Below are 118410 nucleotides of genomic sequence, written 5' to 3'. Positions count from 1 at the left end.
ACCCCCATTTCCAGTAGCCTCCAGCCTCCAGACAGTAAGCTGGTGCAACTGTAGGGTGCTTTGTTTGTTTTTCTTCTCTCCAAGATCACAGTTCTGCTCTCCTGTGGTCCAGTGTCTGAAGTCCCTTCTTCTAAATATTTTAGCTGGTTTTCTAGCTGTATAAGATGGGAGTATAAATCCTGTCCCTTTTACTTTATTTTCCTTAGAAGTAATGGGGCTATTAATTATAGGGATTTGGATGGGGGGTGTGGTCAGCATTTGGAATAGCTGGGTAGCCAGGCCTCTCCCTGTATGATAAGCTGATCCAGTCAGTGAGCTGGAATATTAAACCAAAGGATATGCCCAGAACTCAACAAAGAGTCAAAAAAGTTGTGGTTTTTTTGGTTTTTGTTTAAGTTAAAGCATGGGTGACAGATTCAGAGGTTTAATATCAAACCAACATAAGTTCCAGATGAAGAGGAAGAACCAATGAAAGGAACAGTAGAGAAAACTTTCCAGAGCAATACATTGCTTTTGGCTTGAAAGAATCCATCAGTTGTAGAGTAAGATTAATACTTAAGTTAATCCTAAACATATATTAGTAATATTTTAAAACCGTAAAGAGAAAATCCAAACATTTTCCAGAGAGTGGGAAAAAAAAAAAACTCAGCTTACTCTTTAAAGAATGAGACTTAACATTACTTTAAAAAATATTCATTTGAACTAAGAATTCTATACAATAAAATCCTTCAAATCTGAAAGAAAAACAGACATCTTCAGAACACAAAGTACTCAGAATATATCACCCAGGCCAGAGACCCATTCTGAAAAAAATAAATTGAGCATATCCCCCAACCCCCAAAATCAAGAAAGCAAAAAATAAGGGTGAACAAATAGGTAACACAGTTAAGTGTTAATAAATGTTGATCCATATGTAAAATTATCTAAATGGCAAAGTGGGTAGGACAGGGAAAAGAAGGGCTATTTCCTATTAACATTCGAATTTCAGACTTCCCTTGGAAAATGTGAAGATGCAGCAATCCGGGCTCTAATTCCCACAGGGCCACAATCAGCTGGAGCTAACTGGCTGCCCCTTAGCTGCAGTGACTGCCTCTTGCCTCACGCCCCCCCCCACGCCCCCGCCTTTGCTTCTTGGTGTCCACCCAGCCTCTGTAGGCATTTGAGTTAACCATCTCAGTCTTTAGCCAAAGGAATTCATTCAATGGGGTTTGCATCCTTGAGCAGCAGAGGTGACCTGGGTATCCCTGAAAACATCCTTGCCATACCAACAGGAACATATATTAATGGAATATCTATACAGCACTGCTTCCCAAACATTTAATTTTCAAAGCAGTCCCCAGAAGTAGGAACTGAAAGGTGGCCTGCTGTACTACAAGGCAAGGGGTCAGTGACCCCCGCCCCCCAAAATGGTATAAAAACTTACATGTGCACATTGGAGGGGGCGGTGTCCATAGCTTTCACCATGCTGTCAGAGGGATCCTATAGCTCTGAACCCCAGAGTCCCTGCAACCCAGAGGACAGAGCCCTGGGTTTGCAGCTAGAGCTCTCAGCCACTTAACTAGCTGTGTGGCCTTGGGCACGTCTCTTAAATCAATCTCTCCGAATCCCCATTCCTTCACCAATAAAGTGGACATGACCTGCCTACCTTGTAGGGTTGGGCGGATAAGAGGTCATGTATTTAAAGCACTCTGCATCAGCAAGGGTGTAATAAATGGTGACCCGCCTCTTAATTTATCAGGTGGTAAACAGGCTGAGGTCACTTAAAGACCCTTAGGATCTTCTAGCCCAAGGCTATCCTGGCTGACCTGCCGCCTGGCTGAGCTGACCCGAGTCTGCTGCTAGGCGATCGCACTCTGACCGGACTCGCACTCTCGGGCACCGCTCCCGGTAAGGTCACTTTGCGTGTTTCTAGTCTGGGCGGAGCAGGGTCCTGCGGGGTCGCCGATGCGGAGCGAGGTGGGTGGAGAACCCGAACGAGTCCGCCTGTGGTGCAGCTTCCCCGGTACGGGGCGGAAACTTGGCGCGAAAAACGTGTGAGTCATGGGACCCTGAACTGGGATGGCCACTCCAGTCGGGCCAAGTTGGCAAAGTTCGCCAAGTTCTCGAGCGCGGCCACGCCCCCAGGCCGCGCGGCCAATCAGCGCCCACCGCGCCGGGCTCTGTACACACGCACACCCGCCTCCGTGCAGAGGGTGTCCCGCAGAGTTGGCGGCCCCGGGGTGCGGGCGACATGGTGCGCGGCAGGATCTGTCGGCTCTCGGTCCGCGACGTGCGCTTCCCCACGTCGCTCGGGGGCCACGGCTCGGACGCTATGGTAAGCGCTGCCTGACCGCCGGTGCCCTCCCGCCCCGCCTACGCTGGGCCCTTTAGGCGCGGGGCACCCCACGGACCCCAGGAAGGTTCCCAACCTTAGAACCGTAGCTTTTGTAAGTGGAGAGGTCGGGAAGGGGAATGAAGGTATCTAGAGACTCTCCACCCTTCTAGGTTTTTTTCTTTTTTCTTACTGTTCCTTTCTTTGCTGACGTTTAGTATTTCCTGTTTTTACATTTACAATTCTCATTTTGCTGGAAATGCGAATCGTATTTGCAAAACGATGTTGTTAGGTTCCCACCAGTGAAACCCTAAAACACAGCGCTAGCTTCTCAACCAGAAGGAGACCAGGAAGCCCCGGGCAGGGTGTTTTAGGTGGTGATCCTGCTTCCGCCACAGCTTGCTGTGTGACCTGGAAAAGCTCCTAACCCAAGAGGCCCATCTGTGAAGTGAAGGAGTCACAGTCTGGCTGGAAAACCAGACGAACAAACTCGCAGTAACTGGGTCGTGTGAGAGGGGGCTCTCATGAAGTTACCTGAAAACATGATTATAGAGGATGTGTCACGTAAAGAGTTAAGTAGGTGTCAGCCTTTGGAGATGCAGTAAAGTAAGCACTGAAGGGCATTTTTGCTCCCTGAGAGTGTTAGCGGGACACCCCACGCCACCACCACCTTCTAGTGCAGTGGTTCCCAAATATGAGTCCTGTGCAGGGTCTCCTCCAGTCCTGTCCCCACTGGATCCTCACTGCCCCTCCCGGCCCACTCACACATGGCACACTGGAAAAACAAAGTTGCAGGGTATGTAATGAATGTGTGAAACATCCGTGTTAGGATAATGATTATCTGTTACTTGTATGGAGGGAGGGGAATGGGTACCCAAGGACTTTCATTCACACTGTAAAGTTTTGCCTCTTAAGCTGGGTGGAGGGCACACTGATGTTTATTACATTCCCTGTGCTCTTTGTGTACCTGAAATGGCCTCTTGTTAAAAAGTGCTAAAGTTACTTAAAAGAATGTCCTTTATTCTGAGATTAGGTTCTTCCTGCTTTTAAAAAGCCTTATTTGTCCTTTCTTATATGATGTTATGGTAAATGACAAAACACACCCACTGGGCAATCCTTTGTGGATCTCCAAACAAATGTTTGAAATTTTACTGACTTGTAAAATTCAAATACCTGATCATGTGCTATCGCCTCTGCCCCTCTGAGGTGTAGCAGCTGTGGGGAAACCACACAATCTCTCCAGGCCTGGGTTTTCTCATCTGTAAAATGGGTATAACAGTGTCTGCTTTATACATGTAAATGAGATGTGTGTAGAGAGCCTGACACAGAGAAGGCTGGCAATAACTGTGGCTGTAATTACTGTTTACATATGAAGAAACTGAAGCAGAAGAGCGCTGACCTCCACTTTTCTCTTCTTTGAATTTGTGAAGTGTTAAGGTTGCTGGCTTACCGTGGAATAATTTAGGAAATGGAATTTGTCTCTGGCCTGAGTGGTTTATGACCTCTGGGTCAGGAGAGATTATTATCTGACACCTGTATTGCAAGCTCATAAATACTGAAGTATTATCTCCCAGAGATATGTTGTATGCTGATTTCCAAGTGCCTTCCTTTTAATTAATTAATTAATTAACTTATTTATTTGGCCACCCCGAGGCATGCAGGATCTTAGGGGATCTAACTCGTGCCCCCTGCAGTGGAAGCGCAGAGTCCTAACCACTGGACCACCAGGGAACTCCCCCCAAGTGCCTTCTTAATCGAAAGTCTGCTTGTCAGTCCTCAGCAGTACTGCCATGACTCTGAGGATTGCTCCCCCCACCCTCACGGCACGCAGCACTCAGCAGTTCAGCTCCCTCAGCACTTAGCAGCAGAGCGAGCCTTCCTGATCACAAGTAGGGTATTTTCATGAAGGAGCCCTGAAACTGTTCCCCATATTTGTTCAAGCAGTGGGTTCCAGTTACGATTTCTTACCAGCCATTTAAGAAACGTGGAGCCCTCGGGCCTGCGGTGCTCTTACCAGCGCTTATCCAGGCGCTCACTACGGTTCCAGAGAGCCCAGCTCCAGCTGAGCCTGCCACTTCCCAGCCAGACTTTTCTTTTCCATTATAGTTTATATTAGATATTGAATATAGTTCCTTCTGCTATACAGTAAATACTTCTTGTTTATCTATTTTATATATAGTAGTTTGTATATGTTAATTCTAAACTCCTAATTTATCCCTACCCGCCTTCTCCTTTGGTAAGCATAAGTTTGTTGTCTATGTCTGTGACTCTGTTTCTGTTTTGTAAAGTCCATTTGTGTCATATTTTAGATTCCACATATAAGTGATATCGTATGGTATTTGTCTTTCTCTGTCTGACTTACTTCACTTAGTGTGATAATCTCTAGGTCCATCCATGTTGCTGCAAATGACATTACTTCATTCTTTTTTTACAGCTGAGTAATATTCCATTGTATATATGTACCACATCTTCCTTATCCATTCATCTGTCGATGGACACTTAGGTTGCTTCCATGTCTTGTCCCAGCCATACTTTTCCTCTCCATTCCCCGTTGTCTGCTGAGCTCCCGGGAGCTGCTGTCCAAACCACTCTCTCCCACCTCTGCCACCCAGTCCTGTGCCACTGTGTCGCCACAAAGACTGAAGACTAATGCGCCCTTGGCCCCATCTCTGCACATCAGCCTTCAGCCACCCCTCTCATCTTTCCCTTTATTCTGTAAGGCATGTCCTTCTCCAGAACTGATTTACGCCTGTGTCCCCATGCCCACCTTTCCTGACTGCCAGGGCCTGTTCCCTTTTCATTTTCAGTCTCTCCTTTTCTAGTGGCCCCTCTCCATCCCACATGGACAGGGCTTCCCACTTTGGAATAGTCTTTACTTGGCCCTTACACCTCTCCACCCCGTTTCTGTCCCTTCCCCACCGAACCCTAGATTACTGGTCCATGCCTGTTGCCTCCATCCCATACATCTACTTCCTCCTTAACCTAAAGTCGACGTGTGTCTCCTTCCTTCTCTTGGAACTGCCCTTTCTATTTCTGCTTCCAGTGTCCTTCACCCTGGTCTACATTTCTTGCTGTCTGCTGCCCCCCACCTCCCTCGCTGACCACTTGCCTTTCTGGCTGCTCCTTCCTATACTGACCCCCTTCTTCCCTCTCAAGGCTCAGGCCTCAATGCCTTTCCTGTCTCATCACACACTCCCATTAAGACCCCCTCTGTGTTCATGGCTTCAGTGACCACTTTTCTGTCAAAGACTCCCAGATCTCATTCCTGGATCTTCACTCTCACCTCAAGTCCAACTGCCATCCTTCAGGAGGACATTCCTTTTGTCCACTCAGAGCTCCTGTGTTTCCTTTGGGGAACATGAACAGTTCCCTCTGATGGGAACTCTTGTTGGTGTTTTCTGTTCTTACGTGACATCATTCCCGGGTTTATTTGGGGATTTCTCACGTTTGCGGATTTGGGGGGAGCATTTCCCCTGCAGCACACAGACCCTGACTACTCAGCTGCCTACGTTGTCTTGGAGACGGATGCGGAAGATGGACTCAAGGGCTACGGAATCACCTTCACTCTGGGGAAAGGCACTGAAGTTGGTGAGTTGAACATCCCTTGAGGTTCTAGAATGCTTAAGTTTCATTTACATTCCAGTTCTGACCTTATTTTCCTCCATATTTACACTGCTTGAAGTGAGTAAAAACAATGTTTGATGGTTTATTTCATTGGGATACATTTTTAAATAGCAGAATTTGGCTTCTCTCCTTGTAGTCATCCATAGACTGCAGGTGAATCCTTGAATCTCAGCCGATTTCTCTGCAGAGCTTTGAGGACCTGAACTGCGTGAGTGAGTGAGGGACATGACGTAGGCAGGCATGCATTCACAGAACAAGGCTTATTGTTGTGTGCACAGAGTCTACTTGCTTTTCTGAATATTCCACACCGAGTTGGTTTCAAGTTCACTGCTCTTCTGGGCAGAAAAGGCTGTAGGTCCTGCCCAGTTTCAGAACTCTCATCTGGAAGAGCAGATAGTGAAGAATGCACATTGAGCCGTGAGTAAAGCCTGTCTTTTCTCAGAGCTGGACGAGGGCTCAGCGGTCTTGAGCGTCCACATTTCTGGAGATAAGGAAACTGAGGCCCAGACAGCTGCTCAGTTAGTCCTGACTGCCTGAAGTGCTTTCTCTCCAGAATATTTACATACAAATTATTTGCTTGTTTTTTTTTAAATGCATAATTGTTTTTTTTTAATGCATGCGCAGTGTACAAAATTCAATATGTACAAAAAGACCTCTGACAGATCAATTTCAATGGCTCATTAGGAGCTGAAGCCGAATTATGATAGGTTGAAGGGTGAGGGTCCAGGAAGGGAGGAAATAGATTCTCTAACTTTGGTGGTGATGCGCTACCTCCCTCATGGATATTTGTACTGTCAGCCCTTGCCTAGTTGTAGAAGAAAAGTCTTGACCCACTGAACGATTTTAGTATCATCGAGCAGATAAAAGGGGTGTGTGTGTGTGTGTGTGTGTAGGACAAGGGAACCTTTCTTGAGCGTTACGTGGATGCCATCAGGCTGTTCCAGCTCCTCCGGCTACCGTCCAGTCATCTGTCAGCTGGGCCTTCCGCAGACGCCTCCTGTGTGCTCCTGTGTGCTAGGCGCTCTGCCAGGCGCTGCAGAAATGACTTTACAAAGAGAGAGAGAAAGGGGACAGAGTCCCACGTACAAGGAGAAGGAAAGCACAAACTTCTCAGGGAGACAGACATAAAAGAATCAATAGTGCGGGCTTCCCTGGTGGCGCAGTGGTTAAGAATCCGCCTGCCAATGCAGGGGACACGGGTTCGAGCCCTGCTCTGGGAAGATCCCACATGCCACGGAGCAGCTAAGCCCGTGCACCACAACTACTGAAGCACACGTGCCTAGAGCCCATGCTCCACAACAAGAGAAGCCACCCCAATGAGAAGCCCATGCACCACAACGAAGAATAGCCCCTGCGCGCAGCAACGAAGACCCAACGCAGCCAAAAATAAGTAAATTAAAAAAAAAAAAAAAAAAAAAAAAAAAAAGAACCAATAGTGCAGTGCGAGAAGGACTATTTTTTTTTTTTGAGTACAAGCTACTCAAAGAAAGAAGGTTAGTTCATTGTCCAGGAGGGTCAGGACAGCTTCAGAGCAACGGTGAGGTTTTGAGATGAGCCTTGAGGGGTAACTAGGAATTGGCTGGGCAGGAGGAGGCACCTTGGCAATGATTCCCTGACCCCCTCCCCCTAAGTCAACTATTCACTGTTGATGTTTTCCCCCAGGCAGTGACCACTGACCCCCACAGGTTGCTGAGCTGTGTATCAGCTTCTCCTGCACCTTTAATTCTCTGGTGTAAGTTGAGCACTTTGTGAAGCTGCTTTCTCCAACCATACAGGGCGGCCCCCAAAGTTTGTACAAAACTCAGCAAGCTTACAAGATGTGTTCTGGGACAAGCCATGAGAACCACTCTCTGTTAACAGCCAGGACCTGGAACTGGGCCCGCAGTGGAGGGACGCTGCACCGTCATGTGGTCCCTGGGACAGATGTGCTGCTGAGTTCACTGTGTGGGGACCTCCCTGACCCCTCCCCTCCCCTCCCCACACTGTCCCAATGGATGCCTCGAGCAGCAGAAATCAATTTCCATCTCTCTGTGCCTGGAACAAATGGCTCTTTTGTGGTGATGGAGGTGGCTTCCGCCTGTTTCAGACCACAGCATGACGGAACCCATTTTAATTTTAACCTTGTTGCATTTTTCAGGTGACTCACTGCCACTGCCGTCTCACTGAACGTGTTACGTGGTGTTCAAGTTAAAGTTGAAAAAAATTACATTAGCTCATCACGGTTTTTCTGCAGCCTTTATCAGCCTACTTACCTAATCATCTTTTATGATCCAAGAAAACAGAAAGAAAACAATGCTTTCCTCATTACTGTGAAGAGAGCGCCTACATGTGAGAGAGCAGGGAAAGTTATGGTTGATTTTTTATGTATAAATGAGACCAATATAGTTTCTTTTAATAGGAAAAGAAAAAGAGGTGAAAAAAGCATAATTTTTAAAGAGGAAAAAATGGCCATAAGGGTTCTTGCCAGCATGAGAGCTCAGACCCACGGTCCTCAATAGCCTTTACTGACTTGTCCCTCCCGGGCAGGAGGTCCCAGGAAGTGAGTCCTGGACAGATGTAGTCACAGGAGAGAACCCTGGCCTCAGTCAGCACGGAGCTGCCTTCAAGGCCGAGTGTTTACAGACAGATTTCCCACCCATCGCTTCAGACATGCACACCTGAAGTAGACTGTTCTCCACACTGGAGTCAGACCACCACCGCCCAGATTTCTATGGAAGGCACCAAATTTTAGTAAACTTCCTGCAGTGGCCTCAGCTTGAGCGAGGAGAACCCTCATCCTCTAGATGAATGTATTAGCGTTGCTCGCGCTTCTCTTAGAGCTGTGAAAGATGAGCCCATCCTCAACATTTGTTAAATGTGTTTGCTTTGTGAAGTGAACAGTCCATGGTTTTCAGCAACCATCTCAGTAGAACAAAGGTTTGATGCAGATAATGATACGGACTCTCTGAGTCGCTGACTTACTCTTCAGATGTCTTTAATCCAAGAGCACCAATCATCAAGGAGTGGGGAGCACTCTGTCTTCTCACAGTTCTAGGGAATGAGTACCTGAACTGGAATCAGTCTGCATTCCATTAACAAAAGCCCTAGAGAACACGGAAGGTGTGGATCAGCCCTAAATGCTCTGTGTGAGAGCCAGTGCGAGTCATCTGAGGGCTGTGTCACACAGAGGCCAAGCATATCCTAAGAACATGTTTTAAATACTTGCAAAACATCTTTCTCCTAAGATCTGACTGATAGTAAAACTGTGCCTCTACAACTATCTTGTGAAATGATGTGAGAATTTTAATATTGAAGCAGTGGCTATATCAAACAAAAGTCGATCAAAAGTTTTAATAATAAATTCATTGCTTTAGGGCTAAGTTGATGACTTGGTTTGATTATTTTGGCCATTTACACATAGACTGAGCAAAGGATAGAAGGATCTTTCCCATACAGTTTGTTACTTTACTTGTTCATCTGAAATAACACAATAGAGTCTTTTTTAAGTAGAACACCAAAAATAAGTAATTGATGGTAATGCTGACCCAAATGAAGATTAACCTTGAAATTAGTTATGAAAAATGTAGTCTATCACAAGTCAATGGTAAGAAATTTAACGTTTATGAAAAGTGTTTTCATGTAGTTTAACATTTTACATGGAAGTATTAAGCTAATTGCAAATTCATTTCATTTTTAATAGAGTTATGCTGTGAATTCAAGATACTTTCTACACTTGACAATGATGAAAAGGCATTTTTTAAAAAAATTCTATAAGTCAGAGTCTTATTCCTTAGGAACAATGAATTAGCAAGGTTTGGTTTTGAAGCTGACATATGGACACTTTACAAAGTGAACAGGAAAATGATTTGGGAACATGATTTAAACTTTCAGATCTATGGCTCTGTCAATCAAAATGGTTTTGCTCTTTTCAGAAATTAAGCTCAGTATATAGATTAACAGCTATTCTATTGAGTGCTATTAGTGTGTGCTATTAGTTATGACAACCATAGAAGACATATTTGGGGCAATTTTTAAAGGCATGTACCTTCTGTATTTAAAATTATTTTCATTAATGCCCACATTAGATTGTTTGTGGTGCTTGCGTGTCTTAATTTATTTACACCAAAACTAAACAAGAATTAAATCCCCTTTAATAGTTGTCTGTGCTGTGAATGCCCTGGCCCCCCACCTGCTTAACAAGGACCTCGGGGACATTGTTGGTGATTTCAGAGGCTTCTACAGACAGCTCACGAGCGACGGGCAGCTCAGATGGGTAAGGCACCTGTTTTGTAAAACACTTCTATAAATAACTCAGGTCTCATGTCCTTTGATTGCAGCATTTGTGAAAATAGACACAGGTTTACAATTTTAAGGTAAAACATTTTATTCAGATAAATTAGGGCTTGAACCATTTGGACAATCAGTATTTTGAGGTAATCTGTTCCTTTCTGTAAGACTTGAATCTGGACATATTTGGATCCTGAGAGCTATCTCTGCCCTTATGGACCTCATCTCTGCTCCCTGGATGGGAAGAAGTGGTCTAGACCCTTTAGAGGATAAAGTGCTGAATGGACAACCTTTTTAAGGGAGACATAATGTGAGTAGAATTGAAGTTGTGGGAGGAGGTTATTAAGGACAAATGTAAGAGAAGGTCAAAGGTTAAGAAGAGAAAGACCAGAGCACCTTTATGTGTATAGGGCTATATTTGAACCCTAAGTTCAAAGCATGAAGAAAATGAGGTTCTAGAGAGAGGATTTTATCACAGTAAGGTCAGTCCAGCAGCCGAGACCTTGCCGATGTCTCCTGACATCAGCTCTGTCTTTTTCCTAAGTGCTCAGTCTCCTGTCCATGCACAGAGAAAGGCACATTGTCCACATTGCCTCGGATTTCATTCTTAACTTCTGCCAGCCAAGTGAAACTTGCTTTTAAAGCATCCCCTCGAAGGAGTTCCCACTGGTCGAATCTGGGACAACTCAAGCATCAAAATAAATGTGGTGGTGATGCGTATAAGTCACTGAATAACCTAAGACACCATGAGTCCGTTCAGATAGCAAACAACCAACCAACAAGGGAAACTTTGTCATTACAATCGAATACACACTAATGTAACAGGAATGGTAACATTAGAAAACTACCATATTACAACCATACCTGTAATTGATTGAGGCAAGAATCACCAATGGATGCTAAAACTTGGGGGCAATATTAATCTCCTTACTTAGAAAGGGAAATGGTAACCACACAGTGGGGAAGCCTAAAGGATACTGACTTACCCAAGCGCTAAGATAATAGCCCTAACAAAAAAATGTGGTGGCAACGTTGCAATCTAATCATGATGGGGCTGCAGACCAACCCAGATGGAGGAACATTGTGTAAGTCAACTGGCCTGTACTCTTTAAGAATATTGATATCATTTTTAAAAAGAAGAAAATTTGCTCCAGATAAAGAGAGACTAAAGTGACATGTCAGCTAAATGCAATATGTGAATACAAGAACGTACATTATTGGGACAATTGGTGAAATTTGATTATGGACTGTCTTTGTAGGTAATAGTATTCTATCAATGTTATATTCCCTGAATTTGATCCTTGTTCTATGGTCATGTAAGAGAATGTCCTTGTTTTTAGGAGCTACATTCTGAAGTACTTAGGGTTAAAGGGGCATGATATTTGCAACTTACTCTCAAATTACTCAGTAAAATAAGTTTATATTATCTATTTTATTTTTCTGCACATATGTGTATATGTGTGTACATATGTATATACAAAGAGAGAGAGAGAGAAATATACAGGAGTTCTTTGTACTATTCTTGCAAATCTTCTATAGGTTAAAAACTATTGAAAAAGAGCTTACCCTCTAAGTGAGTTTCCATCGCTGCCTTTTAATTCATGAAACGTGTCCCTGGCTAGAAGACCTAAATATCTTTTTCTTTTCTAAGAAGTGCTGGTGTGTTTTGCTTCCTAACCAGATCGGTCCCGAGAAGGGTGTGGTGCATCTGGCCACGGCGGCCGTTCTCAATGCCGTGTGGGACCTGTGGGCCAAGCAGGAGGGAAAGGTAATCCTCCAGGCAGCACCTCTGTGACCCTGCAGCACAAACACTTCCTCTACGAGCAAAGGCAAATGCACAGCAGGCTCCCAAGTGACATACGGAGAATTGTTCGATTATTCGTCTCCGCTGAGAGGTACTGGCCACAGTCAGGTTGTTGTCGGAGTAGGTTAGAAAGGGCTGAGCAAGAAGGGGTGGCAGAGGCGAGGGGCTGGGAGGCAGCGTGAGCCGGTGGGCAGGCAGGCAGGTGTTAGTCTGATAGTGGGAATTCGCCACTAGTGCATTTACTGTCAGAAAACAAGTGGGTACTTCACACGTTTTGGGTACTTCACACATTTTACAAATTTTTTCTTTTCTTCAAGCCTCTGTGGAAGTTACTTGTTGACATGGTAAGTAAATTCTTTAATATTCTCATTGTTTCTGTAAATGAAATGGATTTCATGGATTACTTGCCTTTTGATAATCAGTAAATACATTTCAGCACTGTCTCTGGATCAATCACTGTAGTGCTGATCAAACAAAACCCAGTGAAGTCTAATATTCTTTTTTTTTTTTTTTGGCTGCGTCGGGTCTTTAGTTGTGGCACGCGGGATCTTTCTTTGCCGCGCGCAGGCTCTTCGTTGCGGCGTGTGGGTTCTCTCTCCAGTTGTGGCGTGGGGGTCTTTTCTCTCTCCAGTTGTGGCATGTGGGTCTTTTCTCTCTCCAGTTGTGGCGTGCGGGCTTCTCTCTAGTTGTGGCTCGCGGGCTCCAGAGCATGTGGGCTCAGTAGTTGTGGCGCACGGGCTTAGTTGCCCCGCGGCATGTGAGATCTTAGTTCCCCAACTAGGGATTAAACCCGCATCCCCTGCATTGCAGGACGGATTCTATACCACTGGACCACCAGGGAAGTCCCAAGTCTAATATTCTTTTTCTTGTATTTGAAGTAACAAAGAGCTGTGCTCATGCAGGCAGGGAGGTCCAATGGTCCCACCTCCCCCACTGTGGCACTTGCTTACACATGCAATACAAATTCTTGAGTTTCCGTTTCCTAACTGTGAAAAGGGGATAATCATAACTTCTCTAGAAACTCCATAGAATTGGTTTAAAGACCAATTGAGAAAAGTGCCTTACAAACTCTGACGAGCAAGATGTTATTATTAAAATATTATCTGGTCACTTTGACTCCAAGAGCAAATGGCAGATCAGACTCTTGAGGAAGGAGCCCACGGTGAATTCTAAAGATGTGCCCCTGCTGTTTCCTTTCTCCTTGACCTGTTGATATCAGGGATGAGCACCTGGCTGCCAAGAAGGAAAAACCTCTGGGCAGGTTAAGGGGAGTGAACTTCAGACCCAGGCAGACCTGGCTTTGAATCTGGACTCCACCACTTCCTGGCTGTGTGACCTTGAGCAAGCCGCTTAACCTCTCTGAGCATCATCTGGCTCGGGGCGATCCCTTAGATGGTTGCTGAAAATCTGGTGGTTAACAAACGAAGGTCCTGGGACTTCCCTGGTGGTGCAGTGGTTAAGAATCCACCTGCCAATGCAGGGGACACAGGTTCGAGCCCTGGTCCGGGAAGATCCCACATGCCGCAGAGCAACTAAGCCCGTGCGCCACAACTACTGAGCCTGCGCTCTAGAGCCCGCGAGCCACAACTACTGAGCCCGTGTGCCCTAGAGCCTGTGCTCCACAACAAGAGAAGCCACCGCAATGAGAAGCCCACGCACCGCGACGAAGAGTAGCCCCCACTCGCTGCAGCTAGAGAAAGCCCGCACGCAGCAACGAAGACCCAACACAACCAAAAATAAATAAATAAATAAATTTACTAAAAAAAAAAAAAGAAAGAAAAAACAAAGAACCATGGCCTTGAAGACTGTTGGGCCGGCAGACGTTGTCCCTTCTCTGGAGGAAAGTGAAAACGAGAGGCTGTAACATCATCTCTCTGACATGGTTGCGGGTGGCATGGGGGCGCCATCTGAAGGGGAAGGACGTGGACCTCTTGAGCCACCTGCAGGCTCAAGGTTGGCCTCTCAGAGGGGTGCTGGAGGTGGCCCCCAGAACTGAATGATTTGGGGCCACTAGGAAGGTGCCTGAAATCCCACCTGTGGACTTTTCATTCTTTTGGATCCTGTTCCCTGTTTCAATGCCAGTGGTCTTAAAAGAAGCAGAATCTCAGCATTGAGAGCTTTTGTGATATGTAAGGGTTACAGCGGAGTACTACTGCTCACAGTACAACCTGCTTCCAAACTGACTGACTTAGATTGGGGTGGGGAGGTCTCGCCAGAGACCCAGCCGAGAATGTGGGCCTCCCCAGTGAGGCCAAAGCCCCAACTTCGGGGAGGGAGGAGAAGGGGACCCAAAGGTCCTTTCCCGGACAGAATAAGCCCATGTCCAGCAGATTCTTAGAAACATAATCCACTTGTGAATTGATGTGGGCCTTTCCTACCTGCTCTCTTGCTGCCAGGACCCCAGGAAGCTGGTATCCTGCCTAGATTTTAGGTACATCACCGACGTCCTGACAGAGGAGGAAGCCTATGGTGAGTCATCCCCAGGAACTGGGAGCTTTCTGGTCCATTCTAATATGGAAGCAACGGGGCCGAGTGCTTTGCTGTCTGAAAGAGTGATAATGATTTTTATTTTTTCCAGAAATCCTGCGGAAAGGTCAAGTTGGGAAAAAAGAGCGAGGTGGGTTGTGAGGAAATTCATTATTTTTGCTCTCATTGTGCACTTTTGAGTGTCCCCATCCTTGAGTGTCCAGGGGTTCACATCATCCCCCTGCAGCAGGCCCATGGACAGACGGTTGAGTCTAGATGCAGCGGCCTCCTGGTGTGACCTCTTAGGTCAGAGTTCACTTCAGCCACTGCTGGGAGCAAGGCTGGTTTTAGGGTTACACCGCACGCCACGGGCAAGGCCTTGGCCAGCAGGGCGTCCCAGAGGTTATCCCGGGCCCTGGGTGTGACATCCTTGGGATCTGCACCGCCTCCGGGTGCCTGTGCAGGGCGGGCAGGAGAACAGCTGGATTCTCCGTGGGCAGTGCCTTAGCCACGGGCAAGTCTAAAGCTGAAGGTCCCGCAAACACAAAATGTTGACGAGCGTCGTGTTTCCACAGAAGAGCAAATGCTGGCGCATGGCTACCCCGCCTACACCACGTCGTGCGCCTGGCTGGGCTACTCGGACGCCACGCTGAAGCAGGTGGGCGCTTGAACCTGGTTTTCTAGACAGGCTTTCTGGAGAGACGTCATGTTTTCCTCTTAGCCTTTCTGAATCGTTAGGGATCCCAGGCCTCGCCCTGGAGGTCCTTGGACGTGAGCAAAAGGAAAGCCGTTTCCGTTGTGGACGCTGGGCCCGTGAGCTGGTGAGCCCCACCTCGGCCCTGGAGGGGGAAGCCAGTTCCCGGGCAGAGGCAGCAGCATAACATGGTGCAATGGGAGCCCTAACCGTGCTCTGCCTCAGCTTCCTCACTGCGAAGTGGGGAAATAATAGCTGTCCCGGGGGGTTTTGAGGATTCCGATGAACGCTGCCGTGGTGTGATGCTCGCAGCACGTGGTGGCACCTGGTGGGCGGTCAGCGCCTGGCTGCTTTACTGCCCTTTCCCATCACCCTGTGCTCACCTGCCGCTGAGGGAGAGAGAGAGAGACAGGGGAGACTAGCATCTGTTTGTTACTCTTTTATCCACTCATTCTGTGGACGCCACAGAACATCCTGGCTTTAAAAAGAGGGACAGAAATGCTCCATTCCCCAACCAGGAATGTTGTGACCATTAATGAAATGGTTCCCATAGAGATGAGGAAAGAAAGTCACCAAGCGGTCATGCTCTGTTGGCTAAGCTGTTTCTGCTCTGAATTTCAACACATGGCGGTTCTTCTGGTTCATGGTACAGCCGTAGCGTCTGTGAAGCCACATCAGAGATGGCCAAGGTGCTGCTTAGACCTAGGAGAGTGTGTGGTGACGGCTCTGCTCCTCTCCCCACAGCTCTGCAGCAAGGCGCTGGAGGACGGCTGGACCAGGTAACTTATTTGGGTGAACTTGACTCTCCAGTTAGCGAGAGAGGCTGGTCGGTGGAGAGGAGCCAGGATCCAAAGGCACCAAGGAGGCCAGGATTCGCCCGGAGCAGTCTGGTGTGTAAGGACACACAAGGGAAATTTCAGCTGAAGCTCTTTCTCCAAAGACGAGATATGAGTCTAGTTAGAATCCTGGAACATCAGAGTTGAAAGAGATCATTGATTTCCAGCCCTGATCTGGAAATCTACTCTTTACTATAGTAACAAGCCTTGATTCAGCTTCTACGTGAAAACCTCCAGAGGCAGAGAGCTTATAGGGCACTTGTGCGTTGTTGGAAGGCTCTGAGTGTTAGAAGAGCTTCAATGTAGCGGACCCTTTGCTTCCCTATAACTTCCAGCCACTGGTCGCAATGATTCTCTTCGGAGTTCTTCTCCCAAGAGCCTGGCCCCGCCTCTTCCCCAGGCCACCTCCTCTCCAGACTAACCCTCTGCCTTCTCTTCTGTCCTTCTCCTGTGTGGTTATGGACCCCTGGGCCTCCTGGGGTTTCCTTGGGGTAAACTATGGTGGGCAGCGGCCCCGAATCCCGAAGCTGTGCAGGACACAGAGGGACCATCACCTTTTGATCTGGTCACTGAGTCCATCCGTGCGGCTCAAGGTGGACATTGTGCCTGGGGCCCGTCACCAGGCTCTCTGCACGACAGTCGTCTGGCCACCCGCCTCCTGCTGCTCCGTGTGGTCTGTGGGGCAGGAGCACTAGCGTGCCCTGCTGCCGCTTGCAGTAGGTGTAGAAAACCATTTGTGCAGGTTGCTTAATAAGTGAGGACCAAAAAAAAGATCTCCGACCAACTTTAAAAAAAAAGTGCAGAATCTTGGGCCTCAGCCCAGACCTGCTGCATCAGAATCTGCATTCTAACAAGATCCCTGGGTGATCTGCCTACCCACTGAACTTTGAGAGGCACTGCATTCTGGTTGAATCCTCAGCTAAGTAAAGGGTTGGGGACTGAGAACTTGATGGAGGCAGCACGAAGCAGTGGAAAGAGGCTTGGGATGTGGTGGATTTGGAATCAACATCATGCCTTTTCCCTTCATCTCCTGCAGTGCCTGCCTGCTCTGTGACCATGGGCAAATTGTTCAACCTCTCTGAACCTCATTTTCTCTCTATAAAATGGGAATAATAATATCTCATGGTTCTCCTCAAAGTTGCTCTCTCTGAAAAGGACCAGCACAGCCAGGATTGATAGCAGGTGCTCAGTAAGTGCTGGCACCTTCCCTCCCTCCATGTACCCAGGAAAGGCTGGAGCAGACACCGCTAGGAGTCAGAGAAGGCCGAGGAGAGATTTCCTAGGCCCCTGAGCATGGGAAGCCCAGCATCCAGAAGCTAAGGCTTCCACCCAGGATAGAAAGGTCATCTTTAGTGTGTTTGGTGCTGAGCGCAGGGGAGAGAGAGAATGGCACAGGCTGTGAGAGGGGCTTTTTTGTCAGCACAGAGGGTGGGTGTTGTGGAAAGGAGGACCGTGGGCCATCCTGGCTCCAAAGTGGCAGCCTGACGTCCGTGTGTAGGACAGAGAGGCTAGTGAGTGAGGGAGAGGATGCCAGCTCACCTGCCAAGTCTGACTATGCCTTTTCCGTTCTTAACGCCTCTTCATGGCACAGCAAAAACTCAGTGTTATTAAAGATCTAGCTGCTCTGTCCATTGCTGGACTTCAGGACAGCAGGTAATTTAGAGTTACTGCCCCGATACCGAGTAAAAAGATACACTTACAGGGTTATTTTTGAGTGGCTTGTCTGAAGGTTGATTGGGAAAGGGCAAGAGTTTACTCGGAAATGTGACCTGTGAATTATTGACAGAAACAGTCACTTCTGCAGAAAAGCCACGTGTCTTTGCCAAGTCAGGGGACAGATCTAAATTACGAGACCAAATTTATTTTATAGGTTTAAGGTAAAAGTTGGTGCTGATCTCCAGGATGACATCCGTAGATGCCGACTCATCAGAAACATGATCGGCCCTGAGAAGACGCTGGTAAATAACCTCCCTGCCACTGAGAATTAAGCAGCTGTATATGAGAAGCCTTGTCCAGGGCCAAAATACAACTTGTTTCAATCAAGGATTAAAGAACATTAGGGATTGTTCCTTTGTGCTAGGACAGATGCGCCTGAGCAAACAGGTCTCCCATTGGCGCCCCCGGTATGTCAATCATTCAACCCCCCCTTCTTGACAAATCCGCCAACCCGCCTTCAGGTAGGTGGGTCTCAGGGAGCCATTGCTCAAGAAATGCTGGAACTTTTGCCGAGATAAATGTTAAGGATCTGTCATTCCTACGTATTTTTATAAAACATTTCTATGTGTAAAATATTTTCATAAAATAGTCACAATAAGATGTTTTTATATTTTTTTGGAGGCATGTTTCATATATTAAAATAGAAGTTTGAGTCCTGGACCTAAGATCAAAAGTCCCATTATTTATACATGAATTAATGCTACTTTTGTCTTGCGAGGTCATTCTCATCTAAATAATTTATGACAGAAATAGATTCTGGGCGCACTATCCTCTGGTTCCCACAGCGTCCCACAAGGGACCTCTTACCACTCAGCATATTCTACTAAAGAAATCCATCTCTGTGTCTGACTTTTCCAAGTGTGATTGTATCGGGGATGGAGAGGCCCTTTCTTGTCTCTGCACACCCAGCACCTGGCTTCCTGGCAGTCTCGCTGCACACAGAGGGCCCAGGCCTTAGAGTGAGCAGCCTGGATTTGAACTCACCATTTACTTATCGTCCTTGAGCAAGTTACTTCTCTGCATGTCAGTTTTCTTGTCTGTAAGATGGGTTAATGTGAACTGCCTCAGAGTTATTATAAATATAAAATGGGACAAAATCCATTAAATGTCTAGCAGAGTAGATGCCTAATTAATGGCAGAGTTTGGGTTATTTATTATTGTGCCAAACACATAGTAGGCAATAGCCAATAAGTGACTATTGAACAACCTCGGTATTAACTGTGCATGATTCAGAATGTGATAAAACAGTTCCTACAAATGATGAACCCTGCAAAGCAAATGTATTTGGGTGGTTTCTAAATGTAGATCAGGCTGGAGCTCCAGGGCCAGCGAGCACTTCTGGGCCCAGGCCAGGGCACTTCTGGACCTCACAGTGGCTCCCTGAGCGACTTGCATCTCCTCTGAGACAGTATCTGGGGCCAGAGTTCGTCTTGGTGGCTGCTCTCGGGCTCCCTTTGTTATGGGTGTGTGCTGGGCCCCAGCAGTCAGTGGCACCGAGTGACAGCATTTCCTCCCTGGGAGCCACAGCCTGCAGCAAGGTCAGCAGCAGGCACACCTCCCCACAAAGGGTCTCTCCCTCCTTTCAGATGATGGACGCCAACCAGCGCTGGGACGTGCCCGAGGCCGTGGAGTGGACGGCGAAGCTGGCGGAGTTCAAGCCCCTGTGGATTGAGGAGCCCACCTCCCCTGATGACATTCTGGGGCATGCCACCATTTCCAAGGTAAAAAACCTGCTGCTGCTGCTAGAGTGGTGGTCACAGATCCTAAGATTCCTGGGCTTATTCCCTTTCACAGTTCTATTTATTTTAGAGAAAGTAAATTGCTAAAAGTTGAAAGGCTACCAGCAAACCAAAGGTTAACAGACCTGATTCCCATACTTTGTAAATACAGAAATCTGACTGATACTCAATTTTACTCACCCAGATTGAAACAAAGTGTAGATTCCTCTGGCTGATTCACAAGCAAAGGTTTGCTTAGCTAATGTCAAAGTCAGGCCTCCCCATGAGAAGGCTGCCCATCTGTTTCCACAGAGCCCTTGAACCAGGGCGCTTCCTGGGCAAACTCACCTGAATTCCGGCCGGCTTCTCTCCCTTTCACATGTAAGAATATGTGAGAAATATCCTGTCTCTCAGGGAGAGTCTCCCATTAGCCGGGTTCACAGCACAGATCTATAAGCCAGAGCGCCAGGTGAGTCACTCATAAGGAGAAAGTGTAACTTCTGGGAGCCCTATATTTTTGCATCCTCTGACAGAGCAAGCTCCACGAGTAGCCCTATTTAAACCAAAGGCTGCCGGATGGGTGAGAAATCAGGGAGGAACTGGTTGTGGGATGGAACACGTACTGGCATCAGACAGAGATGGCCCAGTGCACCCCCCCCCACCCCCTCTACCACCTTCTGCGGCTCCTTAAACTTCACACGGCTCGACAGCAGGGCTGTTTCCTTCTTCAGCTCTAGATAGCTGAACAGCTCTAAATATTTTTAAACATTAGGAGTCTCAGTTCAAAAACTTAGGAAAATAACATCAGGTTGCCTTATATTTTACAGGCACTGGTCCCCCTGGGAATTGGCGTCGCCACCGGAGAACAGGTAAGAGATGTCTCCTCAGGGTCAGCACACACTGGCCACCGACTGGGGACACTGGCATACGCTAGGCTACATCACCTGTGTTGTTCTGAGTTGGGAGATTTTTCTTAATCTTAGAAATTGGGTCACCTTAGACCACTTCATAGTCTGGAGTAAGATATATATAGTCAAGAGTTTGCATGTTCTTCTACAATTCCTATGACTAAGGTCATTTATCTTTTTCAAAGTAGCTCATCGGAATTTACAAGGCAGCAACTTAAAGCTGCAGGGGCCTAATATGCACCATGTGGTTTTAAGCAAGCCAGCTTCCAAACTGGGTAAACATGATTGCGTTCCCTTTTTGTGCTTATAAACGAAGCACAAGCGCCTGCCAAAGCCCGCGGCAGGCGGCCCACGAGCGGAGCTGTGTGAGGGAACAGATTCTCGGCTTTCCCGGCAAAAGGAGCAGCGCCGTTCTGCCACGCTTCTGTTTTGTCGCCCGTGCCACCTGCTCATCGCCATCCCCTTATTTCATCCTGATGCTTCATCTCCCACTTATCAGTTGAGGTGGCGGTTATGCACTGATAGGTGGCGAGTGGTGTGACTTTTACGTGACACACACGTGGTTCTGCCAGCAAATCTGTAACGAAGTGATCAGAAGGTCCCCGCCTGGCCTGTCAGGGCTCACCTCATGCCAAGTGAGAACAAAAAATGAATACAGTCCAGGCTTCCAGGAGGCCACCAATGAGAGACTCGGAATGGGCGCAGTGCCAGGTGTATAGATCCTGAAGGCCGAGGCTGACTCTTCTGTTGGTGTATTTTAATTCTATTTCCAGTGCCACAACAGAGTGATATTTAAGCAACTCCTACAGGCAAAAGCCCTGCAGTTTCTCCAGATCGACAGCTGCAGGCTGGGGAGTGTCAACGAGAATCTCTCAGTGCTGCTGATGGCCAAAAAGTTTGACAGTAAGGGCACCGCGGGGCCGCGGACCAAACACCATTTCCCTGCCTGGTTCCCTCTGGAGTTTCCCATTTTGACTTTTTTCTAACTCTCATTTAGGCTTAATCAGGGAATCTTTGATGATTTTCATTCCTAAATATTAAAGATTTAATCACCTGCAGGCAACAAGCAAAGCCGCAGGTTCTCCTTCACTTCTCCCTCTCTGCCCTACTTGGCACTCAGTGGAAATCTGTCTTCACTTTTAGTTCCTGTGTGCCCGCATGCTGGTGGAGTTGGCCTCTGTGAACTGGTGCAGCACCTGATTATATTTGACTTCATATCAGTCTCTGCAAGCCTCAAAGACAGGTCAGTGATGTGGCATTAACTTCAGTACTGTCTCTCAATCCAGGCCAGACCCCTGGCCACTGGCACATCCCATAACTCAAAAGCAGTTTGAGACCCACTACTGAATAGTCTTTTTTCTTCTAGAGGGTGGTTTCCTGGTAGCTGACTTACTGTTTTCTAGGTACATAAGGGGGGTGGGAAGAGTCTGCAACCAAATGGAAACCAGAAACAGCTTCTGTTTCTGACTTTCTAAAGCCCCGCTTTCATCATATGTATACTCTCTGCTTCTGTCCAATTTCTTCCCAACACTGGAGTCTTCAGGATCTGGCTGCATCTTTTAGTTCCATCTTATATCTCAACATGCGCCAGGTGAGCTTTAAATTAGGACAATCTCCTTCCAGTCACCTGCAGACATATGACTTTATTATGCCTTTCCTCCCAGAATTAAATGTGATAGTGCAGAAAGATCACTAGGAGTATATAGTGAAAGCATGAGGACATGCATGGGAAAGGTGAACATCAAGTTCAGGATTGAGAAATGGGACCTGTGAGGGTCTATGGGGACTTCAACTATAAAGTAATGGTTCTTTCTGCAGCTGGGTTTTAATATGCCTGAGATATTTTAAACTAGAAAATGAACACTCCTAGGTTGTTCTGCTTTTGCCCCCTCATTTCAGTTCCTTAAAGGACCAAGGGAGGGGGCTCCAACCAACCTTGACAGGTCCTGCAAAGTTTTGAGGGATGCAAAAAAGAGGGTCAGACCTGACCCACTGGGCACTATGCCCGCCCATGAGTGGGTGAGAACCTCATGCCACTCCCTGAAAGCAGACCTCACTGCTTGGGAATGCCACCATGCAGGAGGGGCATCCACCAGACACAGATGCCGTGTGCTGTCACCTGCTTTGTAATCCTGTGTGTGGAGCACCGCTTCCCTGTTCATTCTTCAAGGCCCACTGTCCTCCCAAGGGGCCGGTTCTTCAGCTGTAGCCTGTTCTTTATAGATTATACACAGTACATATTACAGTCAACCACTTGGTATCTACGGCCATTGAAACCACAAGGCCCTCTCTTACCAGTTCCTTTGTGTCCCCAGCCCTGGACACACGGCCTGCTCATCTCAGCTGTTCATTAACCAATGGCTGAAGTAAGGCAGTAGAGTTAGGTCACTTGCCCCAAGTCACAAAACTAGACAGTGGCTGACACCAAATTTGAACAGATTGGTCTGATCCTAAAACCTGTGCTCTTCTAAATCATTTGTGTAGCTGGAAGGGACCTCATTTGGTGACTTTAATCTGTTCATCTTTTGGCTAGAGGCACCCAAATAATCCCAGATACGTCTGAGTCTAAATTGATGCCTTTTGGGTCACAAAACCTTAAGTTAAAAGATACTTCACAGTTCATTTCATCCAAGCCCTCACACTGCTTTATCTTACAGAGAAGAACCTGAAGTCCAGAGGCTGAGGACTTACATAGAAATACATGGTATCAGCCAAGCCTTGGCAGAGTCCATCCTTTCTTAGTGGTGCTCGCCCCTTTGCCCTAACAGCACCACATGAACTATCTAACTGAAGGCACTGTTTCCCCAACCCGATTCCTTCCTCCCAGGATGTGTGAATACGTCGACCACCTGCACGAGCACTTCAAGTACCCCGTGATAATCAAGAAGGCTTCCTACATGCCTCCTAAGGTGAGTTTGGCCAGGGAGGCCCCCCCCCCCCAGGAGGCGCTGCCAGCCCTGCCCTACTCTTCTCAGGAGCTAGACCCCAGAGCACAAAGCTTTGTCTCCTTCGAGTCTGTTTGCAATATCTAGAAACAAATGGCTCTTTAGTTAGTCAAATTCCCCAGGCCTGAAGGTCAGGATGCCCCTGACAAGGCTTCTCTCATGCCAGCCTTTCCTCACCAGCTGGACCTGAAAACGTGCACTCCTTGGGCCCTTCCTGCCCAAAACAAAACAAAACTAAAAAAAAAACCCAGCACCATCTAGCAAGTTAGTGAAAGGTTTTGACTGCAGTTGTGTTATCTGCGCCATTTATCCTTCTGTTCAAGATATCCGGGCTCATTTTCACCAACAGAGGTTGAACTATTAAAGGAAGTGTGAATAGTTAACTAATCCTGAGAAGCAGCCAATAAAGTGCGTCCCTCTCCCCCATTTCAAACAACCTGCAAACTTATTTTTAAAATATTAATTCAGTTGCCTCTGGCTTAGATTTAGAAGCATTTCTAGGAACAGCAGAAATAAGTAAAATAAATGACTTTTGTTCTAGGTGGTTATTAACGTGATTCCATTTTTTGTCTTTGATAGGATGCTGGTTATTCAACAGAAATGAAGGAGGAATCTGTAGAGAAACACCAGTATCCAGATGGTGAAGTTTGGGAGAAGCTCCTTGCTGCTCAAGGGAATTAGAGCTGAATGCTTAACAGCTTTTGCTTTAAGTGAAAAGGCTTATTAAAATTTCTTGGGTATGGTTTTACAAAAATAGAAAAAAAAAATTCATCCTACCAATCAGAACAAGTTCAGCTGAAAGTCATACTAACCTCAGGCATCAGCTTAGTCATCATTACTTGATTTTTTTAGCAAAAAACACATTCTCCTATATAATCTTTAAACAAAAGTAGATCCAACTGTCTCAAAGTCCAGGAAGATGTTAAATCTTAAAATTTCTATCATGTGCTGGTACCTAGACATTAAACTGTACTTTGAAAATAAGCAGCATGTTGGAATAATTCCTTAATCTTTTTAAAAACACACTTGTCATAAATTAGCATAATAAAACAGCCGTGCAGCAGTATGGGGTATCTGATATGCAGCAAAGGTAAAAACATTTCACTGATCAGCCCTGAGGTGGTTTAGCATCTTTCTCTTGCTCAGTCTAAGCACATTATTAGAGAATTCACACCATGCTGAAGCTAATGAGGGTAAAATGATATTTCATAGACTATTTTTATAACCCTTAAGGCCTTTATCCCAAATAATCATTGCATTTTAATGATAAAATGCAGCTAGAATTAGAGGAATCACAGAAAAATAGGGTGAAATATAGCTTAGTCAGCATTTCTAAAATATACCTTACCCATCTAAGCAGCATCCAAACGAGAACACAGCATAGGTATGTTTGTTTAGGAGGGTTCAGTTAAATCTGCTTTAGGCAGGAACTGAGCAGATAAATGGCAACATGGAATTAAAAAAAAAAACATGAATGCAGAACATTATAGCAAGATATAAAACAAATATAACTATACATTCATAACCACACTAGGCATTATCATGACTGATGGTGTTATCCAGCTTGCTCCAATCTGGGGCAATAGTTATACATAATTCTTGAAATTCACTGACCATTTTCATAAAAACATTATGAAGTTTGAATTAAGAGTATATAAATTTTCTCTTTCCTGTCTTTATTCACAATCTCTACATTTACATACATCCTCAGTGAGTTACCCTAACTCCAGGTCTTTTATTACTAAGAGAACCAGCACAGTTCTATTTGCCAGTGGCAACATCCTTAAAAGTTAATGCATAACTGACTGATAGATCACCAACAGGTTTTGACCTAGTTCCTTCTCCTTTAGAGCAAAATGAACTTTCACCTAGGTGTAAATATCCTTCAAACAACTCCTTCAAAAGCACTCTAAACAGCCATTTCCATTTTAATAGTCGGGTGAGGATTGTAGCCTTCAATCTGAAAGTCTTCAGCCTTGAAGTCATCAATTTTCTCAACTTTTCGAAGGATTCTGAGCTTGGGGAAAGGCCTTGGTTCTCGCTGAAGCTAAAAACAACATAAGGCCATTATTTTGCCAGATCCATACAACCTGCTTTAATTTTGCTCCCTGTGTCCCTTCATGAAACAAATAACAGTATTTTACCAATGAAGTATCAATATTATTTTGCAGGGGAGGAATACTACAGATACCTTGTCCCCGGTTATTCAATGCTGCTGACCAATTCTCTCACCCATGTGGAGAGTGAAGGGTGTTCGGTAGAATCACATGGTGTCAGGAGCCTTGGTGGCTCACCAGGTTTAAGTCCTTATAATCGACTGCTCTTGGTAAATTTGTTCAAGACAGGGCCTAGTCTTTTACTTTAATAAAAAGTAGCTACAGAATGGTTACTTGAGTCCCTTGAACCCTAGCCCAACTGTCCCTGGCAGAAAGCGCAAGGAAGATGACACGTGTTGACAACTAACAGAAAGGGGTGCAAGCCAGGACTCCTGGGATGAACAGACAGCAGCAATGAGGACATGGACACAGGTCACGACCTCATAGTATTCCGTCCAGCATGACTGGAGCAGACTGCCAGAGAGGAGCATCTGGATGAGCCCTGGGTCACCCTCTAATCACAGCAGCCAAGCTCCTCAAAGACTTGCCAAACCCAGACCTAATCCAGAAGGGGCTAAAGGTTTTTGGTTTGAATTTTTTTCCTTGCAGTTCATTAAGCACACTCATACTTTTACTGCCATTTTAAATCATCCTTTGTTGGAAATACATAAGACATGACACCATAAAACGCCTAGAAGAGAACATAGGTAAAATATTCTGACATAAATTGTATCAATGTTTTCTTAGGTCAGTCTCCCAAAGCAATGGAAATAAAAACAAAAATAAACAAATGGGACCTAAACTAACTACAAGCTTTTGCATAGCAAAGGAAACCATAATCAAAACCAAAAGACAACCTACAGAATGGGAGAAAATATTTGCAAACAATGCAACAAACAATGGCTTAATTTCCAAAATATCCAAACAGCTCATACAACTCAACGACAAAAAAACAACCCAATCGAAAAATGGGCGGAAGACCTAAAGAGACATTTCTCCACAGAAACACAGATAGCCAATAGGCACATGAAAAGATGCTCAACATCGCTGATTATTACAGAAATGCAAATCAAAACTACAATGAAGTACTACCTCACACCAGTTAGAATGGCCATCATTAAAATGTCTACAAATAACAAATGCTGGAGAGGGTATGGAGAAAAGGGAAACCTCCTACACTGTTGGTGGGAATGTAAGTTGGTGCAGCCACTGTGGAAAATATGGAGGTTGCTCAGAAAATGGAAAATAATATTACCATATAATCCAGCAATCCCACTCCTGGGCATATATCCAGACAAAACTGTAATTCAAGGATACATGCACCTCTATGTTCATAGCAGCACTATTCACAATAGCCAAGACATGGAAACAAACTAAATGTCCATGGACAGATGAATGGATAAAGAAGATGTGATATATATATACAATGGAATACTACTCAGCCATAAAAAAGAATGAAATAATGCCACTTGCAGCAACATGGATGCAACTGGAGATTATCATACTAAGTGAAGTCAGAAAGGGAAAGGCCAATACCATGAGATATCACTCATATGTGAAATCTAAAATATGACAGAAATGAACCTATCTATGAAACAGAAACACGAACATAGAGAATAGACTGGTGGTTGCCAAGGTGGGGAAGGGGTGGGAGTTCAGGATTAGCAGATGCAAACTAGTATATATAAATGGATAAACAAGGTCCTACTGTATAGTACAGAGAACTATATTCAATATCCTGTGAAACCATAATGGAAAAGAATATGAAAAAAGAATGTATATACATGTATAACTGAGTCTGCTGTACAACAGTAATTAATACAACACTGTAAATCAACTATACTTCAATTAAAAAAACAACAAAAAACATCGAAAAAACAAATCCTTTGTTGGCTGCTATAACTTATGGAAGTGAACACAGACTTTTGAAAGTTCAGACCTAAGTACTGTATGTTAGCATAAAGCTAAGGGAAAATATTTGCATTTAAACACTCTTCCAAGTAAAAGAATGAATTAAATGCCACCTCTGGGAAGGTCCTAAACCTTCTGGTCCAAAGATGGCTCCTCCTCTCTGGTACTGGTACTTAATACTTCACAGCACGTGTCATGTAAAGTGTCTGTGGCCATTGAGGCCTGTCTGCCTTGTCCCTGCCTGCCCACCACCACCCGCAAACCTGGAAGCAGGTCCTCTTATCTCTGTCAGAGCACCGAGGAGAACACCTATTACAGGAGGGATGTTTTCCATATCGACCTTTTATCAAGGGAAGGTACCAAACCCCAAAGTGTGACAGATACATTTCTTACCTGAATTTTCAGCGGCTCAATGTGATTCAGGTAAATGTGTGCATCTCCCAAAGTGTGTACAAAGTCACCTGGCTAAACCCCACGGGAGAAAGCAGAACAGTAAATGCTTTAGTTTGAATTCCTTTAAAACACATCATGTAAAAACACATGATACAGAGTATGCAGACATCCCAAAGCTTTTCACAAGGAATTTAACCAGCGTCAATTTTGAGAAAAGTTGATTCATCAAAGTTATAATAAATAACCTATACGATCCCGTTAGTTTATACAGAGCAAAAGGACGGGAAAGCTCCGAGGAGGTTACAGAGTAAGCCAGTTAGTTCCTCATTTACATCTATCACATTTAAAGACTAATTGGAGACGAAATTCTCTGCAATTAGTTCTTCCACGTTACAGGATCTAAGAGCTCAGTGCTTGGGACTTCCCTGGTGGCACAGTGGTTAAGAATCCGCTTGCCAATGCAGGGGACACAGGTTTGAGCCCTGGTCTGGGAAGATCCCACATGCTGCGAAGCAACTAAGCCCGTGCGCCACAACTACTGAGCCTGCGCTCTAGAGCCTGCGAGCCACAACTACGGACCCCACGCGCCACTACTATTGAAGCCTGTGCGCCTAGAGCCCGCGCTCCGCAAAAGAGAAGCCACCGCAATGAGAAGCCCGCACACAGCAACAAAGAATAGCCCCCGCAACTAGAGAAAGCCCGCACACAGCAACAAAGAATAGCTCGCCGCAACTAGAGAAAGCCCGCGTGCAGCAACGAAGACCCAATGCAGCCAAAAATAAATAAATATAAATTAATTAATTTTTTAAAAAATCATTAAAAATAAGAGCTCAGTGCTTTAGTCTGGCAACAGCCGTTCCTCCCCGAGAGGAGCCCACCTTCAGGCCCGTGATGTGTGCGATCATGTAGGTGAGCAGGGCGTAGCTGGCGATGTTGAAGGGCACACCCAGGCCCATGTCTCCTGACCTCTGGTACAGCTGGCAGGACAGCTCACCGTTCACCACGTAGAACTGGCAAAGGGCATGGCACGGGGGTAGGGCCATGAGAGGGAGATCTGAGGAGCCAGCAGAGGAAAGTCAGGAGGGGCAGTGGTTTTAAAGAACACAGCTCTAGGCAAAGCGAAACAGAACCAACTCATACAGCGGAGATGGTGAGAAAGAGCCACTGGGCCAGTGACCCCCATGACCCTCACAGACCGTTCCAACCCCAGGGATGGCATAAGGCCAACAACAGAGACCTGTCCATCAATGTGAGACTTCTGTGGATGCACGCTGACAACTGAAGCCATGCTCTCCCATCCGAGCTGAAATGAATTACTTGTGCTACCACCATGGCACCAAACCACAAGTATAGGAGGAATGAATTCATTTGCAGGGGCCACAGGATATTGGCCACTCAGGCACACCCTCCCATATTCAAAATCTCTATCATAAATGCAAATATTCCACTCTGGGTATTTAGTACACCTTGGTAGAGTTTAGTTTTACAATGTAATTGTTTAAAATGTTCTTAATAGTGAGGGGGAGGTGATCTGAAATTCCATCTGCCCCAATTTAAAATGTTAAAATTTTCATGTGTATTTTTATAGGCAATTTAAAGCCCATAAAATACAAATTTCATCTGGGCCCAACCTCACCCTCTGAAGGTGAAAATGGGACCACGTGTGACATGGCCAGGGTCACAGGGGCAGCCGGGCAGCCTGAAGCAGTTCCCAGGACCACCTCCCGCCTGCTGCCTCTGCAGGAGGTACAGTTAAGACATGGCAGGGTGACTGGGATGCAATCAACCTCTTGGATTCCAAGCACACAGGATGATTCTTCTGTCGTCAGGGTTGGTTTTGATTGTGTCAATCACTTTTTGCAGTTGATCTACTCCTTGATCTGAATAATCTGCAGAATTGGCAAAAAGAGAGAACACCTCACACGTGAATCACAGCATCCCATGAGAGGGTCTCAGAGGTCATCGACCACACTGTCCTCCCACGGCCTCCCCTGGCCCACAGTTACACGATAGCCAATGAACAATACAAATGTCTCATATTTCGTCGGGTTATATTGAGTCTTGGCTCCTAGGTCTGTCCTCTGGAACCATAACAATGTCTGTTTCTTACCTACTTAAGAGTCCTTTAAATACTTGGCCGTGGTGCCCCTTCCCCCCCCTCCTCCTATCGCTAACCTTCTTCAGCCTCAACTATCTGTTTCTTCCAGTGGTCCCCACAGGACGCAGTCTCTATACCATCAACCAATCTTGTCACGCTCCACTGCCAGGCACAGGGCTGGATCTTCACTGATTTACCCTACCATACACGGTCCAACTAACAGAGGACGAGAATTCCTTTTTGTCATCTAGACACTATCCTTCCAACACTCCCACCTAAAACTACAATTTAACAGACAAATACCTACTGACTGTAAATATCAGGAAACCTCTAATTATTATACCACCTTATACTTCTGTCCCATTTCTGGTCTCTGGACTTTAAGTCCCTGCCTCCTTCTGAAATGAACTGGAAGCCAAGATGTGCAGAGCTTCACAGCCCTCTGGTTAAACTTCCACTTATTGGAGTCAGACTATGCTCCAGTCCAGTAGTTCTAAATTTGGGGAAGAAAGTCCTGTCACCATCACAGTTCCAGAAAAGTAATATCAAAGATTTAAAAAAAGATGAACTGTGAAGGAACAGTTCTGTATCTTGATTGTGGTGGTGGTTACATAAATCTACAGGTGCTAAAATTGCACACAAATTTATAAAGCTGGAGAAATCTGGTAAGTGCTGTGGGTTTTACAAATGTTAATTTATGTGAGAGGTTACTTTTTTGGGCAATTTCCTGTGAACCTATAATTATTTCAGGGTAAAAATTAAAAACAAAACAAAAACTCTTGTGCTGAAATCCAACAGCTAAGCGTTCATACAACTCTCAACTAAGGCCATAATTTCATCAGGTCCCTCAAGGAAGAATAAATAATTGAACACGAGGCAGGATTTAAGGCACAATTAAGCCAGGGGTGTAGCCTCACATCCTGAGGATGTCCTAGGACGGAAGCTACATTCTAACAACAGAAAGACCATTCACCTGCAGAGAAATTGTTTGGCCCACAGAGCATTTTTTTTGGTGTGTGGCAAAATTTATATAACATTAAGTTGACCATTTTAACCATTTTAAAGTGTGCAGTCGGTGGCGTTAAGTACATTCCCAATGCTGTGCAACCATCACCACTATCCATTCTAGATCATCTTCATTTTCCGAAACTGAAATTCTGTACCCATTAAACAACTCCCCATCCACTTTTGGTCTCTGTGAATTTGCCTATTTCAGGTTGGCATGGCATTTTGAACTTACCAAAGTTGTCAACATTCCAAAGACTTAGGCTTTTATTGAAGAACCCGACGACATCAGGCCCAAATCCCTCCAGCTGGCTAGAGCTGAGGTGTGACTGTCCCCTTTAGATGGCACATGCTTTCCACGTAACTGGTTTTTGCCCAGCCAGCAAACTGTTACTTCCTGTGTGTATGCACATGTGTAGCGTGCGCACACGCACACACACACACCCCGAGGTAGGCATTTGCTTTTGCAACCCCTGAACTAGGGATGGGGGGACAGGAAGGGTCAAAGGACCTGGACTGGATTCTGTGACACTCAGCAAGTGGAGCCACCAAGTGACAGAGGAGGGTGGGTGTCCGGGGTGAGATGTTTCACCTTCCTCCATCCCACCAGGACGGGGAGGAGAGGGTGACCAGAGACCGGTCCCCGGCACCACTACAGTGTGCTGGGCAGCTCAGTCTTTAAAAGGGGAGATCAAGGCCGCCACAGGGCAATCCCTGGGACTCTTGTCCCCCAGATGAACTTCCAACCCTACGCCCAACACAGTGACCAACCACCAACCGGGTCACTATCTGCTGATGAACAAGGTATGGAAGGTGCTAAGGCCCAGCAAGTGCTAACCACCCTGCTGTGATCTGATCTGATCCTCCACCTGAATCTGAAGCAGCCCCTCACAAGGTCCAAGTTATACATCCACTTCCCCATCACTGGCTCCCTATCCCCCAGGCTTCACTTGCAACAATGGAACAAACTCAGGCTGTGAGAGGTACTCAGGAAATCTGAGGCCCCACTCCGTCTCCTCACCTGAACCCATATTTTTGTATTCGGCCCCAAAATGCCTCCACTGAAAGCCATAAACTGGGCCTAAATCCCCTTCTGCTCTGGTGGAGAATCCCAGGCTGTCCAAGAAGTCTCGGGACCCATTGGCATCCCAGATTTTCACTCCCTTGGAAGACAGCTCCTTAGCGTTTGTGGATCCCTGGAGGAGATGGGAGAGAGCAGTATCCAGTGAATTCTGTGCCATCAGAGTCGATCCCCCAAAAGCCTCCCCGCTGTGGGCCTGTGCTGACAGGGGACAGCACCTGACACATCCCATCATTAAGCAGGTTGGTCCCAGTTCAAACTTTCTGAGGGCCCCCAGGATGGTCCAATCCTTCTTTGCAATCACGATCTCAAATCTTTTTTCCTATTCCCCTCAACTAAAATCCGAAACACCTCCAAGTCCTTTAATTACTTCCATCTCATCTGACAGTTTTGTGTTTCTTAACTAAATGTGTTCTGTGTCTAAGTGTGATGCCCCAGGATGAATCTAATGCCTCATGTGCAATCTGTTTGGTGTATCTTAGACCTGGTATATCGGATATTTCCACAGATTGGCCTAATCAGTCTTAGCTTTTCTGGCAAATACGTCAGTCATACATCTTACAAGTGCCACTATCAAGTCATGTTTACCCCCAACCTATACTTGCAAAGTTAAGGTGTGGGTTTTGGGGGTTTTTTTTTTGGTGCCAAGTACAAGCTTTATGTTCCTCTTATATAGATTTTATCTCATTAGATTTGGCCCATGTCATCCTAACCTGTATCCTGATGGTGCATCCAGGTCAAGGACAGACCCCACTGGCCTCTGGGTATGATACACTGTAAGGTTCCAAGCAAGGCTATGAGGCCACACACGCCTGGGCCCCATGCCCGCCCTCTCCTCCTTTCTCTGACCAGCTTCCTGACCCCTCTAGCCTCACCATCTGCACCCAAAAAAGAGCACAGCAGTAATAACCACCACCCATATTACTGTGAGTAGAAAATACAAGCAAAACGCTTGGCACTCAACCCAATATTAACTATTGCACAGACCATACGTCTCCATATTGCCCAAAGATCCCAGCTGAAGTGCAGGTACACTCTGACCCCTGTATGTTTTTGTTTTTTTTTTTTTGCGCCACACAGCACGTGGAACTTCCTCGACCAAGGGTCGAACCCGTGCCCCCTGCAGTGGAAGCACGGAGTCTTAACCACTGGACCACCAGGGAAGTCCCTAATTCCTGTATTTTTGAGTCACCCATGGAGTGATGATCAGAGGTGAGTCTGATGTGTTCCTGACAAGGATTTATTAGAATCCTGCACTCAAGCTTTAAGATAAAACAAGCGAATACATTTTATTTCTGAGCATCTCAGTTCCTCCCTTTCTGTCACTGAGTTTGTATTAATTTTTTTTCATTTCCAACAACTCATTTCTTGACCTTTCGCATGTGGCTTCAAAAGTCTCCCTTCCCATCCATTCAGACTGGGCTCTAGCTGCTTTACAAACGTCCTCTTCTGAGACATGCACTGATGTATTTGGAAGTAGAAGCTCGCTGTCTGTTGAGATGGGCCAATGCAGAAGAAAATACCCCGAGAATACAGAACTAAGGGAGACTGGATTGAATCCAAATCTAAACCTTTTCTAAAAGGTGTTAAGAGGTCTTGGGCCTGCTTTGGCCCAAGACAGTACAAGCCACATAAGTGCCCTGTAGAAGGGATCCCAACCTCTAGCCCAGCCCAGAACAGAGCCCATTTCCTCAGGTACCCTGTGACCAGCGTTGGCCAGAATATCACTGGTCTGAACCAGGAGATGGAGCGAGGGGAAGCCCAGGTGTGGCTGCTGCCCATCATCACGGCACTCTAGCTTGTTACTCGAGAGACCCTTCCAGCTTATCCCAACATGAGAGCACAGCTGGGGTCTATATTAAGTGATCACTCCATGTTGAGTGCCTACTGTGTGGCAGGCCGTGTCTCAGGGGATGCAACAGCGGACAAGAGAAATTCTCTGCCGTCGTGGAGCTTCTAATACTTTTCTAAATTTTAAAAAAATTTTTACTTATTTTTAAATATATTTTCATTTTAAAAATTTTATTTATTTGATTGTCTGCCTTTCCCCTTGAAGGGGGTAAAGGGAGAGGGCAGACCTTATACATAAGATATTTCTCTGTAGAGAAAACAAAGGAGGGGTGGGAGGAGAGGGTGGGGAGGTAATCACAGTTTTAGATCCGAGGCAGGGAAAGCTCACTGAGCAGAGACTTGAGGGTGAGGGAGCGAGTCATGCTACACGGAGCAGGTTCCAGGGAGCAGGACCAGCGGGTGCCCGGGCCCTAGGTGGGAATGTCCCGGTGTGCGCGAAGATCAGCAAGGAGGCCAGGATGGGAGGAGCAGGGTGAGCGGGACTCTGGCTGAGGCCAGAGCTGAGACAGGATGGTAAGGACCTTGGCTCCTACTGAATGAAATGGGAGCCACTAAGGGCTTTCGGCCGAGGAGTGACATGATGTGACTTTTAAAAGGATCCTGCTGATGCTGTACTGAGAACAGATTATTGATTTCCAATAGCAGCAACTTCTTTACCTTGATAAACCACAGCAACTCCTCCAAAACACCCTTCCAGAAAACACGTTTGGTTGTCAGCAGAGGAAATTCATCTGGAAAACAAAGTTTATCGTATAATATCAAGATGGGAAAACAGAACATGCCATCCAACTTTCTCTGTAAAAGCAAACTGCTCAGGACATAAGGCCCTGGAGTGACCCCAGAGCAGCTGGAAAACCACAACCTCTGCCACGTGGGCACCCCCGGATCAGAGTGGAGCTCCCAAGGCTGTAGCCCCAAGTCAGTGACACAATTCAGACTGAGACCACCCTCCTGTGCCCCTTGACCACCAGACACAGGAATTCCACACAGTGATTTGGGGCAGGGGACAGCCAGGGATGCCCGTGTGCACAGAGAAAGAGCTACCACCCACTACCTGGTTAGCATGAACCTTTCACAGAGGTGCGAAGACAACACATAGAATGTGACCTAGGACAAAGCCTGAAGGCTCCTATTCCATGATTATCCTGCCAGGGATAACTTGCTCAAGACCAGGGGATAGTAGATACTGCCCTGGCCCAAACTGAATAGTTTCTAGATATTCACAAAGAAAATTAACCTCTATTTTTTTAAGTGTAATAAAAATAGTTACCTGTTTAAACACTTGATATGCATGATCCTGTTTGATCCTCAAAACAACCCTCCTTGAGGCTCCATTATGACCTCCCTTTTTACAGACACCAGGAGGTAATACATAAGTTTGCGTCAAGCAATAGAGAAAACTGTAAAAGCTTCTCTCTAAATTTGGTACCTATTCAGTCGACATTATCACTTGTACAGGTGATACTCAAGTAACAAGAAGAGATTCTTCAAGTACCTACTTTCCTCCATTTTGAGGATGATTTCCTCCATTTTGAGCACATGGGGAAGCTGAAGATGGGAGAAGTTAAGCCATTTGCCAAAGGTCTAAGCAGAGGGGCGGGAGGAGAAACGAGGTCTGTGGCTCCCCGGAGGCCACTGCGCTGGAGCTGCAGGAAGGTGGATCCCTCAGCTCAGACGAAACCCCCTAAGCTGTACAAGCCACATCGGCCACTGCAGCCCCGTATTTTCCAGTCTCTCAAATGGGTGCGCGGCGGAGGGTTTCTCCCCTGACCTGGGTCAATCTGCTTCACCAACAGTTGGTCTCCCCCCCTCACAACCGCCCTCCACACCTGTTTCAACTTTCGTCCGGTGCTGACCCCCATCCCGCCCCTCTGTCCCCTGAAAGCCCGACCCTAACAACCCCCTAGACACACTTCTTCCCAGGAGCCACCCTGTTTTAAAGACAAAGACAAATAAATATGAACTCCTACTCGGACTCTCGCGTTCCTGTTTCAAGGTTTAAGACGAAAGCTGGTTCGCGGGACCAGATGGCAAAACTGTCGTGAACCGCAAGTTCCCGCCCCTGCTTTTCAGCTCTCTCCTCCCAACGCGGCCCCGCCCACGTCAAATTCGCTCCAATTTTTAAAAACTTTGCAATAGCGGAACAGCAGACGCGGAGGGAAGAGGAGGGGCAGAAAAGGGGCCCTCCAGGCAAGGCCCCGGTCAAGCCCGAGCAGATCCTCTCCCACCCTCTAATCTGGGGCAAACGCTGCAGGATCGCGCCCGCTTTGGGGAGACAGCATAACTGGGTGATTAAGAGCCAGAGGACCCGGTTTTACCTCCCACCTCTGTCCCTCCAGTCCGTGTGAGCCTACGCAAGTCATCTCTCTAATCCGAGCCTCAGTTTCGGCGTCTGCAAAGTGAGGCCAAGGCCGCTTCCCCTCTTCGCGGGGTTGAGGTTGACTAAACGCCGACCGCGGGGCCCGGCCTGTCTGGAACGCTCTCCCCACCGCAGCTCCGCTCGCACCGGGCGCGCCCGCCCTCCCGCCCCCGTGGCGCGTCCGCCTCACCTCTCAGGCTGTAGCGCGCCTGCATGCCGAACACCGACAGGGTGCCGGTGCCCGTGCGGTCATCCTTCCGAAAGCCGCAGCGGAGGATGTGCTCGATCTGCCCCAAGTACTGCAGCTCCCCGTGCGGCGGCGGCGGCCGCGACTCGGCGCCCTGCTCTTGCGCGGCGGGCGGCGACGTCAAGCGCGGCAGCTCGGAGCCGGCGGCGGGCATAGCGCGGCAAAGAGCGCGGCAAAGGGCGCGGCAGCGGGAACAGGACTGCAGCGGGCGAGGCGGCCCAACGCTTTCAACGGTCCTCTTTTCCCGCCGCCGCTCCTGAGACTCCGCCTCTTCCGGTGACATAGGCCCCGCCCCGAGCCCTCGGGGCCCCGCCCCGCGCGTCCCAGGGGCGCGCTGGGCCGCCAGCTGCGACCGCGATCGCTTTCCCGAATCGCGTAACCTTTATGGCATTTTAAAAGTCAAGAACCTTTGGCCTAGAAGGAAATCCTAAAGCTGTATCTTGGTGCGTTGCCTGAGACAGGACGCTCTCGTTGGAAAGATTCGGGGTCGACCGCGCCTTTCGGTGATCAAGGGGACCCTGAAACAATTTACACGTGTTCGTGCAATCGAAAAACAAACAAAACCCTGTTGTTTGAGGTGTTTCCTACAACTGAGGGGGCTGCTGCAAGTGATTTGCATTTCCATTTTCCCCCATCCTCACTCAAGGCCGGCAGCTGGAGCAAATAGAATAAGGCAGCTTTTTTACTTGATTAATAACAGGCAGCCGTTTTGTTTTGAATACCAAATTTTTCAGTTTTAGTGAAACGTTTATAATATAAACACTGGTGGGTAGAAAATATTTGATAATGAGTTTAAAAGGTACTAATACATGTACATGCAACAGCAGTCTTTTGAATCACCTGTTTATTGAGCACATAGTAGATGCTCAATAAATTTCTTGATGTCCCTGCGTCTAGGGTTACCAAGAAGGAGATGTGGGCCCACTCTGAAACATACTAAACACTATTTCTTTCCATTCAATAAAGTCGATGGTTTTTCTTTTTTCTCCCCCCTCCCCCCCCACTCAACTTTATTGTCTGTGCGAGATTCTGGAATCTTTCTGCTAAAGGGCACTTCTCAAACTCAAGGTTAAAATTTTTGTAACAGGAAAACATTCTGGGAGGAGATAAATATCTTTCACCTGCAGCTCTGCCTAATCTGCTCGGCAAAAACAATGTTACATTTGTGTTTTCTTTTGGGTGGAATGTTTTTGCTGTTTGGTGGTATGAGTGCTCACAAAGGGTAAACTGAAATGCACTGGATAGCAGATGTTTTAGATATATTTAATCTATTAAACCTATCTAATCCGTCACCTGCTAGGCTGGCCTTTCCCAGGTCAACTAGATTCATCCTTCCCCTCTCCCAGCACCTTCCTCATCCCACCCCCCCACGCCCACACCAGTGTAATAATAGTATTAAAAGGTCACCTGTATCTGCTTTGGGGATGATGGCCGTCCTGTGTTGCGCTGTACTGCTTGGATGGGGTGGATGGAGTGGACGTGGTGGCTGTCTCCAGACGCGGTGGGCTTTTTTTCTGATGGTCATTTGGGCAGAGACTGCTCTGTGGGAAACCTGAACTCAGAAAACAGGCTTTAGACAGGGATGGGGACTCACGTTGTCTGCCTTAGCTCGAGAGCGCCCCTGGGTGTGAGAAGCTAAAATGCGGTGTGGAGGTGCAGTCTTCGCTGCGAGGGATCGTCCCGCACGTTAATTACCGCAGGGCTGTAGGTGCCTGCGCAAGGCCAACTAAATGCAGATAGATACTCCCCCAACCCCAAGCCGAGCAAAAGTGTCTCCACACATTCCCAACCATGTGCCTGGTCCCAGGCTGAAAATCTCCCAGATTACCTAGTTGCAGCTACTCTGTTTATTTCCCTTTTGTTATTTTGAGCTGAGTTTAATTGTTCCAATAGAATATCACTTGTACCACAGGGTGAATCTTGGGACACAAGTGTAGACTCCCCCGCCTGCGTGGAGACTCCTCTTCCATTGTAGTACTTGGAGGACCTTGGTTTGATGATAATGGAGAGAGAACGGTTTCCTTCCCGGTTGCTGCTCCATAAACGAATGATCCTCTCAGACAAGGGTATTATTCATTCATTCATTCATCCAACAGCGTTTACATCATAGTGCCTACCACGAGTCACCAAGGAGCAGGATAGACAAGGTCACTCTCACAGAACTGACACTCTAGCCTAGAGGAGCAATTCGTAAGTCTGAGAACAAGACATCTGCAGAGCGACAAGTGCTATGATGATTACATAACCGGGTTCAGAGAGACCACTTTAGATCCCACCATCAGGTGAGGCCTCCCTGAGGAGGTCACATCTGAGCTGAGACCTAAATAGTGAGAAGAAACCAGCAGGGGATGATCTGGGGAAAGAGCATTCTAACCTCGAATGCATTATACCAGCAGCTTTCACAACACTCACATCTGTAAAAACGCAAAATAAGGATGATATTGATGCTGAATCCTATCTCATTCTAGGAAGAAATAACTATTAATGGATCCATTAACTTACTGGGGGAAAAAAAAGCTTTTTCTTCTCATTGAGAGATCTATTTGTTAAAAATTTCACTGTTTATGTTTAATAGCCATAGAAATGTGTAATATATTTATTTTGATCAATTATGTACAATAAATTACAATAACAATCCAGAATGAATATTTGATACCTAGATTTTTGTGTCCCAGGAAATTTTTAATTTTCAAAATTTAAAAATATTGGGCTTCCCTGGTGGCGCAGTGTTTGAGAATCTGCCTGCCAATGCAGGGGACACGGGTTCGAGCCCTGGTCTGGGAAGATCCCGCGTGCCGCGGAGTAGCTGGGCCCGTGAGCCACAACTACTGAGCCTGCGCGTCTGGAGCCTGTGCTCCGCAACAAGAGAGGCCGCAATAATGAGAGGACCGCGCACCGCGATGAAGAGTGGCCCCCGCTCGCCGCAACTGGAGAAAGCCCTCGCACAGAAACGAAGACCCAACACAGCCATAAATAAATAAATAAATAAACCCAAAGTTAAAAAAAAAAAAATTTAAAAATATTTACATTTTATTGATCAATAAAGATGTTTAAGCATAAAATATATTACATTAGAATAAAATTCTCTGAAGAAAATAGAATGAAAATATGAGTTTAAGGAGAAAATGGAATAAAATTTCTTACTGTTAAAGAAAAACTTGTTTATTTGTTTAAATGGATGATACTGGATATTCAAATTGCCATGATATGTAGATTCCATTGGGCACATTTCAAAAAAGGATGAGATATTTTTAAAGATGCTACTATTTACAATACATGGGAAAATTAAAATTTCCTATTCTTTCAACTTATATCGAAAAATCATGTGCAAGAGCATATATACATTTTTCAGTTTCCTTTTCAGTGTGTATGAGAGCAAGAACATTTGAATATTATTGGTCTGGATATTGATTCTTCTTTACACGACAAATTCTCAAAAATGTTGGCACAATTAGGTAAAGGAAAGCAGGAAACTAAAATTTTTGAGAGCCAACTATGAGTCAGATACTAAATAATAGTATTATTTATATAATCAAAGCTACCATCTACCATCAATTGATGCTTATCATTATGGATTATTTACTGTAGTTCTCACAACTACCCAATAAAACAGAAACTATTACTTTTATCATTTTATAGATTAAAAACACAGAGGTTCAGAGAGATTAAGGATCTTGCCTAGTCAAACACCTATGAAATCTGGCAGCCAGGATTAAAATCCAGGTCAGCCTGCACGGAAAGGCTTTTCTCTGCCAGATGCTTTGAGGCCAATATCTTCCTTTCCTTTCTTCACTCTACAAGGTTTTGATGGCACATTGGCTATAAAATAGTCAGGTTCCCTTTATAACTTATTTTTTGGCACCTTCTCTGACAAATATATCAAATGTATGGCTGAATAGGCTCTATTTATTTGAGATTTACTGTACATTAAGGTATCCAGGATTCTATCAATAGTATCCTTTTTTTTAAGATAGCCTTCAGTTATGATAAAAACAGCTTTGTCTTCATTTGGAATTGACTATATTCGATGGGCTGCCTTTGAACTCTAAGTCTCTCCGACAAGCTTTCCTACCAAATAGCTCGACTGGGTGAAAAATGCTTTAAAGGTTTCAAGTCCTCTCTTTATATTTCTTTTTATAATTTGAAAGACTGACTATAAATATATCCCCAGTGTAATCCTTAGTGACATATACTGGCAAAAGATTCTCCTTTTGTATTGCACCAAGGTCCACATTCTGAGGTTAAGTAAGTGTCAGTCAAAAACACTTTGTGGTTTATGTAAAATCTGTATGGCCTTGTTAAAAAAGAGCACTGTTGTGTTAATTTTTAAAAGAAACTATGCAGTACACCCATATGCATGGCAGCACTCTCCGCAATGGCCAAAAGATGGAAGCCACCCAAGTGTCCAACTCCAGATGAATGGATAAACAAAATGTGATACTCACGTACAATGGAGTAGTATTCAGCCTTAAAAAGAAAAGGAATTCCAGCATATGCTACCACGTGGATGAACCTTGAGGACACTACCCTAAGTGAAATAAGCCAGTTGCAAAAGGACAAATACTGTATGATTCCACTTATCTGAGGTCCCTAGAGTAGTCAGAGTTGGACAGATCGTGGCTGTCAAGGGCTGGGGGACAGGGGAGAAATGGGAGGTATTGCTTAATGGGGACAGAGCTTCAGTTTGGGAAGATGAAAAAAGTTCTGGAGATGATTGATGGTGATGGTTGCATAACACTGTGAATTTACTTAATGCTACTGAACTGTGCACTTAAAAATGATTAAAACAGTAAATTTCGTTATGCATATTTTACCACAAAAAAAAAATCTATGCAGAAGCTATAGATCTTTACTAAACAAAGGAATGAATTACAGATTTTTTTTCAAGACGTCAAATATTTTATATTGTAAAAGCAAATTGAAAAAAAGAATCTTTGTTAATTAGAAAGTGGCACATTTGTAGTAGAAGTGATAGAACACAGACCCCTTGGTGATTTAATATTTAATATACAAACTATGAATATACCATAGAATACAGTAATATTTACATTTGATTTTTTAAAAAGGAATTTTCATTTTAACTCAATTTGAAGTTATTAAACTGCCATTCAACATAAGAAAATTAACAGTACTTTACAATACATAACTGACATACTCTCCTGCAACTACATTTCCTGCATTATCTTATGTATTTCTGGATTTTCAGGTCTCAGCTGAAGAGGTAATTCTACTTGTCGCATATAGGATGCATCAGTTCTTACCTTAAAAAAGCATCAATAATCAAAATATTAAGAAATTACTTATAGACTGAGTGCATTTTTTCTTGGAATAAAGTCTGGAATGAGTAACAGAATAAATACCCTTGGCTTTTGAAAAAATTAATACATAGCAAAATAACAGAAAACTCATCTGTATGGATATTTTTAATAACACTATTCAAAGGGATCTTCTCAGTTCCCCTGGATTATTAAACCTCTACAGTGGCCCCTGCCTCTGATGTGGATACTCATTCTGTATTCTACATGCACATAGTATTTGTTCGATAAACTTCCATTGTTTATGACACATTACTTTATTCAAGGTGTTTCTTTCCTATGTGTGCCTTTCATTCTGATAATGACGGTAAGAACCAATCACCAAATGCTTATTGGATACTTGGGATGTGCAAGACATTCTGTTACAGCCTGTAACTGTGGATCCCAGCCACAGTTACAGCTGTGAAAGTCTGGAATAGGGAAATAAACACATCCCAAACCAATCAATAAAGTTAGGCATTTAGGATGCTAGATGACTAGATGAGAATTCCAGGAGGGTTCTTAACATATGTTCTACCCTATAAAATCGGGATTCATGTTTTAACGAGCTACATTCTTGGAGTAAGGACCTAACAAATATTCATATATTTGAATGGAAATGACAGGGTGATTCTTTTCCCCCATCTTTCCTGTTATTTTCCTTAGTATGTTGCTATTTCACTGTTGGCAGGTTTGAGAGCTTGGTGTGTTGATCTAATCAGAACACACAAAATCTTACCCACTGAATTAAATAGGATGCACAAAAGAAGAAATTCAGGTAGTAAGCAAACTTGGAAAAATGTACATTATAATCAAAAACATAAAAGTTGTAATAGTAAGAAAAGTTTTCATTTATTAGTAAAGTTTTTTTTTAATTGAAATGTTAGGATATGAGAAAGTAGTACTTTAGACATTGCTGCTATCAAATTTGGCAATATATATCAATAAAATGTTAACCTTTAAACAAATAATTCAATTTTTTGGAATCCATCTAAGAAAATAAGTGGAAAATGTGAATAAGAAAAAATAGTAAGATGATAACAGTTTTGTGAAGATGGTGGGACTGTGGATAATCTTTGTCTTCTAAATTTTGGGGGGAATTCCCTGGCAGTCCAGTAGTTAGGACTCAGTGCTCTCATTGCTGGGGCCTGGGTTCGATCCCTGATGGGGGAACTAAGATCCCGCAAGCTGGGTGGCATGGCAAAAAAAAAAAATTAAAAGGAAAATAAATAAAGTTTTGGAATTTGTGATTTTGTTACTTTTAGAATTAAAGAACTATAAATTAAAAAGAAAAAAATTAATACTGCCTTTATGAAAGATCATTTTGTGAGCCGTATTAGTAAATAATTTGTTCACTATCTCAATTTTTCAACATATTTTCCATTGTCATTGCAGCCTCTTGATTCCAAAATCTGTGAAAAGATTTCATTGAAAATATTTTTATTATTCAGTAATAATAAAATAATTTATTATTAATTTTAAAATAAAATAATAAAATAAAAATATTTTATTATATTTTATTATTCAATAAATTTTCATTATTTATTATTCATAAATAAATCATCAATACCCATTTGAACACTAACACACTGTTTCTTCCCTCAAAATCCTGCAGTGGGGCTTCCCTGGTGGCGCAGCGGTTGAGAATCTGCCTGCCAATGCAGGGGACACGGGTTCGAGCCCTGGTCTGGGAAGATCCCACATGCCACGGAGGAACTAGGCCCGTGAACCACAACTACTGAGCCTGCGCGTCTGGAGCCTGTGCTCCGCAACAAGAGAGGCCGCGATAGTGAGAGGCCCACGCACCGCGATGAAGAGTGGCCCCCACGTGCCGCAACTGGAGAAAGCCCTCGCACAGAAACGAAGACCCAACACAGCCAAAAATAAATATAAATAAATAAAAATTATTAAAAAAATCCTGCAGTGTCTCACTGTGGCCTACTGAGTTTGGGCCCTAGGCACAGCTGCTCAGCTTCCCCACTCATTTTGTGAGGCAAACAGTATCCTTCCATGTCTTTTTTTTTTTTTATATAGAATATAGAAAGTCGTTTAAGCCCTTCCTATATTCTTTTTTTTTAAATAAATTTATTTATGTTTTGTTTATTTATTTTTGGCTGCGTTGGGTCTTCGTTGCTGCCCGCGGGCTTTCTCTAGTTGTGGTGAGCGGGGGCTACTCTTCGTTGCGGTGCGCGGGCTTCTTATTGTGGTGGCTTCTCTTTGTTGCTGAGCATGGGCTCTAGGCACATGGGCTTCAGTAGTTGTGGCTCACGGGCTCAGTGGTTGTGGCTCGCAGGCTCTAGAGCTCAGGCTCAGTGGTTGCGGCACATGGGCTTAGTTGCTCTGTGGCATGTGGGATCTTCCTGGACCAGGGCTCGAACCTGTGTCCCCTGCATTGGCAGGTGGATTCTTAACCACTGCACCACCAGGGAAGCCCCCTTCCATGCTTACAAGTGAAGAAAGAACACAAACTCATATGGGGGAGGTTCCCGGATAGAGGGAGGCGCAAAGGGCCCTGGTGGGAGGAGATTCGTTTAATAGGACTTCTCAGCATCCCTAGTATCTAGACACTCCAGTCTTTCTGGCCCCATTTGCCCACATTTTCCCCTATTTTTGGAATCTTTTTTGGAATATTCTCACCTTTATATTTTGACCATATATATATGCACATATGATCAAATACATTATTTGATCATATATATATGATCAAACATATATATGATACATATCATATATATTTTGGTGGGGGATGAAGAGAGAAGAGAGGGGGGAGGGAGAGAAGGAGGGAGGGAAAGAGAAAAGAAGAGGAAAAGATGAGGGGGATAGAAGACCGATGGAAAATGAAGAGGAAAAAAAGGAAATGTACCACACTGAGAAGTTTCTCCTCCATGGTAAAGTAAAGACACTCCCCTCAACTCCCAGAGGGCCCCCTTGGGCACTCACTAAATGCTACCTCCTATTACTGTTCTGTGTGTCTTGTATCTCCCAAATTCATCATTTTCTCCTCCACTGTACCTGGGTCTTGTGCCTTCACTTAGTAGATGCTAAAAAAATACTGGTTGATTGATGTAACTTGAACAAAAACTTCTCCAAAATTCAGAGGTAAAGGGAGAGGCAGCAAATCCAGTAATATCCAGCTTAATTATACACTGATGGTGACCTACTAACAAGATCCCTTATGAATAATAACTTAGAATTAAAAATTATTCTTTTAAGATTGACCATGTTACCAAAGGAGACTATTATGTACAGTTTTAATTGTGCCGCTAATTTAGAAGATCATCCTAAGTTTAACAGAGATGGTGACTAATGTATGCCTGAAATGTCATTCATTTATTTTCTCTGCAGACTTAATAGATTTACATTTTATCTCAATGTAGGATTATCATGGAATGGAAGTACTTATACTAAGGTTTAGAGATGCGGAACACATTGATATGGTGTTCAATCTACATTTACCTAGCTATTTTAGCAAAATAACATCTTCTAATTTGAAATCTTAAAATTATTTATTCACTATAGAAAATTGTAAAAATATCAGAAAATGGAAAGGTTTTAAAATAAATCATCCATTTCCCATTGTAATTCCTGACAATCCTTTTTATTTTTAATGCAGATTTTAGATTTTTTTGATCATTACATTTATAGAGTTTTGTACTCACTTTTTTTTTTTTTTTTGACCAAATGTCCTAACAAGAACCAGTATAATGTGGCAATTTTGAGTCAGAGAGAACTGAGTTAAAATTTGGCTCTAACACCTGCTGACTTGAATAATTCATTTAACCTTGGATCCTGAGTCTCAAGTTCCCTTTCTGGAAAATGGTAATAATAATATTTACCTCACAGATAGGCTTAGAATAAACCCTTGTTCCAGTAGTTGTCATGTTATGATTTAAATTTTATAAATATCTTTAATGGTTTTATAAGACTTACTGAGCATATTTAGCCATAATCTTTTAACCATTTTCTTGTTTTTAGATGTTCAGATTGTTTTTAACATTTTAAATAATTTTGCAGATATAGATCTTGGGGTAGGAACTTTTATTCAAATTTAGATTTATTCCTTCTGATTGATTCCAGAAGTGGAATTAATGTATCAAAAAGAAATTTTATGACTCTTGATATGTATAATTGAATAGCTTTTCAAAAAAGGCAAAAACAGTTTATGTTCCCAGCAATAACATATGGGAATTCTCATTTCATCACATCCTATCAGGGTTTTTTTTAATTTGCAAATTTAATAGGCAAAAATTGCTATCTTGTCTTAGTTTTCATGTCTTTTTTTTTTTTTAATTTATTTATTTAATTTATTTATTTTTGGCTGCGTTGGGTCTTCATTGCTGTGGGCTCTCTCTAGTTGTGGTGAGCGGGGGCTACTCTTCATTGCGGTGCGCGGGCTTCTCATTGCAGTGGCTTCTCTTGTTCTGGAGCACAGGCTCTAGGTGCGCGGGCTTCAGTAGTTGTGGCACGCGGGCTCAGTAGTTGTGGCACACGGGCTTAGTTGCTCCGCGGCATGTGGGATCTTCCCGGACCAGGGCTTGAACCCGTGTCCCTTGCATTGGCAGGTGGATTCTTAACCACTGTGCCACCAGGGAAGCCCAGTTTTCATGTCTTTGATTATTAATGAGGTTGAATATATTTTCAAGGTATTTTAAAACTAGTTTTGTCATTTTTCCCTTTTATGAATCATCTATTCCTGTTGACAAGCATTCCTAATCAAGCACTCTGCTTACCAATATTTAAAATGTTCCTTAAAATGCTGTACAGCTTTGGCCAGCATGTAGCTAATGAAGTTAGAACTCTCAGCACTTTCTTCATGAGGGATGGTGAGTGTGAAATTAGGGGAAGGCAGAATGCTTACGTCTGTCATCGTTACATCTTGTTTGGAAAAATTTCCTTCATGAACACCTGGAACTACCTAAGAAGAAGGATTATACAACAAAAGATTACTAAATTCCAGCACACATTCAGCATTAATTTAATACCACATTAGTCAGGATAGGCTAAGTTGTGCTGAGGTAACAAATTAGCCCCAGCGTTCCAGTGGCTTCTTATAATTTATTTTTCACTCATGTTACATGCCCATTACAAGGGCTCTGAACCACCTAGATGCTCAGGACCCTGGCTGAGAAAGGAACATCATCTCACATGTGCTGTAGCACATGTAATAACGCATGGCTTTCTTTACATCCTCAGCAGAGAAAGAGAATGGATAATCACACACAGGCTCTTCTCTATGTCAGTCTAGAAATAACTCCTTTCATTTTTGTTCCCATTTCATTGGCCAGAACTTAACACATGGCACCACTTAACTGTAAAAGGAGCAAGAAAGTGTGAGTGAGCAGATGGAATATTTGGTGAGCGCTACTGTGTCACAAATATTAATGTGATGTACCAAGTTTTGTACTGAGTTTCCACAGGAAATTTACAATTTATGGTTGTATGTGTGATTTTTGTAAGAACCAGTCATCTGAAATGCATGTCGTTTACTTTCTTAATGAGTTCTCAAGGGCATATACTTTGATTTTAATAATTTAAATGAAACTGTAATGACATGCAACTTGATGTAACCTTAAGAGAACTATTTTGGGGCTTCCCTGGTGGCACAGTGGTTAAGAATCTGCCTGCTAATGCAGGGGGCATGGGTTTGAGCGCTGGTCCGGGAAGATCCCACATGCCGCGGAGCAACTAAGCCCGTGAGCCACAACTACTGAGCCTGCGCTCTGGAGCCCGTGAGCCACAACTGCTGAGCCCATGTGCCACAACTACTGAAGCCCGTGCGCCTAGAGCCTGTGCTCTGCAACAAGAGAAGCCACCGCAGTGAGAAGCCTGCGCACCACAACAAAGAGCAGCCTCTGCTCGCCACAACTAGAGAAAGCCTGAGCACAGCAACGAAGACCCAACGCAGCCAAAAATAAAATAAATAAATTTATATAAAAAAGAACTATTTTGAAAATGTGTTCAAATAAATTTCCCTATCAAAAAAACTAAAGCAGAATATTAAGAAGCCAAATTAACACTGGTGATTTCTTAATTCTAGTTTATAAAGCTAACATAACTTTCCCCCTTTTCCTTTTGATACACATAACACACATAAAAACTGCATAAAGCGTTTACGTCTAGTTCAATAAACAATTATAACGCTAACATGTAACTACAACCTAAAAAGCATAAATTTTTTCACGTGCTGGAATTTGTATATTTTTTTTACAAAAGATTCCTCTTCAGTATGTGCTGTTTTATAAATTTGCACTTTCCATTACATGATGAACTAAGAGCTGTTTAAAGAAAAATAAGCTTTACAAGCGGTTCAGCAAAGTGGTTAAGTGCAAGGATTCTGAAGAAAAGCTGTTTGGCCTTGAATCTCAGTTCTACCATTTACTAGCTGTGCGACCTCAGACAAGTTGTTTAACTTCTCTGTACCTCATCTGAAAAATCTGTAAAACAATCATACTCACCTTATAGGAACACTGAGAGTATTAAATGATCTAATACACGGGAAAAGTTCTTAGAACATTGCCAGACAAATATTGAGTGCTCTTTAGTGGTGATTATTATTAGAAAAATATATCATTGAAAACCATAATTTTATTTTTTATGGAGTTTTTTGTATAGAACTGTCTTTGTTATCAATATCAAAAATTTTAGTTAAATCAGTTAATGTTACTCAGAGCCACTAGAATGGAAGCAAATTGAAACATAGAATGGAAATCCTGACGACGATAAAAACAGTTAAATATTGGCTCTACTTTTCTAAAGATTGAAAGCACTGCTAAAATTTTTCTTAAAATTTTATTCTTTCCCTCATTCCTTACAATAATTTTTCCTCTTTAAACTAAAAGTCTATATTTGTGAGAATGATCAAATATATCACATCATTTTACTCTCCTAGGGAATGATCTATCTAATGAAGTAATAGAGAGTCAGCAGGAATTGATAGTGGCTTTCAAAACCTTTTGACTATGGTCTACAGTTATAAACACATTTGTCATCATGACTCAAAAACACACATTTCTTAGAAAACAAACTTATGGTTACCAAAGGGGAAAGGCGGCGGAGGGATAAATTAGGAGTTTGGGATTAACAGATACATACCACTATATATAAAATAGATAAACAACAAGGACCTACTGTATAACACAGGGAACTACATTCAATATCTTGTAATAACCTATAATGGAAAAGAATCTGAAAAAGAATGTATATATAAAAGAATATATTGACATATATATAACTGAATAACTTTGCTGTACACCTGAAACTAATGCAACATTGTAAATCGACTGTACTCAAACAGAAAAAGAAAAAAAAACACATCTTACATATAAGTTATACACATATATAAACACACATCATGGAAATGAAAGTTCCATGACATATGCATCTGACTTATTAAATGCAATGCACTCTAATATTTTTTCTTCTAGTGTGTCCTATTCTGCTTTTGTTTGTTTGTTTGTTTAATGTGCTGGTTGTGACTCTCTAAACTTATTTCTCAAACCACAACCTTGTACCCTGAAAGAGAGTGAATCACTAGGATACAGAATGTCTTAGGTCAGATTGCCTAAAAGCAGAGCCTGAGATTCTGACACAGTTATTTATTAAGGGTGCTTTCAGTAAAACTTTTAGGGGGATGAGGCGAGCAAGATAGAGAAGAGGGAGAAGCTAATCTGGGAGGTGGCTTTCAGGTGACCTCCAGCCTCAGCCTGATCCTGCAGGGAGCTCTGGAGCATAAGTGGCCCCAAGGACAACCCTTTGGAGAAGGTTTCAGGGGTGAGCAGTTAGCAGCAGCACCAGCTGGAGTTGGTAAAGGGATCCCGGGGGATTGTTAACATTACATGCTACACAAAATATTGTACCTTCAACTGCTCTGCTGGTGATTTTTGTATCTGGGTCTTTTTAGGAGCCCACCAATACCAACCTCATCAGAAATCACTTGCCTGGTGCATCGTATATTAATGTAATATGGTGTGTGGAGGGGGTGCATAGGGAAGAAATTCAATCACTACTTTATGTTATGCAACAGGAGTTATTGATTGCAAGTGGGAGACATAGTATAAGTGTAACTTAAGATGGCAATGTTTATATGTGAATATTAATATATAACTGTGTTTAATTTTCAAGGTAAGTCAGTAGCTTGTTGTGTCAAAAGCTAATGAGAGCTATAATTTACAGAGCTCTTGTTTTGGATAAGGAACTTATACTCATTGTTTTACAGACATCCATTTTAAGGTAGCTATTATTATTCCCATTTTCCAGATGGAAAAACTGAGGCCTAGAAAGATTACAGAACTTTCCCAAACTTATTCAGCTGCTAAGTTTCAGAGTCAGCTTTTGATCTCAAGTTGCTTTACCTGAAAGTCTTCTCTCTTAAAAACGACATTGGCCAGGTTTCTTCACGGTTACTTGTATCAGCACTATAGCTCTAAGCAGATTAGCCATCTCTGGATTAGAAAGTATTTTGTGTTTTAAATTGGTTTTCTTTATAGAGTTTCTTGTTTTCTAAAGACCATGCACAAGTCAGCCTGAGTTCAATCACAATGGAAGTATGACTATCCTTCTAGAGCCTGTTTTCAAATTAAGATGTAATTAATAAGTAAATTAACAGAAAAATCAATGTATGCACACTTAGTCTCCATATCTGCTCTTGAGTCTCTCCATTACCTTTATGAAATTGAAGATGTTCTCAGTTCCTAGGGTCTGGTTTGCCAGTTCTGTCACCCAGCCAAACTGCTCTCTCATCTTCTCCATCAGATATGTGGTGTCCTCCAAGTGATGCTGGGTCATCTGGAGAACCTGGGCATATTGCTGATTGGATATGTTGACCAACTCAAGGGCCTCATCTACTTTTGTGTATAGTTTAGGAACATCAGGACAGTCTAGCAAAGAAGAAAGTAACATGGTAAAGAAAAAGGTATGTGGGACTTGGAGTTGGGTGTTGTGGATTTAAGTTCCAGCCCTTAAGCTTTCTACTTCCAGCCTTTTGACCTTGAGTGAGTTTTCAGCCAGGTACAATGGGCATGAATGAAATAACACTGCAAAATGCCTGCTCACAGAGCCAGCACACACTGAAGATTTAAAATGTTCCTTTTCCTTGTCTTCCTTTCCATAGTGTCTCTGAAGGTCATTAGGGCTGCTCACTTATACTCTGATCAGGACACATGGGAGATTGCACTTTTCTGCCACCTGGAAGTTGAGCGTGGCCATATTCAAAGTGACGTGTCCTACTGCTGGAGGAATCCTTTAAGAATGGTTTAGGATTTATCACCCTCCCTCCCCTGACAGTGGAACTAGTTTTGCTCCATATGGTGGAGGCTCCATCATCCTGAGTGAGGAGATGTGCAGCAGAGCTCCCATGCAAGCTGTAACTGACAAGACATAGAGAGAGAAACCTTTGTGTTTACAAGTCACTAAGATTCTGCAGCTCTGTGTTATTATTGCACAACAGCCCTTCTGAACTGAAACAGGGTTAAAGGAATTTACAGAGCTGCGCTGATGAGCATCTTGATACTGTGTAAAGATTATTTACCTGCAGACTACAGAAGTGTCTATGTGTTAGGGCATCTGGGATCATAAAAGATTGTTATTGTAGAAAAAGATCACAGGCTCTTTCGACTATGTCTTCCGCTGTTTACTAAGAAACCATGCCTTCAGGAAGATAGGGGTGGGGGAGAATCCACCAACCAGAAGCTAGGTGACTACCTCGTCTCAAGTCTTAAAAATCAGTTATTGTTTCTTTTTGAGATGTTGATATAATGCAAGATCCTCCAGCCTTCACACTTTTCCAAAAATTGTGTTGGGATCTTCAGGAGAGGGAGACCTTTGTACTTGCAGGTAAAAAAATTTGCAATAGTGTATATTTGAAAAGTAATTCAAGAAAATATTTTGAAAACAAAGAGAGTCACAGTTAACAAGATACAGTATACATTTGAAAGGAGATCAAGATATTCTTTTAAAATGTCTTCATTTGCAAGTTTAGAGTTGTTAACTTTTAGAATAGTGGTGTAGTTTTGTTTTTTTTTAATTATGGGGGAAGAAGGTGGTGACTTCCCTCATGATCTTAGGCAAGGAGAATTCTACAAGGACACTCATTTACTCTTTTAGAGAGTGGAAAAAGATTTCCCTAAAATAAGGGTGAAACTTTGTACAAAACACAATCGCATGAAAAAGGAAAAAGTAAAACTATCTCTATTCATAGACGACATAGTCTTGTATACAAAAAATCCTAAGGAATACATACACACACACACACACACAAAACTATTAAAGGTAATAAGTCAGGGCTTCCCTGGTGGTGCAGTGGTTAAGAATCTGCCTGCCAGTGCAGGAGACATGGGTTCGAGCCCTGGTCTGGGAAGATCCCACATGCCGTGGAGCAACTAAGCCTGTGTGCCACGACTACTGACGCCCATGTGCCCTAAAGCCTGTGCTCTGCAACAAGAGAAGCCACCGGAATGAGAAGCCTGTGCACCTCAACGAAGAGTAGCCCTGCTCACCGCAACTAGAGAAAGCCTGCCTGCAGCAACGGAGACCCAGTGCAGCCAAAAATAAATAAATAAATAAATTTTGTTTTTAAACAAGTAATAAATCAGCAAGGTTGCAGAACACAAGATCAATATACGCATATCAGTTGTATTTCTATACACTAACAATGAACAAACCAAAAATGAAATTAAGAAAATTCCACTCACAATAGCATAAAAAGAACCATATACTTATGAACAAATTTTTAAAAAGAACTGTAAGACTTGTATTGAAAACTAAAACACACTGTGAAAAAAATTAAAGATGACTTAAATAAATGGAAAAACAACTATTTTCATGAATGGGAAGACTTAATATTGTCAAGACGGCCATACTCCACAAATTGACCTATAGATTTAATGCAATCCCTATCAAAATCTTAACTGCCCTTTTTGTAGAAACTGACAAGCTGATCCCAAAATTGACATGGAAATGCAAAGGATCCATAACAGCCAAAACAATCTTGAAAACAAAGAACAACATTGGAGCACTCACACTTCCCAATTTCAAAACTTACTACAAAGTACAATAATCAAGACAGTATGGAATTGGCATAAGATAGATATATGGACAAATGGAAGAGAATTGGGAGTCCAGAAATAAGCCCTTACTTTTGCTGTCCATGGATTTTCAACAAGAGTGCCAAGACAATTCTACAGGGGAAAGAATAGAGTTTTTCAACAAGTGAAACTGAGACAACTGGATATCCAATTGCAAAAGAAAGAAGCTGGATCCCTACCTCATACCATATACAAAAATTAACTCGAAATGCATCACAGACTTAAATGCAAGAACTAAATATATAAAACTCTTAGAAGAAAGCATAAGCATAAACCTGTGTGACCTTGGATTGGGCAATGGTTTCTTAGATATGACACCAAAATAAAAAAAGAAAAGAAGAAATAAAGTAGACTTCATCAAAATAAAAAACTTCCATTCTTCAAAGGACACCATCAAGAAAGTGAAAAGACAGCACATAGAATGGGAGAAAATATTTTCAAATAATATATTTGATGAGCATTTGGTATCTAGAATATGTAAAAAAAAAAAAAACTTACAACTCAACAATAAAAAGACAAATAACAAAATTAAAATATGGGCAAAGAATTTGAATAGACATTTCTCCAAAGAAGACATGCAAATGGCCAATAAAAACATGAAAAGATGCTTGATATTATTAGTGATTAGAGAAATACAAGACAAAATCACAATGAGATACCACTTCACATCCACTAGGTTGGCTAAAATAAAAACGATGGGCAATAACAAGTGTTGGCAAGGATGTGGAGAAATTAGAACCCTCGTACATTTCTGTGGGAATGCAAATGGTACATCCACTTTGGAAGACAGTTTAGTAGTTCCTCAAAATGTTAAACATAGAGTTACCATATGACCCATATATATTTCATGGTATATACCCAAGAAAATTGAAAACATATGTCCAAACAAAAACTTGTACACAAATGTTCATAGCAACATTACTCACAATAGCCAAAAAGTAGAAACAAACCAAATATCCATCAGCTAATGAACGAATAAACAGAATGTGGTATATCCATATAATGGAATATTAAGCAGCCATAAAAAGGAATGAAGTTCTGAGAGATGCTACAGTATGGATAAACCTTGAAAAAATTATGCCAAGTTAAAGAAGTCAGTCACAAAAGACCACATATTGTATGATTTCATTTATATGACATACCCCGAATAGGCAAATTCAGAGACAGAAAGCAGATTAGTGGTTGCCAGGGGCTGGGTAGGGGAAAGGGGCGGGGAATGGGAAATGACAGCCAATGAATATGTAGTTGCTTTTTGGGGTGAAAATGTTCTGGAATTAGATAGTGATGATGGTTATACAACTTTGTGAGTATACTAAAAAACACTGAATTGTATACTTTATGGTATATAAACTATATCTTAATGCTGTTACTTAAAAAAATACACTCACATGATCTTTGGGACCCACAGTACCTTAAGGCATTTTTTTAGTCACCATATAGACATGAGAATGAGTGTTTCAAGAAAAGGAACAAAGAAAACCCACATTTAGCAGGTGTCTCTTATGAAATGTGACAATATGCATCCATTAGCTTTTGTTGCACAACAAACAAATATTTATTATTTCTCATGTTTTTGTGGGTTGGTTGGACTATTCTTATGTCTGAGCTGGCTCAGCTGGGGCTGGATGGTCTAGACCCTCACATTTTGAGGGTCTCAGCTGGCATGGCTGGGACCTCTCATCTTCCAGAAGGCTAGCCTAGGCTTGATCACGCAGTGGTGGATAGGCTTCCAGTAGCAAGAGACGACAACTTTAATTCACAAGCACATTTCAAGCCACTCACATTTGCCAATATCTTGTTGCTTAAGGACAGACCCACACCCGAGCCCAGATTCTCAGGTTGAAAAAACAGACTCCAGCTTTTGATGGGAGGAACTGCAAAATATTGTGGCCGTTTTGTCTTTAATCTAGTGTGCATGTATCACCTTCTGCCTATGAGAGTTTCCAGTTTATACCTGTGGTTGTCAAGCAATTATTAATATTGCCTACATCACTTTCAAAAGAGATCCAGTTTAATTGATAATTATATGGTCTCATGTAACAGAAACTGGGCTGGAGACAGACATTCCTTGGTATAAATTCCATGTACCTACCTCCTATATTAAGAAATAAAATATAACCCAAACAGATGAACCCCCACTGTGACCATTCCACATCAAACTCCTTTATCTTGAAACTACTATTTTGAATTTAGGTGTATACATCTAGTACCAGTAACTGGTATGGAAAAAGAGTTACTTACAGTGAGTCCATTTAAAATTGGGACCAAAAATGTATGGTAAATAATGAAAAAAAATGATTTATAATGTTTTGGAACATATTTCATTTATCTTATATTTTTCAAATATAAGATTATAATTACAGCTGTATGCTTAGTCTTAGAACAAAGAATGAGTCAAATGTTGATAAAAGAGGCAAAATCATTGTTTGACAAAACATACAAGAGTTGTTTGTAAAACACTGGAAGCAACTTAAATGTGCTTCAGCAGGAGAATGGATAAATAAATTGTAATGTGCTTACACAGACTAACATACAACAATGAATTTGTGAAATTAGAACCACACGCATTCACATGACTAAATTTCCCAAACTGTACTGAGTGAAACACCAAGGTGCAAAAGAATACATAAGCGATAACATTTATACTATTAAGAAATATTATCCAATACTTGGAAACAATGCAGAAGAATGGCTGTGTGTCCTTTCAATGTCACATAAAGTATTGTCTAAGAGGTCCACCCAAAGATTACTTAATTCTTTAGGGAAATGATCCTTTGTTGGATTTACTATTCACTGTTGATTCGGGCCAGACTCCACGAAATTAGATGTAAATTACAGATTGAAAAGTTGCAAATAATTTTTGTCCAGTAGAGACATAAATTATTTTGGTCTGATAGAAATCATAACTGCAAAAGTTACAGTTTTATTGCCCTTCAGTACATTAACTAGTTTTATATCTAACTTTGCAATCTTACTTCAACATTCTGTCTATCCTTGACAGTAAATACTTCAGTCTCTCCTGTACTCCTTTAAACCAGCTTAATCACTCTGCTCGTTCCCTTATTAATGGAATAAATCAATCTTAACATGCTCATTTTGTACTTGTATGAGTCATATTTTTAAGCTTAAAAGTTATACTTTGACAATATAAAAACTAAAAACATGTAAAACATTGCTATGTATGGTATATATGTGTATGTGTGCTATATATAAACGCATATGATAAAAGTATAAAGAAACACAAGGAAAACAACAAGGTCCTACTGTATAGCACAGGGAACTATATTCAATATCCTGTGATAAACTATAATGGAAGAGAATATGAAAAAAGAATGTGTATATATATATATGTATAACTGAATCACTTTGCTGTACAGTAGAAATTAACACATTGTAAATCAACTATATTTCCATAAAATAAATTTTTAAAAAAGAAATACAAGGAAATAATAAGCACCAAATTCAAAATAGAAGTTTCCTACTGTGTGGGGAATATAGTCAGTGATGGTGACAAAGGTGGTTAAAAGTTACAAACTTCAAGTTATAAGATAAATTAGTACTAGGGATGTAATATATAACATGATTAATATAATTAACATTGGTATATGTTATATATGAAAATTGTTAAGAGAGTAAATCCTAAGAGTTCTCATCACAAGGAAAAATATTCTTCTTTCTAAAAAATTTTTTAACTACATGAGATGATGAATGTTTACTAAACTTACTGTGTTAATCATTTCACGATGTCAAATCATTAAATTTATAAGTGCTGTATGTCAATTATATCTCAATAAAACTGGAAGGAAAAAAAAACCCAAAACGCTTTCCTTATAAGGGGATAAAGAGGATGTGATGTGGAAGGGGCACAGCGGGGGCTTCATCTATTTTGGTAATGTTTTATTTCTTCATCTAGTATTAGGCACATGTGTTTTTATTATTTTATTCTATATACATTTATCATAAAATATAAAAGTTTAGATTGTATGGGAGGGCTCTCCTGGTGGCGCAGTGGTTAAGAATCCGCCTGCCAATGCAGGGGACACGGGTTCGAGCCCTGGGCCGGGAAGATCCCACGTGCCGTGGAGCAACTAAGCCCATGTGCCACAACTACTGAGCCTGTGCTCTAGAGCCCGCGAGCCACAACTACTGAAGCCCATGCGCCTAGAGCCCGTGCTCTGCAACAAGAGAAGCCACAGCAATGAGAAGCCCACGCACTGCAACGAAGAGTAGCCCCCGCTCACCGCAACTAGAGAAAGCCCGCGTGCAGCAATGAAGACTCAAAGCAGCCAAAAAAAAAAAAAAAAAAAATTGCATGGGACCACATTAGGACAGCCTTTCCTCTGTGTTTTACCTTTGCAGCAATCAATTTATACTGCATGTATACTAGGTGCCTTGATGCATACTGATTATCTGATGTGTTTATACTGTATTATCTGATTTCTTATATATTGTCTTTCTTTTTCCAGTTTTGTTGAGAAATAATTGACATACATCACTGTATAAGTTTTAGGTATACAACATGATGGTTTGGCTTACATATTCACAATATATTCTGAATTGATTGCTGTTGTGGGTTTAGTTAACATCCATCATCTCATACAGATACAATAAAAAGAAAAAAAAATTCTCCTTGTGATGAGAACTCTTAGGATCTACTCTCTTAACAACCTTCCTATATATCACACAGCAGCTTTAGCTATAGTCATCATGTTGTACATTACAGCCCTAGTACTTATTTATCTCATAACTGAAGTTTGTACCTTTCGATCACCTTCTTCCAATCACTTCCCACACACCCCCATCTTCTCTATTATCTTATGACAATCAGGGAGAGATTATTCTTCAAAGCTTTTAATTGGAAGTTAAAGGAAGCTAATGATACATAGGTGGCATGTTTGAGTGGGACTGTTTTTGTAAGAGGTCAGTATATTAGTGTATATTTTTCTCTTGTAAAAACTTCTGTTGTCTGTATGCAACCTTGTAACTGTGACTTGAAAACCAAACACTTGAATAATGAGAATCATGAGTACTTCAGACATTTTATTTAATCCTCAAAACACCTGTGTGAAGTAGCTATATTAATTTCATTTTCCAAATGATGAAACAGAGGTGCAGAAAGTCACCCAGGGAGCAATTCTGAAGAAACAAGACCCTCACATCTGCTCTAATAAAAAGGTCCAGTTTATATTCAATCTCTTGCTCCAAATCTTAGCCACATTTTTTAGAATTTCCTTCCCTTAGGGCTTTGGCAAGGTAAAAAGCAGAAGCACAGGAATCAAAAGCTCTTCTTGGATTTTGCAAGAAAATTTGCGTTCAGACCCTAGCGGTTGGGAAGTGACTTCAGCTGGGGAGGGGAAGGGACATGAGGGTCGGAGGAAAGGGGGAAGGGCCGGTGGAGAGAATTTTTCACCTGGGGAAGGAATGAAAGCCGCTCTTGGTCAGATCTGCGAGGAGGCGAAACGCGCTGCTCAGGGCTTGTGAGGAGAAGCTACTATCTGTATTTAAATACTAATTAGTAATTAACCCACCATCTGGAAAGAGTTAATGCCACTTGAAAAAAAACTTACTTGTCTAAAAATTTGCTTACACATTTTGAAGATTTCTTCATTGGTGGTTCTCTTTCTCTGCAGTAAGAAGAAAGAAGTTGCTCTAATTTGCTCAGAGTTCTCTTTTGCACACAAGAGTGTTTGCTTGGTCTTTAACCGTAAAAATTTTTCACGGGAATAATGAGGGAATTTTTAAAAGGGGAAAAGTAAGTTGACCTACTTTTGAATAACAAACGTTTATAAACCTGCCCTGAGCACCCCAGGATGGCAATGAGCACGCGAAGAAGAGCTTGAAGGGAAGCAAATGAATCCACGATGCCTGTAAAAGTGAGATTTGTGACCTCTGACCAGAATACAATCGAAACCCTGAGAACATAATAATCATTTACCTTCCCGTAGGTAATCCTGACATTTTTGGCATCTTGCGTGAAATTGGAAACATTCCGACGAGTTCTGGCGAAGTTCTCCGCGCAGCCCTCGGCCCCGCACAGGCAATGCCGTCCTACTCAGGCCGCCGTGGGCGGAGTCTGCAAGTAACAGCATTTTCACATCAGTGTCGTTAGAGAGTTTGAAGTTTAAAGGCATGGATAGAATGTCATTTCTCTTTCTAACCAGCACTTGCAAAATCTTTGTTCTGTATTCAATCATAGGAGTGCATACTGGTGCAACCAGTTGCTAGGACAATTTGGCATCTATTAAAAAGTGCATGTATCCTTTAATCCAGCAGTCTCATTACTGTCATTATTACTCATCATTACTATTATTACTACTTGCTTCCCCCAAACCCCACTCCCCACACAGAGGTTAATGCATATAATTTTATTTTCAGGAAGGAATCATGAGGAATTATTCATAGTAACTCTATTGGAAGAGAGACTTGATGGGGTGGGAGAGGGCAGCTTTCATTTCTTTTGTTCCTTTGTATATTTAAATTATTTTAAATTTAGTGTGTCATTTTTATCATTATTATTTCTGATATCATTGGGGTTAACTAGATAGGGAATTGTAAGCCACTTTTCTCTTTGGGCTTCTATTAAAATTTTTTCTAGTAATTATTTTAATTTTTTCAAGCTGTAATTCGAACGTGTATTGGAGTTCCAAAGATATTGGAAATGTCTGTTTCTTAAACTGGGTGGTAGGTATTTATTACTATTCTTTTTTGCGTTTCACATATATAATGTTATAAACAGTAGGTCAAAGATTTAGGAAAACATCTAAAGCAGATCAACTTTTAAGAAACTTTTTTTTCCTGGAATAATTAACCATCCATATAAAAATGATGATGTAAAAAGAAGTCGTCCAACAGCAAACTGACAGTTCCCAATTGAGTGTTTCACATTAGGAAAAATTTGTTATTAATTTTTAACCTGATGATATTCTGTTATATTAAATCCTTGATGTTAAAAAATGAAACATTTCGAGATAAATTGTGAAGTTTACTGGGACTTCCCTGGCCGTCCAGTGGTTAAGACTCTGTGCTTCCACAGCAGGGGGGCAGGGGTTCGATCCCTGGTCAGGGAACTAGGATCCCGCAGGCCGCGTGGCACAGCCAAAAGCAACAAACAAAAAATGTGAAGTTTATTGTTTAAAAACCTACGAGGCATTTGCTAGATCATCTGGTGGGTAAGGCAGCCATCCCCTTTGTTGAATGGGAGTCATTTTCTCCCATTCCCTATAGATTTAGTGGCATTTCCTCTCGCCCCAGAGAACCCCTGTGAGTTCTACTGTAGAGCAACTCTGCATTATGTGCTCTTAATTTTGTCTTCTCTATTAGACTCTGAGTCCTTTGAGAGAAGGGATTTGGTCTTGTCATTTTAATCTTGTCATTCTTCCATAACTTCCTCTGTCATTTCACTTACGATATGGTAGTGTAATTGTTCACTGACCTGTTTTCCTTTCTCTGGACTAAACTCCTAAAAGTTAGGGGCTGTGTCATCTGTGTCATAATCATTGCTTATTCACAGCATCTAGATGAATACCTGGTATATTCAAGGATGGCAAATTGAGGGCTACATGAACCAATTCCCCATGCTATACTCATGAGAGTAGCCCATCGCCTACCTTTGGCCATGCCAGAACAGAGCCTGAGGACCCTTCTAGGCAGTTACTTCTAGTAAATCATCTACCTCCCAACTTGCCTGTTTCCCCCATGGGAAAATTAAGGACAGCAAAATTCTCCAGGGCAGGATTAAAACCCAGATCTCCCAGCTCCCAGCACCCAGCACTGTGTGAAGCTACTACACCACTGTTTTATTGAATGGATCTCATCTATTCTCTCCAGGGATTTGTAAGCCAAGTGAGGACAATTGCAAAAGCTATCTTATTCTGTTTCAACAGATTCCGCAACTGAAGTCTAGAAAGAACAAAGTAGGAAAGAAATTCTTTCATATGGAGACTAAAATGAAACAACACTCAATAAAATTAAAAAATATATTAAACAAGATATTTCATATTTTTATCACCTTTTTCCTTTTAACAGTGTTCATTATTCAATTTTAGCTATTTTTCTAATTTTGGCTCTTAGGGTTTATTTGTCATGATCATCCTATCTGTGAAGGCTGCCAGATACATAGTTTACACTCAGAAGATATTAACCACTGTAATTGACAGGAGGCATCTTTCCTATTGCTATTGTAACAGATTCCACAGATTTGGTGGTTTGAACAACATAGATTATTTTACAGTTCTATAGGTCAGAAGTCTGAAGTGGGTCTCAGCGGGCTAAATGAAGGTGTTGGCAGGGCTGTTCTTTTCTGGAGGCTCTAGGGCAGAATCCATCTCCATGCCTTTCCAGTGTCTGGAGGCCACCACCCACCTTGGCTCCTGTTCCCCTTCCTCTATCTTCAAAGCTGGCAAAGTAGGGACAAGTTCCTCTCATGAGGCTGTCTCTCTTGATTCTTTTCTGCCTCCTTCTAGGAGCCCTTGTGATTTCACTGGAGCCACCTGGACAACCCCAAATACTCTCCCTATTTTAAGGTCAGCTGATTAGCAACCTCAATTCCATCTGCAACCTTACTTTCCGCTGCTGTGTAACCTAACATTTTCACAGGTTCTGGGGATTAGGATTTGGGTATCTTTGGAAAGCTATTATATTATTCTGCCTACCGCAAGGGGCAAAGGTTTATTCTCATTAGGTGGATTTTCTAGGGGCAATAGGTTTATTCCTCACCTACCACCAGTCCGGAAAAGTGATGGAAACCACACGCAAATACCCCACAGCCCCTGCCTGCCCTATTTTTGATAAACTGTCCTCATGCACTCATCTGGGAAGAGAATCTCTCCTCTGTTGAGCTTGCTGTCTGGTTAGGGTAGGGACACTGGAGAGAGAAGAGTATAAAGGTGTAACAAAGGCTTTTTTTGTTTGCTGTTTTGTTTTTGTTTTTACTTTCTGCACTTGCCGGGGACCCTGGATCTCCAGATTATCACTGAGGTGACGGTGGTGCAAGGAAGGAATTGACTAGTTTAGATTCCTCATGTAAGTGGGATATAATATTTGTCCTTCTGTGTCTGGCTTATTTCACATAGCATAATGCCCTCCAGGTTCATCCATGTTGTCACAACTGGCAGGATTTCTAGAAGGAGCCCGTTTCATTTTTTGCTAGAGAAGAGCATCCCTGTCCTTGACTTAATGTTCCATCGAGATAAGTCCAAGGAAACACAGATTCTACCCGTGGCCCACACGGCAACTCTCATTTCTGAGATGCCGGCTCCCAGGCCCTCCACAGAAGCCCAAAGAAGTTACCTCCTTCTGCCTTACAACATAAAGCAGCATTGCTTTTTCCAACATGGAATATCAGAGGGCATGAGTGGTATTGGTAGAAGGCGATTATTACCATTTACAGAAATTTCTACAGTCTTGGGTTTGTCTCTGAGTACTTTCTCTGGTTTTGTACATACATGATGGGATCTAAGGGATTACAGTAGCGATGCAGAGGAGGTCATGGAAGGCACTAAATGTGACCTGGTTTTACATGGCACTAAGGTTTCTTCCCAAACTGGGAGTTGAGGAGACTGGACTGATTTTAAAGAAACCCCATGATGTTCAAGCAGAATAGAGCCAAGCATCTGCCTGAGTTTTAATAAAGGAGACAACTGTCTTTTTCAAGTTCTCACCTTACCAGCATTTTCTTTCTCAGCTTTGAAAAATTTGCTTTAGAAATAGAGAACAGCCCCACAGAGCTCTCGACAAAGACGGGAGAAGGCTAGTGTTTGGCAGACCTCAAAGCTTTTTCTAAGAGGCTGTGAGACTTTGATTATCCGTAAACCATCACTCTCAGAAACATTGTACAATCACTTAGAAATGGCTACCATTTCCAAAGTTAAATAAAACTCAACTTTAGTATAGATATCTAAATAATCTTTTAATACTTGCCTTTGTCTTGTTTTGATAAATCCTCGATTGCCTTCAGCATCTCAGTAACTGTTGCACTGACACTTTGATAAATAGAGAGACTGAAATTACAAAACAGCTGGAAGAAGCTGGGAATGTCCCAGCTTTGCACAGGATGTGCTTTTTTTGCTGGCTCTTTGGAAAAAGCTGGAAAAAAGTAAGGCTCCATGAAGTCTGTATCTGACATGAAATATGATTGAAAAGCCTGGTCAAATTCTTGCTGCATCTGTTTGAAGACGTCAAAACTCCTATTATAGAGAAATCCCACATCCACAGTCAGTTGGCTGAACATGTTCTCTATCTGGGTCAGTTGTGCATCTTCCTCAACGAACTTCTCACCAATGGGAAGGTCTTTTTCATTATCTTCATGGAAAGGAAACAGAAACTGATATATCTTCCTGAAAAAATGTTCAAGCTGTGGGGTGGGATGGGGGACAAAAATGAAATAAATTAATTTTCTTTTGGACTATTTTTTTATTGTGAATTTTAATGTCAACTTACAAGTAGTCATTCCAAATCAAGAATAGTTCTGGGCAAACTAGGAAAAGGTGATCCACTTTAAGATAATTTATTAACATTCATGTACCTGGCTTTGACTTTGACTATGGAAATAGGGTCTGAAGTTCCTCCTGGTTTCTGTTTGCCTACCAAGGCCTAAGAAGGCCAAGTTTTCGATATTATTGACAAGCCACATTCCTGATGTACTGGTGGTGGTTGGCATGCATGGTTTTAGACCGTGCAGCCTGAAAACTGTGAAGAAGGCTCTTGTCTTTCACCTCTGCCTTAGTGCCTTAGTTCTTTTTTTTTTTTTCCTTCAGTGGGATGCCATTCGTGTCTTTATGCTCTCCTCTTTCTCATCTCATAAATTAGTCCAGGGAAAAGATCAATACATTCACACTGAACTATAGATGCTTAATACAGCTAAATAGGTTACTTCAGGATGTTACATATTACCAGTGATCAAAGCCCTCCTTGGCTGTAGTCAAAGGAATGAAGCTCTAATTATAGAATTTCCTATTCAGGGGGAGATCTTCCAGCAGTCACACCATGTTCTACTTCATCTATGTGACACATAAGTTCATGCCAGAACATAGTTGCCCTTGTATGATAGTGATATGACCCTGTTGTATGTTTTGGAACGTAGCAACCATCGAACGTCACTGTGGGAGCACTCCCCAACCCCGCTCAAGGGCTGTTCAAAGAATTCTCCAGGGATTCTTAGAGGACTCATGCCTTTCTCAAAAAGTAATCTGGGTGGATCATCTACCTCTCCCTCTGCCAGCTTCTGTTTACCTGAACCCAGCCACAAAAATGAAACTTTAAAGGCCCAAGAAATTGTCATAAGGTCACACAAAAGGCACAGATAGGAATGGTCCCCAAAGCTCCTGACTTCCAGCCAGTGCTCAATCCAGTATACTCTGGTATGTTAGAGAGTGGCTATAAAAATAGAGCAGATGCAATTAACAGTGGAGGCAAATTAACTTGGCATATGAATTATCCTAGGGGTTGTTCCTTCTGTAATTGGGGATGGCACTGCCAAGCCGGGAGCAGACTCTGATTACTGCATGCTCTGATATGGAGAGGGGAATTTCTCTGCGTTGCATACTCAGCCCACTTCTTGAAGGGGAAGGGAAATTCAGGCCAAGAGAAGAGGAGCCTTTTATGGGTCAGAGCTCATCCTATTCAGGTCACCACCCTCTGTGATTCCCTTTGCCCAGAAGAGAGCCAAAGGGGACAAAAAAGAAAACATGCCAGTTCTACAGGACGTGCATGGATTGGGGTAAAGGGGACGTGAATGTGGGCACGTGTGTGCACGGGCATGTGTGTGCTGCCACAAGAGGGCAAGCCCACTGAAGGAGAGACTCAGGAGGCAGAGGATGCCTTCAAAGGCTTGGCCTCCAGAGAAAACATTAAAGCAGGTTGAAATCAGAGACTATAATACTATTATTCAGAATGCAATTCAGCAAACATTTATTGAATGCCTACAATGCTTAAATGAAGGCAGATAAGATATGGTTCCTGCCCTCAAAGAGCTTACAATCTAGTGGGAACATGTTCATAAATAACAAATACAAGGCAGAAAGAGTCAGGGTATTTCTGAGAGATACACACAGTGTCCTGAAAGGGAGGGACAAGCCCTGGATGGCTGTTCTAACTTAAAAATTATATATCCACAAGTGATTCATAGATAAGCATGAATGCTAGATTCTAGGTTGCAAAAGGCCAATATCAGATCATCCATATCTATTCTAAACATTAACATAAGTTACTTTTTAAAAGTAAGCTGAGGCACGTACCTTAAGAACTTAGAAACCTTGAGCTCTATTTTTCCCTTACCTTGTTTTTCATAGAGGACCAACTGTTTTGGCAGGTTGTATAAAATCTCATGCAGTTACTTTCCAGGCAAGATTTGCATTCATCCCAGGAATCTGTCAAAGACATCTGGCATAGCCTTTCTTCCTCTTCTAGATGTTCTTGAACTTCATTCATAAGTTTCAGGACCTCCTAATTAAAAAGTAGAAACACACACCTTATTTGCATTTCATGACTCTATGTGTTGTACCTTAGTTGATTTCACTCTTTACAAAATGTGCGCATTCTAAACTAAACCTCTGGGAATTCCCTGGCGGTCCAGTGGTTAGGACTCCTCGCTCTCACTGCCAAGGGCCCGGGTTCCACGATCCCTGGCCAGGGAACTAACATCCCACAAGCCCTGCGGGGCGGCCAAAAATTAAAACAAAAACAAAAACAAAAAATACTAAACCTCATTCCTTCTTCAAGTCCTTAGCGTCTGACAGATCTAACCTGAAGCTTTCTGTTAACTTAAGAGCACTGCTTGATGTCTATTGAAGACCGGGCAGTTCTTATCCACCTGTTCATTCATACAGTCAACAGCTATTTATTGAGTGCTTGCTATGGGATGGACATTCGCTGCCTGTGGGTGAAGCAACAATGAAGACACAGCCCCTACTCTGCTGAATGACTGTAATTGATCTGTTTACTTGTCTGTCTTCACTTCTAGTCCTTGGAGGATGTGGAAGATGGGTTTTTAAGGCTTACAAAGTTGACACATTTATTTCCTTCATTTATGCTGCTTTTAATTTTTGTATGTTCTTAAACACTGCAAGGAAGCACAATTCTTGTGTATCAAATCAAATCTTGTATATCAAATTCCTGTGTACTGTGTATCACAATTCTTGTAGTGAGTTGCATTCTAATGGCAAAGATGCTGTATTCTGAGGGGCTTCGTTCTTCTCATCCATATTCCAAGCACTCCCCCTTGTGGTGCCTGCTGTACTCGGCCAGGTCCCGCCCAGCAGAAGCGACACCTGTCCCTGAGAAAGTCAGCCCTGCCCCCAGAGCTCCCCCCAGGCCAGCCCCACGTAGACCCCCCGCCTCCCTGCAAGTGTGGGCTTCTGCAGACCGGCTCCCTCCAGGCCTGAGAAGTAGTTCAGGGGATTTAGGGGACATAATGGACCTGTCCGTAAGGAGAAAACCTCAGAGCAGATGAAGACTCCCTTAAGTGAAAAAAAAACATGAGGGAGCACAGTTTCTAACACCAATGTAGTATGCACTTTTACCTACGGTAAAAGAAAAAGAAATCACCCTTTCCTGGCATATTAAGTCCAAAGAAACGCCTGGGCACTGACAATCCCCCCCAGTCTCCTCTGCAGGGCTTGGATTTTTCAGCTGCCCTCATGGCAGAATCCTGGGACTAAGCCGGGTATCATTTGCTACGTCCCACACAAGAAACCTGGCAGGGCTGCAGTCTACCAAATGCACCTCGTGATCCAGACAGGATTAACTTGTCTCTTTGGGCTTTGCAGAACAATTTTGGAATCCTACAACTTCTCAAGAAAGGTTGCCTCACCAGGACAGGCAACAGTACTGCCCAGATTTTCTCAATCAGTCTTTTAAATATTCTGCCCATTGTCACTATAAACCGAAATCCCAATATTTCCAATTACAAACTACACTCACTGTGGACCCTTGGGCAAATTATTTAACATCTCTGAGCCCCTGTCTCCTTCTTAGCAAATAGGAATAACTGTAGGATCTACCTCTGAAGGTTGCGTATTAAGTGAGATGAGCAAGCAAAGCACATAGTCCGTAATCATATGCTTTCCTTCCACTCACCTCCAAGAGCGTAACAAGAACCAGTGACCAAATCCCCAGGTTTTGGTACTGAAATGTTGCCATGGAGGAAGTAGGTCTCTGGTTCAGGAATGCCTGTCCATGCCTTCTGCTTCCCCCTAAATGTCCCACCCAGTGAAAGATTCCATACTTAGAACTATCTTCCTGCAGTTCAAAGTCCCACACAAACCTGGATGGGGGTGCGGGGCATGGGGAATCACTTGAAGCTGCTGTAGGGTTTCCCACTTTAGTAAGAGCAAGTTTCAGGTGCTCCCACTAAATATAAATAGGGAGAAGCTGACGAGGAGGATCGAGATTACACTGGATCACCTGAGGATGGGATGTGTTTTGTTCTGGGAGACTTGGAGGCACCCACCCCATATTTGTCAATTCGTAATTTGTGTGAAGTATCCTTTATTTCAGATTGAAAATAATTTTAGGGAGGGAGACTCAGGGTTAAACAGGTTTTTCCTTTTTTAAATGAATTTTTAAATGAGTACCCAAACCTTAAGAGTATAATTCAATGATTTTTTAAAAAATAAAATAAGTAGGTCTTAAGAAATAATAAAAATTCTACTAGCTCCTGGGATTCTTCAGGGTCAGAAATGGGACTAACACTTGCTAACCTGACCCACACCAAGCATTCTTTCCATAGTATGTGCTCCCTCCTTGGCTTGCCCGGAGGCCCGGGAAAGGGAGAAAAAGAAAGTCACTGGGTCTTCCACAGGCACAGCGCCAGTGGACTTTCTCCTGGGTCAGTCATGACAGGGTTACAACATTGTAAAGCAACCATACTCCAATAAAAATTTAAAAAAACAACACAACACATTAATTAACATCTCGAAACTCAGTTTCCTTAGCTGTAAAATGAAAGTGATGGTTTACTCAGATGTTGGAAGGACTGCAGGTGATAATGTGATTTATAAAGGGCCTGTGAATGATATCTAGTGTGGTTATTCCTGGTGGCCAGACTCACAAGCCCACCAGGGAAGAACACAGCTAGGGGGGCTTCCACATTTTCCTCATGAAGAGCTGGTTTTCATTTCCTCAAGGTCTTTTGATCTCTGCCAAAAGGGAGGAGGGCTTCCAGCTGCTGGTCAAGCAATCTCCTTTCCTCGACAGGGACCCTGTGTGGTGCAGGGAGAGGGATGGCTGCAAAATCAACCAGCTGGTGACAGGCTGACTACAGCTTTGGGGTCCCAGCCTGTGATGTAGCCCTGCTCCAATGGATCAGGGGACACCCAGTGGCCACCGCGAATTCCAGCAGCTCCGGAGCTTGGTGACCCCCAACTTTATAGGTCTACAGGTCTAGGTGTAGATCAAGGTCTAGAGAAGAGATATTAGAACTTGTATTTGTGTTTTTTAAATTTAAAAATCAACTATGGAAAGGAGCAATGGGGAGTTGTTTAATGGGTATAGAGTTTCAGTTTTGCAAAATGGGATGAATTCTGGAGATTGGTTGTCCAATAATGTGAGTGTATTTTTAAAAAAATATTTCTTTATTTATTTGGTTGAGCCGGGTCTTAGTTGCAGCTCGCCGGTCTTAGTTGCGGCATGCATGTGGGATCTAGTTCCCTGGCCAGGGATCAAACCCGGGACCCCTGCATTGGGAGCATGAGTCTTAACCACTGCACCACCAGGGAAGTACTATGAATGTATTTAATACTATTGAACTGTACTCATAAAAGTGGTTAAGATGGCAAATTTTATGCTATGTATATTTTACCACAATTAAAAATGTTTTCATGAAAATAAAATTTAAAAGTAATTTACTCCCAATTTTAAAATTTAAAATATTTTTCAAATTATTTTTGTTATAGTTTTGATATCCCCTATAAGGGTATGTTGGAAAATAAATTTAAAATTTTTTTAACTGTTCTGAGAGTCATGTTAATGGTTAGTGATATTAAACTATGAGCCATGCAATGTCTATAATTTAGAAATGTATTGAGCTTTATACTGTAACATATGAACAGTTTTTAATATGGCCCATAGACATTTGAATATAATGTATATTCTCCATTGATAAGATACATAGTTTGGACAACAACTATTAAGTAAAGGTATTTGAATTAAAAAAATTGATGAGGCTGATGTACTATTTCACATGCACTGGTGCTTGTGTCAGGCCACTGTGTGTGGCCAGCTGTGCGTGAGGACCCTGCGGGAGAGGCACTGGTTGCCTCTCTCTGTTCGCTTGGAGCCAATTGCAATGACTTGCCATTTAAGAGGACTCAGGTAAATGTTGTTTTTTAACTAATTTTAACTAAGCTAGCCCTCACTAAATGAACAGGAAGCTTTAAAAGTTTCTTGGAAAAAACCCCCAGCAGATTAAAAAATATGAATAACTTAAGCTCAGGTAGATAAGAAGCAAATGGCAGGGCTGCCACTTTTTCATTACAAGCTCTTTGGCCTTGTGTCAGTAAAGATATGATGATCTAATCAGATTTGGCAATAAGCTAAAAAATTTTCAAAATATCTAGATTATTTGAAATATGGACTTACATCTACCCAAGCTAATGATGATCCCTAAGTGCATTCTGTGCCTTGAGATAGTAACAGTAGCAATTCATGTGTCTAATTGAATAAATAAATTAAAATGCATATATTCAGGAGTGGATGCTAACAATAATTATGGTAATAGGGATGGGAAAGAAAAAAACTTTGGAGGCCACTGATGTAGCCAAAAACTCCCAGACACTTTTGACACAATATCCCAACTCAAAAGGCACCAATAAAGCATTTTTAAGAAAGCAGCACTTCCCAAACAGAGCCGAATCCCCCAAATTCCCGAGTTTGGAGTCCTTCGAAGGCCTAATCTACAAGGAATATGTTCTTTGAAGAAATTTGAAATTTTCTTCAAACTCTTCCTCCAATAAGGGCTGCTCTCCAGAAAATCTATGATTAGGGTAAATAAGTAATTCCTCCAGTGCACTCAGACATGCACTATTTATGGTCCAGATACAGTTAAGGACAGGTATGATTTTCAATGACTGTACCTGCTTTTCTTCTCTGCATTTCTTCAGGGTTCTCATTAGGTTGCTATGTTCCTCCTCTCTTCTTTCCATCAGGATTTTCATTTGCTTCATGCCAGTCAAAGCCTTCTTCACCTCTTCACCTATATCTATCTCCCCAGCCTTGGAAAAACCTAAAAGATTATGATGTAGTTGTAGTTTTTTTCTTTGAGATCTGATCAGATTACAATGTATCAGAATACAATGAGTTCACCAACTTTTCATGTTCCGCCAGCAGAGGATTAATTGTTTTTTTTTTTTACAGTATCAAACTTTGAAAGCAGATCACAATGATTTGGGCTGTCAGCTGCCACATGGACAGGGCTACCACCCGGGTGATACCTTCTGTTCCTCACTTCTGAACTTCTAGCCAAGTCAGAGTTCATTTAACCCTATTCTTATCATTTTCCTCGGGGCCTGTTTTCATTTATCCAATTGTTTTTCTTTCCCTTAAAACTCAAGTGTGTTTATATTAGAAGAAAACATTGAATTTTCTTCACAGACAATTTATATTAAATGCCCAACTGGGAACCTTAAACAGAGTGAACAATTTCCTTTTCTTTCAGCTTCAGTTACCTTCCCAGGAGGCATAAAACCTAGAAAGCATCTTGTATAATGCAAGATTCTTTAATAACCTACTGGACATCTCTTATACCCCTTTAATAAGCCTTTAGTGAGTATGAAATTCATGGTTTGTCATTCTCTCTTTACAATAGCCAATGTGGCTGCCAAAGGAGCTTAATCTGGCCTCCAAATTTAATTACAGATCCCCAAAAAGAAACTTTTAAACTAATTTATTTTCCTAACTGTTAAGTACTCAAAGCAGATCTCATCAAGCAAAGGCCACAAGTTAATGAGCACAGACCAACCAGATTCAATGTCATTATAACCCATTCTTTCACTATGTCAAGAATAACTGCATGGATTACTTTAATTGTTTAAATTTTTCAAATGCTAGAAAAGAATTTCACTGTTCATTAAAACTGTGCTCAGAGGACACCAAACATCTGGATGAGACCAAGCAATGCAACCCAAAACGTTGGCAAGTTTTATCTCTGTGATGGCAAACATCTGGATATGTGGACCGTTCTCAGAGTCGCATTTGGAATTTTCTATTTTTATCCAGATGCTTGGCGTCTTGTCTACTTGGCTTAAGTGCCTGGAGAACATCTCACCGTGAAACTAGAGGGCATCCTGAATACGGTTATCTCTCAACTGTAAATCACCGTAAATGCCAGCAGGACATGCAAACAGGCAAACGGGACACAGCGCAGATAAAGAAACCAAACATTACCCTTCAGGTCTCCATGGATAGCAGTTTTGTCCTTCCAAGTAGGTGCACAGTGACAATCTTTCAACCACAGCAGATACACAATAAACACCAAGAGTGGCAGCTTCATGTTTCCGCTGTGACTGCAAAGGAAAAATAAACCTGCATCAAATGCCTTAGGTTAAGTCAGTTTCTACTGGCATCAATTGAAAACACATGGTGATCCAAAGCATTTTTCTGTCAGTTTTTCTTTATGACTTTAGACAATGTATGCTGATATGGCTGAGACATAAGGAAACCTGAAATCTAAATAAATTTTTAAAAAAGACAACCCAAGTCCCTATTTTGTTTACATTCTTCCTGACAGTTAAATAAGGTCATCATCTGAAGCATTTGAAATTTAGGGCAACCAATAGCATGGATCACAGCCCCATAGAATCCAAACTGCATTTTGTTTCCTTGTCAACAGTAAACATCCCCAAACACATAATTAGATATGTCAAAGGGACTGTTTTTTTTTCAAAATTCAGAGTGCACAAGTAAGTTTTAACCTAAATGGCTTACTACTTATTTTTTTATGAAAGCAAAAACCCCTCATATTTTTCTCATACATCTTATAAAGTCCATCAGGATGTATGAATCATGCACAGTTAATTTGTTTCTTCTCAGATAATAAATTTCCTTTTAAATTTACTTTGATAAATATTAGTTGCAAACATTCCAAATAAAAATGTATGCTTTCAAATTAAAACTACAATGAGGTATCATCTCACACCGGTCAGAATGGCCATCATCAAAAAATCTAGAAACAATAAATGCTGGAGAGGGTGTGGAGAAAAGGGAACACTCTTGCACTGTTGGTGGGAATGTAAATTGATACAGCCACTATGGAGAACAGTATGGAGGTTCCTTAAAAAACTAAAAATAGAACTACCATACGACCCAGCAATCCCACTACTGGGCATATACCCTGAGAAAACCATAATTCAGAAAGAGTCATGTACCAAAATATTCATTGCAGCTCTGTTTACAATAGCCAGGACATGGAAGCAACCTAGGTGTCCATCATCGGATGAATGGATAAAGAAGATGTGGCACATATATACAATGGAATATTACTCAGCCATAAAAAGAAATGAAATGGAGGTGTTTGTAATGAGGTGGATGGAGTTAGAGTCTGTCATACAGAGTGAAGTAAGTCAGAAAGAGAAAAAGAAATACAGTATGCTAACACATATATATGGAATCTAAGGAAAAAAAAAAGGTCATGAAGAACCTAGTGGCAAGATGGGAATAAAGACACAGACCTACTAGAGAATGGACTTGAGGATATGGGGAGAGGGAGGGGTGAGATGTGACAGGGTGAGAGAGTGTCATGGACATATATACACTACCAAATGTAAAATAGATAGCTAGTGGGAAGCAGCCGCATAGCACAGGGAGATCAGCTCGGTGCTTTGTGACCACCTAGAGGGGTGGGATAGGGAGGGTGGGAGGGAGGGAGATGCAAGAGGGAAGAGATATGGGAACATATGTATATGTATAACTGATTCACTTTGTTATAAAGCAGAAGCTAACACACCATTGTAAAGCAATTATACTTCAATAAAGATGTTTAAAAAAAAAAATGTATGCTTTCATAAAGTTATATCTATAAAATAACTTAGATTATCTTAATTCCTCCCAAAGGGGATATTTATCTGCTTTATGTATATTTGTTATTTTGAAAAAAAAAAACTCCATTATTTAATCAACATTTGGAATATCTTTTAAAAATACTAGTAGTTACAAAGCTATCACATTTTATATCTACGGTTATCATTTGAACTAATTCTCTTTCTATTAAGACCCTATTTACCAAATGAAGTTTTAATATATTTACCACCAACTTTGCAGGCTCTCCCCAGCGAGGTTGCCACCAGCTTCTGGAAGGACCTTCACTTTTCTCTGATTTAATTTTTGTCTGTGTCAGGGATTTTGCCTTGTTCTATTTGTTGACACAGTTCTTAATCCTATTAACCTAACATTTTGAGATTAAGAGTATGGTTTAAAATGCAGTAGGGTTTAGAAAGAAACACTAGAGGGCGGGCTGTCTACACGATCAGGAACAATGACCTTGAGTTACTTTATCTTACACAAATTTTTTTTTTTTTAAATATGGAATGCTTCATGAACTTGCATGTCATCCTTGTGAAGGGGCCAAGCTAATCTTCTCTGTATCGTTCCAATTTTAGTATTTGTATGTGCTGCCGAAGTGAGCACACACAAATTTTTTTTTTTTTAAGATTTTTTTGATGTGGATCATTTTTAAAGTCTTTATTGAATTTGTTACAATATTGCTTCTGTTTTATGTTTTGGCTTTTTGGCCTCGAGGCATGTCTCGTGAGGCACGTGGGATCTTAGCTCCCTGATCAGGGATTGAACCCACACCCCCGGAAGGCGAAGTCTTAACCACTGGACCGTCAGGGAAGTCCCCACAAATATGTTTTGATAGGACTCATTAAAGCCTTAAAAAAAAAAAAAAAAAGTATATATTTTTTAGTTTGAAATTTATGGGACTTCTCTGGTGGTCCAGTGGTGAAGAATCCGCCTTCCAATGCAGAGGATGCAGGTTCAATCCTTGGTTGGGCAACTAAGCCTGCCCGCCACACCTACTGAGCCCACATGCTCTGGAGCCTGCGTGCCACAACAAGAGAGTCTGCCTGCTGCAACGAAAGATCCCACATGCTGCAACTAAGACTGGACGCAGCCAAAAAATAATAATAATAATATAATAAAATAAATAAATAAAATTGAGATTTATTCTATGTATATTCTTTTATAGGCCAAACAAATTTCTTTGATTGAAAGTATAAGCAACAATATGAAATAAAGTAAATGCTTAGTTAAAACATTTTGAGATAACTAATAAGGACCTACTATATAGCACAGGGAACTCTACTCAATACTCTATAATGACCTATATGGAAATAGAATCTAAAAAAGAGTAGATATACATATATGTATAACTGATTCACTTTGCTGTACAGCAAAAACTAACACAACATTGTAAATCAACTATACTCCAATAAAAATTAATTTAAAAACATTTTGAAGATTATTTACATAGTTGTTTGGCATTTTAAAAAATATATGCAAACACATTTTAACTAAAGTGATAACATTGAGCATATAAGTGAGTATTTTACTACAATTTGATAATTAATTAGCTGAACTGAAAATTCAGCGAATGATTCAATTAAAAGCAATTTAGAGAGTCACCACAGCCAGGTGTTGTCTGGGTCTCTCTGGCTACTGAAATCTCAAGATTGTCTTGGGCCCCCTTTGCAAGTTTTGAGGGATTAGCCAATCAATACTTATTAGATGCTCAGTACTTTCTAAGCAGGTCACACTGACTGTTCTGAACTGGTTCACCTGCCTTTCGGGGCCCTTAGAAGTTGATCCTTGTGTCTGAGCAACCCGCAGTCTGGAGTTTATCTCTGCCCCGCTTGGACACAGGGATGGGCAATTACAGGACACACGTGAAGTCCTGCCTACACCTCATTTCAGCTGTTTTGACTACCTGCTAATTCTCTGTTTTAGTGGAAAACCTCTTAGCTCTGTTGGAAAACAGATCAGCTCAAAGCAAAACAACCTATTATTATTTTAAGAAGCCTCACGTCATTTTTGAGCAACTACAATCCACACCTACAAACAGACGTGTCCTATCCTGAGAGGTGATTGGTTGGCCAAAGGAAGAAGCAGTACTTTGGGTATTTTTCTCAGGAGAAGGAGAGCACGGTTCTGGGAAAGTCAATCATAGGAAATTGTGCAGCATCAGTGCAAACTCTGACCCCGAGAACCTTTCTTGTTAATTTGCTGTTGTCCAAGTTCGGACCCATTTGAAGTCCTGGTTGGCATCTACATGCTCTTTTTCAACAACCCACATTTTGTTGAAAGTGGAACCAATGTTTAGGAAGACTGGTGGTTCATTCTCTAGTGGTAGATTTTTTCTGTATTCCATGTTCCCCCTTTAAGTGTAATTTCCGAGAAGAGAACTTTATTGCTAACTAGTACTAATTACTTTTAAAATATCCTGAAGCTTCCAAAAACTTTCTTCCTCTAATTGTTTCAGCTGTTTTCACAGATGCCATTTTGTTCTTAAGATTAGGCAACACTTCATGTGAATCTGGTTACTTTCATAATTATGACATCATTACTTTCAAGATTTAAGTGGGTTGTAAAATATTATAGCTAGTCAGTAACTAAGGACACCTAGAAGCAAGGTCATCTTAATTAAGAAGGAGAACAAAAAGAGGCACAGGGTATTAACTGAGAAATAGAGAAGTCAGACAGATGGACTTCAAAATGTCAGGTTTATTGTTGGTAAGTTCGGGCTTGGACAGAGCATCTTACATGTGTGTCCATAATGGACTTGCTACTATGTCACCCCTGATTCGATCAGCCCACCCTGCCACTGGCATAGCCAGACAACCTCTGGGCTTCCCTTCGGGTAACTACTTGGCACAGAGCAGGCCAGGAAGCCTGTGCCACTTGTGCTGTTTCCTCTGTGGAGCCCAACTCCAGGATACAATGTCTGTGGTCCCTGGAGCTGTGTAACCCGTCAGCCCTGCACGTGTCCTGTGGATAAGCTGGGATTTGCTGTCTTGCACCAGTGAGGTCGGAAAGGGGAGGAAAGAGAGCGAAGCCTTAATGCTTTCGCCACAACTTGGATTCTCCCGTGTGTCGAATAACCCACTCCCGCTTGGGAGAGAGTGTTACTCTGGCAGAAGTCCCTCCCCTTCCCACCAAAAAAAAAAAAAAAATCAAGGAGGCAATGCATAAAAGAAGTAAGTAAAAGACAAGAGCATAAAGATCCAAATAAATGATTTATGTAGATTATAATTAAACCGTGGGTAATTATTAGTCAAATCCATTTTACCTGCCTTCGCTAATCAAGGTCATTTTAAGACTTGCACATCCTCCAAGCAGCAGGCAGCTGAAGCAATAAGATGTTTGTCCAAGTTATTTTCCAGGGACTTGGAGTCAGCTGTGTCTAGTTGGAGATGAGCTGGATAGGACCAAGCTGAAGTGGTTAACACTGGTTAGGACCACCAACCCTCCAACCGGGCATGCGTGAGTGTCCAGTCAGTGACGTTTTGATGTCAGAGGGCCAAAAACTCCACCCTCAGACCATGTTAAGCACCTCCAGTTTTGAATGTGCAGAGGCCTTCATAGAGCGATGACAATTACCACACCTTTTCCCAAGCACTTCCCTCATGCTCCCCACGTTCCTTACCCCTCAGACCATCCTGCTTCTTTATTCTTTATCTCCCAAATACCTCAAGGCCTTTGCACCCCAAAGGGGGAGGATGGTCTGAGACTTGTTCTCCCATCTCCTCACTTGACTGCCTTGTGAATAAACCTTCTCTTTGCTGCAAAACTTGGCAACTCAGTGTTTTGGTTTGCTGAGTGTCAGGCAAAATGAACCTGGTTCAGTAACAATAGTAATAATTTCCCTAGCTCTGTTTCCTTCCTTCCTCCCTCCCTTCCTCCCTCCTTTTCTTCCCTTCTTCTTTCTTTCTTTATCTTCATCTATTCAGCCATTCATTTAATAAAATTAAAGATATAATTCACATCAAAAAGCAAAATTTTGAAGTAGACTGTAAATACTCTTTTTGGGCAAATGTTGGCCACCTCTCTAACAGAGAGGACCAATGGTAAAGTATAAAGTTCACTGATTTAAGAATCAGGTTCTATCAAAATCCTTGCCTCGTGGTGGGCTCTGGATTTCTCTGTGTCCTCATCTAAAAATGAGAAATTATTGGAAGAAATAATCTCAGCTCTTACTCCCAGCTCTAAATATCTGTGATTATTATTCATGTATTCTCGTCAAGCTTCAACATAGTTTGAGTCAATCTGTAAAATAACACAGCCACCTTATCTCTTGTATAGAGTTACTGAACAGGTCAAATTAGTTAATACAAACGAAAATGATTTATTGAGCCATAGAGCACAATGTAATTGGAAGGTAGACCAACAACCTCTTTTAAAAAATTCAGACTAAACTAAAATGATTGTTTTAGGCTCATATAACATAGGCAGCAAAAGTAGGCATTGAACCCAGACTTCAAAATCTTTCATGAAAAAGATCAACCTTGAATATAATATGAAGAATTTATATCCCATTTAACCTCATCATGAAATCAGAATTTATCAGAACAGACCAGCACCACAAAAATTTAATTATTGATCAGGATGTATATAAATACCAAATGCATTCTAGAATTTCCATGACACCCAGCACGGTTCTTCTCTTGCATCCAGGGAGTTCAGTCTTGGAACAGCTCAGTTATCAGCAAATGTATGTTGGGCAGCCTTGTGTTCCACACACTGAGGTTCTACGGACGCTGGGGCAAGACAGAATAGATGGTCCCTGCTCTGTAGGATCTCCTGTTACATTCCAGGGGGAGGGAAGTGGACACCACGCAAATAAGTACCTAAGCAAGAACATATCAGAGCGTGAAAGCTGTTACAAAGAAAATAAAACGGGATAAGGGAATTGCCTGTGTTTTGGAAAGTGGGGGCCGCTTTAGGCTGGGTGGCCAAGGGAGGCCTCTCTGAGGAGGGGACGTCTATCTAACACGATCCCTGAGAGCAGGGCCCAGTGCAAAATGGAAAGGTGAGGCCCCTCGGTTCAAAAATGAAGAATTTCAAGATGCCAACAGCGGAGCATTAAACCAATACGGGGCCGTAGGGATCAGGGGGTGCGGGGCTCATGCGCAAGAAGCAAGCCCTGCCTGAAAGATGGAATAGCAAGTGCAAGGGTAGGAACAAACCCTGCACGTTTGAGGAACTGAAAATAGGCGCATGTGGCGGAGGGCAGCGAGAGGAAGGGGAAGTAGGATGCTAAGAGGCAGAAAGTGCGGATCATGTAGTATGGCAGGGTCAGACATGAACAATTATTTTTAATAACGGGATCACTGTGGAGGATTTACAAAGGGCAATGATATGGTCTGACTGACTGGTTTTAACAGACCACTGTGGCCGCTGTGAAGGACCGATTATGGGACAGTCAGGTGGGAGGGGAACCAGGGGGGAGGCAGTTTCCATCACCCGGACAGATGGCCACACAAGGGTGGCTCCTTGGGTGGAGTGAGAAGTGGTCAGACTTGGGACTTATTTTGGAGGCAGGACTGGATTGTGAGCTGAGGGAAGGAGCAGAATCACGGGGGACTGCTGGGGTTGTGATGCGCTAAGGGTATCCAGCGATGCCCTGTCCCGGATGAGAAAGCCTGGGGCGTGTAGCCCTCCCTCACTTCCCACGACTCCTGACCTGCAGCCTGGATTTCACTCTCTCTGCCAGTGGGAAGTTTTGTTGCTAAATGCATCGTGGAGCTACTGATCACCAAATCCACGGCTTACTTTTTGTCCTCTTTCTTGTCCTCCACGTGGCATTTGGCACAGTTGACTAGCAACTATTTTTTAAAGCAGCTGGTCTTTTGGTATTACTGAACCATTCTCTCTGGGTTCTCCTCTTACTCCTCAGACGGCTCCTTTTATTTGTAGCAGGATGGGGTTCGCCTTCCCCTTCATTCTTTTGATTCCACCTAGTCTCACTGGGTTCTCCATCTTCTAAATCTCCTTTATCTCATCCATCCCAACCCCTCCACAGGAAGAGGGTCTTTTAGGATAATAACAAACCGCAATTATGCTGTGAGAGGCAATGTATACTGCTCCCGCCGCAAGGGTGTGATGACACAGGCAGGTGGGAATAGATCCCTGGGGTGAACCGAGCCAGGACCCCAGAGAAATGGAGAAGAGGCACATGTAAGGGAGACCAAGGGCATGTGACGTGGACGCAGCACTGACCAGAAGTGATCTGAGAAGAGTGGTCGACACGTTACACGAACCTCTGGGTCCAGGCACATTTCTGACTAGTTGCAGGTAAGAGTGGTCTGAGTCTGTTTGCCCATCCATCCTGCTGTAGATCCCCATGGCTGCGTTCCGTATTCTTTCACAGTATTTGCAGAGTGCCGGCTGTGTGCCAGGCACTTTATTAGACATTAGACACCTGCTCGGTCTTTTTCCTGACCTTCTTCCTCTGTCCCAGCCTTAGATGTTTATATTCCCCAGGATTCTCTTCTTGGGGAAAATGCCAAGCCACTCTCTTTGGCTGATGTGACCTAGAACCTCAGACACTCATAGCCAGCCTTCTACTGGCTGCCTCTTGGACTGCATGGCCCACAGGGATTTCAGACTCAACAGCTCCTAATCCAGCTTTTTCTCCTCAAGCTTGCCTTACCATGGGATCCCTGTCACCAGATCCAGACATTTGGGAATTATCCCAGACTTCCCTCTCTTCTTCAATCCAGCGGCCAACCCAAGCAGACTGCCAGACGATGTGTTGTATTTGGGCTCATGGAATGTCAAGACCCATGTGAGTTAATGGCTCGAGAAGCTTTATTATTATTGATAAGCTAAAGCATGTAGAAGTCAACAGACCGTCAGAGCAAATAAGCAAAATTATATATAACTGAAAATCAAGTTTTTCTTTAAATTCTGGCTACATTATTATGACCCTGGCAAATGTGTTTTAATTTGGTTCTTGATCTCCATGGCAACAGGATAGGTAAAATACCATACGTATTTGATGACAACTGTAGCCTATACCAATGACCTGTGGAGGAATAAATCATTCTATCAGTTGGATAGTACATTTCAGTCTCACCCTCTGATCCATAACTGCCTAAGTAGTTGCAAGTCCAAATTAAATAATAAAATACGAACAGGAGCATATAAATAATAGAATATATCACCTGGCTTGTTGAGCTTATCTGAGCAAACTGGACTTTTTTGTTTAAGGTCGTTTACTTTTTTTTTTTTAATTTTTTGGCTGCGTTGGGTCTTCGTTGCTGTGCGTGGGCTTTCTCTAGTTGCGGCGAGCAGGGGCTACTCTTTGTTGTGGTGCGCAGGCTTCTTGCTGCGGTGGCTTCTCTTGTTGTGGAGCACGGGCTCTAGGGCAAGTGGGCTTCAGTAGTTGTGGTGCGCGAGCTCAGTAGCTGTGGCTCGTGGGCTCTACAGTGCAGGCTCAGTACTTGTGGCGCACGGGCTTAGTTGCTCCACGGCATGTGGGATCTTCCCGGATCAGGGATCAAACCCAAGTCCCCTGCATTGGCAGGCAGATTCTTAACCATTGCACCACCAGGGAAGTCCAAACTGGACTTTTTCTATATGGAAAAAAAGAATTCTTCTTGGGTACTGACTGCAAATTTTTAGAAGAATGCAACACACCTAAAATATTAAAATGGGCAAAGAAATTATACACTTATCTTGTAGATAGATCAGGAGCCCTTACGAATGCTCTTTGGGTTATTGCCAGATTTTTATCCAAAAGGAGGCAACAGACTTGCCAGGATGAATTATCCTTATTTGAGTATTGAAGGAAATTGTGATTCTGGAAGGCAAAAAAAACTAGGGAACATTTTGGGTTATGTGTAAATTCATTAAAAAGTAGAATTAAAAAAAACAAAAGTAAAAGAAACTATCCTGGAATTATTCTAAAGTAGGTGACGTAAAATACCATGTGTGTTTTCCTGAAATGTGTCCTTCATCATTTTTATTTTTGAACTTTCTATGGGTAGAATGTTCTTTCTTCAAATTAGAATAGATTTTAAAACTCTTTCAGGAGCATGGATACAATCATGCATAATAATAATAGCACATTGCAGAATAGGAGCTCAAGCAACTAACAAAACAGAATTTGTAAAACATCAGAATTTTAAAAATGCCAGATCACAACAAAGATCAATTAAAATTTACTTAAATATTTAAAATGATTGTACTGAGAGCTGTTGTCTCTTGACAACATAAATATGTTGTCAAGTTTTACTTTAGAGTTTTAAATTCACAGTTTGCTTATCTTAAATTGTTTTATTTTAAAAGATACCATTTGATTATTAATAAAGTATATGTATACATATGTATAAGACACATACATATATGAAACAAAATAAACCCTTTTTGTAGTACTTGGTGGCTGCACGTGCTTTGGGGCTCATTTTTTACTAACAATGTCAGGCTTCATCCCCTACAGCTGGTCACTGCATTCTATCCATTTTATCTCATTCATTCACTCAAAAAGTATCTAGGCTGTACACAATTCTTCAAAGCAGCTTTGTTCATAATAACCCCACACTGGAAACTACCCACATGTCCTTCGGTGGGTTCAGTGGGTTGAACAAACACTGGTATATCCATGGAATACTACTCAGCAAAAAAAAGGAGTGAAATATTGATACACACAACTTAGATGAGCCACAAGCAAATTATGCTGAGTGAAAAAAGCCAATCCTCAAAGGATCCATGATACATGATTCCATTTATGTAACATTCATGAAATACCATAATTATAGAGATGAAGAACAGATTAGTAGTTTTCAGGGGTTAGGGACGGCAGATGGATGTGGCTATCAAGAGGTAACATGATGGCTTGAGCATGTTGATTATGGTGGCGATGCTACACATACACACGAGTGTGTGTATAACTGATGAGATCTGAAAACACTGTGATTATATTAATGACAATTTCTTGGTTTTGATATTTTACTATAATTGTATAAGATGTGAACATTGCAGGAGGCTGGGTGAAGTGTACATGGGGTTTCCCTATACATTTCCTTGTAACCTCCTGGGAATCTATAATTATTTCAAAATTAAAAATTAAAAAAAAAAAATCTCAGATTTGTCTGCACTGTCCTGGGCATTGTCCTCCTTTTTGATTTCCTTTACAATATTTGTCCCCTCTTTTACATCTCTACTGCTGCCCTGTTTTAGATCCCCTAAGAGCAGGGATTGTTGTTTTATGGTCTAATGAATCTCCAGTGCCTAGAACAGTGTTTGGCAGAGAGAGAGAGAGAGGCAGGCAGTGTGCGTGTGCAATGAACAGAATTGCTTAACATCCTTACATGTCCTGAACCCAGTCTATTTCTCCACACTATCTCCCTCTGCTGCCTTCCCTATACTTAGTGCTCCAGCTGCCCTAACCTGCTAACAGTTGCATGAATACATCCTGGTTAGTTTTCTCTCCATGCTAGACATTGCCCCTTCCAGGTCTTTCCCCCATTTATTATTTATCCTTCAGTGTTCAGATCAAGAAGCATTTACTCATTCCCATTCTCTGGGCATTCTTGAGCATGCCCTCCTGTATCACACCATTCTACTTGTGTATATACCTCTATTACTTCACTTACCTCCTTTAATTCAGTAGTTTATTTACCTATTGAATCAGTCAGGGTTTGTACAGGAAACAGAAGGCACACTCAGATGAAATCATGAAACTAACTTTATGAAGGGACTATTCACAGAAGCGGGCAGAGGTAAGGAAATTGATTATTGGCTAAGGGAGCCCTGCAAGTGCTGGAGGCTTGGAGGAGAGAATTACAATCACAGAGCAATGGCCAGAGCTTCAAGCCAAAACAATGCCTCCCATAGGCTGAACTCAACCAGAAGCCACAGAGCAAGACAGCCCCAGAGATGCAGCTCATAGAGATCAATCCTTGAGGCGTGGAGCAAGGCAGAGAGAGGGAGAGAATGGATCTGGGGGACACAGTGGCAAATAGAGACCAAGTGACACATGTTTCTCTCCCCATTAGATGGAAGGTTCCTGAGGGCAGGATCATTTCTCATTCGTTCTTGTAGTCCCAGCACCTAGCACAGGGCTTGACCCAGGATAATCATCCAATAAATCCTCGTGGAAGTGAATTACAATGTTAGGGCATATACTATATTTAACTTAATATTTATAGGAAAGTAGGCGGGAAGGCAGGCAAGCTGTTTACAATCTATCTTTGGCCCATTTTAATTTGCTTTCACATGGAACTGTTTTTATACGTTTCTTGATATCATATCTAACTTAGATGACAACAGCACAACCAAGACAGAATCCACTGGAAAGGTTAATTTTGGTCATCTTGCTTTGCTGAGTTCAGTCTAATAGCTCCAAAAGCAACACGAACCTGGAAATAGATGTATCCATGTGGGGCTATCAGCATAAGACACAGGGCGTGAGAACCACAAAATATTTCAATTAGGGATGCTTGTCTACTAATTGTACAACATCATCTCCAGATCCTGGCCCCCAGCAGGCAATGAATAAAAGCTTGCTGACTGTCTAGAGTCAGGCAAGCCATGTAGATTTTTCAGGCATGAAAGAATCCAGATACTCTATCTAATGATATACATCAGGCCATTGGGTAGGGTGACCAACCATCCTGGTTTGCCTGGGACTGTCCTGGTTTTAGCACTGAAATCCTTCAGCCTGAGAAATCTTCTGTCTCAGGTCAGCTGGGACAGTTGGTGACCCTACAATTAGGGTTAATTAAAAAATATAGATTTAGGGGGCGGGGCCGCGGCGGGCGCCGGAAGTGGCCGAGCGATAAGAGGACGTCGCGTCGCCGGGTCTCGAGCAGCTGCCTCAGAGCCGCCGGACGGACCACCTGCCCCGCCTGCCCCGCGATGGCTGAGAGTGACTGGCCCAAAACGGGCCCCATGGCCGCCCAGGCCAAGTCCAAGCAGGCCATCTTAGCAGCTCAGAGAGAAGGAGAAGATGTGGAGGCTTCCAAGAAATGGGCCGCCGGCCAGAACAAGCAGCATTGGATCACCAAGAACACAGCCGAGCTGGACCTGGAGACTGAGGAGCTGCACCACGACCGGGTGACCCTGGAGGTGGGCAGGGTGATCCAGCAGGGCCGGCAGAGCGAAGGGCTGACGCAGAAGGACCTGGCGACGAAAACCAACGAAAAGCCACAGGTCGTCGCTGACCGTGAGAGGGGCCGGGCCATTCCTAACAACCAGGTTCTGGGCAAAATCGAGAGAGCCATCGGCCTTAAGCTCCGGGGGAAAGACATTGGGAAGCCGATCGAGAAGGGGCCGAGGGCGAAATGAACGCAAAGCTTCGAAATCAGCGCGTTCCGGCTGATCTCGTCTGGCTGGTTCCCCTTGACCACCAGCGCCAGCGTGGGTCTCTTCACGCGGCCACGCGGAACACAGCGCGGCAGCCCTGCCCGGGAACCCCCTCTACCCGTACCTGCTGTCAGACTAACAAACAAAACCTTGCAAAGTGTTTGCTTCTCCTGATTATTTTCCTCGCTGTCCCCGTCCCTCACGTGGGGTGTGGAACGCTGCCTTCCTCTTCCCCTGGGGTCTGCCCCGTCACCGGGGTGGCTCCAGGGAGGTCGGAGGGGGACCACCTCGCACAGGGTGGGCAGCCACCGTCTGGGAGAGGAGCTGCGTCTCCAGCCCGGCTCGTAGAGAAGCTAATAAATATTTGTTGCCCTTCCAAAAAAAAAAAAAAAAAAAAAAAAAAAAATATATATATATATATATATATATATATATATATATTCCTCACGATATAGCTTCATTGAGGCATTATTCAGAGGTGATAAAGCTATTCTAGCTCTTTGAGAGTTATCTTGAGTTTTGTAAAACTTAGAATCTTCTTTGGGATCTGGTAACTTTGCTGATGAATCAATTAAGAAGTCCTAAGAAAAACCCTCCACTGACAGTATTTTCTTAACCCCAAACCTTACAAACATACTTAATCTAATTGGTTCCTCAGGTGTAAAATCAAAATGTACTCTAGCATATTTACAGAAATAACAAGCCTCTCTTTCCACTAATTTCCTCGGGTTTCTGGATATATTTCCAACACCTTGCCAGCCTTGTCTGTAAACTGCAAGTCTCTTGTTCTGATATTCTATGGGAGGAATATGCGCTCACAGCTATCGTACCAGTGGCCATTTCTAACTTTTGTATTTATATGCCAAGTGAGAAAGCGGTTGAGAACTAGTTAAGGCTTTTTGCAGCAAGTCTTTATCCTCAAACTTTTGGCTGAACTGTGGAAACTCAGTATTGCAATAAAACTGCCTGGTTCTGGAACCAGATAAACTCCTTTTATTAGTGAGAAACATCATATAGATACTGATTTATGTGTCCTATATGGAAGTACAGGAAAGATTTAGCCTGTATATAGTATTTATAATTTATGAGAGATTTTTAGAAAAAAAATTGGCAAATGGATTGCCTTGAATCTTGGTGGGAAAGGCTAAAGCTACTGAAGTAAATTAAAAACAAAAATCCAAGTGCTGTATATACAGTAACAACAAGTGACTGTTTGCAAATAAGAGGAATAGTTACCCCTATTCCAGTCACCAAAATTAAGATTTGCCTATGTGATGCGACACTAAGGGAAATAATTTAATTAATACTTTAATTAAATTATTTATTAAATTAAAGTTAATTTAAATCGGCAGTCCCCAACCTTTTTGGCACCAGGGACCGGCTTCGTGGAAGACAATTCTTCCACGGCCCGGGGTGTGGGGAGGATAGTTCAGGCAGTAATGCAAGCGATGGGGAGCAGCAGGTGAAGTTTCGCTCACTTGCCTGCCACTCACCTCCTGTTGTGCGGCCCGGTTCCCAGCAGGCTGCGGACTGGTACCAGTCTGCAGCCCGGGGGTTGGGGACCCCTGATTTAAATCATTATTAATTTTTTTTTTTTAATTTATTTTATTTATTTATTTTTGGCTGCGTTGAGTCTTCATTGCTGCGCGCAGGCTTTCTCTAGTTTCAGAGAGCAGGGGCTACTCTTCGTTGCGGTGCGTGGGCTTCTCACTGCGGTGGCTTCTCTTGTTGCAGAGCACGGACTCTAGGCACGTGAGCTTCAGTAGTTGTGGGTCGCGGGCTCTAGAGCACAGGCTCAGTAGTTGTGGTGCACGGGCTTAGTTGCTCCGCGGCATGTGGGATCTTCCTGGATCAGGGCTCGAACCCGTGTGCCCTGCATTGGCAGGCAGATTCTTAACCACTGCGCCACCAAGGAAGTCCCTATTAATTTTTATAATTGTGACAATATGACAATTCCATGATAGTGATAAAAATGTCACTAACATTTTTGGTGCTAAAAATACATCCTTTAAATAGTTTTGGGGGGTATACTTTAAATGAAGGAATTGTGTGATACGTGAGTTATATCCTTTTTTCTTCCAGTTTTATTGAGATATAATTGACATACAGCACTGTATAGTTTAAAGTACAGCATAATGATTTGACTTACATCCATCACTACCACAAGAAGTAATGATTACCACGAGAAGTTTAGTGGAAATCTATCATCTCATATAGACACAAAATTAAAGAAATAGAAAAAAATTTTTTCCTTGTGATGTAAACTCTTAGGATTTACTCTCTTAATAACTTTCATATATAACACGCCGCAGTGTTAGTTATATTTATCATGTTGTACATCACATCCCTAGTACTTATTTATCTTGTAACTGGAAGTCTGTACCTTTTGACCACCTTCATCCAATTCAGCCTCTGGTAACCACAAATCTGATCTCTTTTTCTATGAGTTTGGTTTTTTTTTTTTTTTTTTGAAGTATTGATATAATTGACCTGCAACACTATGTTATTTCCTAGTGTACAACATAGTGATTTGATATTTCTGTACATTACAAAATGATCACCACGTCATTTAAATAATTTGAAAAATCAACTATTTCTAAAGCTTTAAAAAAATTTAGTTAAGCATCTGAAGTCACCATCACCTGAGAAAACTACAAATAATGAGTTACCTTAATTGAACATCTTACACTGTGTCAGGCACCGTTAGACATTTTACATAGAATCTCATTTAATCCTTTCAACGCTGTTATATGAGTATTACCAACTCCACCTCACAGTTTAATAAAAACGAGGATCAGAGAAGTTATTTGCCCAATGTCACAAAACTGTTAAGGTAGAGAACTAAAATTCTATCTAAACCAGATCTTTTTGTTCTTTCCACTATATCACACAATTCCCTTAAAAACAAAACCAAAATCACTTAAAAGTGTGTAAAAATACTATCCCAGTGACTATATTATTTTGCTTCTCTCTATATAATTTTCATTGTATGTTGCTAATTAAGAGTGAAGTTAAATAAGAAACCTTATATAGCATTATAAGATCTATACTGATGCTTTTTGTGTATTGTAGAAGTATTCGTACCTTGAATGCTGCTGAATGGTACTGGCTAATTCTACTCATTTACTAATTTGCTCATATATTTCCATTTCTGAAAATGTTGCCGAAAGCTGTTAAAAGGGAACAATGGGCATATTTTTAAAGTTTAGTAAATCAAAACAACATGGGCACATGCTAAAGATTAATTTGGGATCATTTACATATATGGCATTCTAAAACAAAAAAAGAGGAGGTACTTTTTTTTGAGTGCAGAAAAAGGAATGCAACCTATTTCTTGCAAGGGCATAGGAGCGGGTCTCATATTCTCACACATGGCTTTGTTTTCAAATTCTTGAAAGTGCAGAAATTCTTTTAATTTAAAGGTGAGCCCATGGAAAATCTGGAACAGCTGTAGAAAACCGTAGAGGAACGCAGTGCCACAGCCACTTTTCCAGTTTGTGACACCACCCCAGGGAGATCTGACCCTCTGCTCAGCACTGTTCTAAATTATCAAAGAGGCACCCCTGTCCCCATTGCTACAAACGAGATGCTTCCATGGAATTGATAGTCTCATTAACTGCTCCTGCCTAAAGGTTGTAAAGTGCAGAGAGGAACTCAGATAACCCTTTAGACATGAGAGAGACTCCAGGCTGTCCAAGAAAGAAGGCTCAGAGCGGGTCTAAACTCAGCCTACTAAATAGTAAGTCTTGGGAAACAGCCATATCTCAATCCACTCTCCCAGGGACCTGGCAGAACATCACCACAACTTTCTGCAAGGTCATGCAAAGTTTAAGTGATTTTTACTATCCCACATTCCGACGTGTCCTTCTCTGTCGATTCATTTCCCATGGTGATTCATCATTCTTTATTTTATTTATTTATTTATTTTTAAAATTATTAATTAATTAATTTATTTTTGGCTGTGTTGGGTCTTCGTTTCTGTGCGAGGGCTTTCTCCAGTTGCGGTGAGCGGGGGCCACTCCTCATCGCGGTGCGCGGGCCTCTCACTGTCACGGCCTCTCTTGTTGCGGAGCACAGGCTCCAGACGCGCAGGCTCAGTAGCTGTGGCTCACGGGCCCAGTTGCTCCGCGGCATGTGGGATCTTCCCAGACCAGGGCTCGAACCCGTGTCCCCTGCATTGCCAGGCAGACTCCCAACCACTGCGCCACCAGGGAAGCCCCCATCATTCTTTGTTTATGGCACCTTTATTAGTTAACAACGTCTCATCTCTCCTAGTAATTGTGCTGCTGCATATTTTTGGAAGCTTCCGCGGTCACTGTCAGGGACTGAGGGATTTTCATCAATGTTGAAGGGAGAGTTTGAAAATCCTGTTCTCAAATGAGACAGGTAAAAAATGGTCTTATTAGGATTCCTGTTTTCAATGTCCAGAGAAAAGTCCCAGGGAGAGAAACACAGATAACAGAGCCTTGCATTGTCCACTGGTGAGATTTGTACATTGAAAGTAGGCTAAGCTAGAGTAATCGGCTTAATCTAGCCATAAATAGTGTATGCAGCTCTTCATTTCATTAACATCATTAACCAGGGCCCATCAGGAACATGGATTGAAATCACTGGGCCCTTTCACGGTTTCCTCTGATGCTGAATTTAGCCACCTGCGCGGAGAGTGCCATGAACTGCCTGACACTGATACACGAGTGTCAGAGTGATTCTTTCGCTACCTGTTGGTTTTTTTTTTTTTTTGCCAATAGTTTTGTAGGGATGGGTTGTCTCCTAGCATCTACCTCCTCCTCCCGGCTGTTTTGATAAAGAGAAGAAACGTCCTGGAATAGCCCAGGAGGTGGCCTGAGTTTTGCTGGCAGCCTCTGAAGTAGCCACCACTGTTTGCACGTTCCCCAGGAAGAAGAACACGGGGTGGCTTTGTTCTGCCCACACTGGAGAGGCCCCACATCCACGGGGTTTGCGTGACCAGACAGTGGCTTTCTCTGGCTTTCGTTAAGGAGAGAAATTTCTTCCTTTTAAAGGACGTCATGCCTCACCCATCACTCATATGTGGGCATGTGCTGCCCCCTGAAGACGTCTATGCCACTAGCTGGAAATCAGACCTGTTAGCCCAGAGCGTTAGTTTCCCCTCCACCCCCAGCCCCACCCGCGACCCCCCAACCCCTCCCAACCCCCGGTGTGGGGGGGTACCTAAGAGGCTCCCTGGCCTGCGAAGAACCAGCCATCTGGGTCTGCAGCGAGCAGTGGCCATCTGGCTCCAGCTAAAATGTTGTCAGGAAGGAATATGGGCCTACTGTGGAAAGAACATCCCATTTTCCGAAAGAAGCTAGGAATACAGAATCTTGCATGAAATCCCTGACTTTTCAAACTTGGCAAGCTAACTCGGTTAAAAAAGAAAAACAAAAAAAACCACTCTGATGGCAGGCCCATGAGTAATATATACAATGCTTTGTGCAAATTAGGAAAAAACTCGCCTCTGGGCAGATAAAGCAGGGGAAAAAAAAAAAAAGCAGTCAGTGCATGTGTGCCAAGTAAAAGGTACTTCTGGGCAGTTGTTCCCTGTGCCAGGCGCTGGGTTTAACAAGAGCGTCCTGGCCAGGGTTCAGCCTCCACTTGCCCGCTGGCTGCGCGCTGCGCGAGGTACATCGTGCATAGCTGCAGGCGGGTCTCCTTCAGCCGCCAAGTCAGTCTCTACAGGCCAGATTCTGCCCCTGGGCCTCTGCGGGGGGCGGGATGGGGTGGGGGGGGCAGATTCACAAACTCTGGGTGATGGAGGAGAGAGCAAGAGAGCCAGGAAGCCAACAGAAATTGCAGGCCTATCCTTGCTAAGGAGCCATAAAATTTTAAAATAGTTTTTCTACACTGTGTCCCAAACTTGCTCTCAGTGGTCCTGGGGGGTGAACGGTGAATCAGTTGGTGAGTTTATTTTAGACAGCATTTTTCTGAGGTTATTGCACTCTGTATGTGAGGAGGATGTCTTTCTGAGTACACTTCATCTACGATTATTTTTAACATGTTTCCTCTACTGGTCTAGTATGGATCAGATCCCTTTATAGAAATTATTTCTAACTCTGACAACATCCTGAAAAGATGTTGTTTTACAGATAAAGATACCAAGGCTCAGAGAAGTAATTTTTCTGCCAAAACCAGCTAGAAACTGGCTCTGTTCTGGGCTTCAGACTTCGGTCTGTCACTAGGAAGCTATTGCTGCCCTAAGATGATATGATAACTCTGTTACTTCTAACTGAGATTCCAAAGGCTTTAGCTTTTCTCCCTAATGGCACCTAATCAAGATCTGTGTTATTCAAGTACATGATGCATGGAAATCTCCTATTTGGTGCCTTCTCCCTCCTCCTTTTTATTTCTTGATAAATGCAAGAACAGGGACTTCCTTGGAGATCCAGTGATTAAGACTGCGATTCCAATGCCGGGGGTGCGGGTTCGATCCCTGGTCGGGGAACTAGGATCCCACATGCTACATGGCCAAAAAAAAAAGCAAGAACAGTTCTTTTACCAAGCAAAGGATGCATCTGTGTAGTGTATAACTTTGAAAATAACAACATCACCAGATGGACATATCCCAGTGAGTGTTGTTCTTTCAAAACACTGGGCTGCTATGGTGATTAGAGACTTATTCCAGCCATACTGTCATCAGTCACCACCTTTCTTCTCTTTTGGAAGAAACTTCAAAGCCAGTTTACAAACCATTCAGAGAAATTAGGCTCATCATTTCAGTGGCATTGATGGTTTTAAATGTCAAATGATAACATCCAGCTTTTCCAGCCACTCTGTCCATCAGATTTGACTACAAATCACTTGAGGCTATTTCCAAAGCGTAGGTCCAGTCTCAGTGGAGTTAGATTTGCCTCTTGAGAATGTTCCGGAGAATATGCTGGAGGTGTTTAGATTGTCTCCGAAAGAGAACTTCCAAAAATATTCTGAGCCCAGCAGTACCATTGGTTAAACGTGACTTTTGAAGGGGACACATGCATTGGGGAGTGGACAGGTCCTGACAAGCTGGTTAAACTAAAGAGTTAAGGTGGTGGGCAATGTATACATTTCAAGTCTAGACTTAGGAGTCAGACAGACAGGATTCAAATCTTTCTTTTACCACTTACTAGCTGTGTAACCTTGCACAGATTACTTAATCTCTTCATGTCTCAGTTAATGCTTTCGTAAAGTGGAGATAATTATTGAATATGTAGAAGCTCCTACAACAGTGGGTGGTACAGAGTAAGTGCTATTTAAGTGTTGGCTATTGTTAAAATCACACATAGCACTTTATAGCATCACCTCGAATTATAAATGTATCAGGCAAGATCCATAACAGGGCAGACATTTTCTATAAGTGTCATCATCAACTGTAGTAATAAAATGTTCTTACGTAGGATAAATAATTTTGTTTGGTTGTTAAAATCAAAGTGCAATTTGCCACGTCTAAAGGTTCTCTATCTAAATACATTGCATTTCAGATATAATCTGTAAAAACCTCGAAGCACTATGCTGTACACCTGAAACTAACACAATACTGTAAATCAACTATACGTCAATAAAAATAAATAAATAAATAAATACACTCAATTTCATTTTACATCCAGGAATCCCAAATGAAAATAGAGATGCCTGGTAAGGTATCACAATATCAATAGCTTGAAATACCTGTGGCATACTGGCAAAATATTCATCCAACCCATACCTCTGCATCTTTATGACAGGAACATAATCTTTATGCAGTGCAGTCCATCTTTGTGCAGCTTTGGCTGCTGAAAATTCTTCCTGATACGAAATTGAAATCTCTTTCCCTTATCATTCCTTCTCTCTGAAACCCCTTGGAGCCCTGTGGAACAAGTCCTATTTCTTTGGAGGTCATATTCCTCGAGAGAATTTTCTTTTCAGGAGAAACAGCCTTAGTTATTTTAAGCCATTTCTCTTAGGATGTGGTTTTGTATCCCCTCACCCTATTTATCTCACTGCTGTCAACAGGCCTTGATTTCTTCAGTTCCTTTTAAGATGTAAAACCCACAAGTGAGCACAGTCCTCCAGACCATAGAAATGGGTCTCCCTCCTCATTTGGTGAATTGCGCTTTTATGAATGTAGCCTGGGAACACATTCATTTTTATTTTAGTTTAGTCCTTACTTTGACAGCATACTGCACACTAAAGTGCCAAAAGAAAAGAACTGATTACCCAGAATCCTGTATCCAGTGAAGGTGTCCTTCAGGATGAAGGGGGAAATGAAGTTATTCTCAGAGGAACAGAAAAAAACTAAGAGAATTTGTCACTAGCAGATTTACACTAAAAGAATGGGCCTAAATAAACTGATTAAAAGACAGATATTGATAGAGTGGATTAAAACTACATACAGTATACAAGAAATTCAATCCAAATATAATGGTATAGGCAAGTTGAAAGTAAAAGGATGTAAAATGATATATCTTGCAAACATTAATCAAAGGAAGCAGAAGTGATATATTTATATCATATAACATAGGCTTCAGAGCTCATAAAATTATCAGGGACTGAGACAAATGTTATATAATAGTAAAAGGGTCAATCCCATGACAAGTCACAGCAATCCTACATGCCTGTGCACCAAACAACAGAGCGGCAAAATACGTGAGGCAAAAACTAATAGAACTGAAAGGCAAAATAGACAGATCCAGAATTATAACTGGAGACTTCAACATCTCTCTCTCAACAGATTGATAGAATAAGTGGACAGAAAGTCAGCAGGGTTGTAGAAAAACTCAACATCACCAACAACCAACAGGACTTAATCATCATTTAAATAACAGATATGCTAAGGGCACTAATGGAAAAAGTGGACATTATGAAAGAACAGATGTGTATGTAAGTAGAGAGATGGAAACTCTAGAAAATAGTCAAAAGGAAATGCTAGAAATCAAAAACACTGAAACAGAAATGAAGAATGCCTTTTTTGGGCTCATTAATAGCCAAGGAAAGAATCAGTGAGCTTGAAGATATGTCAATAGAAACTTCAAAAACTGAAATGTAAAGAGAAGAAAGAATGAAAAAGATAGATCAGAATGTGTAAGCGGACTTCCCTGGTGGTGCAGTGGTTAAGAATCCGCCTGCCAATGCAGGGGACACGGGTTCGAGCCCTGGTCCGGGAAGATCCCACATGCCACGGAGCAACTAAGCCTACGTGCCACAGCTACTGAAGCCTGCACACCCTAGAGCCCGTGTTCCGCAACAAGAGAAGCCACCGCAATGAGAAGCCTACGCACTGCAATGAAGACCCAATGCAACCAAAAAAAAAAAAAAAAAAAAATGTAAGAACTGTGGGGCAATTACACAAGGTATAACATATGTATAAAGGGAATACCAGAAGGAGAAGAAAGAGAGAAAGGAAAAGAATAAATATTGAAAATGATGATGGCTGAGAATTTTCCAAAATTAATGATGGACACAAACCACAGATCCAGGAATCTCACACAACACCAAAAATCTGCATGTAATTATCAAACTGTAGAAGTGGTGATCCTTTTGTAATGTATAGAAATATTGAGTCACTGTGTTGTACACCTGGAACAAAGAGTGTTGTAGGTCAATTATACTTTAATTAATAAAATAAATAAATACCATACTATGTTACCATAAATGATAAAATAGGGTGTATTTACAGACCCATGTTTAAAACATCTTTTTATTTTTATGAATCTCCTTTATACTTTTAAATACACATTAGCTAAACACCATGGTATTTTAAATGCTTGCTATTTAGTTAAAAAATGTCCAAGGATCTCTTAATATTTAAACTTAAGTTATGAAACTGGAAAGCAATGACATGTGCCAATGACATTACAATTAAAGCCTTTCATTATCAAATTAAAAAAAAAACTGCATAAAATCAAAGACAAAGAGAAATTCCCCAAAGAGGCCAGAGGCGGAGTGGGGGAAACACCTTACTTTTAGGGAAACAAGGATAAGAATTGTACTGACTTCTCTTCAGAAACCAGGCAAGCAAGAAGAAAGTGGAGTGAAACATTTAAAGTGCTGAAAATAAAAAACATTAACTTAGAATTCTGGGTTCAGTGAAGTAATCCTTCAAAAGTGAAGGAGAGTGCTTCCCTGGTGGCGCAGTGGTTAGGAATCCGCCTGCCAATGCAGGGGACACGGGTTCGAGCCCTGGTCCGGGAAGATCCCACATGCTGTGGAGCAACTAAGCCCGTGCGCCACAGCTACTGAGCCTGCGCCCTAGAGCCCATGCTCTGCAACGAGAAGCCACCGCTCTGAGAAGCCCGTGCACCGCAACAATGAGTAGCCCCTGCTCTCAGCAACTAGAGAAAACCCGCGTGCAGCAGCGAAGACCCAGTGCAGCCAAAAATTAAATAAATGAATAAATAAATTAAAAAAAAAAGTGAAGGAGAAATAAAGACTTTCTCAGATAGGCAAAAATTGAGGGGATTAGTAGACCTACCACATTAGACCTGCTTTGTAAGAAAGAAGTTCTTCAAGAGAGAAGGAAAATGATTTAATTCAGAAACTAAGATCTACATAAAGAAAAGAAGAGCATTAGATTTACTGTGCGATTTTACATCTATGTGGAATCTAAAAAACAAAACAAGTGAACACATGTAACAAAACAGAAAAGAGTCATAGATACAGAGAACAAACAGGTGGTTGCCAGAGGGGATGGGGGTGGGGGAGATGAGTGAAATATGTGAGGGAAATGAGGAGGTACAAACTTCCAGTTACAAAATAAATGAGTCACGGGGATGTAACATACAGAGTGGGGAATATAATCAATAATAATGTAATATTTTTGTATGGTGACAGATAGTAACTAGACTTATCGTGGTGATCATTTTGTAATATACAGAAATATCAACTCACTGTGCTGTCCACCAGGAACTAACATAGTGTGGTAGGTCAATTATACTTTAAAAACAAACAGATTAGGACTTCCCTACTGGTGCAGTGGTTGAGAATCCGCCTGCCAGTGCTGGGGACGCAGGTTCAAGCCCTGGTCCGGGAAGATCCCACTTGCTGCGGAGCAGCTAGGCCCGTGTGCCACAACTACCGAGCCTGCGCTCTAGAGCCCGTGAACCACAACTACTGAAGCCAGTGCACCTACAACCTGTGCTCTGCAACAAGAGAAGCCACCGCAATGAGAAACCCGCGCACCACAATGAAGAGTAGCCCCCGCTCGCCGCAACTAGAGAAAGCCCGCGTGCAGCAACGAAGACCCAATGCAGCCATAAATAAATAAATAAATAAATTTATATAAAACAATATAAAAACAAACAGACAGACAAACTCATAGGAAAAGGACCAGAGGCAGGGGGTAGGGGGAGGGCGAATTGGATGAAGGTGGTCAAAATATATAAACTTCCAGCTATAAGATAAAAAGTACTAAGTTTGGGGGCTTCCTTGGTGGCGCAGTGGTTGAGAGTCTGCCTGCTAATGGAGGGGACACGGGTTCGAGCCCTGGTCTGGGAGGATCCCACATGCCGAGGAGCAACTAGGCCTGTGAGCCACAACTACTGAGCCTGCGCGTCTGGAGCCTGTGCTCCGCAACAAGAGAGGCCGCGATGGTGAGAGGCCCGCGCACCGCGATGAAGGGTGGCCCCCGCTTGCCGCAACTGGAGGAAGCCCTCACACAGAAACGAAGACCCAACACAGCCAAAAAAAAAAAAAAGTACTAAGTTTGTAATGTACAACATGATTAATATATACTTAACACTTCTGTATGTTATGAAAGTTAAGAGAGTAAATCCCAAGTGTTCTCATCACAAGGAAAAATATTTTTTTTCTTTCTCCTTTATTTTGCATCTATATGGGATGGTGGATGTTCACTAAACTTCTTGTGATAATCATGTCATGATGTATGTAAGTCACATCATTATGCTGTACACCTTAAACTTATGCAGTGCTATGTGTCAATTATAGCTCAATAAAACTGGAAGAAAAAAAAGAAGAGCATTAGAGAAAGAATAAATGAAGGTAAAATGAAATCTTTTATTTTTCTTGTTCTTAACTGATCTAACACCAATTAAAAGACAGAAACTGACAGAGTGGATAAAAAAACAATACCCCACTATATGTTGTCTATAAGAAACTTACTTGAAATATAAAGACACAGGTCGGTTAAAAGTCTAGATATTCCATGCTAATAGTAATCAAAAGAAAGCTGAAGTAATAATATCAATTTCAGATGAGGCAGACTTCAGAGCAAGGAAAATTATCTGGGATCTAGAGGGGCATTAAATAATGATGAAAAGATCAATTCTCCAAGAAGACATAAAATTCTTATGCACCTAAAAACAGAGCATCAAAATATGAGGCAAAAACTGATCCATGTGTGAAGAGAAATAGATGAATCCACTATTATAACTGGAGATGTTAACACCCCTGTATCAGAAATGGACAGATCCAGGAGGCAGAAATTCAGTGAGGACATAGCTAAACTCAACAGCACCATCAATCTACTGGATATAATTGACATCTATAGACGACTGCATCTGAGAACAGCAGATGACATATTCTTCTCAAGCTCACGCAGAACTTTCACCAAGATGGACTACATTATGGGGCATAAAACACACCTTAACCCGTTAAAAAGAATAGATCTCAAAAAGCATGCTCTCAAGCCACCGCAATGAGAAGCCCACGCACCACAGCGAAGAGTAGCCGCCGCTCACCGCAACTAGAGAAAGCCTGCGCACAGCAACGAAGACCCAACACAGCCAAAAATAAATTTAAAAAAACACAAAAACAAAAAGACAAAAAAACAAAAAACATAGCGCTTAAGAAAAAAAAAAAAGCATGCTCTCAGACCACAGAGAATTAAATAAGATAGAAAAATAGTAGGAAAATTGCAAAATATTTGAGATCAAACAATAATACACGGGTCGAAGAAGTCTCAAGAGAAATTAAAACATATTTGGAACTAAATAAAAATGCCGTGGGGGGACTTCCCTGGTGGTCCAGTGGTTAAGACTTTGCCTTCCAATGCAGGGGGTGCAGGTTCCATCCCTGGCCAGGGAGCTAAGATCCCACATGCCTCGGGGCCAAAAAACCAAAACATAAAACAGAAGCAATATTGTAACAAATTCAATAAAAGACTTTAAAAATGGTCCACATCAAAAAATCTTAAAAAAAAAAAAATGCAGTGGGATACAACGAAAAGTGGAGGGAAATGAAAAGCGTTGAATGCATATGTTAGAAAAGAAGAAAGATCTACAATCAATAGTGTAATCTGCCACCTTGGGAAACTAGAAAAAGAAGTGGTATATCTGGGGAAATTCCTTGGTGGTCCAGTGGTTAGCACTCTGTGCTTCCACTGCAGGAGACATGGGTTGGATCCCTGGTCGGGGAACTAAGATCCCATATGCCTGGGATCTGGCACAGGCAAGGCTAGAGGACACAAGTAAGCTGCGTGAGGAGAAGGCCCCTGTCATCCATCAAATTGCACCAGAGCCCCTCCCTCAGCTCATACCTGTGCCCACGTGGGGGTAGGTGGTCCTTGATGGCTAGCTGTTGGAAGAGTAAAAATGCTGAAGTTGGTTCAGGGATACGTCAGCTTTGGTACAACGGACCATAGGTTCATTACACTCAAAGGTGGACCAGAAAGATATCAGTGAAAGAGGAAACCCTCCCAATGGACAGAATTTCTGATAGAGCAGAATCCACTTTGTGTGGAAAGAAAAGTGGCCTGAAATTCGAATACATGTGGGCTCTGACAGTGGTGACCAATCAGCTGGCTGATTGTTCAGGACTCTGGAAAAGGAAACATCAGGGATAAAAAGATCTGGAAAAAAAGGCACACAGATGGATTTATGGCAATGGGTAGGAAGTGTAAGGAATTCATATTAACACCTATCAGAGCATTTCTATCGTATAAGAGATGCCAAACAACTAGGAAGATAGAATGACTTGGCCAGTTGATGCCAGTCTACCTCTGTCATTGCCACCCTAGGGCTGGCACAATACGCACATGAATGGAGTAGTCATTGGGCAGAGACGGAGGCTGTGCATGGGTCCAGCAGCTCGGACTCCCATTCATGAAGGGTGATACAGCTACTGTGGCCACCAAATGGGAACAGCACCATCCCCCAAGGAGGCCAACAGGCCTCCTGGTGTCAAGTAGTCTAACTGGATCCCTTCCACCCTGGAAAGATGAGCGACTCATCTTGACTGGACTTGACACATATTTTGGTCAAGGTTTTGCCTTTCTTGCTTGTGGAGCTTCAGCCAGCACCACAGCTGAGTATTTACTGACATAGGATCCCACATAATATTCCATTGGACCGAGGCACCCACTTTATAGGAAAGGAAGTGCAACAGTGGGAATTTAGGCCCAGAGTCTACTGGTCCAATAACACACAGAAGCTTTTGACCTGAAGGAGCAGTGGAAAAGCCTGTTGGAGATGCTGCTGAGGGGCCAGCTTGGGCATCACAACCAGTGAGGATGCCTTGCCACCCTCCAGGATGCAACACACACTCAAAATGGATGGCCATTATATGGTGTGGTGTCACGTGAGTCCAGCAAATCAAGGGCGGAAGTCATTCCTACCACAGCTGCCAGGCATTTACCGTTTATTTTGTGCTGCCCGTCCCCACAACTCTGGCCTCTGTGCATTTAGAGATCTTGGCTCCCAGAGGGGGAATGTTCCCCTCAGTAGGCACAGCAAGAGTCCCATTAAATGTCAAACTATGCGCGCCACCCAGTTACGCTGGGTTCCTCGTGCCGAGAGGGCGGCAGTCCAGGGAAGGTGTCACCACCATGAGTAACTGCTCCTGGACGTCAGAAGGATGCAGAGCTGTGGGAAGAACATGGGGATAGTATGCTTGGCACCCAGGTGACACACTTGAACGTCTCTTGGGGCTCCTGTAGTCAATTTTGAGGGCAGAGAGATGTGTGCAGCAGCCAGAGCCTGAAAGGGGCATGGTGATTAGGGGCCCAGACTCCTCAGGGATGAGGATCTGGGTCATCCCACTAGGCAAGTCACGTGTCAGCAGAGGTGCTGAGGGTGAGGGGAATCCAGACTGCGTGGTTGGGGAGAAGGATGAGCACTACTTGTGATCTCGAGACCAGCTGCTGTGACAGAGGCGGCAGTTCATCCCTCTAGATTTCCTTTTATAACTTTCCCCCAGGAAGAAAGATCCATCAGAATCCTGAATCAGCCAGTAGATCTAAGTGGTATAAGGTGTGGGGTGCAGTGGACACCGTGGGGCCCTGCCCTGATCTCCCCTCTGGCCTGTCCCTCAGAACTGAAGTCATCCCCCAGGTGCTGGGAGTCTTGACAGCTAATAGTCTGCAACTGAATTCCCTCTCCCAGAGATTGATTGCCCTTGGCTGAGGACAACCACCTTGCTCAAGGTCATACCCCCTTCCTAGGGACAGATGTCCAGTGACTGTCAACCAATGACAAGTTTTAAAGGCCCAACTTCCTCGTCACAATTTGGGTCATCTGCAGGGTCACCCTTGCTCCAGAACTCCCCATGAGATCAGCTGAGGCCTTTGTTAGTGACCATATCATAGCCCAATTTCTCCCTCTGCCCAGTCTTGGTTTCTTTCCCCCTCACCCATGTGATCCAGAGAACTCAAATAAACTTCCTGTACACAAACCTAAGACTCAAAGAGTCTGCTTCCCATGGAAACCAACCTGCAACAATTTAAAGAGTTGGACCTATCCCATCCTCAATCTTCTCATCTTAGACATAACTAAGATGACTTTAAGGAAAAAAAAAATTCCTTTACTGTCCTCTGCTCATTTGGGGCATTAGCTCCCTTGATAGCAATACAACTTTGAGACTGTCATACTTTTATCCTTGGCCTGATGCTCTGCTTTTCACCTGTTAACATTTATCATTAGAAAGCAAGAGTTTATCAATGAGCTCCCTACACAGTTTCTTTGGTATACTTCCTGCTTCTTTATTGGGACCATTTGTAATAGCCCAGTGAAAACTACTTTCTTAGTTCTTCCCAACCTTTATAGCTGAGTTGACTCATCTGCAAAAAGGTGTTTTTAAATTTTCATTGAACTTTTTGTGTTCTAATTGTGTAAAGAATGGGATACATGTCTGACCCTGCCAGACATGTATGATTTACTTCTCTTAAAATTCAAATGTCAATCTAGGTCTGCTCTAGTTGTTCCCCTGCCCCCGATTTACCCTCCATCTCCCAGAATACGTGCCGATTGAGAAGCAAAACTAGTAGTCCGTTGAGAGTTTCTTCCTTAGCAGTGAATGGGATTCAGAAATATTCTGGAGCCCCTTCCTGTGTGTAGGACAGACTGTGTCTTTAAGGCAACCCTTGAAGTCCTGGGCTACAGCCTCCACAGTTGACCCCATGGTGTCTGGGCAGCTTGATTCCTGGGCTTCAGCCCGGGTTCCTGGTTTTTGCTTCTATCCTCTGCTGGGCCGGGATCCAAGACTGAACCCAGTCCAGTTGGCCAAGGCTCTGACCCTTTCTCCTAGTTCCTGCCAACTTTCTTTGTTTCTGTTTTTTCTACCTTGATCCATATGTAGATCCTTGGGCCAAGACTCTGGTCATCAGGATGCCAGGAACTCTTGTTTCCCAGAATGCCACACTCCTCCCCTTGCCCTCAGATCGGGCCCCTCACACTGATGCTGGTCCAAGCTGCACCTGTATCCCCTACAACTGCACCTGAATCCACACTAAGACCTTGAACCTGAACTGTTAGCATTTGCAGTCTGGGTGAGTTCCCCTGTCCTGTGCCAGCCGCCTCAGCAAAATCCTTTCTCACAGTAAATGCCCACATACCCATCACTTCAGCTAGTACTGCTGCTTTGACAAATTAGTCCCTGTTAATGAAAATTAAACCCAGAGTAGTAGTTTTCCTGATTGGATTAACAATCCTCTGAAGGGTAAAACTGCTGGCAAAGCAAGTGAAAAATTTTCCAGAATTTCAGCATTTATTTTAATGGGACTTTGTATGAAGACTTAATTTAGTTGTGACCAAAATATCTTGCCTGTTTTCTAGTTTTGTTGCCTATTATCAAAACATTTGTCCAGGCCTCCATCTCAGCAGATAGATTACATTATCTTCCCACAGTTATATTATTTAACTTTTCTCTAACTTCATATTTGTAGATGTTCAAATGGGTAGGTATTTTATTTCAAAACAAGAAAGGTTTAATTTATAACAGAGAACAAGTAGTATTAACGCATATACAAGCCACAACAAATAGTTTCTTGGGATTATAAAATAGAGAACTACTTATATGCCAGACATTCTGGCATCAACTATATATCAGAGGAGGGGAAATTAAGTATCAAGAATCAAGATGTTCTAAGAATTAGAAGGTAGACAGTGGCTTGTAATAAAGCAATAATAAAATGACTAAGGTTATAGTATAACTCATCTAATAACTAAAACACTAGTTTATCTTTCCAAGGACAGATAACTAGCTCAAAGTGTGTTATAGATATTTTTTTACAACTTCCTAAGCTAAGATCTTACATTTATAAATATTTACTCAAAGTCATTAGTTAGCTTAATCTCTTAAGCAAATCGTACTTTGCTTGGGCCAATATTAAATTCTGTTTTTACTCTGTAGCCCAAGAATACATCGTGGCCCCGATAATCCACAGTAGATAATGTACACACAAATCAAGAATCATTTGCATGTGACGAAGCCAGAGAACAGTTTAAGTAGCACAATTTACCACCAGCCAAAGGCAAGCCTATCCTTTAGAGCAGTACCTTTCCTGAGCCCAATAAATGGCTGCACTGTTTTCCTTCAAACCAGTATTCAGTTAAGTGAAAACCAATGGCTAGGATGACCTGCTGGTGATTCCACCTTATCATGCGAGAACAATGACTTGAATTTAAGGAATAATATATGAAGCAAGATAATATAAGACTACCAAAGAAGCGACAAGGGAACTGCTTTGCTGTTTGTCCCAAGAAGCTGTCTTGCCTTCAGTTTAATGGGTATCCACCAATGCAAGGCAAATGGTGAATGGAAAGAAGTTTCAGGATCTTTGATTCAACCTACACTCCTCCAGGTCTGCTCTTGGGAATGAAAAACCAAAACTCACATTAAAAGCATCTTTAAAATTCTATAATTGAGCTAGAGATTTGGAAATAGAACTATCTAGACCAACTGGGGGTAAGAGGAGAGACAGTGTTGGCCTCTACCTCAAGGTTTCACAAAACAGAAGCAGGGAGCCCAGCAAGTCAACTCAATCTCCCTACACATGCTTGCGGGAGAAACCGACTTTAATAGAGGCTGGTCTTTTTCATGATCCGAAGAAACTCTTCCTCGTTCACTTCACCGTCTCCATCCTGATCTGCTTCGTCAATCATTTCCTGCAGCTCCTCGTCAGTGAGGTTTTCCCCCAACTCGGTGGCCACGCGCTTTAGGTTTTTGAAAGAGATCTTCCCGGTTTCATCATCATCAAAGAGCCTGAAAGCCTTCAGGATTTCTTCCTTGGTGTCTTTCTCGGCCATCTTCTGAGTCATCACGGCCAAGAAGTCATTGAAGCTGACTTTCCCTGTGCCTTCCTTGTCCACCTCGGCGATCATCCTCTTCATCTCCTCCTTCCTGGGTTCAAAGCCCAGCGCCCTCATGGCCACCTTCAACTCCTTCACGTCGATGGTGCCGCTGCCGTCGGCATCGAAGAGGTCAAACGCTTCGCGAACTTCTTGCTTCTGATCTTCAGTGAGCTCGGGCTTAGGCCCCACCTTTCTTTTCTGGCTGGTGGAGGCCACGTTTGACTTCTTGAAGCTGGAAGCCATCCGCTGGCGGCGGCAGCGGCGGCGGCGGTTGTTACCTTAACGCTTGTTGTCACCGCGCTGGAGCTAGTGCGCCACCGCCAGGAACGCGGGCTCGGGGCCTCGGCTCATTCATTCCCAACCGCCTCCCTTCTGCGCCCCCAGGGAGACCCGGCTCAACTAAGCCCGCCCCATCTTCGAGATCTGACATACGTTAAAACCCACAGTTCCCTCGGTTATTACTGAGTTTCCACGACCTGAGAGACCTGAGCTGGTAGCCACCAGCCACTGTGGTCTTCTATAACGTGCTGGCACTTGTTCTTTCCAGGCCATCTGCCAGCATCCATAGGACGAGGTTTATAGGGTTATTTGGAAGTTTTTCCTCTCTCCTTTTCCATACGAATTAAAACAAACAAACAAACAAAACAAAACAAAACAAACCCCTCTGGGTCTGAGGTTACCTAAGGGTAAATTTAGGATAATCAAGATTGAGTTTGATCCTTTGTCATAAAATGAGGGGAAGAAGGAGGAGAGAATATTAAAAGTCACACCACGTGTTCAACTCCATAAATGGAAAACAGATAAAATGGAAAGAGTTATGTAGAAAATTTGTAGAAGTCTGTCTCCTGACATTATACTCAACAATGATAAAAATGTCACTAGCTTATTTGGCATACGCTGAAATATGAAATGCAATATCTGAATGTAAGATTTACTTTCATTGCTTCAATTTTATGTGCTCAGTATAATTGCACATGAGTGCAGTCATCATTTCATTCAGTAGGCTTTGATTTGGAGAGAGGGGGGCTGCAGTACTGTATTCTGGTATTCTGGAATTTTAAAAACTCTACCAGCATATTACTCTCACTGTTTGTCATCCAATTGGGGTTGCGCTGAAGCCCACACTCTGATTGCCCTGCTTCGGCAGTGGACACAGCAGGAGGTGATGCAGGGCATGTTGGGACTCAAAACTGCTTCCTGAGAACAAAGGGGCAAGAGGAAAATGGAAGCTTTTCAGGTGAAAAGAAAGAACAAATTCATCAGTTAAGCCCATAAGGGAACTGTGTTTAGAATTGCTCTGTAGGTGCTAGGACTCAGCTATTTTTGTCTGACCTAAGGCTGGACATCTTCAGGGTTTTCCCTTCACATAAAAAAATGAATGTTTCTTTCTAAAGAATTAAAAATAATTCAAATAAACTATTGTTGCTTTTGGTGGTAAAAAAGAAAAAAGAATTGCTCTGTATTTCTTTAAACAGTTAAAAAAAACAGAAAGCTGACAATTGTAGCATTCTTTTTTTTAAAATAAATTTATTTATTTTTGGCTGTGTTGAGTCTTCGCTGCTGCGCGCGGGCTTTCTCTAGTTGTGGCGAGAGGGGGCTACTCTTTGTTGTGGTGCGCGGGCTTCTCATTGCGGTGGCTTCTCTTGTTGTGGAGCACGGTGCGTGGGCTTCAGTAGTTGTGGCACGAGGGCTCAGTAGTTGTGGCTCACGGGCTTAGTTGTTCCACGGCATGTGGGATCTTCCCAGACCAGGGGTCGAACCCGTGTCCCCTGCATTGGCAGGTGGATTCTTAACCACTGAACCACCAGGGAAGCCCCTACAAATTGTTTTTAAAGTTATTGTTAAGATATTGTTTACATGACATGTTTAATTAGCCAGATCTCACTACCTGCCCCAGTCGATATGTGACATAATGGACAGAGGGCCTTGGCACAGGGTTTCTAAAGGTAAAAGCACCTTACCTGGGACATTCCTCCCAACAACCCCCCCCCCATTGCCCATCTTCCAACCCTGCAAATCCTCCTGCTTTCTTAACCCGGTCAAAAAGCCTGGGATCTTATCCCAAACCTTATTATTTCTGTGACCCTGAGAAAGCCACTTAACCTCCCAGACTCAGCTGAAACATCTGCAAAGTAGGCATAATAATAGAGCTTCGTACTAGGCTCCTGTGAGTGTTGAATGAGCTACTCCAGGGACAGTTACTACACGGAGCTACTCCAGGGGCCATACAGGGCTGGGTGATTGTTAGTTGAATCTGAATTCCTCCCAGATATTTTGCATTTCTTTTGACACCCACTCTTCTGCCCAAATTCATGCCAAGCTATGATGTGTTGGGAAAAACTGAAGGATAGAAGCTGCTTTATATAGAGCTATATTTGGGCCAAGCTGAGCTCAAAGCAAAACAGTTGTCATAGTTTCCAGATGTGTGCAATCAGCAGTCACAACTAAGGGCCACCAAGAGCTCCCTTCATAGAAAACAGCGCCCTCGGCCAGAGTCAGCTCTTGGTGGGGAGTTACTTTATGTTCATAATCTGTGATCTGATTTTAAAAAAGAAGGGATGCTTACATTGATTGTGTGCCTAGCACTGGGCTTGCTTCTCTCATCTGCTGTCTCGTTTAATCCTTGTCATCATTTCTCATTTTGCAAATGAAAAAAAAAAAAAAAAAAAGAGGCCCGGGAGGACCTGTCACGTATCCATTGGTGCACAGGCAAAAAATGGTGGCTCTGGGATTTAAACCTTGGCTGGTCTGAGTCTGATGCTGAGTCTTCATTCACCACACCACGCTGCCTTCTCCAAAAGTTGAGATCATTACCAAAATGCAGTATCACTGGGAAGATATGATACTGATTTTCTTCCCTAAGCCTAACAGCAATTAAGCATCTTGCCTAGAAAGATTTAACAGGATTTTGTGGGATCTCAGACAGGGTCCCATTCGGGGGTGAGTCACTGAAAGAAAGAGCAGTATGTCTGGACTTTTGTTTACATTTGTTCTTCAATTCTGCTTCACCCCATCCCCTCCGGGTACAAGTTAGTGGGAAGCAGTCTGGGCAAAGTGTTTTTGGTTGGCATTAGTCAGAGTCTATACAATGCTGGTGAAAATCGGCTTCATTGCTTTAAAGTCACTTTTCAAGTTTGAAGAAGACCAACATAAAGTAAATGAGATGTTCTGATAAACCAATGGTTAGGAGTGGTTTTGTTTTGTTTTGTTTTCTACTCTGAACATTTTTTGTACCACGATGTCCTAGGTAATATGCTAACTCAGTTGTTGATTATCTGAGATGGGGAGAGGAGGGAAGATAGTTGTTTAGATTTGGTCATGGAAGTTTAGCAGCTGGAAGGGGGGTGGGGAAGAGGTGCTAGAATTCCACAGCAGGGTCTGGAGTCAGCTGAGAGCAAGAGAAAGGACCCACACAGCTTGCTTATTCTAATTATTTGGTTTTCCATCTGACTCAAATGGCATGAAAAAGGTGAGGCTCAGGAGCCTTTTAAAATTTAAGTTGCTCTCAGCAAATTCAGCAAATTCCAGGTGCCACCCAAGGCAGAAAACATGCATAATAAAATTTCTTTATTGCTGCCTATTTACTTTCCAACAAATGCGGAACAGAGAGAATGCCAATGCTTGATACTTCTGCATAAACAGGATAACTGTGGGGGGGGTGACCCCAAAACCAACAATAACAGAACTAAACTATTTATTCGTGAATATGTGGAGCCATTTACAAGAAATGGACTCAGCATCAACAGTTTTACAATCCCGGTGGTCTCAGAGTGGGAATATGAAGTCCAGTCCAATAACTCAACCCAAGCCTTTTTGGCAAGCCCAGGAACAGACTTAAGTGTCCAGCCAAGGACTACATAATTTCTCATTCCATGAACCCCAGAAATAAAGAAATACTCCTCTCAGATACAAAAGCAGACTGTGTTTTAGAAAAGAATTTACCAGAATCTCACACTGCTTCTCAAACTTTCACCCAGATACTCCTAATAGCAAAGGAGATGTAAAGCACTCCCTTGGGATCCAGCGAAACATTTGGAAGAAGCCTACAGCAAGAATGAAATGTCTTTATGATCTTGTGTTTTGTCTTTTTAAAAAGTGAATTTTGCTTTCTGCTTCATTGCAAGTTTGCTGGTCTTAGTATAGTTTTAAATGACTGATCATCGAGGAAATTTGATTTCTTTCAAAAAAAATGCACTGTGCTTATTTGGTGACTTTAAGTATACCTCCAGGGGCTAGGAGAACCTTGTATGTTTTAGCAAACTTGGATCTAACGTGGAGTTTGCAGTGAAAAAAATAAAGATGGACAATGTTTCCCACTCCTACCCAACCAAGATCTGCTCCACTTATACATCATTTGGATTTGGGTGTCAAAGAAAAAGAAGGAAGGAAAAGTGTGAGGAGGAGAAGAAGGAAGATGAATGAATCTCCAGAGCATTTGGAACTTGAGAGGTGGGGCAAAATGAAATGCATCCACTGAAAGACTGGCTGCCCTCTCTTCCCAGAGCCCAAATCAGCCCAACTTAAGCATTGCTTTGATGGCAACAAACTGAGAAAAGACACAATCTATGTTGACAAATTCAAAGCAGAACCTCATGGGGTTTATGACCCAGAAGTTGACCACCCTGTAAGTAGTCTGCCGAGGGCCCCCAAGTTAAGGCACACAACAGAAAATGCAGAACTAAGAGGACCCGGAGTGGCTTAGTTGGATTTTTAAAATATCTCATAGACTAAGCTATTGGTTTCCTCTTTGATCCACCCTTTTTCATTATCCAAGGCCCCTGAGACTTCAGTGTCAAAAGCTAAGTCCTCTGTTAACTAAGGAGAATTTTCTGCTCACCAGAGGCAGAAAGGTCAAAAGCCCACGGGGGTGTTAGTGACACAGAATTAGCCAAGTGACCTGCATGTTAAGGGTATATTTAGGGATTAGCAGTGACCTGGAGAGCTTGTGCCCTTTTAAAAGACATTGAAATTCAAATTAAAAAAAAAAAAAAAGTAACTGTGCAGGCCCAAGAAAACAGGTCTTGTGGAATACAGGTCAGGCAGAACTTGGCCTGTTGGCTGCATGGTGTTTGTCCAGTCCTTGTATTGGTCACTGGGGTTCAAGTAGTAAGGACACTTCTCAGAGAAAAGGACAGACAGAGGGAAACTTGAATTCTGGCCTCAAGCCTACTCATGCCTAGTTCCTTTAGCACAGCATCAATATCTTTTTTTTTTTTTTTTTAATCTTTTGACCACAAGGCATGTGAAATCTTAGTTCCCTGACTGGGGATCGAACCCAAGTCCCCTGCATTGGCAACATGGAGTCTTAACCACTTGACCGCCAGGGAAGTCCCCACAGCATCAATATCTTTATTGAAGTATAGACCCTGCTATAGGAGCAGCCCATAAGGAAAGTGAACTACTGCAGATGTAGCAATAATCTGTTTGATTTTCTCCCCTGAACCAGCTTGGTAGGAGAGGAGCCCACTTTGCCTGCCATATCCCTGTGACCTTTTCCACTACCACCCCTTTGGGAATAGAGGGCCCCTGTGATTGGCAGTGAGGCTGATCCAGGTAGGATCCTAGAGGCTACTCCTGAGTCCCGTGCTTGGCACCGTGAGGGAGCAGGATAGCCAGGGACTGTACCCCTCCCGCACGTATGACACAACTGCCCTGTTGTCAGAAGTCTGCTCCTCAGCTCACTGGGAACTGAGGAAACCAAATGAAGGTGACAGTAGATGGTAGAGAAAACGTATGCCTTTTTTTTTTAAGTTTTTATCTTATCTTTTTTTTTTTTTTTTTTGGCTGTGTTGGGTCTTCATTGCTGTGTGCGGGCTTTCTCTAGTTGTGGTGAGCGGGGGCTACTCTTCGTGGCGGTGCACAGGCTTCTCATTGTGGTGGCTTCCCTTATTGCGGAGCACGGGCTTCAGTAGTTGTGGTGCACGGGCTTCAGTAGTTGTGGCACATGGGTTCTAGAGCACAGGCTCAGTACTTGTGGCGCATGGGCTTAGTTGCTCCGTAGCATGTGGGATCTTCCTGGGCCAGGGATCGAACCCATGTCCCCTGCATTGGCAGGCGGATTCTTAACCACTGTGCCACCAGTGAAGCCCACGTATGCCTTTTATGAAGAAAGGATTTGCATTAACAAAAAATTCTGAGAAGTGGATTTCGACTAAAAATCAGTTCTGTGCTGCAATATACGTTTAAAAAGAAGGTTCTGAACTAAATTACAGTTTGACTACATTTCAAAGTTTAGCAATTGTGTCAGCAAACAAAACATCAAAGGAAACCAATAAGTCATGTTACTCTCCTCTGAGGCAGCAATTAGAAATCCCTTCATCAACAAATAATCATATTACAGCTCCCTCCTGTGAAGCCTCTAAATAGGAAAGGGGTGCAATCTGGGCAGGAGGAGATGATGTCTCCCTCATCCTTTCCAGCTGGCAACTGACCATCCCCGTGGAGGTTTTTCGTTTAGATGTTGGTGAAAACGTCTATTGAAACTCGGTGGGTTCACCACCCAGAGTTGCTGGCCCCCCTACTTGCCTTCATGTTCTGCATTTGCTACTTTGCATCTACAAAGCCCTTTCCAAATTCCTTTGGTTTCTGGATCATTCTTATCTGAAATCCATGTTCTTTTGTTTTTTTCCTTTGGCATAGGTCAGGGTTTCTTTTGCCCTGAGTACTGTGAATGGGACAAAGCTTAAAATGAAAAAGAGGTGGTTTACTCGTGGTATTGTTTTCAGTTACACCTTATACAAAATGTTTGTCTGCCAGGGTGATTTCAGGCTTCAGTGCATTAATGGGAGCCTATAGTTAGTTAATTTTAAAGCTCTCACATCCTCTAAGAATTTCACACAGGCATTTTCAATAATATTTTAAGGATAACAGATGGGAATGAGGCAAGGGGAGAAAGCTGGCTCTCAAATATAAACTCACATTTCAACCTCATCTACCAAGTTGGGTTGAAAAAGGCGAGGAGGATGCATATTTCACTCCAGACCTCTTTGTGACTTTATCAAAATCGTGAATATTTAGTGAATCCTAAGAAAGTGATAGACATTATTTAGCCTCTCCTTCTGCTTTAAAACTGTGAACATCCTAATTTCCCAACACAGTCAAATTTTAGAGACTAAGACATAAACAATTTTATGCTTACATATTGTTCAAAATAAAGGAAAGAATGCCTTAGAATCCCCAGTTCATTAGGATTAATGAGAAAGCACAAAAACAAATACATACATTTAGCATGGGGGCACTGCAGACATTTACAATGCTGGGATTAACGGCTAGATAAATGGAATAAGATTAAGAACATGTTCAGAAACTGTATTCTTCATTTTAGTGAAGAGCAGCTCACAGGCAGAGACATGTCTCTCCTGCACCTCGGCCGGGGCAGCCCCAACAGGAGAAGCCGGAGATCTTGCAGCTCTAGGGTACATTTTTTTTTTTAAATTAATTAAATTATTTATTTATTTATTTATGGCTGCGTTGGGTCTTCGTTGCTGCGCACCGGCTTTCTCTAGTTGCGGCGAGTGGGGACTACTCTTCGTTGCGGTGCACAAGTTTCTCATTGCGGTGGCTTTTCTTGTTGCGGAGCACGGGCTCCAGAGTGCAGGCTCAGTAGTTGTGGCGCACGGGCTTAGTTGCTCCGCGGCTTGTGGGATCTTCCCAGACCAGGGCTAGAACCCATGTCCCCTGCATTGGCAGGTGGATTCTTAACCACTGCGCCACCAGGGAAGTCCCTAGGGTACATTTTAATCTGACAAGTTGTCTAGATTATGTCAGTGGTCTGCATATAGGGGGTGATCATATGGCCCAGGTGCACAGGTATCTGTGTGATGAGAGTAGCCCAGAGCCCTGGGTACCACCTTCCAATGCCAGCCCCGCCCACTAATAGTCACGTGACCTCGGGCAAGCTAAGCTTCAAATTCCTGGAAAAGGGGGTGGAAAAGCAGTTAGCTCATAGTGTTGCAGTGGTGATTAAATGAGATAATCCGTGTAAAGTGTTTAACACTATGTCTGGTCCACCGTAAATGCTCAGGAATTGTAGCGCATTATGGTTTACAAAGCACTTCTAATATTATATATAGGTATCCTTGTTTCACTTCTCAAAAAAGCCTGCGAGGTACAGGTACATTTTATTGTTGCCATTTTCTTAGTGAAGCACCTGAGGTTAGAGATTCTCAGCCATTTTCCTATTCACACAGCAAGCAAGCAGCAGGGCAAGGAACTCTGCCCAGGTACTCAGCTCAACTCCAGTGCTCCTCCCTTACAATCCTCAACCCCATCCCCCCACCCCATCCCCCCCATCCCCACCCCTGCCTTTTAAGCACAAGGCAGGTGAACTACTTATTTTAGACCTTCTAAAGTCCCAGAGAATAGCAAAACTCACAGTTTCCCTCAATCAGATCTAGCATCATGGGTAAAGCATGGGCTTTTGAGGCAAACAAACCTGGGTTCAAATCCCAGCTCCACCACTTCCAGGTTGTGCCGCCCCGCCTCTCTGTCCCTATCTCTTCCTTCATGATGTGGCACCAACTTCCCCTTAGATCACTGCAGGCACTTTGAAGGAATGTTATACTCAAGGCTCTGTCCAGTATGGTCGCTTATTAGCCATTAGCTACAAAGTTTAATTATTCAGTGGAAATGTATTTAGTGTTCCATGGGCTATTTCATTCTTAAGAATTGGTGTGATTGGTGATATAAGATAATCATATTTGTAAAAGAATGCATTGTTTCAGCTTAAAATACACTTTGGCAAGGCAAGAATGTGTATATTTAATAAAGTATTTGGAGGAGCTCTGTTTGGATGGCAACACCACCCAGTTGATTCAGTACCAAGTTGTTAGACTGTTCTTTGGTGTCATGGACTGAGCCACACGGTGCTGAGATTCTCAACATGATTGTCATGTAGACCATGGGTCTGCCAACTGTTTACTGACACCTAAAATTTTTATTCACTGTCTAAACAAATCCCTCCAGTTTGATGTTTACAGCTTGTGATTATCAGACTTATCTTTTTTTAGTTCCCCAAATAACAGTTGCTTCAATAAAAGAAATTTATTTCTCTCTCTTGTACAGTCTAAGCTCACATGGCTACTCAGACATTCCCAGGGCGCCAAGCTCCTTCGATATCATTGTTCCAACCCTCCCAGGCAGTTTGCTCTGGTTTCACGGTCTGAGACAGCTCTCCACCAGCATTTTAGCCAGCAGGAAGGGGGATGTATCACACTGTTTTGAGCAGCACTTCTAATCCTCTCAGCCCCACCTAACCACTCCTGGCTGCCCACAGCTGTGCAGCCTTTGTTATTTTGCACAACTGCATCCAGGCAATGCCTCATCTTAGTCCATACTCTAGGTTTTCCACTTTCTGTTCTGGGGCTTCTCGGACAGTACAGGAAGTGCAACCTAGCGGTGTAGGAGAATTTACACCTTGACCAATGGCAGTCGGTTGTCAGTTGGTGTTTCCCCCTTTGTGTCTCTCCATCAGAAGGTCCTGTGGGACTGAGCGCCATTCACCTATGATGGTGGCCAACTCAGTAACGTATTCTTGCATGGGCTCTCCCTGCTTCCTCCTCACACTCCTCCTTGTCACCTCACCCCTGCTCCCTGAAGTCACTTCCCAAATAAACCTGCAGTTGAGCTTTACCTTCAGATTCTACTCTCAGGGGAACCTAGGCGGAGAGAGGGGAGCACACTGTCCTATGAACAGGAAGTTGCCCCCATCCCTTCTGCTCACACGCCATGGGCCACATGTAGCTGCAAGGGAGGCTGAGAAGTGACTTCTTTACTCTGAGCGGCCACGCTCCCACTTAAAAAATCCATTGGAATGGATGACATCTCTGCACATGCTTCATATGGATATTTCTCTTAGTTAGACGAATTTGAATTTGCACAATACATCGTGGATAGACCAGAGAGGTGAGACCTGAGTTTTTGTCCAAGCTCTTCCACCCATTTTCTGTGTTAACTTAAGCAAGTTGCTTAAGTCTTCCGGGCCTAAATTTCCTGATTTGTGACATGGTGATAGTAATAACTCTTTTCTCTGGGTAGTGGTGAGAAAAATGAGATTGCAGATGGGAAAATGCTTTAAAACAGATAAAAGATGATGAGATATAGGTTAGATTTGGTTACGGCCTAAATGTAAACAATAAACCAGCGGCAGAATGTCCCATTTCATTCTGTCATTAGATTGCCAGACAGATACACCTACAGCGCAGGATCCAATTCACCCCAGAGGTGGGCGAGCTTGCCCAGCCCACCATCCCGGGAAACATTGATCAGCATGAGATAAACATTCGCTGCTTAAAAGGTTGCCCTGAAGTAGGTTTTTGGAGATACTCTCTCTTAATGTCCTTCTCTTCCAAAAGATTATCTACCTCTGGAATTTATCCTTAAAAATAATCATAAAGAGAAGAAAGCAGAAAAATGTTTCTCATGATATTTGTTACGTGAGCCTAAGGGACAAAACTGCATTCCCTCTCCCCATTAATAACCTACACTTTCAAACATTAAGGATTCCTCTGGACTATTTTAAGAAGCAAATTTATTAGTTCTATAGCATCTTGTAATCCTGAGGTATTTAGGAAAACTGCATTCTTTGGATTCTGAAACCCTGGCTGTTTCCCCGAGCTACTTCAAACAATGCAGCTTTTGCTGATGGGGCACTCCATGGGCCAGCAGTGTTGTTGAATTGTAAGTAAATAATCTTGAAACAAATCCGTGGTTGACACGCTGTCATATTATGTTTACTGCTCCAGAGGAGGGATTTATTCTGAGGATATTGAAAAATTCCATTGCTGGTTGGGGGAAGTGACAATTGGGATCACCCATAAATTAAAGTGACTGCCCTCTGTACCATAGATATGGTCCAAAACATTGAACATGAACTAAAATGTCATATGCGAAATAGAACAGCACTGGATAAAAATATGTTACGTCACTAAATAAAAACAGATACTGTAGAAATGACAGAAGATTAAATTGCCAAGTCTGGCTAGAGCCAGCGCTGTTCTTCTCCCAGGAGTAACAAACATGGGAGTTCTAAAGTGGAGCAGAAAAACGAACTTCAGTTCAAGTGCATCCTGCTTTGGTTTAGCATAGATTTCATGATGTAATATAGGTTGCCTTTTTTTTGTGTGTGTGGAATGGCTTAATGTTTAATGAGCCAGATACCTCTTTTCTTGTAAGAAGGGCATTAGCATTGTAACTTCCTAAAAACCGGTACCTGCTCTGCCGTCTCCCCCATGCCTGGCTCTCTTGGGGGTTGGCCTGGCTTTGCAGATGCGGATGTTGGTGAGGGATGCCGTTTAATGTGACATAGGGCTAAAGGGTGAGGAAGGCAACCACCATGGTCCTTTATCTCAGCAGAAACTTCTCTAGGCTAACTCCATCTAAATCCCAGCAATGTGCAATTACAGAAAATCAGGAACAAAACTAGGATTAAACTACAACATCCCCTTGTGCGCATAATAACCTTCCTGTGGTACCATCTTAAATAGTGAACGTGTGCTTTTTGGAAACGATTTCTCTAGGTATAAAGATGACTGTAGAGACACAAGAAAAGAGTTCTTCCACGATTGTGTAATACTCAGTAAGGGCCAGTTCCACAGGGTGGAAGGAGTCAGAATCGCTGCAATAATTGCAGCTCTCCACCTGCAGTCAGGGAGTGCCTCCTACAGAAGGCCCCGCTGGAGCCCACTCTGGCGGGGTGGTTGTGAATTGTCCGGGAGCAGAAGACTTTCAGGTAGAGGGAACAACACACACAAAGGAGTAGAAGCAAGAAAGTGAACAGCAAGTCCAGAGCCACAGGTGGCCTTCCTGGTGGAGTACTGGATGTGTGTGCGTGTGAATAGGAGGGTGGGGCTGGCCAGGGATGGAGGTCTGTGGGGCGCCCGTGCGTGGAAGGCATGGGTGTGGCAGGTACCAGCCACAGAAATCCTGGGAATGAAAGTCTGAGTCATGGAACGGGATGGTCTGGGGGAGATACGGGTGTCCCTGTCGTAGACCACCCCCGGCAGGCGGCTGCTGGCAGGTGCAGCACAGCAGGACGACCATAGCGCTTTATCTGCTTGTGCGCTTTTTGTGGCCAGCCCAGAGGCCCAGGTCTACTGCAAGACCGTGAAGGTCAGCAGCAGCAGCAGCAGCAGCAGCAGGAGAGGGGACAGCCTCTCACACAGCTCGTAGGATCTTCCATGGCCCCCTTCAAGGTCTCACTTCCACCCACAATCCCCTGCCTGCCTGGCTGGACCTTCATGCCTGCACATTGGATGTGTTCTAGCCAACTAGACTCTTCCCCATGAGTAAAAAACTGGCAAGTCCCCCTTAAATTTGTTCCCCCTTCCTTTTTTTAAAAAAATTTTTTAAAACATTTATTTATTTATTTATCTTTGGCTGCATTGGGTCTTCGTTGCTGCGCGCGGGCTTCCTCTAGTTGCAGCGAGCGGGTGCTACTCTTCGTTGTGGTGCACGGGCTTCTCATTGTGGTGGCTCCTCTTGTCGTGGAGCACGGGCTCTAGGAGCACGGGCTTCAGTAGCTGTGGCACGTTGGCTCAGTAGTTGCGGCTTGCAGGCTCTAGAGCGCAGACTCAGTAGTTGTGGCACCCGGGCTTAGCTGCTTCGCGGCATGTGGGATCTTCCTGGATGAGGGATCTAACCCATGTCCCCTGCATTGGCAGGCGGATTCTTAACCACTGGGCCACCAGCAAAGCCCTCCCCTTCCTTTCTAATCTACTCTATGTTTTATTCTTTATATCAAGGAATGCTTACTGTTCAGTTAATCAGTAAATACCCTCATTGTTTCAGTTCTCTTGTGAGAGATTTCTCCTCCTCCTCCTCTTTCTCTGGCACACACAATAGAAGGGAGAATAGTATAAATCAGCCCCCATGAGCCTATCACCCAGCTTCAACACTTACCCACTCATGGGCATAACTGTTTCATCACTACCCCCATCCGTAGGTCATTCTGAAGCTAGTTCCAGACATTTCATCTATAAATAGTTCAGTATAAACTAAGATTTGATTCCTGTGACAATCTGGTGTCCCCATCCCAGCCCCCTGGCCATATTTAAAAGTATTATTTTTCTGTTCATTGTCGTCAAAGTGTTTGTTCTCAGTGAGCAATTTATTGTAAGGCTATTTACCACTTGAAAAAGCATTATCTATGCTAAATGTTTATGTCACATATAACATTAGAACTAAAAATATTAGAATAATATTAGAACAAACACCCATGTGACCATGATTGAGCTAAAGAAAGAGAAAGAACATTACCAGTGTTTTTTTTTTAACGTTATTATTTTTTTTAACATCTTCATTGGAATTTAACTGCTTTACAATGGTGTTAGTTTCTGCTTTATAACAAAGTGAATCAGCTATACATATACATATATCCCCATATCCCCTCCCTCTTGCGTCTCCCTCCCACCCTCCCTATCCCACCCCTCTAGGTGGTCACAAAGCACCGAGCTGATCTCCCTGTGCTATGTGGCTGCTTCCCACTAGCTATCTATTTTACATTCGGTAGTGTATATATGTCTGTGCCATTCTCTCACTTCGTCCCAGCCTACCCTTCCCCCTCCCTCTGTCCTCAAGTCCATTCTCTAGTAGGTCTGCGTCTTTATTCCCGTCTTGCCCCTAGGTTCTTCAGAATCTTTTTTTTTTTTTTTTGGATTCCATATATATGTGTTAGCATATGGTATTTGTTTTCCTCTTTCTGACTTACTTCACTCTGTATGACAGACACTAGGTCCATCTACCTCACTACAAATAACTCAATTTCATTTCTTTTTATGGCTGAGTAATATTCCATTGTATATATGTGCCACATCTTCTTTATCCGTTCATCTGTCGATGGACACTTATGTTGCTTCCATGTCCTGGCTATTGTAAATAGTGCTGCAATGAACATTGTGGTACATGACTCTTTTTGAATTATGGTTTTCTCAGGGTATATGCCCAGTAGTGGGATTGCTGGGTCATATGGTAGTTCTATTTTTAGTTTTTTAAGGAACCTCCATACTGTTCTCCATAGTGGCTGTATCAATTTACATTCCCACCAACAATGCAAGAGGGTTCCCTTTTCTCCACACCCTCTCCAGCTTTTATTGTTTGTAGATTTTTTGATGGTGGCCATTCTGACCAGTGTGAGGTGATACCTCATTGTGGTTTTGATGTGCATTTCTCTAATGATTAGTGACGTTGAGCATCCTTTCATGTGTTTGTTGGCAATCTGTATATCTTCTTTGGAGAAATGTCTGTTTAGGTCTTTGCCCATTTTTGGATTGGGTTGTTTGTTTTTTTGACATTGAGCTGCATGAGCTGCTTGTAAATTTTGGAGATTAATCCTTTGTCAGTTGCTTCATTTGCAAATATTTTCTCCCATTCTGAGGGTTGTCTTTTCATCTTGTCTATGTTTTCCTTTGCTGTGCAAAAGCTTTGAAGTTTCATTAGGTCCCATTTGTTTATTTTTGTTTTTATTTCCATTTCTCTAGGAGGTGGGTCAAAAAGGATCTTGCTGTGATTTATGTCATAGAGTGTTCTGCCTATGTTCTCCTCTAAGAGTTTTATAGTGTCTGGCCTTACATTTAGGTCTTTAATCCATTTGAGTTTATTTTTGTGTATGGTGTTAGGGAGTGTTCTAATTTCATTCTTTTACGTATAGCTGTCCACTTTCCCCAGCACCACTTATTGAAGAGGCTGTCTTTTCTCCATTGTATATTCTTGCCTTCTTTATCAAAAATAAGGTGACCATATGTGCGTGGGTTTATCTCTGGGCTTTCTATCCTGTTCCATTGATCTATATTTCTGTTTTTGTGCCAATACCATACTGTCTTGATTACTGTAGCTTTGTAGTATAGTCTGAAGTCCAGGAGCCTGATTCCTCCAGCTCCGTTTTTCTTTCTCAAGATTGCTTTGGCTATTTGGGGTCTTTTGTGTTTCCATACAAATTGTGAAATTTTTTGTTCTAGTTCTGTGAAAAATGCCATTGGTAGTTTGATAGGGATTGCATTGAATCTGTAGATTGCTTTGGGTTGTATAGTCATTTTCACAATGTTGAGTCTTCCAATCCAAGAACATTTTACCAGTGTTTTTGAAGCACGTTGTTTTCTTTCCCTTTCTGTCTCCTCTAGTTACCCTCTATCCTGAAATTTGGGCTAATCATAGCTCAGTGAGTGTGTGTGTGTGTATTCACCATATGTAAATTTGGACCTCTAAACAATATATTGTTGCATTTTGCCTATTGTGAGCTTTTCATATAAATACAATTACACTGAAGTATTCTTCTGTGACTTTTTTCCACTCCAACATTATATTTTTGATATTCATCCATGTTAATGCATGTCTAGCTGTCAACCATTCATTTTCACTGCATTATAGTATTTCATGATAGAGTCTACTGCAAATTATTTATGCATTCTATTGTTGATTGACATCTGGGCTGTTCTTAGTGTTTTTCCTCCCAGAAAGCCTCCTAAGAATATTATTGTACTGGTCTTCAGGGCACATGTTCAAGAATTTCTCCAGAGTGGAACTGCTTATGTATGCGTATTCATCTTTACTAGGTGATGCAAAATTGTTTCTAAAGTAGTGTATCATTTTACATTCCTACTATCTCTGTACAATAGTTCCCACCAACACTTGGTCTTGCCAGACTTTTGAATTTTTGTCCTTTGGTCCATTTAATCTTTTTCCTCAATTAGTAATGAGAGTAAGCATCTTTTCATATGTTTATGGGCCCTTCGTATTTTCTTGTCTATGAATGTCTGTGTTTTCACTTTCTTGGGGTCTTTTCCTTGATGATTCATAGGAGTTCTTTACATATTTTGAATACTAAAACTTTGTTGGCACATGGAATATCTGCAAAGAAGGCTGCCAGCAATTTCTCCCATTCTTGTAGGCACATGCCCCCTTCATCAGGAGCTGGGATCTGTATCTC

At 42.7% G+C, this 118410-nt stretch overlaps 5 protein-coding genes and 1 pseudogene across 8 annotated transcripts; 2 read left to right on the top strand and 4 right to left on the bottom strand.

Moving 5' to 3' along the window:
* The first annotated feature begins 2168 nt into the window (after window positions 1-2168).
* Window positions 2169-24250, top strand: ENOSF1 (enolase superfamily member 1). 3 transcript variants are annotated; one of them, XM_061169697.1, is made up of 16 exons: window positions 2169-2314; window positions 5791-5899; window positions 10072-10187; window positions 11883-11969; window positions 12323-12349; window positions 14402-14474; window positions 14584-14622; window positions 15047-15129; window positions 15910-15944; window positions 17872-17959; window positions 19304-19438; window positions 20263-20304; window positions 21117-21246; window positions 21487-21586; window positions 23171-23252; window positions 23868-24250. In XM_061169697.1, the coding sequence occupies exons 1-16, from the start codon at window positions 2231-2233 to the stop codon at window positions 23967-23969; spliced, it is 1332 nt and encodes a 443-aa protein (XP_061025680.1). In that variant the 5' UTR covers window positions 2169-2230; the 3' UTR covers window positions 23970-24250. The 3 variants fall into 3 exon arrangements, with proteins under 3 accessions (XP_061025680.1, XP_061025682.1, XP_061025681.1); XM_061169699.1 differs by lacking the exons at window positions 2169-2314; window positions 10072-10187 and having other exon boundaries at window positions 5837-5899; XM_061169698.1 differs by lacking the exons at window positions 2169-2314; window positions 5791-5899; window positions 10072-10187; window positions 11883-11969 and adding an exon at window positions 12005-12096.
* A 573-nt stretch (window positions 24251-24823) lies between these two features.
* TYMS (thymidylate synthetase) lies at window positions 24824-36568 on the bottom strand. 2 transcript variants are annotated; one of them, XM_061169551.1, is made up of 7 exons: window positions 36273-36568; window positions 34381-34454; window positions 31813-31987; window positions 29476-29577; window positions 28567-28742; window positions 27689-27760; window positions 24824-25335 (listed from the first exon to the last, which is right to left on the bottom strand). In XM_061169551.1, exons 1-7 carry the CDS (start codon window positions 36481-36483, stop codon window positions 25198-25200), a joined length of 948 nt encoding a protein of 315 aa, XP_061025534.1. In that variant the 5' UTR covers window positions 36484-36568; the 3' UTR covers window positions 24824-25197. The 2 variants fall into 2 exon arrangements, with proteins under 2 accessions (XP_061025534.1, XP_061025535.1); XM_061169552.1 differs by lacking the exon at window positions 36273-36568 and adding an exon at window positions 35223-35369.
* Window positions 36569-46349: 9781 nt separating this feature from the next.
* On the bottom strand, window positions 46350-71194 carry CLUL1 (clusterin like 1). Its single transcript, XM_061170227.1, has 7 exons — window positions 71083-71194; window positions 69774-69922; window positions 64978-65145; window positions 62623-63055; window positions 58640-58777; window positions 50285-50499; window positions 46350-46538 (listed from the first exon to the last, which is right to left on the bottom strand). Exons 1-7 carry the CDS (start codon window positions 71186-71188, stop codon window positions 46350-46352), a joined length of 1398 nt encoding a protein of 465 aa, XP_061026210.1. The 5' UTR covers window positions 71189-71194.
* A 2015-nt stretch (window positions 71195-73209) lies between these two features.
* On the bottom strand, window positions 73210-73322 carry LOC133076052 (U6 spliceosomal RNA; annotated as a pseudogene).
* A 10231-nt stretch (window positions 73323-83553) lies between these two features.
* On the top strand, window positions 83554-84036 carry LOC133075742 (endothelial differentiation-related factor 1-like). Its single transcript, XM_061170083.1, has one exon. The coding sequence runs from the start codon at window positions 83554-83556 to the stop codon at window positions 83980-83982; it is 429 nt and encodes a 142-aa protein (XP_061026066.1). The 3' UTR covers window positions 83983-84036.
* An 18179-nt stretch (window positions 84037-102215) lies between these two features.
* On the bottom strand, window positions 102216-102734 carry CETN1 (centrin 1). Its single transcript, XM_061170077.1, has one exon. It carries the CDS (start codon window positions 102732-102734, stop codon window positions 102216-102218), a length of 519 nt encoding a protein of 172 aa, XP_061026060.1.
* Window positions 102735-118410: the final 15676 nt, after the last annotated feature.

Source organism: Eubalaena glacialis, chromosome 15 (genome assembly GCF_028564815.1).
Source record: "Eubalaena glacialis isolate mEubGla1 chromosome 15, mEubGla1.1.hap2.+ XY, whole genome shotgun sequence".
Classification (NCBI taxonomy): domain Eukaryota; kingdom Metazoa; phylum Chordata; class Mammalia; order Artiodactyla; family Balaenidae; genus Eubalaena; species Eubalaena glacialis.
Note: the sequence above shows the minus strand (reverse complement) of the source record. Positions and strands in the feature narration are given on the sequence as shown.

Bases quoted from the DNA above. Each gene is read 5' to 3' on its own strand.
- TYMS (XM_061169551.1), bottom strand. From the start codon at position 36,483: ATGCCCGCCGCCGGCTCCGAGCTGCCGCGCTTGACGTCGCCGCCCGCC. The intron at 31,988-34,380 runs GTAAAGAAGTTG...CATCTCCTCCAG, and splicing joins AGTTGCTGTGGTTTATCAAG to GGATCCACAAACGCTAAGGA. The intron at 25,336-27,688 runs GTAAGAAATGTA...TGTTGTTTTTAG, and splicing joins TTGAGCCGCTGAAAATTCAG to CTTCAGCGAGAACCAAGGCC.
- CLUL1 (XM_061170227.1), bottom strand. From the start codon at position 71,188: ATGAAGCTGCCACTCTTGGTGTTTATTGTGTATCTGCTGTGGTTGAAA. The intron at 69,923-71,082 runs GTAATGTTTGGT...ATAATCTTTTAG, and splicing joins TATCCATGGAGACCTGAAGG to GTTTTTCCAAGGCTGGGGAG. The intron at 50,500-58,639 runs GTAAATGATTAT...CTTCTTTGCTAG, and splicing joins TCAGGATTACCTACGGGAAG to ACTGTCCTGATGTTCCTAAA.
- CETN1 (XM_061170077.1), bottom strand. From the start codon at position 102,734: ATGGCTTCCAGCTTCAAGAAGTCAAACGTGGCCTCCACCAGCCAGAAA.
- ENOSF1 (XM_061169697.1), top strand. From the start codon at position 2,231: ATGGTGCGCGGCAGGATCTGTCGGCTCTCGGTCCGCGACGTGCGCTTC. The intron at 2,315-5,790 runs GTAAGCGCTGCC...TTTCCCCTGCAG, and splicing joins GCCACGGCTCGGACGCTATG to CACACAGACCCTGACTACTC. The intron at 10,188-11,882 runs GTAAGGCACCTG...CTTCCTAACCAG, and splicing joins GCGACGGGCAGCTCAGATGG to ATCGGTCCCGAGAAGGGTGT.
- LOC133075742 (XM_061170083.1), top strand. From the start codon at position 83,554: ATGGCTGAGAGTGACTGGCCCAAAACGGGCCCCATGGCCGCCCAGGCC.